The 144,179-nt window shown below is 37.5% G+C and overlaps 1 pseudogene; it reads right to left on the bottom strand.

The window, feature by feature from the left end:
* Window positions 1-68,338: 68,338 nt before the first annotated feature.
* LOC118550921 (FACT complex subunit SSRP1-like) lies at window positions 68,339-100,130 on the bottom strand (annotated as a pseudogene).
* Between the last annotated feature and the right edge of the window lie 44,049 nt (window positions 100,131-144,179).

Below are 144,179 nucleotides of genomic sequence, written 5' to 3'. Positions count from 1 at the left end.
CACACGGTCCGCAAAGCAGGAGTGGGGGCAAGCATTGCTCCTTAGCCGAGGCACATGGACAGGATGGGAAGCACCTTGGAATTGTCTTGGTGCTCCTCAGTGTGAGCCGGGGCCACTTGCTCCTTAGAGACTTTGTTGCAGAAGATGGTCGATTTTAGTTGTTAGGAGACCCCGAGTTAGCTCTGCCCTCTATTTTGATCACAGAGAATCTATTTTCTGAATTTCAAAACCCAGTCCAACAGAGAGTGTGGAGCTATGGAGGTAAAGGTCTGGGGGAGCTGTCACCCGAGGTGCATTTTTGAGGAGTGTGGTTTGGGGTAGGGCTATGCCCATTTTAGCATTTCATTTTCTCATTTCGACACTCCCCTAGTTTCTAACCTTATTCCTTCTGTCAACCAACATTTATTGTGCATTTACTATGCACACATTTATACGACACTCTGGGTACACATTTTGTAAAGCAGCAATCTGTCTGACTTTTTCTTAATCGTCTAGACTGCTAAGATGTTCCATCTTAAATGCCTACTGTGGACCCCTCCCCAAGGACAAAAATATTTGGAATGATCCAAAAGGAAGAAACTTAAGACATCATGATATCAGAAGTGATCATTTTTAGCCAAGTCTAAAAGTTCAGTCTTTTCAGTCAAAATATGAAGTACTTTATAGAAAACATAACAAGCTCCTCCCACCTTTCAATTGGTGACCAAGGAAAGTACAAATCATTAATTACCGAAAGATCATCGAGTCTTTGCTCTAAATGCCTAATTATTCCTTAATTAGAGAACTCTCTTCTATCATTGTTATTAATTGGACAGTAAGATAAGTTAGAACATGTCTTTAAATTAATACTATTCTCATGCGAGAGGATCTCCAGCTCTTTGAAGTGAATAGCTCCCCAAAGTTGTGATGGTCTTCATAGAACACCAGAAAATATGATATCATACCAAGTGGAAACTTTTTTCCTAGCAAAAAAATTTGACTATATATGAAGTATACAATTATAGCCTCAACTTATGAGTCCATGGAAACAAATATTCTTATCCTAGGTTTTTTGGTTTTGTTTTGTTTTTAAGTGGGTTCTGTGCCCAGCGTGGACTTGCCCAACGTGGGGCTTGAACTCATGACTTTCAGATCCAGACCTGAACTGAAATCAAAGTCAGACACTCAACCAACCAAGCCACCCAGGCATCCCTCTTAGGCTAGGTTTTTAAGTTACTATTTTGTGCTGGTTATTTATTTTGTCCTTTGAGAACAGTTACTAGCAGACACACAGTTGTACATTTTAAAAGTTTAAGAAAAAATTATGTGAATAAAATTTGAAATTGGAAACATATTATCTGTGAAATATGTCTTTCTTGAGAAATGGGGAAAAAAAAGTTGCTGGTATTTTATCAGTAGGAAACCTGTCACCCTTGGGATGCCATTGTCCTGCAGTGGCTTTCGTGAGAACGACTCACCTGGCTGGTGCTTAGAACCTGGAAAAGAAACAGACGCGAGTATGACAGACGCTGATTCTGCATGTATCTTGATCCTTGGTTTTCTTAACATTAATTATTTTGAAGATTTTTTTTTTTTTTTTGCATTGAGAGAAAGCAGTAATCCTCTTTCCTGTCACATTTCTTATTAACTTTTTTATTACCTCACGTCTGCGAAATTTTGTTTTAGGTGTTACTTACTTTGCTTACATTTTATGATCCTGTTGCCTCACATTGAAGAAGTGGAAAATCACATTTTCAAAAGATGAAAAATGAATTACAATGAACAGCAACGCGCCCCAGGTCTTTCACTCTTTTTTTTTTTTTAATTACTTTCAATTCCACTCTCTATTCTTCTATGTATTTCTTTGAGATTTCTTTTTGTATGCTTGTTCTCTTCCCAGTATCACACCAGCAGCCCCCTCCACCTCTGCTCAAATGTTCCCAGTTATCACAAACAAGTCCCATTAAAAAAGAAATTGCAGTGCAGAACATTCAATTGTCTAATGATCAGACATGAGGCGCCTGTTCCTGTATGTCAAAACCAGGCGTCAATTTTATCTTCTTATGAGGGGAAAACTGAAAGTTTTATTAAAACTAAATAAAAAAAACCCCTGATGTTTTCAATGAATGGCTGAGCTCAGTGTCTAGTTTTCAGCCTTTCCTCAGGAAATGGTAGTGCACTGAGGGACCAGTTCAGGCTTCAGACGAAATGTGAAAGATCCACCGTGCCTGTTTGCAGTTCTACCGAGAGCAGTAGCTGTGGCCGGTGTAATGAGGCCCTGATCAAAAAGGATTCGAGAAGGTTCAAAAAATGAGCTTTACTTTAAAAGACAATTAAAGTAGGTTCCATGGAGGCTGCAGGCTGAAGGAGGAAATGGCCAACAAAAGAAAATATTTCAACTTGTATGCCTTTATGCGTTGCCTTACTTTAGTAATCACTCTATCAGTATTTGAAAGTGAGAGAAAGCTATCACTCAGCTTTTTCCCATATTTCCCCTTTTAAATTTTACTACGAACCCTCTGCAGTTCTACTTTGGAGGCATTCGCAATTGAAAAAAACATTCCAACATATAATTTTAAGCGAAAACGGGATTAAAAGCGTGGAATCTATGTTGTGGTTGAACGCAGATTTACTTCTCACATGCTTTTCATCCTATCATTTTTTGGGGGGGGCTTACTTTCTCTTTTCTGTAGTGTCTTTGGCTTGATGAAGATTCTTCGAGCCCACCTCTCCAGTTCCTCCTGTCACAAACTGCAAACATTCCACTAAAATCAGCTGTTATAAGATGACTTTCATAGCCTTTCGTTTTAATTTTGTACTTAGAAAAACAAACGATTTCCCATATAATGTATTACTTGTTTCAGAGGTACAGGTCTGTGACGGGAGACGAACCATGAGAGACGATGGACTCTGAGGAACAAACTGAGGGTTCTAGAGGGGAGGGGGTGGGGGGATGGGTTAGCCTGGTGATGGGTATTAAGGAGAGCACGTACTGAATGGAGCACTGGGTGTTATACGCAAACAATGAATCATGGAACACTACCTCAAAAACTAATGATGTAATGTATGGTGATTACCATAACCTAATAAAATAAAATTAAAAAAAAAAAAGAAAAACAAACGAAAAAAGCTGTACTCATTAACAGAATGCTAATTTGTTCATCTCTATGGTAAAGAAAAACAACTGTTTTGTGCGTCTTTGTATCCTTTCAAGAGAATTTCCTTCCCTGTAACTGAGCATGTCCCGTATTTTGGGTCCAGAGACTGCTAGCAGTAACTGTGGTCTGCACCAGGCCCGAGTAACAGGCACAGGCATACGGATGGAGCTCATTTCCATAATGTGCAACTTGAGAGATGCTTTTGAAAAATAATTGCAATGAGCGATCGGGTATTTATTCTTGTGTGGACATGGGGAGATTTGCACCAATTGGGTGTCTGTTTGCTCTAGTGTTTGAGGACTAGACCTACTCTTATGGTCATTTTCACCTCTAAGAGTTAAAATTTTACCATTGGAAGAAGTATTAAGAGTAGGAAGATAAGCAAGTTCTGCAAAAGGTTCACATCCTTGAAAACAGCAACAACAACAACAATGATGGAAAAGAAATTAAATGGTTGCCCAAAGAAGAGACTCTTAACAGAAATGATGACTCAGATTTATGTTGAGGTAAGTTTAGTATAAAATAAAAAAAAATTAAAAGAAACTTTTGTGCCAAGAAAGCATGACATGTCATTCAGATTATGACTTTGTCTTCATGGCCGTAGTTTACAGCTGCCTCAGTTTATTATCAGAGACAAACAACAAGGTAAGTTAAAAATGTATGATTTAAATGTTAATTTAAAAGCATCCCCACTTAATAGATAAAGAATGGCCTAGAGAAGGAAGGCACTGTTTACGTGGTCACTGAAGTTAGAAATAAGCTTGTTGGGCTTTAATCCAGTGAACCCCCCGGCTACCACTTTGAATCCATGAACATGAACTTTGATCTGAGCAGAACATACTCACTGAGTCTTGCATTAGAGTTTATGTTCCATTAGACTAAGCTAACACACGATGTTATAAGGTTAATACGCATAGTTCAAATCATGAGGGATCTTACTTAATCTTTCCAGGCACAGGCTGCGTGTAGTTATTTCCCACTGTTCCTGTAGATAACAATAATATTTCATCTTCCCTGAGATATCTTTATTGATCTAGGCATTCCTTGGAGATAGTAAACCACTGATAACACTTTGGGTGAATGTGTGGAAAACTTGAGTTGAAGATTTCAGGTGCACATAATGCTTTTAGTCATTTTCTTTATTATCATTAGTATATTTTCTTTTAGCTGTATGACGTCTGCATCTATGCCATGCTTCTGTAAGAGCACATTATTGACATATGTGACATCCTAATAGATGTTAAATTAATCACCCTACATGGCAATTTTGTCAGCCTGAAATACGGATTTTACTTCTGCCTTAAAAAAAATCGATTAACTAGTGTGAGAACAGCAGAACATTATGGGAACTGCTTTCTGGGAAGCAATGTAGATGGATGAAGGCAGTCTACTTTTTTAAAAAATTTTTTATTGTTATGTTAATCACCATACATTACATCATTAGCTTTTGATGTAGTGTTCCATGATTCATTGTGCATAACACACAGTGCTCCATGCAGAACGTGCCCTCTTTAATACCCATCACCAGGCTAACCCATCCTCCCACCCCCCTCCCCTCAGAACCCTCAGTTTGTTTTTCAGAGTCCATCATGTCTCATGGTTCGTCTCCCCCTCTGATTCCCCCCTTCATTCTTCTTTTTTTTTTTTTCATAACAGATACATGAAAAAGTGCTCAACATCGCTCAACATCAGGGAATTCCAAATCAAAACCTCAGTGAGATACCACCTCACACCAGTCAGAATGGCTAAAATTGACAAGTCAGGAAATGACAGATGTTGGCGGGGATGCGGAGAAAGGGGAACCCTCCTACACTGTTGGTGGGAATGCAAGCTGGTGCAACCACTCTGGAAAATAGTATGGAGGTTCCTCAAAAAGTTGAAAATAGAGCTACCATATGATCCAGCAATTGCACTACTGGGTATTTATCCCAAAGATAAAAATGTAGGGATTCGAAGGGGGACGTGCACCCCGATGTTTATAGCAGCAATGTCCACAATAGCCAAACTGTGGAAAGAGCCAAGATGTCCATCGACAGATGAATGGATAAAGAAGAGGTGGTATATATATACAATGGAATATCATGCAGCCATCAAAAGGAATGAGATCTTGCCGTTTGCAATGACATGGATGGAACTGGAGGGTGTTATGCTGAGTGAAATAAGTCAATCAGAGAAAGACATGTATCATATGACCTCACTGATATGAGGAATTCTTAATCTCAGGAAACAAACTGAGGGTTGTTGGAGTGGGGGGTGGGGTGGGAGGGATGGGGTGACTGGGTGAGAGACACTGGGGAGGGTATGGGCTATGGTGAGCGCTGTGAATTGTGCAAGACTGTTGAATCACAGACCTGTACCTCTGAAACAAATAATGCAATATATGTTAAGAAAAAAAAAAAGAAGAAGAAGAAGATAGCATGAACAGACATTTTTCCAAAGAAGACATCCAAATGGCCAACAGCCAGTCTACTTTTGATATTTGTCTTTGGGGCTTCCCTTAAAATGTGACTTGCCAAAGAATTCTGTGGGTGGGTGGCATAAACTTATTTTATTTAACATGTAAAATGGAAACTAGGAACACAAATGATAGGCAGAAGAAGGTTAACAAAACCAACTCCTCACTCAAATCTATTACTTATCTTTCAATGTCCAAGCCTCAAAATGAGAGTATAAATGGATGCATGAGACCTGCCAAATCCTAATCATGTCAGAAAATAAATGCCACACTGAATTTCATCCATAATTACCCAATAAATGTACAAGAGGAGAATAATCAATCAATTGCATTTTAGCGTCTTAGTGAAAAATGTACACCACTTATTGGTTTGTTTTGTAACTTAAATAGTGATCAGAATCAGCAGGGAAACCCTTTAAAGCAAAATGCTAAAAATATTCCTTTAAAAACACAGGGTAAAAGCTGACATTTCAGTTTCAAAAAAAAAGTCACATTTGGCAAGAACCTTCCTCTCGTGATGTGTTAGTTATGTTTAACTCTGGGATTTTTTTTTTTTTTTTTTTAACAAATGACTAAACCTGGACCCTGTGTTTCTGGGGCCAAGACATCATCTTTTATGACACATTTCTACACAAACATACTCCCACCAAGGTCATCACTCACCTTCTTAAACACGAGGGGAGCACAAGCCAACATTTTAATTTACAGAGCAAATTTATACACGGGACTAAAAGATACGGTGCTCCTATTGAGGGCTGCCATTAAAACAACGGAACATATGGAGCAACTCAAGGCGGTCGGGAAAGTCTTTTATATTTTGCCCATGCATTTACACTCACATTCTTACTCCCTCTTAACCTCTTTTCTCTCCGTAATGGTTGTAACCAGGGCCCGCACCCTCCTCGAAAAAGCACAGGGAGTCGTGGTTCGAAAAAAAAAGTGCTGGAATAATGGGCCCTGGCTGTATACGAAGCAGAAAGGGAAAGCGTGCACAAGGAAGATGAACAAATGAATTGCTTCTAGCTGGTCTGTTCCACCAAGAATCTCCTCTGGGCCACATCCAGAGTGACTCCATGAAACGAGGAAGGAGACAACAAGTACTGCTATTCATTTTTAAAGTTTCACAGTTTAAGAATATTGCTGGACGTCACGTGATGCTCCATAGAATTCTCACCTCTAAAGTTCACCAGGAAATCTCTTTCACCAGAAATATCTTTGATCCATTTCCTCATTTTTCTAAATTAATTTCTCTCTCTCTCTTTCTTTCTTTCTTTTCTTCTTTCATCTCTAAAGACCATATTTTCTTAGTAAAACATGGAAGGCCAAGTTCAGAAGTAACCAAAATAGGTCTTGGAGAAAAACGTGTAGGAAGCAGGGGGAAAAAAAAAGGTTTGTAGAAGAGTGAAGAGAGACGTGTTAGAAAAAAAAAAAACTTCACAAACCAAATGGCCAATTGTGTTTTCTCATTCCTTTTCTCTTCTGTCAATCATGTTGTCCAAAATAAATTTGGCATATTTGTGGTTGAATAATTCAAAACCATGTCAAAATCTCCCCACGTGACATATTTTCTCAGCAATGTCTGTTTTAGCAAGATAGTAAAAAGATTCAAGTGTTTGCCTCAGAAGAGTAAGAAAGTGTTTCTATAGAATGCTTGAGATTGGTGTGTGTGTGTGTGTGTGTGTGTGCGTGTGCGCGCACGCGCACGCACGCAGGTGTGTGCATGCACATGTGGTCTTTATTCTCAAAGGTCTGTTCCTTGGCTCTGTGCTAGTGCCCCTTACACAGTCTCCCTCTTCTTGCTTTGAGTTTCTCTTTGTTTATTACTTCATCAAATATTTATTAAATGAATAGACAGCCTTTTAAAAGTTTTTCATAAGTAGCTTAATTTCAGTAAGGAGACCAACATTTTGAAGTATTTCGTTATTTCTGCCCGCTTCCTTTCTGTAACTTTGTAACCTTGAATCCACATAGGGTGAGGAAAATAAATAGTGATACATTTTCTTTCTTTTTTTTTTTTTAAAGATTTTATTTATTTATTTGACAGAGAGAGAAACAGCGAGAGAGGGAACACAAGCAGGGGGAGTGGGAGAGGGAGAAGCAGGCTTTCTGCTGAGCAGGGAGCCCGATGCGGGGCTCGATCCGGGACCCTGAGATCATGACCTGAGCCAAAGGCAGACGCTTAAAGACTGAGCCACCCAGGCGCCGCGATGCATTTTCTTTTAGCAGAACAACTGGCTTATATTCATCCATTTATTATTAAACATATATCGCTGTGTTTCCACAAGGAACTGCGCATGGTTCTAGCCACTGGCCTGTAAAAGCTACTTTTGTAAGGGTCCTATTAAAATGCTGTTCTTTGGCTTGTAGGTTCCTCTTGATAGTCTGATATTTATGTTAACTTGTTCTCAACTTTTATGTGCTTCTTCATTGTGTCTGGGCTCTTACCAAAAAAAAGCGCCAGAATTTTCTAAACCATGGTCTGTTAAACACCAGTAGCTTGTGAGAGGTTAATGGGTAAAAAAAAAAAAAAAAAAAAAAAATCCTGTAGTAAAATACATTTTGGCAAGGTTACATACTCTATAACCTCCTAGGATATAATGGCAATATTGAGATATTCAAACTTCTGAGAAGTTATGCAACAAAGCAACCAGTTTAAATTTGTTTAATCTAGTACTTCTCCAATGTTGTTGATCACAGAACTGATTTTTCAGAGGACATCTATTAGTATCTTGCTGGATACCCAGTTTCAGAAATGCCACTTGCTATGGTTAACGGATGCCAGTGAGTTCATTCTAAGCTTATAGCACAGAGTATGACAATTGGTAAAGAAGACATAGGTAGATAGAAGGTAAGTAGGTAGATGGGTGAATGACAGGCACTAGGTGATGGGACAGCTGTCATTAATATCACAAGTTTCAACACCTTTCAGCCCGGAAATTCTAAAAAGCCAGTTTTAGAAATGAAAAAAAGCATGTGAAAAGCAAAAATCTTTCAAAGTTATTGTTTGAGCCATGACTATGCCCAGCTGGCAAAAAAATGATCTTCTTTGATCCTGTTTTCTCATTTTTTTAACAGGAAGAATCTTACCAAATTCATAGCGTTCTTTGGAAGATTAAATGGGAACGTTTATTCAAAAAACATCTAGTTCAGTGCTTGGTTTACTGGAACTATTCAGTAAGAGATCATTTTCTTTCTTTTCTTTCTCTTGGCCTGGTATTCTGCCTTCCTGTAGGAAACACAAACACCCCTGACACATATCTTATCCCCTAAGGAAAACTGAGTGAGAAAAGAAATCAAAATAAGAAAAGTTAAATGACAACAGAAGAGATTTATTTTATTTAACAAAGATTTACATTGTTCTTATTATGTGCCAGGCAACGTTCTAAGTAGTTTTTTAAAAATTAGCTTATTTAATTCTTGTAACAACTCTATGAAAAAAAATACTGTTTTTACTATTTTAGAATGAGGAAACTGATGAATATCACTGGCAGGAGACCATGCAAGAGATCAAGAGATGCTCTTCAGAAATTGTTATTTAAAAAACCTACAGTGTAGCTTTAACAAGCAAGCAAGCCTCAAGTGTGATGGTGCATAAATACTGGTTGAAATCTGATTATGAGTATCCAACTGTAAAGAAGCTTGGGCTTTAAATATGTCTACAGAGAAGAGGAACTGAGGAGACCAGGCGGCATACTGCCTATTTCTGTCTGTGTGTGTATACACATGTGTGTCAAATTCTTCAATACGTAAAGCACTTAGCACATGGTAAGTTGTCCATACAGAGTAGTCAATATTGTCTCATGATCTGTGTCCTGGTTTTCTAAGAGATGTTACTTGGGGAATTTGGGGAAGAGGTATATGTGTGAAGACTTTCCCCTTCCATTTGAATCTTTCTTATTTCTCTCCCCAGAATTTCCTCCAACTCTCCAAGGATCATTCTTTCATTTATTAAGATCCGTTGGTGGTTGAGTTAATTGCCTGCAATCGCCCAGCCAGAAAGGTGAAGAGCCAGGATTTTGTACCCGGATACATATGATTAAGAAGCCAACCAAGCAAGGGCGCCTGGGTGGCTCAGTTGGTTAAGCGACTGCCTTCGGCTCAGGTCATGATCCTGGAGTCCCTGGATCGAGTCCCGCATCGGGCTCCCTGCTCTGCAGGGAGTCTGCTTCTCCCTCTGACCCTCCCCCCTCTCATGTGCTCTCTCTCATTCTCTCTCTCTCAAATAAATAAATAAAATCTTTAAAAAAAAAAAAAAAGAAGCCAACCAAGCAAATCACTCTCCTCCATTACACTTGATGTCTTGCTCTGGTGGCTTTTTTCCCCCAAGTACTTAGGCTTTCCTACAATTGGAAGTAATAGTACTATAGAAAGGTGCTGGGCTTTCAACTTGAAGAACACTAAAGATACGATGTCCTCCTCACTTATGGGGAAGGACATAGAAACCAAGAGAGGTAAAATCTCACAAGGACTAGAAGCCATTTCTCCTTTCCAGGTTCATCCTGCATTGCTGTGAGCTTTGGATTAATTTATATTAAAATAAAGAGTAAAATGTTCCAATTGCATAATATAAACCTCATCGAATGTTTATCTCTTAAATTTGTGTATATTTTTAAGAGCCAGAAATGGCATTAAGTAACTTAAAATTCTGGCTTTCAATTTTTATCGTTTGTCTGTAGGGTCCAGACCGTGTCACCTTATGTCTTGCAGAATTCAGAGTGCTCTGATGGCTCAACAAACGGAACTGTTTTGATCCATCTTGACAGTAAGCTGGGGGCCCAGTTTGAGCCATGTTTGAAGTAGACAGATAGCATGATGATTACAATAATGTGCATAATAAAAGTTCTATAATTAGGTAATCTCTTAATAAACCATCTTATATTTGGCCTGTCAACTGTTTCCACTCATATGGCATGACAGATTTCCTTTCTGCCTTTTCTCTCTTTCTCAATTTAAACATTATCTAAATTGAAAGAATGTCTTCTGTGTTTGAAATCCACTTAAAGGCCCAGGAAACCTAGATGAGTAAGTTGACTCTATTCAGTTTTGAATGCTTTAGTAAAAAGTGTTTTCACCAGGAGAATTTTATAGGTAAAATGTGAAGTTGAAACTCTGTGTTTCTACCTTTGACTCAGGGATTTGTAGAAATGTCAAATGTAGTAATCATTCATTCCAGTCTGTGGGACTGATGAGTGACATCATAAATATATATGGCTAACGACCCCTTGTTTCTGATAGTCTGGAATTCTATTCTGTGATTCTGCAAGAGTTGCTTGGCTGGGACTTTACTGTCACAAATAACTCCTCTCTTCAGTAGAGTATTAATTGTTCCAAAGACATGTGACAATAAATGCAAATATACATTTCAAATATTTTCCTTTGAGTATTCTTCATTATGTATTAGATTGTATGACTAGACAAACTAGACAAACAACTTTCCCTAGATTCAAGACTCCAAGTGAAAAGATCGGAAACCTAAAGAAAGACCCTGGATTTAAATCCTACTTCTAGTAATTATGAGTTGCACTGTCTTGATCACTTAGTTTCCCTCTCTGGGATCCAGTATTCTTTTTTTTTTTTTTTTAAGATTTTATTCATTTATTTGTCAGAGAGAGAGCAAGAGCAGGGGCAGGGGGAATGGCAGGCAGAGGGAGAAGAAGGCTCCCCGCTGAACAGGAAGCCCGAAGCAGGGCTCAATCCCAGGATTCTGGGATCATGACCTGAGCCAAAGGCAGATGCTCAACCGATTGAGCCACTCAGGTGTCCCAGGGACTCAGTGTTCTTATTGATAGGAAAAAGGGGGAGGGTGGAGGTTTGAGACTTACCCAATAGAACTGTGAGGACTGAGGGAGCAGTGTGTGATTTGTCACAGGACTGCTTCAAGTTGGTCTTCCACACACACACAAACTTTCCACCTAAAAAGAGAGAAAAGTGAAATCATTTAAGCAAAATTAAACCATGCAGACTTCAGCAGATACTTCACAGAGGAGGATACCCCAATGGACAATATTCACGTGAAGAGCTGTATAGCCTCATGAGTCATCAGAAAAGCTATGTTTTACCACTATATGCCGATTAAAATGGCTAAAATGAAAAAGGCAGCTTCAAGAGTTAGTGAAGATGTAGGGCAAATGGAGCTCTCATAAGCTACCAGTGGGAATGTCATTTGGCACAACCGCTTTGAAAACTGTTGAGCATTATCTACTAAAGTTGAAGACGTGTGTCTCCGACCCAGAAATTCCACTTCTAGGTATACCTGTAACGGAAATACACAAAAATGTACACCAGAAGGCAAGCACAATCATTTTTACAACAGTGCTATTCGTAATAGTATAAGGCTGAAAATGACCCAAATGTCCAGCAGCAGTAGAATGGATAAATACACTGTAGTATATTCACAAAACTGAATACTATAGAACAATGGAAAAGAATAGGACCATCAACATACACCAACCCATATGAATCTCAGAAAAGTCATGTTCAGGGGCGCCTGGGTGGCTCAGTCTTTAAGCGTCTGCCTTCGGCTCAGATCATGATCCCAGGATCCTGGGATCGAGCCCCGCATCGGGCTCCCTGCTCGGCGGGAAGCCTGCCTCTCTCTCTCCCACTCCCTCTGCTTGTGTTCCCTCTCTCGCTGTGTCTCTCTCTGTCAAATAAATAAAATCTTTAAAAAAAAAAAAAAGAAAAGTCATGTTAAGCAAAAGAAGACACAAAAGACTATATACTTCATGATTCCATTTACATAAGCTCCCCAAACAGGCAATTTATGGTGTTTGAAGAGAGTGGGGTAGTGAGTTGGAGGGGCCATAAGAGGGTCTTTTAAGATTTAAGATAATGATCTATTTCTTGATTTGATGCAGTAATTTAGGAATATTTATTTTGTAAAAATTCAATGAGCTGCATGCTATTTACACACTTTATATATGTAATATTTCCAGAAAACAGTTTGATCATCCTCATAATAAAACACCTAAACACCACTAACCTAATCCAAATGACCTTCAAATTCAGCCAGGCAGAGTCACTGGTGATGGCTTAGGGCACAGTGGTCAATCAAATATGAACATTGATTTCAATCCCCCCTCATTGTTTAGGTTCTTTTTTTTTTTTTTTTAAGATTTTATTTATTTATTTATTTGAGAGAGAGAGAGAGCAGAAGTAGGGGGAGGGGGAGAGGGAGAGGAAGAAGCTGACTCCCTGCTGAGCAGGGAGCCCGATGCGGGAATCGATCCCAGGACTCTGGGATCATGACCTGAGCCAAAAGCAGATGCCTAAACGACTGAGCCACCCAGGGGCCCATTGTTTAGGTTCTTAATAAGACAGTACTTTTTCTATTACTTGTTTAACTTACACCCCCTTTTTCTGTGGTGCTGTTAACTCCATCTATGATAAACTCCTTGAAGTAATATTCCCAGGGTTTCTCTTTTTTTTTCTTTTTTCAATAATTACCTTTTGTAAGATTAGCCAGTCCTTATCAAAAATAATTCAGTGACTCGTTTGTGGCAGATGTTACTGGCACCCAGGAAGAGTTTAGATGTTTTAGAAGCAAAACTTGCTGCACTCTGTGATTTACAGACTCCGTTTTTGGAAGGCAGTTTGTTTTATTCTTTATATCATTCTATTATTTATATATGGCTTCAGAACAAGTGAAACATATAGTCTGGTTATTGTCAGGATGTGGAGGAAGCCAAAACAGTGTGGAAATGTAACTTTGTAAATTCTTTCATGTGACAGTTGTAAGCATGATTTTTCAGAGTGTGTATACAGTGTGCTTGGATATCCTATCTCAGGGAAGAGGTGCTGCCACCTTCTAAAAGGAAGGAGAAATTAAATCAGCTCTGGAATTATGCCAAATTATATTAGGGCCACCTCTTGGTACTGCCAATTTTTGCAGTTTACAATCTTAGTCATTCTTAAGACAAGATGTCAGGAAAGTTGACCCTGGTATTCTGAAAAGTAATTCTGCTTACAGAAAAATCCTGAATTTTTTTTCCTCTTTGACTATTGGTTTCATCTTTATGGCACAGGAGAAAATATAAATCTTACTAGGTTGATTTGTCAGCGTGGCAGCCAGTCAAACATAGAATCAACTGCAAAATACTAGAAGTTCAAAAACATCTCTGGAGATGGACATTCTTAATTGACTCACTACGCTAATTAAATTTAAATTCTGCTTCATCAAATTTGTGCTTGTGAACAGTTGATAGGTAGCTAATAAAATTTAGTTTTAGTAATATTCTTTGTCATATTCTAAACAACTACCTTTCCAAGGACACTTTTTTTTTTTTTTACCAAAACACTCTTTCATTATACAAATCTACAGAAATGCAAAATCGGCTTGAAAAATCAGCTGGCACAATTGATTTAAACTTAACATCCTGTGCAAGTAAAAAAAAAAAAAAAGACTCAGATTGTGAAAGCCCCAAATTTGAAAACAAAGCTACCTCCCAACAGCCTGGCAGAAGGGCAGCCTTCAGTCCTTCCCTGCCAGATGGATCACAACTCTGGGCTTAATGTAAATATTCAGTTTCCTCACAAAAATCATTTCATCCTCCATGTTCCCAATAGATGCAATGCATTTCCATTTCTTTGTGAATTCTAAATAATGAGCGCAGGTAAACCTTTGAGGTTCAGCTTGGCTTGAACTAGGATCCACATGATTAAATGCTTATTCAAAACTCTTTCATCTGGAAGTCTTACAAGAAGGCTTGTTTTTGTTTTACTGCCTTTCTTAAAGTGTTTCAGTATTTCCAGTTTGACTTCCATCTCGTACCAGAAGGTGAAAAGACATTGGGGATGATTGCTCTTTCAGTGAATTTCAAAAGAAGTTCTGGGTTTGATTTTGAGTAAATATTTGGCTTTATTTTCAATTTTCTGACCTGAATGGCTCAGCCTTTTGAGGTCTCTTTATAATAGATATAATTTTATCATTCTGATGGTGACTACATTTGCAAAATAAATTGGAGAATTGAGCCAATTTATTCACATAGTTCAAGCTGGAATGTCATTTTGTCTCAAGGTTATAGATATTTCACAAAGAGCATTTTGGGAGGACCCTTCTTTTGATAATTGCTCTATTTCTTCACTTTGCAGAGACAAAATTGGTGTTATTAATCAACTTATTTAATACAGTTTTCATGATACTTTCCCATATATGGACTAAAAATACAAAATACAGAAAGCTTGGAAAACCTTGAGTAATTAACCTATTTTTTTCTCTGTAAATATAAACCCCCCTCATGTATCATTTAAAATGTCAGAAGATCTTATCTTTAATTTCGAGAAGGTCAACAAACTTTTAATTTGTTTCTTTCTTTTAGGTGGAATGATTTCATATAGCTTCTTTTACATAAAGTAAGAACAATCTAAGAAATCATGTATCTGTTGCTTTGAATAAAATAATGTAGTAGAGGGGCACCTGGGTGACTCAGTGGGTTAAGGGTTTGATTCTTGATTTGGGCTCAGGTCATGATCTCAAGGTCCTAGGATCGAGCCCCACATAGGGCTCCATGCTCAGCGAGGAATCTGCTTGAGGATTCTCTCTCTCCCTCTGCCCCTCCCCCTGCATGCACTGTCTCTCTCTCTCTCAAATAAATAAATAAATCTTAAAAAAACGATGCAATAAAGCAAATGCTGTGTCTCAGGTGGTCAAATGTATAGCAATATGTGAGGGCAAAGTAGGCGATTTCCTATATGAAGTTCCAGAAAGTTTTCACCTACAGGAAATTTCAGGATTTATTATTCGTTTGGAATTATTCATTGTTAAGGAATTGCTTCCTAACTCTTGGAAAAGGAAACACATGAAAACAGACATTTATGCTTATCAAAACATAAAATATTTAAACTAGATATTACTGAAGCCACTTTAGCTGCTGGTAACATTAATCATGAATGGGACGGGTCCATCTTTTCCCTGGGGTTGTGAGCGGCTTGCAGTAGTAAGATTCAGTGGGATACACTGTGACGGAAGGGCTCTCCTCCGGGAAGGCAGACTTGGAACAGGGGTGGGCACTGTGAACAGTGGTAGGAGCAGAATGGGGAGCTAACATCAGGGAAGTATAAACTAAACTAAAGAGGGGAGCAGGGATTAAAGAAAGTGGTGGCTGCCAGGTTTGCTAACCTCTTAGCTGGCTCTGCCACGAAGAATGAAAACCCAGTTTTACTTTAAGAAGTTCAATCAGGGGCAACTGGGTGGCTCAGTCAGTTAAGCATCTGCCTTTGGCTCAGGTCATGATCCCAGGGTCCTGGGATCGAGTCCCACATTGGGCTCCCTGCTCAGTGGGAAGCCTACTTTTCCCTCTCCCTCTGCTGCTCCCCCTGCTTGTGCTCTCTCTCTCTCTCTCTATCAAATAAATAAATAAAATCTGTAAAAAAAAAAGTTCATTGAAAATAAAATTGTCCCAGTGATAGTGCCCCTTTTATATAAATAAGATAAGTAAGATAAGGCATCTTCCATATAATTCAATGTTGATATACATTATATATATATATATATATATATATATATATATATATATATATATATATATTATGCTACCTGGATAATTTTTTCCAAGTTTTTATTTAAATTCCACCTGGTTCTTTTTAAAGATTTTATTTATTCATTTGGGGGAGAGAGAGAGACAGAACACAAGCCGGGGGAGAGGCAGGGAGAGAGGGAGAAAAAGACTTCCTGCTGAGCTAGGAGCCTGACGTGGGGCTCGATCCCAGGACCCTGGGATCATGACCTGAGCTGGAGGCAGATGCTTAACCATCTGAGCCACCCAGGCACCCCATAAATTCCAGCTAGTTAACATACAGTGCAGTATTAGTTTCAGGTATAGGATTTAGTGATTCATCACTTACATTCAACACCCAGTGCTCATCACAACAAGTGCCCTCCTTAATACCCATCACCCATCTAGCCCATCCCCTACCCACCTCTCCTCCAGTAGCCCTCAGTTTGTTGCTACTTGGATAATTTTTGAATATAGGAATATTCAAAATTTTATTTTGAATGTTTGCGTATAGCACTGGGTGTTATATGCAAACAATGAATCATGGAACACTACATCAAAAACTAATGATGTAATGTATAGTGATTAACATAACATAATAAAATAAAATAAAATAAATACTGTCCTTTAAAATACATGAAATACAATTCATTTTACGTTTAATTTCTTCATATCAGCTCTAACATGCTCTTATTTTTCAGGGACTTTTCGTATTCTGGCAATTTCATTGGTTTTCTTTTAAATACTTTTTTGGTTTATCAATTATTTTCCTGCCCTCATATATATGAAGTTTTTGAGTTTCAGGGGCTCTAAGTAATTCTTTTTTAATATTTCAGCTATCCATAATTTCCCCCATTCAATATTCAGGATTCTGATATTTCCATATTTCAGAACAAAGGTATTCAACTTTGTGCAACTCTGGCCATGAAAATGTACAAAGTGACAGAACTTTATTTCTAAAAATGAAAATTACGAGATGCTCCCAAAAGATCATTGCAAGGACAAATAGTTTACCAGAAATGTTTTGATTAAGAACTTGAAGAAAAGATAAAGAAAGAATCAATGTTGGCTTCACGCAACATGTAAAGTAAAATTCTTACTTAAGACTTGAGAAGTTCTAAGAAGTCCAGTCATAAAATGCTTGGATGTGTTTCCTCCGTGTTGAAACCTAGATATGTCACTCTGATGGAAAAAATTCCACTGGTAATATGAATTCTTGAGCTTAAGGATAAACTGTTAGCCATCAAATCTCTAGAGATGATGAACCCAGTTAGGCGTTCAGACTAAATAAATACTTTGATGATGGTTTGTGGAATGCAGCAATCAAAGTCTTTCCACTGCCTCGCTTGGGAGTTGGGTGTCCTCTCGGGAATTCTGAAGACAGCTGCTCACAACCAGCATATAAATCAACCTAAAAAGTAAATTCCTTCCCTCTCCTAATTATGGCTGTTAATAATTATCTGTTATTTTGGAGTCATAATCATTTTTATTTGAAAAAGCAAGGAGAACTGTGCTTGGCATCCTTTTGTGGAGTTATGTCAATTAGTGATGTTGGAATGATAATTTCACCCTGTAATTAATCACGATATTCACTTTGGAGCTTTATGCTCTACCCTCACAAATCGGAATGCTTTTTGTGATAAGGTGATCATAATATTTAATATTTACTGAGCACTTACTATATACCAAGTACCATGCTGGGCACTTTATATTTCCTCATTTAATTCTCAAAGTAATCTTATAGGAACTATTATATATCAGAGAATTTAAGTAACATCTCAATGGTACACTGTTAGACCGTGGCAGAACCAGGATTGGAACTTATGCAGTGCATGAGGCTCTAGAACCCATGCTTTCCTATTTATTTATTTATTTATTTACTTACTTATTTATTTATTTAAAAGAGAGATAGAGAGCACAAGCAGGTGGAGCGGCAGGCAAAGGGAGAGGGAGAAGCAGACTCCCCGCTGAGCAGGGAGCCCAACGCGGGGCTCGATCCCAGGACTCTGGGATCACGACCCGAGCCGAAGGCAGCCGCTTAACTGACTGAGCCACCCAGGCGCCCCAAGCACCCATGCTTTCAATCACCAAGTTATACTGCCTCATCACTGTTCCATTTTTGGCCGCTTGAGGACCCAAGAATTCAGTGAGAAGGACCAGGAATTGTGTCAGGAGGGCTGCAGGCCTCGGGAGAATGAAGGGAGATAATGCAGAAGAGAAAACAAGAAGTAACTTCCAGATCTTCTGAACTATATTAGAGATTTCTGTTCATCCATGGATGAGCTGTCCTAGAACGGTCTTGACGCAGGAGTCCTTTTGGACTTTCCCTAAACCTTTTATGAAATGTGTCAGCACTCAAAATATGGACAGAGACCAAAGTTTCCTCCTGCCTTGGAAGGTGTGAAGGTAACATAGCCATGATTAAGGATTTCCATTCCTGGATCTCTCCATGCTTAGGACATGTGGTTGAGAGGAGTTTGGAGCCCTGCACTGTATTGCTCCTAGAGGGGGGCTCCGTGACACTCCCTTTACTGGCAGTTGGCACTTTTTCTAATGTCAACGGAAGAAAAAGAGGTGCTCGTCCATCCAAGGTCTTGAGTGTCTTCTACTCTGTGGGTCTTCACATCCTTCAGTTTTTCATTTATAAAACTCCTCTCAGGAATAGAAAACAATAGAAATTAAATGGATCTCTATGATAAACATTCAAAGCCTCCACTGGTGCCTGCACAATAGAAATTATAATGGAAAAAAATAATGTTTTGTTAACTTAAGATTCTATATAGTCGTAAAGCAACATCTTCTGGTATATGTGTTAAAGAAAATTCTAACCCACATTTCTTCTTCTTTCTACCTTGCTAGCAAAAATGTAAAAGATGTCAAAATATGTTGCTAGCAAGAGATGCTAGAATTATAAGACTGAAAGAAATATTCATTGAGTCCCATCTAATACCGTAGCAAAGTAATTTAGTAAAAATCTCTGTTGTTTCATTCAGTAATCAGCACAATGGAGTTAATGACTCAGAATGGATTATCAATAAGCATAAACGACTCAAAAATCAATAGAAATATTATATACCATGAATATGCTCTAATTCTATAATCATTCATATCACTAATGATATTGTTTTGAGCCAAATTTAACTAAGTAAGAACTCTGTATTAGTTGACTATAATTCAATGTAGCAGAAATTGCATCTATTTAATTTATATTGTATCTACTTAATATATATAATTTTGAAGTAATGATCGTTGATTGATTTTAGATATTGTAGCCTAATGTCCTTTTGCATAAAACTGGCAAGATCAACTGGGGCTGAAATTTAGGGCCCTGGGTCATTATCTCTTAAAAAAATCTTTTCTTTAATTGGGCAATAAAATGTCTTTGTAGTTATCCTTGACTTATCAGGACCACCAAGGGATAAGGAGGATTAGAGTTGCTAATGTCACGGGATCAAAACAAAGGTAAAAGATGTAGGGCACGTGCATCTCCATTTTAGAGAAGAAACAAGGACGAGGCACAACCATATATGTCAGACAGTTAATACCAAATAATACGACAATCGCACTGGTGGGGTATGCGTACATACCGCGCAAAATGACGCCGCAAGTTGAGACTTCAGATGTTTCAGCCTAACATACTCGGGTGATTTATATTAGAAAGTTTTGCTTCAGTCTATTTTGTTTGGTTGTATAAATCATCTGGGCAATTGATAAAACTATTAGCTCAGCTTTTATGGGAAGATGCAATCCATAAACTAAGATAGAAATGCTAATTTGGGACACTGGATTGGAAATAAAAGTTCCAAGTTAAAAAATATTAAAGCACATGCAACATTCAGAAGTTTATACTTTGGCAGAGGGACCTGGCTGTAATCTGTTTTAAAACAAATAGATTGTGTACAGCTGTCCTTATATCCCCGGCAAAATGATGATTTAATGTTGATTAAGAGCGAAATCCTTTGAAGTGAGTGAGGCAGCGGCCCCCAGGATGTCTTTAGTGATCATTATCCGTCTTTCGTAAAGGATGCCTTGGTGCCACAAGCTCTTTCCTCCAAACTGGTTAAGGTGGATTCAGGAGCGAAGGCTTTGTACGTCTGAAAAGGCCTTCTCATTCACAGGCCTCTGGTGTCTTATTCCTTTAGGATCGTGAATGTCTGAGAATAAGCAGATGCAGCCCTTTTCACAAGAAGGGCAAGGTCCGCAACTCCACAGCATCCTGGCATTACTTATTCATCATGAGAACAGCGAGTGCACATGCACCCTGCAGAAAAATCAAATCAGTGTTCGTTTGCCAAGCAGCTGCATTGGGTCGAGAAGCATTTGGATCTAACTTTGGTATCTGAACAGTTATGGGCCTTATTAAATTGGAGATGCAAATGAGTAACCATATTTTCTTCTCAGTTTGTTGTTTTTCACTTGCAGGGCTTAAATTAAAACCAGCCCCAAATTTGCAAAAGCTGACTCCTAAAACCTTAGATTCCTCAAAGTCCGTCTGTGGGTAGTTTCACTAAAAATAGCTACTTATCTGTTAACCTCAAAGACCCAACTCTGCGGTTCTTATGATTACAGGTTAAATGGATTCAGTGGTGTCAAAGTCGACATGTTCTTGATGACTCATGCTGAAGACTTGCTCACAAGTGGAGATTCTGACAGCATAAAGCAGCATACGAGCTTTTATGTGTTAATAAAATAAGTGCATGTATCCTAAGAATATCTGTAGATAATTAAAAGGCTGTGTAATTTTTGTGTATATTACATGATTTGTGAAATAAACCAAGATTACATTATATTCGGAGAAAGTTTAATAAATTGCCTAGTTTTTCATCCCAGTTCCTAAACTTACAAGCTCTGGGACCTCGGGCAGACTTTACCTCGGTCTCCTCACCATCAGATGGGGATAAGAATAGTATTTACCTCTCAAAGTTATCAAGAGGATTAAATAAATTTGTATGTAGAGAGTGCTTAGAATAATGCCGGGTGTTTAGTAATTACTGGTGTGTGTGTGTGTGTGTGTGTGTGTGTGCGCGCGCGCGCACGTACACATATGACTCAAATACAATTTTATCCAAAGGTAAATTGGCGTAGAGATTCTTATCTCTCTCATGATCTGTCATCTATCTATATGTCTATCTGTCTCTTCTTCTATGTTTCGGTTTAGGACAAACCATTTTGAAGGATTGCTGTCACATTGTGGTGCACGATGTTGGTCAATTTGAGTTTATGCAACACGCTACTGGGCATTTTGAGGGACATTTTGGAGCCTTTAAACTGTAAATCAGTGTGTGTCCTGATTGGGGGAATCCAAAAATCAAAGCAAGAGGGTTTTTTTTTCCCAGTATTTTATCCATAACTTCTTACCATTTGAAGTTCACTACAACGCATGAAAAACTCAAGAGGAAATTACTGAATGATGGTGAAGTCATAGCAAAGTAAGACGACACAGCGGGAGAGCAGCGCCAAGCTCTCTGTCTTCTTCCCACGGACATCCACCGGCACAGCTGACTTCACCACGTTCCAGTAATAAACCCTCACTACATTCCTTGAAGTGATTGGGTCCTTGAGTTCAGGTCTGATCTGGTGCATAAATCTCTCTCGTAGTTTTTAAGTATTTTCAACCACTTTGCTTTTCCCATGGTTTATTTCTTATCCCCAGCAACTAATTACTCTACTTTTTTCTTTTTTTCCCGATTTGCAGCCTTTTGGGTCCCATCTCTGAATTACCATGGCTATATTTTACTTTCACTTTGAGATTAAGCTTGAAGCCACCAACATGCAAAATTCCCATGAAAATACTCAAGAAAGTGTGAGTTCTGGAGCTACCGGGTGTGCTTAAACTGTGGAATGAAAAACATTTGTTTGTGTACAAAGGGAAACATTTTAGAGTTGTGCACAACTTATGATATTAGATCATCTTCTTTCTCTTTGTGGACAAGTGAAAAAAAGGCTGCAGCTTACATATGTGTGCCCATGTTGGTAAATGTTTGTGATGTTCTAGCTCTGAACATCTATTAAAATCGCTGTCTGTAATGTTAACCTTTTGTATGATTCTTGGATTTCTCCGTGATTTCTCGTAGTGACAGACGACATTTTGTGTTTTCACATGTGCCCCTGGAATTTGATTTTATTTTCTTAGTTTTAGCTTAAATTTTAGAAATTAGTATAAAATGGAAGCTGTTTTATCATTTTGAAACCCCCTTACGTATGATCTGGAGAAAACTCAAATTGTTATTTTAAAAATCCACACATGCTATCTGGAATTAAAGCTTATTACCTCAATAAATACACTTTGTTTAAGAAAAATATGTCACGGGATGATTCAGGTCTTTTAAAAATACTAGATATAAAGGATAAAATGATTCTTTAATTGTTCAGTGATTAAAAAAAAAAGTCGAGCAATGCAAACTCCACATCTGCTTCAACTGCAGACATATAAAACCAGTGTGACAAAAAAGGATCATTAAACAATCTGATTTTCTTGTTGGGAGGGTTTAATGCTGTTGGGTATAGTATTAAAATGTAGAATTTGATAGCATGTCTTAAACTTTTAATGATGTGTCCATGAATATAAAACATGCTTCTTCTAGTAACTTTATGACTTCTCCTCTGCATAATTAGTGGTATCTGTTTTATGAGCTTACTGTTGTTTCCTTGATCCCATGAAAATGTGAAACCACTGTAATGATTTACACCATTCCAGACCTTTAAAGATATGAGCTGTTTCTTAAACTAAATAACAAAAAAGATTCCAAAAGCATAATACCGGAGTTAAAGTCATGCTGGGATCTTTGAAAGTTAAAAAACAAGTAAACACACATAGGATTTCAAAATAAATACATTTTTTTTTTTTACATTTTCCTTATAACCTTCGGTCTTTAATAAACACTAATAAAGAATATACCCATCTTTTATTGTATATATAAAACTTCCCTCCTGTTATATTTATTTATTTATTTTTCTCATTCACAGCTAAAACGCTCAGGGAACATCTCAATGAAATGTTTTAAAAATAATTATTTAGATCATTTGCAATCTTGAGAGTTATTAATTGAAGGAATGGAGAAAGACTTTTAACTAAGCATTAAAGACCCACAGAATCTCACACACGTTATACTACTTGCTCTTTTTAAATATCCATTAGTATATGCACAAAAGGGTGTCTCTGTACCTTTGACTTTTAGATTTAACATGGTTATTTCACTTGTCATATAATATAGTGCATATTATTTAACTAAATAAAACTTCATCATGTTGACTCAAGAGCTGAAATAACTTTGACCTTTTTTGCTTTTTTACTATTTGATATTATTAAATGTATTTTCCTCAAAGATTCTTAATTATTTTGCGTTTGTTTTCTTAGTTTTAATCCTGGTAGGAAAATTTTGTAAGTAAGTAAGTAAATAAATGATATGCTACATATTCATGCAAGAATTTTATCCAAAAGAGGAAAATAAAAAATAATTGGCATAATTTGCATATCTTTGGAGTACTGTTTTTTCTATTGTTGAACTAGAGCTGCATCTATATGTTTCAGGGGCAAAAAACAAGTTTTTCCCACAGTAAAATAATTGGTTTGGTTCATCTTCTTTAATTGGGGTGACTTTTTCAAAATAAATTGATCAAGTATTTGATGCTTCATGTCACCTATTTAATAATAAAACAGTTTTGCAACTTATAAGTAGTTATCTTTAGGTATCATTTAGTTAGTAAGATGACATCCACAGTAGGCTTCAAGTAGTGGGTTTTCATTATATCCACCAAATAAACGTAGTATTCTAACTCTTAATTTTAAAAATTGAGATTTTTCAACCACAGGGAGTCATATAATTAGAGGATTTGCACTACTTCCTTTCACATTTTAATAAATTACTTAATTGTTTTAGAGTTATCTTGCAAACATTTGATTGTAAAGTAATTACAATTGTAAGAAGTGGGGTAGTCCTTGCTTCAAACAAGACAAATATTTTAGCAAAAATGGTTGTAAAGCAAATATTAGAAATGAGAATCCATTTCCTATTTGGTTTGCATCAAGGATATTGGGAAGACAGTTTCCAACAGATTGAGTTAAAACCTGAGTGATGTAGAAGTCTTTGAGATGGAAGAATGTCCACATATTCTAGCTGCCATGTTTTTGGAAGTATTTTAAAAAGCTTTGGATATTTCTTTGGTCTTTGCACTATGTCAACAAAAGGCAGTATTCTAGCACCTGAGGCACAGGGATCTGCTTTTAAACGAACAACTTGCTTCCCACCCATTATTTCTTTGAAATCTTGCTATAATAGCACATTTACTAATAGCCCATCTAAAACTTTGCCCTTTGAAACTTAAAGAGATGACTGCCCTACATCCATTTGCAAGAAACATACTTCAAATTTAATGACATTAAAATCAAGCAGATTGTTCGTGTTCACTGTAATACTTCTTCAGTCATCTAGTTCCTGACCCTAGGTCCTGAAGTAGCAGTCCTCATGATTTGAGAAATAATAGAAAAAAAAAGAAAATTCTAATGACTGCGATTCTGTTATCAAATGCACTGCAAATAAAGTTTGGTTCAGTTGAAATGGGCAGAATTCTATAATAAAGAAATTATTCACAGGTTACCTGCATTCTGGCTTCAAAATGCAAATTTAGAAATGACCTATCCTTTAGCATCTTACAAGGCTTTAATTCCAGCAAATCTTTTTATGTTGAGTTACCAAAGTCTATATATTTAATTTTGTCAAAATAGACTTAGGAAATATATTGTGAACTAATTTCTGTTCCCATTTGCTATACACCCCTCTCATTTTTGAATACCAATGACCTCTCATAAAAAGTTCATATGAATTAAAAATGTACTTTTCCAGGGGCGCCTGGGTGGCTCAGTTGGTTAAGCAACTGCCTTTGGCTCAGGTCATGATCCTGGAGTCCCGGGATCGAGTCCCGCATCGGACTCCCTGCTCGGCGGGGAGTCTGCTTCTCCCTCTGATCCTCCCCCCTCTCATACTCTCTCTCTCTGTCTCATTCTCTCTCTCAAATAAATAAATAAAATCTTTAAAAAAAAATGTACTTTTCCATTAAATATACAATTTTTGAATTTTTTTAAATTGAGGGATCAGTTTTGGAGGACCTCTTATATTCAATTTTCTAGGTAATAAAAAAGATGTGGCAAAAGATACAAAAGTAACTCTCTTGTCAATACTGATATGAGGTCAAAACACTTAGCTTGGACCCTCCTGCCCCCAAGCAGCAGCCTAATGAATGGTGCACTTGAATTTCCCAGCAGTAGATACGAGAATCGGGACCATGTCTTACCCATGCTCTATGGTAATGTCTGGCACGTAGTACACGTTCAATACATATCTGTCTCATATGTGTGAACTAATGTGTGAACGACTTAATTGGTTCGTCTTTGGACCTTAATGCACATAATGGCTCATACTAAATCAATATCCCCCACGCGTCAGACCCACAGAACTATCTGCAGTTCTTTTGGAATCCCGTGCTCTTCCACCTCTGTGCTCTTTATTCTCCCTACTTGGGAGAAAGCACTTTTCCATGCTATGTGAACCCCTCAACACCATTCTACTCATTCCTTTCAGAACTACTTAAAGGTCACATTCTTCATGAAGACATATTTTATTTGAAGAAAAGTTAGAAAATTCAGCTCATGAATTGAGAAAATCTTCCTAAGCTGAGGATCACATGAAAGCAGGACAATTGATTCCAATGGCCATTTGAGGTGGTGGATCAGACAATGGCTTCAGTTGGCCCATCTATGCAGATACACTCTCCTCTCCACTTCTACCAACTGTGAACAGAGTGGAGATCTCTTCCATATCCCTCACCATTCATGAGAGATGTTATATCCTGAATGTTTGTGTCTCCTTAAAATTAATACATTGAAACCTAATCCCCAGTGTGATGGTATTTGGAGGTGGAGCCTGTGAGAAGTGACTAGGTCAAGAGGGTCAAGCCCTCATGAGTGGGATTAGTGCCCTGAACTCCCGAGAGCTCCCAGCCCCTTCCACCACATGATGGCACAATGAAAAGACAATCATCTATGAAGTAGGAAGAAAGTGGCACAATGAAAAGACAATCATCTATGAAGTAGGAAGAAAGCACTGAATTTGCTAGGCTTTGATCTTGGACTTCCCAGCCTCCAGAACTGTAGGAAATAAATTTCTGTTGTTTATAATCCTCCCAGTCTGTGGTATTCTATTGTATTAGCCCAAACAGACTAAAACAATGAAAACCAGAGGTAGATAGTAGACTCCCAAAAGCACCTTATATTTGATTAGTGGGAAGAGTATCCATCAGAAAAGAGGTCATGATGGCTGAGAATAGCCCATACTCACCTGGACTTGCCATCTCGTGAACCCAAGAAGTCCTACACTGGAGCCACCATTAGATTCTCATCTTTTCTGTGTATTTTCTCACTGATTTGACCTTTACTCCTGTAACTGTGTGACCTATCTGACATGAATGTTTCCTGATTGCTGCTTCAGAACCTTTGCGAAGACTGAAGAGTTCAATCTTACCTCAGATAGATGATGGCAGTAGAGGGCATTGTGACTGAGCTGTGTTTAAAGTATGAAAGCTTGGTGTAGTTCCCAAGTGATAGCATTGCTGGAGATCTGTTGCTCCCTGCACAAACGAATCTTTAGGATGTGAAGATTTGGCCTTAATGTTCTTTTTTTTTTTTTTAAGATTTTATTTATTGGGGCGCCTGGGTGGCTCAGTCGTTAAGCATCTGCCTTCGGCTCAGGTCATGATCCCAGGGTCCTGAGATCGAGCCCCGCATCGGGCTCTCTGCTCAGCGGGAAGCCTGCTTCTCCCTCTCCCACTCCCCCTGCTTGTGTTCCCTCTCTCGCTCTCTCTCTCTCTGTCAAATAAATAAATAAAATCTTTAAAAAAAAAAAAGATTTTATTTATTTATTTGACAGAGAGAAAGAGAGAGAGCACAAGCAGAGGGAACTGCAGAGAGAGAGGGAGAAGCAGGCTCTGCACTGAGCAGGCAGCCCCATGCAGGGCTCGATCCCAGACCCTGGGATCATGACCCGAGCTGAAGGCAGACGCTTAACCGACTGAGCCACCCAGGTGACCCTTGACCTTAATGTTCTTAATATGATGCTCAGTGAAAGGGATCCCAAGCCCTATGAGGCTGGGGCCCCTTGGAATAAAGCTTTTTCTATTCCTTTTGCCTCATAGGCAGAGATTTTGTTGGGATAGGCCAGTGACGCTGGGTACTGAGATCTCTCTCTCTCTCTTTCTTGGTACAAAGCAGGCCTGGAACACTTCAGTAGTTGGGATCTCCAGAGGGGGAAACATGAGGCTTCTCAGAGATCAGAGGCAGCTGAGTCTGGGCATGTGGGCTGCAAAGAATAGAGGGAGGGCTGCCAGCAGGGGGAGATTTCTCTGAAAATTGGGTGTGGAGCTGTGGAGGTTATTGGTAGAATTGGTTGTTCCAGAGTCCTCTGATCTGTGTACTCCCACTGGAACTCCAAGAGCCCCTTTGCAGTGGATCCTCCAGTAACGTTATTTCCTTCACAGCGAGTTCAGGTGGAAGGTCAGCACTTTCTAGGAGGCATGAATCCAGAGTGTTACAACTGCTAGTGACCAGTTTAAATTCACAACCATATCCCAGGTCACGAATTAGCCTCAAGTGTGCCATGAATCCACAAGATGGGATAGTATAATTAGTCATCTGCCCTTTCTCTTCCTTAGCCCACTCTCTATGACCCCTCCCACCCCCCACGAGTGAAGTAGCTCTGAACATAATCTAGTGTTGGTTTTCATTCATTTGTTCATGCTTACTCATTTTTCCAGCACATAGTTACTGATAATCCTCTATATGCCTAACACTTTGTTAGGTGCCAACCATACATTGTTGAAGGATACAATAGAGTATGATAAAATCGGTTGTTTTAGGGGAAGTACTGGGGACAAGGGAATGCATGAAGATGACGATTACCCTGGACTTAGTGGAGAGGATTCTCAAAAGGCTTCTTAGAGGCAGTAGTAGTTAAGTTTAAAGATGAAGTGAAGTTCTCAAGGTGAAAAGTGCTGCTGGCAAGGAAATGCTATCCCTGATAGAACACAAAAATGGGCCCAGAGGTGAGAAGGAGCATGGGGTCTTCCAAAAACTAGACAGCTGAGGTTTAGGGTTCAAGGAGGGAGTGTCTAGAAATGAGGCTGGAAAGATATATAAAATCAAAATCACAAAGAGTCTTAAAGTCACATTATAGAGTTTGGTCTTTATCACAAGAACCTTTAAAGGTAAAACATGGAAATTTTTTTCAAGTTTTTATTTAAATTCCAGTTAGTTAACATACAGTACAATATTAGGTGTACAGGGGCGCCTGGGTGGCTCAGTTGGTTAAGCGTCTGCCTTCGGCTCAGGTCGTGATCCTAGGTTCCTGGGATCGAGCCCCGTGTCGGGCTCCCTGCTTGGCGGGAAGCCTGCTTCTCCCTCTCCCACTCCCCCTGCTTGTGTTCCCTCTCTCGCTCTCTCTCTCTCTCTCTGTCAAATAAACAAATAAAATCTTTAAAAAAAATATTAGGTATACAATATAGTGATTCAATACTTCTATACCACACCCAGTGCTCATCACAGCAAGTGCCCTCCTCAGTCCCCATCACCTATTTCACCCATCCCCCACCCACCTCCCCTCTGGTAACCATCAGTGTGTTCTCTGTAGTTAAGAGTCTGTTTCCTGATTTCTCTCTCTCTCTTTTCTCCTTTGGTTATTTGTTTTGTTTCTTAAATTCCACATATGAGTGAAATCATATGGTATTTGTCTTTCTCTGACTGACTTATTTTGCTTAGCCTTACACTCTAGCTCCATCCATGTCACTGCAAATGGCAAGATGGAAAACATGGAAATGTTTAAAGTTAATAAAGGTTGGATTTTGTCTCTGAAAAAATGCTCTAAGGACAGTGTGGAGAAGAGATTGAAAGACTGAAAACCTGCAGGAAGAGCATCTAGGGTGCTAAGCTGTCACATGAGTGAAAGGAGAAGCGGAGGGCAAACTAGGGAAGTGGCAGAGGCAATGGGGCTAAGGGGAGGGACTTAGGAAGTGTTGAGGACATGGAGTAAACAGGACTTATGACTGGTTTGATGTTTAGGTAGGATGGGAGGAGCACAAAGAAGAGTTAAAAATGATACTACATCCCTGACTTGATCAACTTTGTGAATGGCAGTGCCATTTTTTTTTAATTTTTTTTTTTAGCGGGGGAGGGAGAGGGCAGAGGGAGAGAGAGAATCTTCAGCAGGCTCCATGCCCAGTGCAGAGCCCCACACAGGTGGATCCTACGAGTCTGAGATCATGACCTGAGCCGAAATCAAGAGTCAGACACTTAACCAACCGAGCCACCCAGGCGCCCCAGAATGGCAGTGCCATTTAAATGTTGGAGGAAGGGCATTTAAACATTTAAGAACTGGGGTGGAAGAAAAACTCTGTTTTAGAGATTTGTTAGGGGTCTGTCAGGGACAATGACAGAGAGCATGCGTGTTCTGGGTAGGGAACATAGATTTAGAAGTTATTACCATCTTCAGATGGTATATAAGGCATTAAGCATCATGGAATCACATAAGAAAAGTATATAAAGGATGGAAAAGAGAGCAGAGGACCTGAAAGCTAAGGAACCTAACATGGAAAAGATGACTACAGAAGGAGAAGCAGGAAATGGAACTGAGGAGGGGCCAGAGAAAGAAAAGGAAAAAAAGAATCAGATTCATGAGGTGTTCAACACAATCAGGAGAAGTCGAAAATGTTTTCCAAGCTTCTGACGTGGAAGATTGCACGTTGGTTCCTTCAACCACAGTGCAGACCAAGGTGGGGAGGAAGAGGCCATTTGATTGGGATGGGGAAAATGAGTGCTTTGTTTTGGACCAGTTGAATTTTTGGTTTGTGAGACATCCAGGTTGAGCTATATAGTGAGCCACTGAATATTTGGATCCACAGGGAAAAAGAATCTCGACCCTTAAGTGAAAAACATGGCAAAATATAACCTTGACTTCAAAGTATTTTGTTGGGACCTTATCATAACTTTTTAAATATTATCTAGAATACTGCAACTTTCTTTTAACATTTCTTGAGTTATCTTGAGTAAAACTACAAAGGCTTTTCCATAAACAAACAAGCAAAACAACCTCTGGGGACATTTGAGAAATGCTTTCTGGTGTAGGAGTTGAAATCAGGAACGTGGGGTCTGCCTGGTCTGAGTTTGAGCACTGGCTTTAGCACTGACCTGCAGTGTGACCTTGACCAAGTCAATCTCTTTGATCTCCTATTTTTTCATCTGAAAAACTGGGCGAGTAATATCCAATATTGGAGGGTGTTGGTAAGAATGAAATTAGCTGATACCTGAAAATAATCTGCTATTCATAACCTGTACCTAATCAAAGCTCAGTAAATAGTGACTATTATAATTATTTAAAATCATCAGGCACGAACATTTAATTCTTTACCCCTTCTTTAATTAGGTCCACATTTCAACATGACATCTACTTTTTCTCCTGCCTTGCCTCCTCCTAGTGTTAGCAGCATTTCATGCACATTCAACTCAAGCTTTTCTCATGTGGAGAATTTGGGGGAGTAATTACTATTTGTAGGCAAAAATGGGAAGGACGAGATAGGAGGAAACAGCAAATAGCATCGCTTTCAAGGTGTGGGCAGTCCAGTAGAGGAGTCAGAAAGTGCTCTTACTCCTAAACAACTAAGATTTCCCAAAGCAGTGCCTCCATAAGTGAAAAGTAATATCAGACAAACAAGCTGCTAGTTAGGTAGTCCTAGTCCCACCTCCCTTTGAAATAAACCTGTCCATGCCTTAATAAGCACAGTGACTACTATTTCTTCATTCATGTCTAGAAACCCAAGAATACTGTGACTGTGGCCACTCCATTACTTTCTCCAATATCTGGAAGCATGTGGGTATACATCAATCCCAGAAAGATGATTTTACTGGAAAATCATCCTAACGTTAGCCTTTTATAAAGATGTGTGAAATCTGGAGGATGCCACCCAGCATTTCTCTACCATGGCGCCTTATACGTCAGACAGGGTTGGCTTCAAATCGAAGTCTACAGGGGTATCTCTCCCGTCTTTTTTACCCATCCGCCCTCACCCCATCCCTTGCTCTGAGTTCCTGGCTTCTGTTTAGTAGCATGCCAAGATCAAAGCCTCTGCGACTTTTATTCTTGGCTCTATTTATGGGAATGGATAGATCCTTCTGAGGAAAAAGTTTAGGTTGTTCTTTGGGATTTTTCCAGAGTAAACTATTTGTATAGCAAACATCATCAACAATAAAACAACATTTTTCTCGAGCTTAATTTTACCATGTCTAACGTGTTATGCTCAGAGATCTTCTACTATGGGCGAGGAGAGGAAGAAATAAAGTGGAGAAAATTTAAAATTTTGCCCTACCCCATAATATTAGGAAAATGGAGCCAACAAATGCTTCCGATTCTTGCCTCTGACCTCACTGAAGAGACTTCCCCGTTGTTCCCAGTTATCAGAAGTGTTTAAGTCAGTAGAGATCTTTGCTGACTACACTCTGAAAAGAGCATCAAAGCAAGCAATGTTTTCCAATAGTTCCAAATGGAATAGAAGAGTACTTTATTTACGAAACTCTGCCATTGGGAGTACCCCCCCCCTCAGCAATGAAAAACAGGGAGTAAGATAAAATCAGCTGGTCCCAGTGTTAATAACACACTGTTTAAGTTAACAGAGTCTGTTCAATTCAATAGAGGTTTTTAAAATGCCTGTTATATGCCCATGATAGTAGTAGGTCTTCAGCTTAACAGAGATAAGATCCCTGCCTCTTGTAACTGACAATCTCGTGAGATAGACCGACAAGTAAACATATACTATAAGGGACTGAAGGCTTGAATAGAGATATAAAGTGCTAGGGGAAAAAGTAAAGTGCTTGGATGCATTTGTGTGCACATTTGTGGGGGGGGGGTGATTGGAGGCTTGAAGGATGTCAGGGTAAGTTAAGAAAGGGAGTTGAGCAAATAAATAAATAAATAAATAAATACAGTGATAAGCATCTTACGAGTTTGCATCAGGGGAATGTTAGCAATAGTCACTATAAATCTGCTTGCCTGTCCCTTTTGTTTTCTATTCTCCAGTTTAGAGAAGAAATACTGATTTCCTTCCCTGCCTAATTTTGCCTGTGACACTCTGTGCTGTCAGTAGTGAGGACACAATAAGGCTAGAGTGTAATCCGACGATCGGCTTTTTAGGTCATATAAGCATATTCTTGCATCAACCACTTATGCTCTCTATTTTTATTTATTTTTTTAAAAGATTTTATTTATTTATTTGACAGAGAGAGACACAGCGAGAGAGGGAACACAAGCAGGGGGAGCAGCAGGCCAAGGGAGAAGCAGGCTCCCCGCTGAGCGGGGAGCTTGATGCGGGGCTCGATCCCAGGACCCTGGGATCATGACCTGAGCCAGAGGCAGATGCTTAACTGTTGAGCCACCCAGGCGTCCCCACTTATGCTCTTTAGAGAGCTATTTACTATTCCTGCTAGCAGTTGGGGCTGGGGTGAAGAGCAAGGCTCTGGTGTAGAGAAAGTCAGAATCCCAAATGAAAAGACTTTGTGCAGACGACTCTGACACTTTTTAAGCTATTGCTTTGGAGGAATGTTCATCACATTTTAACAATTAAAATGTTATATTTTAAGAAATTTTTCTTTATTTGGAAATTAAAAAAAAATCTTAGCGTTCTTGTTTCTTGGTTCCAAGAACAGACTGTTTATTAGGAGATTAAATATTCCAAAGAACTCAGATTAAGTGCTGGCTTTTAATGCCTTTCCAAGTTCTGATTAACAGGGTCACCCTTGGAATATATTATTAGTGAGAGTTGGGGGAAGGGGAAATTAAAAATACGCATAATATCTGAGAAATTGCACTACAAAATCCCTCATTTCCTCTTTGAGGAATAGTTTATCTGATTTCCAAGGGAAAGGGGAATATGTGAACATTTATGTAAGTTAGAAAAATATACCACAAATATGTACCACTGATATTCACAGAGGTTAAAAATTATAATCAAGGGACTATTTGCAGTAGGTATCCAATAATGAGAAACAGCAATAAAGAATGGCTCGGGATTAAGAGCCGAGTCTGTAAAATGTGACTGGAATAGGGTTGAGGGTGTGGAAACCATGCCATGCAATTAAGTATTTGGTCAATAAAGGTGGTGACCTGACTTTGTCACAAGAAACTGCATCAGATAAGAGTACCCTTATTATGTGGCCTATTGCTTACTTTGACACATGGAATTTAAGAGCCTGATAACAGTTTAGGTTCAACTATCCTGCCCTTTTGTGGAAGAAAGCGTCTCCAGGATGGTTAAGGGACCTGGTTAGAAAGAGAAATGGGAGTTATCTTAACTCTGACTCCAGGACTCTTTAAACATCACCACATTTTTTTAATGCCATTGGTGGATGAAAAATTAAAACACAGACATGATATTTAAATGTTGAATACTGTGTAATTTGCACAAGCAAGATTCCACTATAGTAATGAATTCATTTGCTTTTTCTGATGAAAAGGCAAAGTTGCTTTGTGCCATTAAAAGGAATAGGCTTGTTTTCTACCACTAGGTGGCATGATATGTTTTTTTTTCCTGACACTCCTTTGAAAAAGAATCCATCCTTCTTGCTAAACACACACACACACACACACACACACACACACACACACACCCTCATCCATTCTTTGAGGACTCCTGTCATTTTTACTGCTATGAAATTTGACTTGGAGTATCTATAAAATACTTAACATCAAAATCAAACCTATTACTTTCCACTTTTTTCATTATATGGTTTTGCCTCTGTGATACATGTCTGTTTTGTCTACTCCGTATGGCAGGAGAAATTAGGTTTGGTTTCAGTTCCTGTTTATGCTCAGTTTAATAAATGGTGGGCAAAGTCTCTTCTCTCTCTCTCTTTATTTTTTTTTTGCCCTTGGAGGGGAAGAAGAGAAAGTTCTAGTTGATTCTTAAGTGGCCACGTGTTCATTCAATGTCTAGTAGGAGCTAATTATTGAATGGAGAATAATCTACTAATGACGCTTTGGCTAATTACCTAGCTATGATATTCTTATTGCCCATCCCAGAGACCATTGCCAAGTTGAGGTCAGAGTCCTGAGGAGCAGCTGTCCGTTTAAGTGGAAGGAATCGGCAATCCCAAGACGGTCCGAGAGGCACTGGAAAGACTAAGGATTGAGCAGGAAGAAGGAATTGCAGTGAAATTTTAACTACTTCACAGGTCAGCCTTGTCATCTCCTGGCTTTTCTGAGTCATTAGAAGCTTCAGCATGTGAGGTAAAGAGGAGAAACTGCAAGAGCAGGACTTACAGAATATATACTTTTCAAGTTTATCTTTCCACCCTGTGTATTACTTTATAGATTTTTTTTGCTTCATCTCTTTTTTATTCTCCCCCTCTTCCTCTGCCTTAATTTTTGACTCCATGTACTAAATGTCATAGCTTTCCAGTTTTCAGCACAATATTTTATTATTTTAAATGGAATCGTGTTTTAGAAATAAACAAACAAACATTTTTTTGGAAGGCCCAGACATGGAAAAATTTGTTTTCAACCCCATCAAAACATGGAAGTCACTGGGGAGGGGTGAGGTTTTTATACAACACTAACGGCAGAATTCACTCCTGACCCTTATGTCTTAATTTCTAGGGCTGGAGGTGGACATTGGTATCCTTTTAAAGCTTTCCAGAATATCTTGATACACCTTAAGGGTTGAGACTCTGAAATGCCACGATGTGTCACATGTCATCCTTCCCTTAAACCAGCATCTTGGTCTTGCACAATTTCCTGTGACTCCTGCTTAAAACTCCACCATCTTTATTCTTCCCTCTGCTGTACCTATTTGTAATTAGTCCTGAAAACATTGCATCTTTCATCTCACTAATATCTTATACCTTTCCACCTTGTCTCATTATCAACACCATCATCCCAATCCAAAGCTTCCCACAATTCTCTTTCCAACATTAATGTGTTTAACTTCTTTTGCTGATGTTTGGTTTTACACTTATTGCAGCACTCTCAAATGGCAAAATAACAAGAGGAAAAAATCAGGATGGGAGAAACTAATATTCTTATGGGTAATAAAAAGCTCTTGTCTAATGTGTAACAGAAAGGAAAATCACCTCCAAATTTTATTCATCAAGAGAAAGGAAAATCCATGCATCCAAGAGCTTCGCAAGGATAAGTTCCTTTGTTCTCCTAGCAATATTACTGAATTACCACCTACTGACCTTACCATAAGGGTAAGAGCTAGCTATCTCTTGTTCAACATTGTATCCCTGCAGGGAAGCACGATGTCTAGTTTTATTAACTGAAGCTATATTAGTTGTAAGTAGTGGGAATCATCCTGAGATAACTTACACAAAACAGGCGAGGTAGAAGGCTACAGAGCTCAGTGGTTGAATTTAGCCTGGCCTTAGGAAAAAATTGCAAACAGGCCTTAGAAAGCCTACAGAATTCAGTGCTTTTTTCTCAGTGGGTATTTTGTTTCTCTTCTTTCCTCCATAGACTAGCTTTTTGGGCTTCTCAGGCCAATGTGGGTTTATATACCTGCTCTCTGCTCCCAGTATATATGATACAATTCTAGTCATGATAAAGGATTAACTGGCTATTTCCCAGCCACCTTCTTGGGACAGAATCTAGTTGGCCCAGCTTGAGTGACGTCATAAACTCCAGTCAAATTGGCCACAAGCTCATCTGGGAGTAACTATGGCTGCTAGAGATGCACCCCTTCCCGACCTTCATAAATGTTCAAAAAAGGAGAATCAGTGTAAGCTGGGCAGATAACCCAAAGCTGTCTATTGCACCAACATGTGGTAGGGATGCAAGAGATACTTAGAACACATAAATGAATAAAAAATAAAAGAACCAAGAGAGTCTGTTAGTTTGGGGTAGTCTAATAAACTCAGATTGATGGGTACAGGACAATTTATTAAGGATGTACTTTGTACCAAAGACTGTGCTTAATAATGTAAGGAATAAAAACGGAAAAAGAAGGTAGTTCCTGACCTTAAGAAGAAAGGCAAGAAGAGGTATCATTGATATATAAAAGGAGAATACTGAAAGTGACAAGAACAACATGGAATGTTATAGATATTCAGTCAGTGGAGAGATGGTCATTTTCATTGTGTTGGTTAAGATAATATCGGCTGCCCAGAAATCTCAGTGAAGAAACACAAAAAATCAATCGGGGTGGGGGGGATGGGAAGGAGAGCAGGCTCTACGGCAGAGTCTTCAGGGACTCCAGCTCTGCTACCTCCAGTGTGTGGCTTCTGCATAATCTGAATTCTGCAAATAAATCCAGCCAGCAGAAGGGACAGTAGTGGCTCACACAGCAGGGTATTATAACTTCTGCCGACAGCCCATTGGCCAGTCTACCATCACATGGCCATACCTCTCGGAAAAGGAGGCTGGGGAATGTCACCTCGCTTTTTTCTGGAGAAAAAGCCAATACATTTTGGGAACTTAGAGCCAGGGACTACCATTAACAGTATTGTAGTCAGGGCACTGCGAGGGAGGACTAATCCGAAAAAAAAAATGTATTAAAGGATTGCTATGGGAGATCATCTTTGAGGTGTAGATCTGAACTGGTGGGGGAAAGATGTTGTTTTTGGAAACAAAAGTTTATGGGCAAAAGTCTGGATTTGAGGGACGTAACCGTTTGTGGAGTAGTGAAGATGGAGTGGTTGAGTTGAAGTGTAATAAAACCCAAAAAGGTAAATGCCTTTATTTAGCTCTTTCTTTTGAAAACATCTTTCTATAGAACTGAGAACACCAATTTATTTTCCCAGACAATAGATTTTGGCTAGAAATTATGCTGATAATTAAATAGTGAGGAGGAACTAAAATTTGAAGGAAAAATAATGAACAAAACTCGATTATATCTTGATTATATCTTGTATTCCCATTCTGGCCTTCTGCGTTCTAAACTGAAACAACCACCCTCATTTTCTTTTTAAAACATCAAGTTAACTTGATGATTATGTACAAAAGTAGTACAAATTTATTTATCAAGACAAAGGTTTAAAACAATCCAGATCAATATTAATATATTTTTATTGTCTGCATCTTCTAACTTAAGTTAAATATCCTCATACAACTCTCTATATAAATGTTGTTTTTCCTTGGATAGCATTAATCTCAACAAAATATCTTAAGAGAATAATGGGAGGGTTTTTCCTTTTTGTTCAGAATTTCTTTTAAATCAGACATCTGGTATTTGGCACTCGACTTTTATTAGACCGATTGAGCACTTTTAAAGGGGGATAAATCATATGACTTTCATTTTAATTTTTACTGTAATGGTTTAATGTAGCCAACATATGCTGAGTAATAGCATTAAAATAAAATCAGTAAATGAAGGATTAAAATCTGTCTGTATTCAATTTTGCAAAGACACTAATTAGAGAAAGGTTTTTCAGATCAGCAATTTTTAAAAATTGTAATAATATAATATAAATGCTTGGATTTTAGCATGTTGTTATTGGGAAAGAAAAATTGCAAGGGAAATGAATGCTTTCAATCTGCTTCTACGCTGTGGGGAGCATAGAGTAAGAAACTCATTAGCATGACCCTATCCCCACTGCCAGAAAGCATTTGGACAAAAAAATTTAAGCCATTTCACAATTATTTATTCTAATTAGAAATATTAACTTGAGAACTGGACTGATTTGAGCTAGCCCAGGGATGATGGAGATTGCTCCACACCATAAGGAACATTCATTCTAGCCCACTTCTTAATTTTTGGCAGAGAGCCAGCTATTTTCTATGGTTCTACTTATTGAGGTACAAAACAGTGTTTGGAATTAAGTTGGAATTTTATTTACAGCTTGAGAATGTCTTGCTAAATGTCCCTAAATATGGCACTTCTCAGTAAACTGGAATGAAACCTCAATCATTTCTCCATAGAAATTGAGCAAAGAGAATATTGAGGCAATACTTATTAGTTTCTTTAAATTCCTCCAGTTATGGGTAGCATAAATAAGAAAATTAAATGGATTAGTCTTACCACAGAGATCCTAATTACAAATACCTCTGATGCATATATATGACTACTAATTCAAAGGAGATTTTGACCAGTAACCAAAAATACGGCAAATCATACAATAAGAGATAATATTACGACTTGTAAGACGATTTGGAAAGGTGCTTCTCTGATTAAAAGAATAAAAGGCTTTCTGTTCAGTGAGGTATAAAATTATACTTTCACCCACTTCAATATCACGAATAGGACAAACACATTATGTTCATTTAGTGTTTTTCAATTAGTAAGAAACGTGTATTGGTTGTACTTTGCTGTTTTTAGGCATTCACTATAGTCATAATTTCTTTATATTACAGAAATCCAGAACAGGATAATCCAAATCACTGGTTCAATATGCTAAGTTAGCATATCCAGCATTTGAAGAACTTACAGAAATTGGCTTTCAAAAATGCAAACATGTTTTGCCCTCCTTTATTCCTTCAAACTATCTCCATTCTTTTCCTAATATCTTAAATATCCTAAATTTCAGAGTCATTTTTACTTTCATTTTTTTGTTCTATTCTTTTCTACTTAATCCCAAGCAAACAAGGTGATATAGGGAGAAATTTCAAGGAGTGCCACAAAGACTCCTCCCGCTATTTGCCAATTTGATCTCTTGTCTTCTTATATAGACAGTAATGTCCACTACTAGATTCGTTAGAAAGTAGACAATAGGGCAGGAGAGTTACCTTAAAAGATATAAATAGTGCAATGAGAAAGAAGGTATTGAGTCTGGTGTGTTTCTCAGTCTTTCTACTTTTATATTATTTTTCATTTGTATATTGCTCTTGGTGAAACAAAAATACTATGATATACAATATCTGTATCCTCAAGGAGTTTATTATGAAACAATAAATACACCTGCAACAGTCTATGAACAATTCAAGAAAACAAAGAACAAATTAGAAATTAAATATAATTATTTCAAATCCATATGATACAGATAATAGCCAGGACAAGGGTGGGAGTTGCTGAGTCCAGTTTATGTGTGGAAGTAGCTTGAGTTGGACCTTGGATTATATAAAGAAAGAGTGGGAGTCCAGAGATTGTCACTGAATGGGTGTAACAGAGAAGAAATTCCAAGTACAGTAACCACTGATATGGCAGAGGTAAATTTGGGGGAAGCCAGAGTATCACCTTGAGCTTGCTGAGTCATGGAAGAAATTCCTAAGTTTATTTAGCGTCCATCCAAGACTCACATGTGGGGGCTTTGGAAAGTGTGTGGATATAATCAAAGAAAGAGAATCAAAAGATCAACACCGACCGCTTAAAAATTTTGGCTTATTCTAGTGTTCCAAGTGTATTTATCCCCTCTTCCTTTCTACTCCCTGATATTCAGACACTATCTGGTGAAAGAAAATAAAATTAGATGTTTTTCTTAATTTGCCTATGCATGCTCCTGTATTGAAATATATCTGAGTAGAGATGCCCAAGAGCAGAATGGAGCTGTAACATCTTTTCAACTGCCCACATAGCTCTTACTGACCAGAGCTTTGTATATTTCTTTACACCTGTCGGTCTGTACACACCTGCCTGAGGTTTGGAGCACTTGGCAATTTTGTTAAATGGCTCCAACTTTCTTAGGAAAACACACTGGTGGTCTCCCAATGAAAACTTTTCTCAAGTGTAGCTATATAATTTCGTTTGGAATATTTTAACTCTTTTTTTCTACCCAGAGAGAAAATGTTTTCATAATGTATGTAATGTATATGTATATTATGTAATATAACATTTACTCTTAACATATTTGCGTATTTTCTGTCCAATATTTATTGTCTATTTTAGTCTCCTTATCCTTGTTTTTCTCAAGTATTTGACATCAGCCACTTGGAATTCCCAGTCACGGGGATCCATGATGTCATAAGGGAGTTAGACAAGCTTGCTTCAGAATGCTCTCAAAGAGCTCTATTTCACCCTGTATTCACTTAGCCCTTGTATTGCTTCTTTGTATCGGACTGAAGGGCTTTAGTTTCTCCAGTTAGATATAAATGACAGACAAGGCAAAAGGAAGCTTCAAGAATGGTAAATGTCCCTTTAATGCACATTTTCTCCTACATTGGTTCCCGGGTTTTCTAACTTAGTTGTTCCTGAGTAACTCAGAATTGTCCACATTTGTATTAAGATGAGGAAAAGCGAAGTTCTGATTACTAAGAGTAATTACAGAGACAGGGATAAAAAGATTGGTTCTTTTCTCAGTGCAATGTTCCAGGTTAATGGATCTAGCACAGAATCAGATGTTATTTTGTATGCAGTCTGATTTGACTTCTTGTGGTACAGTGATGAGGGTTAAGCCATGTGAAATGTAATTGTCATTACTCACTCTGCTACATATTTAATTAAGCTTGAAAAAATACCATTGATGTGACCACATAGCCCAGGGCTAGCATTTCCCTCCCTCAGGCTAAAAGAATCTGACCGAGCATTTTTGACGAGCAACTGCAATTAGAATTTCCTTCATAGACTTTCCCAAAAACCCAATAAAAAGAAATAAAAAGGCGAGGCTGAGCCTATTACATTTACTGTAGGCCCACTGCCTGCTTTCTATTAAGTTTGACAGTATTTATTTTTGAAGCTAGACTAATGTACAAAACAGTGGTTGTAAATATTTTTCCCCAAATATCAAATATCAAATATGCAAAACCTAAATTATAATAATGAAAAGGGTGGAAAGTGACAAAGCTAAAAATTCTTCTCCCCACGGCTCAGTCTCAGAAATTCCACTGAGTGGACAGACACTGATACTTCCTGTCTCACTGTAAAGTCTTTTGGTGCTTAAATTTAAGTCTCCATTGAGCATTTTGAACACAGATGTTGGAAATATTTCTCCATTATATATTGCCTAAATTGTATCCTGAATAAAAACTCTACTTCTTAACCTGTTTTTTTTTAAAAAAAGGTCTCCATTTTTAGTTCGGGGTGGCGTTATCAATTGCCTTAATTAATACGTAGCTGTTCCAACAAAATTGTGTCTTCAGTTATAAAATTGGGGCATATTTTATGAAACAATTAATATATGCATTATTACCTTTTATGAAAATTCTAGAAAATTCAAAGAAGTTTTTTCTTCCCCTTGAAATCTAATGGTATAACATTTTCAGTAAGCCTGTCTTAAAAAGTTGTCACTTATAAAACCATGTTCCCATATGACATACCCAAAATTCTAGGTCCTGTGCAAAACTTTGTATTTCTCTCCTATATTTTTCTCTTTTGATAGTTGGTCATGTGAAAAAAAAAAAAAGAATTTTATGTTTCTCTAAGGAGAATGATTTTTCCAATGAATAAAATCTTAGTCCAATGTTCCCAGTTTAGAGCCTGAACAATAATCTTCTTGGTATGTTGCAGAACTTCAAGATCTCCTTTTTTCAACTTTTTGAGGAACCTCCATACTGTTTTCCAGAGTGGCTGAGCAAAATGACTGCTCCTACTTTTCAGGGTTTTTTTCTTTTTAAATGGTGGACTTGAAACTACCAAATCTGATTTCCTTTCTTTTGGACTATCTTTATTATAATGCATATTTTAAAACTTTAAGCTCTGTCGTTATTAACCAGGCCATTACTTCTGAGATTACCTTTTAGGCAAATGGTATTCATTTAAATTTGGGTTCTGTGAATTTTTGATTTTACAAGAACCCTTTGGCTTCAGAAGGAGAATGAGAACATCTCTGGATTCTTTCACCCCTCTTTAACTGTGGGGCTCAATATACTTTCCACTGAAGGAAGGAGCATTGTCAAGTAGTTAACATAAATGATTGGAAAAATCCCTGAACTTTGCATGGGCAGAATAATTGCACACAAATGCATTCAGGAATCCTATGGAAAATATAGTGCTGTTAACTGGCATGGTTACAGCACAATTTAGCAAGTATGTTAGAACAAATTACCCCCTTTAACCGTAAGCCATTCGGTTTCACGCTTTTTAATGAAGGTCTGTGCCACACACCAGAATACTTCTCACCTCATTACTACTCATAAAAAGCAATGATCCATTCAAAGGTTCCTCATATCTCCCATATGAGTGGTAAAGATCTTCGCCTCTCATTCTGGCTCAGAAGACAGGGAAGCTTCTTCCCATCTTGTCTTTGAAGTTGATCATTAGAATATTTACTAGATAAAAGAACTCAGAGATTTATCTGTGGAATCTCACTGTTGTCATGTGTTAATGTTCTACCCTTCTTTCAAAAACAAAACAAAACAAAACAAACAAAACAAAATAAAACCGGAAGACAGCTCTGTTCTTGTTTAGAGAATCCACGAGATTTGCGAGACTGTTGGTGAAAACTTTTCTCCTTCAGTCTTCACAAGATATTTTCAAAGAAACTCTAAAAAGCAGGAAGAATTTAACAGGCCACTGAAATTCAAAGTATGGATTCAATAAAAAGGCAGGCAGAGAAGAAAGCTGGTAGGCCAGTTTAGGAGGAACAGTTCAATTTTTAAATTATTTTTCCTCTCCCCAGAGGATCATCCAAAAAAAAAAAAAAGTTGATTATCCTTGGAAATGCACTATCTTTATACGTGTTACTGATGAACAGATTTCAGCTAGACTGTAATAGTCTCCCCACCGCCCCCCCCTTAATTTCAGGGACAATATATAATACTATTTAAGATACATTGGGTGTGTTCAATTAAATTTGAGGTGAATGCATGGTTTTGGGATGGGGGTGTGAGTAGGGAAGGATACTTTTTTTAAATAATTTTTTTCAAGGACGTGATAAGGCAATTCCAACTACAAAATTTTGTACTTTTTTTTTAAACTCCATGTAATAGGGATGAAAAAGCCTACGTAGAAGAGAAAGAACACATCCACAGATTTTGTTTGTACAACATTACTGTAGTTCAACCAGCAAGAGAAATAGCTGTTCATCTTTATTACATAAGAATTTCCAGTTTGGCCGTTAGCTTAAGAGTATACAACAAAGTAACAACATTTGCAATTCAAGCAAAAGCCCACACCAGCACTAAAATAATTTGAAAGCAGAGAACCAGAAACTAAAGGCCGTCATGTAACAAAACACTGGAATCTGGCACGTGTTATAAATTTAAATGATGTTTAAAATCAGTTCCTCGGCAGGAAAAATAGAGTTAACGTAAACTTTTTGGTGACATTTCCAACTTTCTTTGTGGTATCTCTGAAAATATATCTGATCACCCGATGCAGTGCTGTCAAACCCTACCAAACACTTAAGCTGAGCAGTTTCTAAATTAAATTGGTATTCTCCAGGCGCTTTCCCAGAAACACAAGCTCAGGTCGGATCACACTCACAAAGCTACAAGAGGGAGATGTCGGTACTGTACTTTAATAGGCTTGAGGAAGCACGTGCTTGCAGAGACCAGTCGACCTCTACAATAGTAACTGCACAGCTTTGTTTCATTTGAAAACATAAATCTGTACACACATACTTAGGTAGACATATATCCATGTATATAGAAAAAAGTTCAGCTAATAATAAAAGAAAGGATGAACATTGGCACTGTAGATGTTGACAGCATTATGCAAACTTTTCAATATTCCCTTGCATGCTCAACTTTAACTTTTGTTTATAAAGTCCACTTAGACATAATTTACAACTTCTGTTAACTTAAGCTGGGTTCTGTAAAATCTGTCTAAAAAAATCAGCACAGAGTGCTTTTGAGATGTTACAAATATATCTAGATATCAAACACTGAGCCGTGCAAATTATATCCATTTTGGAAACTCTGGGTTTGTATTTATGTATATAATATATTTTAGCTCTGATGTTTTAAAATGATGAAGCAAGCCTTGCTTTTTTCTTTTCTCTCCTCCTGCTTTTTCCAACTATTGCTGTAGTATCTATGAGAGACACTTAGGAGCCCAAGAAAAATAAAAGGAGAGATCCTGGAGGTTGTCACTATTTGACAAATTACTGGAGTTCACATTTTGTAAGGTGATTTGGGGAGAAAAATAAAAAGGTCAAGACAAAACTTCTTGCAAATTACCTGAAGTTTGTAATTTTATTGTAGCATAAAGATTTCAATACTTAAAAATGTTTTAAAACGGTATCTGTGGGGCGCCTGGGTGGCTCAATCGTTAAGCGTCTGCCTTCGGCTCAGGTCATGATCCCAGGGTCCTGGGATCGAGCCCCGCATTGGGCTCCCTGCTCAACGAGGAGCCTGCTTCTCCGTCTCCCATGCCCCCTGCTTGTGTTCCCTCTCTCTCTTTGTCTCTCTGTGTCAAATAAATAAACAAAAAATCTTTAAAAAAAAACCGTATCTGTTATTTCGTCCATATACAACATTAGCAGAAATCTGACCTTCTCATCCTCCTTCAGGACTAGTTAGAAATGTCAGGCAATTGAGATTAAGAGAACAGGGTAAATCCCACCTCTTGATTTGCTCTTCCAATTTCCATTGCTTTTGAGATCAAAGAGATTGAAGCTGTTCTTAAAATCCACATTTTACACTAGCAGAAGAGCAAAGCACTGAGCTTCATTTTTTGTTTTCCTTGCTTTCATTGAAACAAGAGCCTATACTTTTCTCCCCAAAGCAGTCATGGAGAGTGAGATACCCTGAGTGGTACCCCTTCGCCAATATGGCGAAAAAAAGAGAGCATCCTTAGTAAGCAGTACAAATTTTCAACAGGCTTTGGTCAAAGTGAAATATTTCGGACTCAGGATGAGAACTGAAGGGATTAAAAGAGAAGTAAAATAATAGAGAATAAAATAACTTGATTACATATATATGTATATATATATATATATATATATATACACACACATATTATTGAAGTGTAATGAACATACAGTGTTATATTAGTTTCAGGTATACAACATAATGAATCAACAATTCTGTAAAATACTCAGTGCTCACCATGATAAGTGTAGTCATCCACTATCACCAGTGTTTTTATCATCTTACTGACTATATAATCTTACTGACTATATTCCCTATGCTCTACTTTTCATCTTTGTGACTTATTTATTTTATAACTAGAAGTTTGTAACCCTTAATCCCCTTTATCTATTTCATCCATCCTCCCACCCACCTTATAATATTTTAATGCAATTGTACTTTTTGACTATGAAAATATGGATGTAAATCAAGTGTTAATATAAAAGGGGGGGCCAATTCCATATCAATATTCAGTTGGATACACACATGGAGACCTTCTTAGGGGAAAGGTAGATTGATATTTAACTTTGGCCAATAGGAGGTGCTAGAGAGAGATTGGAGAAGAGATAAAAGACCTGCTCCTTTTTGTTTTTTCTTGATTATGCACCAATAGCACTTCACTCTTGAAGCAGTGGGTTCTAGCCTCTAGCCTTTTCCCCATCCCCCAGAACCAGTCTCAGTATGTCCTCTCTTGTATAATTGGGATCTGCTGGCCAGTCCCTTCCTCTGAGACCTGGATTCCAGCTCTGACCTCTCCTCAGAGCTCCCAGGTTCCAGGTACCCTACCTTCTTCCTTTTGTTCTCCCAGCCTTAAGGGTCCCTGCTCTCTGCAGTTACTATCTCTCCTTGCCCAACACTTGTGAAGCAGTTCCCAGTTCTCTTTGTTAGAATAACCAGTTTGGTTTCTGTTTTCTTTCTGGACCCTGGCTGATACACTCTCTTTACTCCAGACAGATTTCTTAAATTGCTCAGATTACGAAAGTTGCTCCTGACTTCCCACATTCAGCTCTCTCTGCTAGGAATTTTTCCTGTCCCTGTCATCCTTCCATCCCTCTTTTACCACTTACTATCAGTTTTTGCCCAGGTAACCCCTCCTTGAAATGTCACCTCCTCAGGGAATCTTCCCTGGGCCTAGACCAGATCGAATCTCCATTGTCTCCCTTTTATAAGACCAGTTATATCATGTTGTTGCCCAATGTCCATCTTCCCTCCTGCCTCCATGCAATGAGAGATCAGGAAACATATCTTTTTCCTACTCAGTATCAAGCACGCTGGAGGCAATCAATAAATATTGATTGATTATTGATTAAATTGACTTCTCATAATTTAAAAAAAATTTTTTTAAAGTTTTTCAGTTAAGTTATAATTTTAGATTTTTATTCTCTTTCCATTTTAGTGATTGCAGGTATATGGGCAAATAAATGTAGGATTCTTTCTTTTCCTTCCTTCCTTCCTTCCTTTCTCCCTCCCTCCCTCCCTCTTTCTTTCTTTCTTTGTTTCTTTGTTTCTTTCTTTGTTTCTTTGTTTCTTTGTTTCTTTCTTTGTTTCTTTGTTTCTTTCTTTGTTTCTTTCTTTGTTTCTTTCTTTCGTCTTTCTAGAGGATTCAGTTCCCTCATAATCTCCATTAGGGCTCCTTCTCATTTCTGGTGTCAAGTTGCCCTAAATCAATATATTCTCTGAGTAAAAGCTGTGTGCTTGCTAAGTGAATACTGTGTTAAGGAAAGTCCTCTAATTTCCCTTCCAACCTGATGACTACCCCAAGCCTCTTCTCTGTAGACATTCTGGAGCTGCTATAGCTTTTGATTTCAGACTTTAATTTTCTGTCTGGCTGTTATTTACTTTATCTGCTATTTCAGGGATGCTGGTTCCTACATTTTTTTTTTTCTAGAGACCTACAAGGACATAGAACAGCTGCTTTTAGCTCAATTGATGCCCTTCTTCCTGGTAGCTAACCACCTCAGCCACTAAAGAAGAGGCCAAGTAAAAATATTTACCAAGTCATTGGCATTTCCATATTAAGGAGAACATCCAAGAAAATATTCTTTGTGGCTCAAAAAATAGTGCTTTTACAATTGTGGCCAGTACTGTTTTCATACGAGACTGCAAAATGAAATACTTTTGTTTACACAGCTCCCTTTTTTTCTTTCCCCCCACCACTAGCTCACGGCTGCGGTACGCCTCCTACTGCTGGGATGGCTCTCCCAGGTAGTAGCTGTCCAGGTAAGAGTAGCTCTTTCCCCACGCCCGCCGTCAGTCACCCGTCCCTGGCCCCCGCTTCTCTCGGGAACACTAAATGAAAAGCTAATTCATTCTAATGAGTTAGTAGATACTGAAGGCTAAGGAAATCAATTTTAGGTAGAATATGCATTTGAATTTTCTAAAGTCACTATTCTTAGATTGTGCCTTTTGAATATGACTCAGTAACAGAGTAACAGATATTTGATATCTCTCTTTTCTTTATTAAATGTTGTGTTGTAACAGACTGCAGGGGATTTGCAGCACTTCTGAAGATCCTGTACTTGATGGTGAGCAAATAGAGCTTCAGAGGCTCAGATTTGATTTGCGTAGCCTGAACCCAAAGGAGAAGCCCAATGATGGTTTTTAGATATTTGGGGACTGAGGTAGCCTCTGGGACTAATACAAATCACTGTCTACTTTGTTTTAAATAAAGTCTGCCCAGAAAAAGAATATATTTTTTTTAAAAAAAGACTTTATTTATTTGACACAGAGAGAGAGACAGCGAGAGAGGGAACACAAGCAGGCGGAGTGGGAGACGGAGAAGCAGGCCTCCCACTGAGCAGGGAGCCCGATGCGGGGCTCGATCCCAAGACCCTGGGATCATGACCTGAGTCGAAGGCAGACACTCAATGACCGAGCCATCCAGGTGCCCCAGAAAAAGAATCTTGAGGGTGTTACAAATATGTTTCCTCTGATGGGTTCCTACCTTTGTGTCCACTCATCTGGGTGACAGAAAGGAATATGTTTTCATAATACTGTCACTTATTGATCTGCTATTATGTGCCAGGTAATGCATATGTACTCTCTTACATAATCCTGATAGCATTGTAAACTAACTATTGTAATCTCTAGCTTATTTTTTAGGAAATGGAAACTTAGAGTAGTTAAGTAATTTTCCAAAGTTACATGGTTGGTTCAGCAGCTTGACTGGAATTTAGACCCAAGCTCACTTTAACTCCCACCCTCTCCCTTCCCGCTCCTTCTCCACTATGTCTCTCTGTCTCATTGTTTTTTAGGTATATAGCTTGATTCACAACTAATTATATGACTTTGTTTGTAAGTATCTTTAACTTAACTTTTGGACAGGGTTCAAGATCACTTAATGGAATTTCGGCCAGACTCTGATCTACAAATCCAAGTATCTTGCTTACATTCTTGAAGATGAGGCATTGGTAATTTTATAGGCTCTGGTGTTTTATACCATAAATAAATTTTGTTCTGAGTGTTTTCAATGAGACTAAGCAGACTATTTGCCTGCTACTTCTGTTCTGATGACTGTAATTGTTATGGAAACAAAGAAACAGAAAACCTTTAAACCTATGTAAGATGTAAACCTGCTTAAACCCTCTATTGTTCTTCCCTGGTGTGTAAATATACATAGGTATAAGAAGTTTATAATGTTCGCAAATTAGCTTTCAAAGCACTTGCCAAATTTAGGACTTATTTACTAAATGGTATATTCTTAGATGAAGTTAAAAGAAGTTCTCTTCTGGTACTTCCAGCAATCTTGTACCTAGGCAAGAATTTAGATTCACGAAACTGTAACAAAATGCTAGTATTCAACCTCCCAGTCATTTTGAACAGTGGGTAGTGATGTGTGGGAGTCTGCGCATACTGGCTCACAGGAGCGGATTGTTAGATATCGAAGAATTTTGTGAGGTGGTTTTTAAACATAGCCATTATTAAACATTGGGTTATATAAACTTACAATTAAATAAACTATGTTAAAAACAAAGGCAGTAAATACTCAAAATTTATCACTTCCCAATTAGTTTACCGTATTGTACTATCACCTCTGCTCTTGACATAATTTATGTTTATTGTATCTGTATGGTGGAAACACCATAGAATGGAGTGCTCCTGTAGATTTCTTCCCAACGCTGCCTCAGGAATGCATGTGAGTAGCTTGAATTCCATCATTGTGAAAGTCCTTAAACCACAGAAACTGGCAAACGCTATGAATAATGGCTTTATTTATAGGTTTTTTTTTTTTTTTTGATGGCCTAGACTTCCAAAAATGATGGAGGAAGTGTTAATAATGCAGATCACGTTGAAAAGTGCATAATATCTGTAGTTGTTATATTGTGCATAGTGCAAAATTTGATGACACATTCTTCTGGTATTTGCAAATGATTATGAGATGCAGCAAAGGAAATACCCATGTTATTGGTAATGAGTGAACTTCCAAATTATTTCTTCAGGGTTTTTACCTTTATCTTTTGTGTTAAGGCAAATAAAAAATATTAACCAATGTTCATGTTGGAACTATATTCATTCATCAGTTGTAACCAGAGATCAATTGTGGATTTAAGATTTTGACAAAGTTGACATAAGCCTACTGTGAGCATCAATCAGCTATGTGAAATTTGGAGAAAAAAAAAAGCTTTGAAACGTTATTACTATTTGTAATTTGTATGCTATACAGTCTTTATATCAATAAAATTTATCATAAACAATAAACACGCACATACACTTTTTTTTCTTCTAGAGAGCCTGTTGTTAAACATGCACCAGAACACTACTGACAAGAGGCACATGCAAGCCTTATCCAGATGCCAGTTTATTCTCTCTCAGTTGTAAGGTTATTGTCTGCCTCTACAGGGCTGAGGATTGTCCTTCCCCGCCACTGCCAGCTAGAGTATTAATACAGGTAGTGGAAGAAAAGCCTACAAAGGCTATCATGGCATATTTAAAAGTCTTCTAAATGTTAATGGATGATTTGCCCAGAATGGATAAACATCTCATCCTGCTAATCTTTGGCAAACTTCCTCCCAGAATGAGAGCAGTGTGTGGGGTGTCTATGACATCCAAGAGAGCTTTAAAATTCCTGTTGAGTTTTGTTTCCCTCTGGATATAGTTAGTGAATTAAAGAGAACGTGAAAGGGGTACCTGGGCGGCTCAGTCCGTTAAGCGTCCGACTCTTGATTTCGGCTCAGGTCATGATCTCAGGGTTGTAAGATGGAGCGCCGTATCTGGCTCCATGCTGGGCATGGAGACTGCTTAAAATTCTCTCTTTCCCCCTCCCTCTGCTCTCCCTCCTCCCATGTTTGTTCTCTCTCTCTCAAACAAAGAAATAAACAAATAGTATGTGAAGTTTTCAAAATACTACTCAATCCTTAGAAGCTTTAGTCTCCAACTGTCAATTTTGAAAGTCTTGAGTGGTAGAATCTAGAAGAGATGTTTTCTCATTATTTTCAAAATGTTAAATTTTTATCTTTTTCTTTCATTTCTTCTCTCTAATCTCCTAGCTTCTCTCTCTCTCTCTTTTTTTTTGTATTTAAAATTTTCATTCATTTAATTGAGAACAGAGGTATTGATGATTCAGAGAAACAAGAATATATGGGAATGTACAAAAAAACAGAGAAAGCAAGGCATAATTTTAAGATATTTACTACGAAGGGAATTGTAAAATGACATCTGAGTAATTATTTTTGAAATCTTTCTAACTTGTTTGTGTACTCAGAACCTCTATCACTTTAAACACTGTAAGCAACCTATGAAAAAAGCAGGAGTTGTTTCTAATATGAGAATGATGGATGGTTTAAAGGGCCCATCCTGTTCAAGATTTCAGCTCCTACATGTTCCCATGCTTATTTGTCCAAGGGTTAATAAGGTATTTTTTGCAGAAATTATTAGGCCATGTTTTTCATTTCTAAGACAAGCTGTGTGTGTGTGTGTGTGTGCACAAGCACTTATAATAACTATCTTGAGAATCCTCATGAGTCTGATTTCCTTCCTGGCTATTTGTGAAATGTTTTGTTATGTTATACAATGGGAATAAATTTAAAACGACAGTCCATATTTGTTTAAAGCAAAAGCAGCTTGGTGCTCATCATGTGGTCAGTAAGGCAAAAACCACATTTATTTATTTGGTTTTATGAATCTAAATTCTTATGATTGTCCTAAGACCTGAGTAGTTAAACAACAGTCTTTGTTTTCCTAACAGCAGAATTGTTCTCTCAAGGATAAAAATCTAAGTTATCCCACAGTTCTAAAGAGATAGTCTAAAGCAATTATCAAAAGAATGAAAAGTACTATAATTAAACAATTGAACCACCTTGACTAGTAAGATGTTTGGTATGTGACATCCAACAGCAAAATGAAGTTAAAGAGAAATTAATTTACTACAATAAAATTCAGAAGATACTCTAATGTGGCTCTAGAAAAATTTCCTGCTATGAGACTATTTCTGAGAATAAAATCTCTCTTTTTAAAATTTTTCTTGCATCTGAAGTTCTAAAAGCAGTATTAATTTTTGCTAGAAAATATATTTCAGTTTATTTTGAATCATTCTTCAGTATATATTCTCTTCATACTTTCTTTAGAAAAAACCTATTATATGAAGGTTAGCAGGTTTTAAGTTGAGGCTTGAAACTGAAATCAATTTCTCCACAGAAGCATTTGTTTCTCTCTCACTTCATTGATAATAGTGAAAAGAAAAATGTGAAAAATTGTTCACCTTTCCATTGACCTAAGTTTCATGTTTGCTTATTTTTTTTACTTATTTTACCTTTAGACCTTGCTGGTTTTGAGACTTGTGACATAGGAACTTAACTCATCCTTTTATCTTCTAAACAGAAGATGAAACTTGTCCTTTTGTTTTCTCTCACAACAATGGTGGCAGGTCCAACATAAGCCAGAATGCCAGTTCTTGAGGGAAATGTTGCTTATGAGTCTTTCTACTGGATTTATCTGAGATAGGCTTTTTGTATTATATGATTATTTGTATTTCTCAATTTGGATCTTATTTCTCATATATTAAAGGAATCTCATGATTGCCAGGCATCCTAACATCCCACAAACCCAAACACTTCTTTCTTTAATAAAGAAACTGGTGTCTAAAGATCTTAAGTGACTTGCCAACATCATGAAAATAATTTGGAGCACAGTAGAAAATAGAATACAGATTTTCAAGCTTCTGTTTCTGTGTTATTTCTATTTCATGTGGTCTCTTCTGAGGCCTAAATCATCTTATTTGTGGTTCCTCCTTAGAAATTAATTAAATGCAAACCAGGAAATTTCAATATTTTTAATATTCATTTGATAGTCTTAGCTATTGGATTGTTAGAACCTTCCACAATCCATAGGTGCAGGTGGATAAGGTTATCATCTATGGCAATGACTACTGACTTACTGAGCCCCAAATAACCAACCTCTTATGGGAAGAATACAAATAATTACTATTTTCCCTAGATAGAATTAACTGTACATTACAAGTTCCTAAGGTAAAGAGGTATTTTGGTTCAATCTGGTTTCTCTCTGTCTCCCTTCCTCTCTCTCTTTTCATTCCAGTTGAGGTTCTGCCACCAAAACACTCAGTCCTTGAATGATAAGCCCCTTCAACTCCAAAGGGAGTGAGCAAGCTTGTGTTTAGGGCTTTGTAAAGACTCTCAAAACACTAGAAATGGAAAGCGCTTTGGAGATCATCACATTCACATCTTTCACTTTACTGACAAGATCCAGAGAGTTAAGCTGGCTTGTTAAGACCACAGATATTAATGGAGCCAGAGCTAGAACCTGGGATTCCTACTTCATAATCCACTTCTCTTTCCACCACTCCATGATATAATGAGATAGTTAATACGCACAGATGGTCTCTGACTTGTGATTAGACTTACGATTTTTTAAGTTTACGATGGTGAGAAAGTGATAGCGTTCAGTAAAAAAATACTTTGGAATTTGAATTTTGATCTCTTCCTGGTTTAGTGATATGTGGGGCCATCTTCTTGCGTGACGCGGGGCAGTGGCAGCGAGCCAGGGCTCCCCATCAGCCACACGATCTCGAGGGTCAACAACGGATCCATTCACAACCATTCTGGACCCATACAATCATTCCGTTTTTCACTTTCAGTACAGTATTCAATCAATTACATGATATACTCAGTACTTTAATATTAAATAGGCTTTGGTAGATGGTTTTGCCCAACTGTGGGCTAAGGTCAGTGTTCTGAGCACATCTAAAGTAGGCTAAGCCAAGTTAATGATGCTTGATAGGTTAGGTGTCTTAAATGTATTTTGGACTAATGATTATTTTGAACTTCTGACGGGTTTATCAGGATATAATCCCATCGTAAGCCAAAGAATAGCTGTACTTCTTTCGTCCTAGGTAAGAAGTAGAAATTAAAAAAAAAACAAAACATGATAGCCTGTACCATACTGCAGGCATTTTTTGTTTGAATTTATTTAGAAACATGGATGCAGATATCTATAATTTCATTTCATTTATACACATGGATGCAGACATGGAAAGATCCTGAGTTTCATTTAATTTGCTGAATCATTTCTTTAGCATTTTTCAATTATCACAGTAGAAGTTTAATGTGCTCCTTCCATAATTATAATAGGTACAATGGAAAGTTTTCGGCATAGAAAACATCTCTGTTATTAAATTAGTTATGATTTAATGGTAAGAAAAGTATAATCAATTAATTTATACTTCACTTTGTTCCAAAAACTTTGAGGCAACTAAAATCCATGTGAATACCAAAGGAAAATGATGAAGTGTATGTTGTTTTCAGGGTCACTGTGTCAGAGACAATTGTATGTGCTCATTTGTTGCCTTTTCTTCCTTAGTACACAGCGTAAGTACATCTCCCAGCCTTCCCTGCCTATAGATGGGGCCAGGATACTGAGTTTTGGTCAAAAGATGCAAGCGGAAGCAATCTATACTTTGAGACCTGGTGCCTGGTAACAATCTTGTGATCCCCACACTCTCTATTTCTGCTTGTCTTGCAGCTACATGCAGAGAATGCAGTGGAAGAACATGAGGCCTTATAAAGATAGCAAAACCACAGAAATCAAAGACAATCTATATTAATGAAAGACATTGGTCTCTAGTTTTCTTTTTCGTAGGGTTTTAATCTGGTTTTAATATTAGTGGATGTCTCCCTTAAACTGCAAATGATTTGTCTTCTGCTGTATTAAGACATTAGGTTGTTAGTTTGCATAACTGTCATGTAATGGTGGAATCTTTATTTCCTGGAAGAGTTTGTGAATAATTAGTATCATTTCTTCCTTAAATGTTTAGTAGAATTACTAGTGAATCATTCTTCTTCTTCCTTTCTACTTCTTCTTCTTCCTCTTCTTCTTCGTATTCTTCTTCCTCCCTCCCTCCTTCCTGCTCGTCCTCCTTCTTCTTTAAATAACCGTGGTACTTTTACGGTTATTTTTTAATTGAGTGAGATTTGGTAGTTTGTGTCTTTCATGAAAACTGTATGTCATTTCAGTTGCTTATTTACTTGTTTGTCTTCCCCATTAGACTGTTATAGACTCCTTGAGAAAAGGGAAACTGCCTTTTATTTTTAAGATTCTGGATCTGAGCATATGGCAGATATTCAGTAAATATTTCTTATTAGGCACAGGGTAAATATTCAATAAATATTTCTTGAATAAATGAAGAGGTAGATGAATCATTTAGTGGGGATCATAGCGGGACCATGAGGAATTTCATAGGTGGATCAAGAGGGGTTAAGATGAAAGAAGAAGCAGCAGCCCACAAAGAACGGCCAGCACAAACGTAATCAGGAGGAGACAAGGGCAGGGCACGGTTGCGGAATGGCAGAGTATATATCTTGGGGTATTGAAGTAGAAGTTAAGCTGGATTAAGATAAGCCAGAACTAAGCCACAGGGTTTACTGAACAGAGGAGCTTGGATATTAGTCTGTGTATATTGAGAAGTTATTGAAGGTCTTTGAAAAGGGGAGTTCTAAGAATGATTCTGTGATTAAAAAGATGTTTCTGGTGGCACCATGTGGGACTGATTAGAGAATGTGGAGATGAGAGGCAATGAAAGCACTAGGAGGCTGCTGAAATACTACTTCAGCAAGTAATAATGGGGACTCAAACTTGGCCGTGCTGCGAGTGTAAGAAAAAAAAGATTTTTTTCTTTCAAAAGTAGGATTCTTAAGATCTTTTTCACTCAGATCGGTGGTAAATGAAGAGATGATGGGTAATCCTGAGTTTGGGTGGACAAGTAATGTTAGACACAATTACAAGTGAAAGGGCAGGTTGGTTGCAAAGAGGAGCATAACCACCGCCAAAGAGCGGGTTCTGGAACTCCAGAAAATTGATGAAGATGGTGGAGCCACATGCGTAGTAGTAGAAGCCAAAGCTGCTGAAATAAATGAGAACTGTAGATGGGAAGAAGCCCCGGGGAATGGAGGCAATACTCCACGTATGTAGAGAAAAAAAGAGAAAGCTGGTGAAGCTCTGGCGGAAGAGGGAGGAGAGACGAGAAAGCCCAGAGATGTGATTGTCTTTCAAGAAAGCATTTCCCGGAAATGCTGCTGAGTGGGAGGCTACCGTATAGCAGAGCCCAGAAGAGGCTACAGTCAGGAGTCAGAAGGACTTCCTACTGAATCTCTGCTTTAACATTTGTTCGTTGCAAGACTGAGCAAGTTATACCACTTTTACCTGGACAGTGAAGGCAATCTTATGACTTGTAAGGCTGTTGCAAAGAATGAATGAGAAATAATACACTTCAAGTGCTTCTTACTTCGTGTGGCATGTAGTTAGCTATCAATATTATTGACTATTATCAATAACCGAAGATGCTGCAGAGAGGTTGAAAAGAATGAGGGAGAGAAGCAGAGGAAAGTTTTGCTTCTCTGGAAGGCAAGACCGATTACAAACCTGTAGGGACTACTCTTACTCAGACATGGGGTTTTCAGGTCTTTTTGTAATACAGATACCTTTGTAATTCTTACCTGCAGGATGTTTGGATGGTGTGTGTGTGTGTGTGTGTGTGTGTGTGTGTACACACCTGAAGAAAAATAGTTAATTCTAAATAGGTCTGACAATTTATATGAAAAGAGGTTCCAAGGAAGATATTGAGAAGGTTACTATTTCTCTATTTTCTTCTGGAAAGATATATGAAGAAATGCGTCAGAGAAATGAATCAAAGGCAGATATATTCTAATTTAGCTTTATTTCTTTTCTGAGAATTGGTTATTTTATCACAGCGTATTACACGTTTTCTTATTCCTTTATGTATGTATGTATGTATGTATGTATGTATGTATTTAGTAGGCTCCATTCTGGGCATAGAGCCCAATGAGGGGCTTGAACTCACTACTCCGAGATCAAGACCTGAGCTGAGATCAAGAGTTGGACGCTTAACTGACTGAGCCACCCAGGTACCCCTCTTCTTATTTCTTCAAAGCAAATAAAAAATTTAGACTTTGATCATGATTTGAACTTCAGCCACTTGGCTTATGAAACGAGCCAGTAAATCAACAAAAGCCAGATGTCTCTGAATTCTAATGTTCAAATAGAATCTTTAGAATTAAAGCTCATTAAGCATTTTGACATATCATTTGATAGTCTAATCAAATTAATATCCAGACATTTTTCTATGGAGTTTGGAAGGGAGATTGCGAAATGTAAGATAGAATCTCAGAAGTTGGAGCATGGTTCTGAAAAATGTATTTTAAATGTCATTGAAGGTAAGGAAGGGCGTTTGGGTCAGAATAGAGTAGCAGGCGCACTGGGGTAGGTCATACTGCAAGCACGTAATTTACACACATGCGTCATGGGCACTGGCTGCATTTCAGGGTGAAATGTGCACACAGCGTCCTTATCCAGAAGAGAGCTTTCAGCTCTTCCACCTTATTGTGATTTCTGCAAAGGAAACACAACTGCTTGCTTGCCTTTTTCTTCAGTTTCGCATTGATTTCAGTTGAGCTCAGTGACTGACTCTCCTCCGCAGCACCGACATAATGCGTCCAGAGCCGAAATCCCTAGTTTCATTCTGCGGGATAAAAAAGATCAAACCGAGAGCTCTCTTTGTTAACTTTCTTCTTTGCTAACCTGTGAAGGCACAAGAGCAGACCGTACTTTTGATTACTGATGCGGGTCTACTGTGGTCATCAAATATTATACAATAAACTGTTTACATAGCAGCCCTTTTTACAGGTTTTAAATCTTCACAAGCTGCTGGTTTCTGAAGGTGAGTCGGCCAGGTGGCAGACAGAGAGGTGCTTGTGTGCTAGTTCGATTGAGATAATTAACAGCCCAAACTGTCACAAGGTGACAGCGGCAAAAAGTTCTTGCCCTGGGGTCACAGCTGGACTCCAACCACTTGCTCCTGATTTACCAGTAAAACTAATAATGTAAGTAATATTGGTATTAAATTATAAAATCAAGGGTCAAACTAAAATTCTGGTTTGTACCACACATTCACTAGCAGCAAATTAGCGATAATGTCTTGTAGTGACTCTGCCCTCTTGAACGACCCTGGGGAAAAATCAGCAAGTGCCCATTTAGGTAACGGTATGTGGAGTTTGGTACACTTAAAGAAGCAAAGTGGTGTCTTTCTCTCCATAAATGTAGTCATTAACAGGATATAGTTTAATGTTTAAGAAAATAAAACCCCCAGGTATTAACAGATCATGCTTAGAGCAGGTTTGTTTGTTTATGATAAAGAATTTAGGGTGTTTTTTTAAAAGATTTGTTTATTTAAGAGAGAGAGAGAGAGTGAGGGCAGGGGGAAGGGCAGAGAGAGAATCTTAAGCAGACTGCACTGAGCACTGAGCAAAGAGCCGAAGTGGGGCTCCATCTCCGGACCCTGAGATCATGACCTGAGCCGAAAGGATGATTAGCCCACTGAACCACCGAGGTGCCCCTAGAATTTAGTTTTTATTGTTGTGTGTTTGACTGAGTGCAGATATTAGATGATAAGCATCAGAGTATCTTCATGCTTAATTTTGCTTTGCAGTTCACATTGAGCAACACTTTTATTCACAGTGTTATATTTTCCTTAGGTGAGCCTAGGTGAGAGGTGGGTGGGTAGGGAAAGGGAGAGAGTAGATGCATGTATAGATACACAGATAGATTGATAGATTCAGATACATACCCTAAGCTTATTTTTTAAAGTGATTTCAGTTTTTAGGGTATAATCATTATTATGAGAAACTTTGCAAAATTTTAAGAGAAAAATGCAGGGGTCTTGCTATTTTGAGTGAAAGCTTAACTTCCCAAATTTGATTATACCTTTTTAGCAAAGGTCACTTCTGATGTTACAAGAGAAATGAGCAATTACAACTTCATGGAAACATTTTCTTTCATATATCTGTAAATTCCAAGACATTGTGTACCATCGCGAACTTATGACTCATCTGAAAAACAATTGTTAGACTTGTTTCTTTGTAAAATCAATGAAAATAATTTTTTAGACTTCTCAAAGAAATTACGTCAATAAGAAACTGTAACTTTTCTGAAAGTGAGTGGCAATGTGCTCAGTGCCGGGCAGAGATTTTAAAATGCATTTACAAACATAGGGGCTCCTTTGAATTACATTTCCATCTTTAGTCTCAGACATGTGGGAGGCTGAATGTAGAAACCTAGAAGAAACCTAACAGATTCTTTTTAGTTTCCTTATCTTTGGCACCTGAATAAAGCAAAGTAGTAAGCTGAATCAAATGAGCAAGCCTTTTTAAAATCTAATTAATTGTTTACTACATATTATAACACTGCGTTAAGAATTCCAGAGAGCAAAACAACTTTAAGATGTGGTTTCTAGGGGTGCCTGAGCTCAGTCAGGTCATGATCTCAGGTCCTGGTATTGAGCCCAGACGGGGGCCTCCACCCTCAGCAGGGAGCCTGCTTAGGATTCTATCTCTTCCTCTGCCCCTCCCTCTGCTCAGCTTTCTCTCTCTCTAAAATAAATAAATAAATCTTAAAAAAAAAAAAAAAAAAGATGTGGTTTCTACTGTTTAAGAAGTGTAGTGTCCAGGTGGGAATAGAAAGAATAAAATCATAAAAATAAACAAGAACGTAATAATCTAAGATGTGCCACAAGGCTCGTTGGATGAAAAGGCCCAGAGGTTGATAAGGTAAGTTTGCCTGGAGTGGACGGCCATGAATTTCTGAGTGTGAATTTTAATCTACAGACATTGAGAAGCTATTAAAAGTGTTTCAAAAAGAGAGTACAGTGATAAAGTTCTTAGAAATTAATTTTGCTGTCAAGTGCAGAGCGGACTTTATTGAGCAACAATAAGAGGGAGAGAAATGGTCAGACAGCTTCAATTAACAGTTGCGGAGAAAGGAGATGAAAAGATAACGAATAGATACATATATTTAATTATATATTTATATATATCTACACAAAATGTAGGGTCATTTGTTAATCATTTTATATTTTTCTTTGGCAAGTTACTTTTTTTTTTTTAATTAGAGGTTTTAAATAAACCTCTAAGCCTTTGAAGACATTTTATTGCCATTCTAGCAAAAGATTTGAAACCCACCACTGAGTCCCCATCCAGGAAACAGCATTGGCTCTACGGAAGCTCAAATGTGTGGGCCTGGCCTGCCAAGGTCTACAAAGGTCTTGGTTTAGATGACTGCCAAAAAGTCCAGCTTGATATGAGTGAAAGGGTTGAGAACCATTCTGATACATCTAACACAGACCGAGATTTAGGAAGCTCGTTGTCTAACTCAGAAGACATCTGCCCAAATACAGCTAGCCCTTCATGAAACAAAACATTCTAGATAAAATTCCCAGCCTTTTATAGAAACTAGTAATTTCAATCCAAAGTGAAGATTAGAACACTGATAAAGACTCTTCTTAGAAATTAGAACATTGATAAACACTGGAGTTCAATTAGCCTAAACTTTCAAATGTGTAAATTTTCTTTCTCCCAAGCACTTCAAAAAGCTTTTTTACTGTGGAAATTTTTACACACAAAAAATAGGGAGACCAGTAGAATGAATCTCTGTGTATCCATTACATAGCTTCAATACCATTTTGCCAATCTTATTTATCCCCCAATTTTTGTGGGAAAATTTTTTTTTAAATTTTTAAAAATCAAGCCTTAAACATCATATCCGTTCATCTGAAAATCCTTCAGACAGGAAAAATGTTCTATTCTTTCATTTTACTTATCAGTTATTTTATTTAATTTTAATTTTATTTATTTGACAGAGAGAGAGAGCACAAGTAGGCAGAGTGGTAGGCAGAGGGAGAGGGAGAAGCAGGCTCCACGCTGAGCAGGGAACCTGATGTGGGGCTCGATCCCAGGACCCTGGGATCATGACCTGAGCTGAAGGCAGATGAGTAACCGACTGAGCCATCCAGGTGCCCCATTTACTTATCAATTTTTAAAACACATCTTAGGAATAATAAATCTTTGCCTATGATATAAGTAGGATTTTTAAAAACATATTATGGTTTTTAATTGTTTATGTTTTTATTTTTGTCATGCAACACCTGTGTGTGTTTTCAAAATTATCATTCTTTCCCTTTTGTCGCTTCTTAGGCTATAAAGTAGTTTACCCATGTGTTTTTCTATTACTTGTATGGCTTCATATCCTACCTTGGATCTGATTAGTCTGGAATTTATTCTGTGAAAAAAATCCAGTCTTAAGTATTTGCATATGATTATCCACTGGACAATCTGGAATCCTTTTGATGACTTCTTTACCCTCAGGTTCATCCAACTTTATAGAACCCTTATTTCTGCCACTTTTCTTCACTTAGTATCTTTCGTCGGTCACTATGCCATAAGACTTGATTATACGGGTCCCATATTAAGCAACTGGGATACAGAGAGGAATAGCTGTGGTTCTTATAATCCCTGTGGGGATATAGACAACTAGACAAGCAATTGTGATATGGCACATCAGGTCCTACAGTATGAACTACTTTGTGAGTACATAGACAGACTCAGCCTAGACCAGGGTGGGTGTGGGTGAGGAAAAGCTTCCAGAAGGATGTTCAATCTCACTAATTTTTTTAAAAAGATTTTATTTATTTATTTTGAGAGAGAAAGAGAGTGCGCGTGTGTGCATGAGTTGGGGGAGGAGCAGAGGGACAAGCAGACTCCCTGCCGAGCTCGGAGCCTGATGTGGGCCTCCATTCCAAGACCCTGAGATCATGACCTGAGCCGAAATCAAGAGTCACATGCTTAACCCACTGACCCACGCAGGTGCCCCCAATCTCACTAATTTTTAAGGATAAAAGTGGAAATAAATTAGGGAAAGTGGTATTGAGGTTGTAGGGAAAGGACTCTGGATTCCAGTAAAAGGAAGCAGCATGTATAAAGGGCAGAAACAAGAGACAGAATAATACCTTCAGAGAATTACCAGCACTTCCTTATAACTGTAGAGAACACAAGTCTAGAGACCTAGCAGCTTATTTTTATGGAGAGTTTACTGTGTACCAGCCATTGGACTAAGGACTTTACAAGCATCATTTCTTTTCATCCCTACAAACATGCTAATGCGACAGTACTATTATATTCATTATTTTGCAGGATGTGAAATTGGGGACCAGAGACATGAAGTAGCTTCCTAGAATCACAGAGCTAGTAGTGGTAGAGCCAGGATTTGAATCCACATTGTTTGGATCCAGGGCCCAAGTTCTTAATGGCTCCACTGTTTTATGTTAGAGAATCTGGTGAGTCACCAAATGGTCTTCAGCAGAAGGATGTATTTAACTTTTTAGAGGTACCTCTGGAGAAGAATGTGTTAGAAAGGCCTTGATAGATGTGTGGAGATCATTTAGGAGCTTAATGCAAGCTGGTTGGGAAATAATAGTTCTAGACTTCACCTGAGTGGTTGTAATGGGGGGATACAAGGATGAAGATATTAAATAGGTGGGATTTACTCTCTCACTGGATGTGGAAAGGAAAACTGGAAAAATGGGTTTGGGCTTGGGCAGCTGAGTGGATTGGGGTTAATTACTGATTTAAGTACTTAATGAATTCATTAATTACTGAATAAGCCAACTGATGATGATTTATAGAAAAAGCCACAACATAAAATTTGGGGTATCTTGATGAAATGAATGGTCTATATGATTATTTGGGCAGCAGTTGGGAACCAATGTAGTTTAATTATAAAATGATAACATTTAGTACATAACTCTGTCAGGTAATGAAGTTGATTTTGGCCTGAGATGTTTTCCTCAACAGTGTTAATTACTAATAGGACATGTGGGCAATGACCAAACATGACCAAACACAGATGTCCACTAGAATTCCACAGCCTGCTGAACAGTCTTTTACAGGGCTAATCTCTTAAAGCATTTTTGGCTTATAATCCTCAATAATACCTTTCCCTGGAGGATATCTGGTGAAAGATTGTTGGGGATTATTTTTGCAGAATTAGAATTGCCCAATATTTTCTTAATGTATTGTTTGACAAACATGTCAAAATAAAAATCAGCTTTTACAATTAGGCTAAAGAGACAGTTTTTTTAATTTAAAAAACATGCTTTTCAGTCACCATTTACTGGCACTTACCAAATATGGTATTTGTTTGGAACATACTTTTCTTTGAACATTCATGTCTTCATGACTCAGTCTAGACTGTTGTAATTTGCTCCTTATTAGGCTTCTTGAGAAAATGTAGTGGGTAAAGAAGATAACTGTTCAGCTGTTTAATGTGCTTTCATATAGAGCAGTAGTTCTAAACCATTCTAAAGTAAGACTTCTTTATATTACTTTTTATAGTAATGCTCTAGGCATTTCAAGTTTTTTTTTAATTATACTGTACTTCATTATTGAGGTGTAACATTTTCTTAAATTTCATATCAGGGTTTCTGATCAATATGAAATAACCAGTGTTGCCCAGAGTCAATATAATTCCAATCTAAATTAAAGAAACATGACCTTAGGATTAGTCTGTGCTACTTCACCTTAGGTAAATGCGATATTTCAATTAAAAAATATTAACAATGATTCACCAGATTTTATCAGTTAGGATTCGATTCGGTTGAACTTAACAAGGGCCAAAATAGCAGTGGCTTAAAATATGTTTCTTTCTCTTTAACCTAATAACCCAAAGTAAGGATTCTGGGGTTAATAGGACAACTCTGCTCCATGAAGTTCTAAGGAAAATATCCTCACTACACTACCATCCCTAGGAGTAGTAGGCTGATAATGGCCCCCAAAATATCACGTCCTAAAACCTGAAACCTTAAATGTTACCTTATTTGGGAAAAGAATCTTTGCAAATGTGAATAGGCTAAGGACTTTGAGATGGACAGACATGTTGGGGGATTCATGTGGGTCCTAAATGCCATCACATGTGTCCTTATAAGTGGAGGAGGCAGAGGGAAATTTGACACACATACAGAGGGGAAGGTGATGCAAAAACAGAGCAGAGAGAGACCTGAAGATTCTGGTCTTAGAGATTAGAGTATTGTGGCCATAAGTCTAGGAACTCCATTCTAAAATTTGAATTCAAGGAATAGATTCTCCCCTAGAGCCTCTGGAAGGAGCATGGCTTCAAACACTCTGACTTGGGCCCAGTTATACTGAGTTTGGGCTTTTGACATCCAGAACTGTGAAAGAATAAATTTCTCTTGCTTTAATTACTAAGTTTATGGTCATTTGTTGCATCTGGCACAGGACACTAACACACGAAGATATTGTATATATTCTCACGGTTCAAGATAGGCAAATATCTCACCTATGTTCTGAATGAATATATGTAGACAGGGGAAGGTATGTATTCATTCACTCACTTATCATTCAACCAATATGTATAGAGAGCTTGTTATATGCCAGGCATTGTTCTGTTTGGGATACATCAATGAAAAATACAGACTCCTTTCTTTTTGGAACATTTATGCTAGCGTTGAAGATAAATAAAGATAAACATAAAATAAGCAAATCCATATATTATGTTAAAAGATTAAAGAATTCAACGGAAAAAAAGAAAAACTATAGAGCAGAATAAGGAGGGTTAAGATGACCATTCAGAAGTCAGGCAAGTTGCTGTTTTAAATACATTGGTCATGGCAGGCCTTATTTCATTGAAAAGGTGGGATTTGAGAAATGATCTGAAAGGGTGAACATTAGCCAATAGAATATATAAAGGAAGAGCTCTGTAGGAAGAAGAAAGGACTAGAGTGGGAACTTTGAGGTATGAGAATACCTTCCATGTTTTGGAAACAACAAAGAGGCCAGTGTGATGGAGTACAGTGAAAATGGTAGATGAGGTCAGATAGGCAAGGAGAGGACAATCAAATAGGACCTTGCAAATTATAGTAAGATCTTTGATTATTTAAATGAAAGATATGAGCTGAGAAGCGACATTATCTGATTTAACTATCAAAAGGATTATTATAGCTGCACTGTTGAGGACAGATTGTTGAGGGTCAGTGATAGACTCAGAAAGACCAATAGGAGATTTTTGTAATAATCCAGGTGAGATATAATAGTGGTTCACGTTAGAGTTGTAACAGTACAGATGGAAATAGTAGGTTTCTGGATAAATCTTGAGGATAGAACCAACGTAATTTCTGAAAGATTGACTATGAGGTCTTTGGGAAAAAAGAGGAATGAAAAATGATTCCAAAGACTTGAGGTTGACCAAATAAAAGGCTGGCAATATTATCAATAAGACAGGAATGCTGTAGATTAAGTGAGGGTTTGTTGGGATGGGGTGGGAGTGTCAGGGGAAGGCCAAGGTTTGAGCTGGTAGACACCTGTGTGGAGATGTTGAGTAGGCATTTGAATATATGAATGTGGAGAGAGAATCTGGAAGAGAGGTCTGAGATGGAGATATCCAAGAAGACTTTTTGCTCCCAGCAATAACAGACTACCTAATTTCAGGCCAATACACTTACCAAGAATAAATAGAAAATCTGGGCAAAATGTGAAAATAATTGTTTGTAGGTACTGGTAAGCTACCAAAGCAGCAACGATTTGAGAGGATTTCTTCAGGTAGAATGAAATGATGCTGAAAGATGCATGCAACTACATGATGGGGGAAAAAGCACAATAAACGGTAAATACCTTAGTATCTCTAAATGAAAATTGTAAGAATTGTCTTTTGGATTTCAGGCATATGTAAAATTAAGATACATATTAATAATTACATAAGAAAGATGGGTAATTGGAGTTATACTATTCTGAGGTGTTGGCAGTATCTGGAGGGTGGTGAAGTTATTAATTTATATCAGATATTAATAAGTCAAAAAGGCATGCTATAATCTCCAAACTAATCACTAAAGTGAGTGATTTATCATTGAGAAGAAACAGAGACCTAAGAGAATATAAGACATTTGATTAATCATCTAGAAAGAAAAAGAAGAGGAAATGGAATGTAAGGCAGGCGAAAAAGAAAGCAAATGGTAAGATAGTTGACTGAAATCTCAATATATCAGAACTTGTATTAAATATAATACTCTCATTAAAAGACAAGTATATCAGATTCTTTTAAAAAGCCACCTATATGCTACTGACAAGAGATATACCTTGAATATAAAAATGATAAAGGATTGAAAACAAAAGGAGGAAGAATCACACACAGTGCAAACTAACCAGAAGACAGCTGGTGCATCTAAACTAATACCAACCTTGATTTCAGGCAAGAAACATAACTAGAGATAGAGAAGGACATTGTGTAGTGATGAAAGTTCAGTCCAGCAAGATGATTTAAGAATTTTAAATTTGCATGTACTTAATACACATTGACAACACACAAAGCAAAAATTTCTAACATAATCCCCAATATAATTCTAAAAAAATACATGAGTCCAAAAAAAAAAAAAAAACTAATGGAAAGTAGAAAATATTTTAAACTGAATAGTAATGAAGATATGATATATGAATACCTTGTGGGGAACTGAGACAGAAATTTATAGCTCTCAATTTATATATTGGAAAAAAAGACGAATAATAAATTATTTCAAGTGTCTATCTCCAGAGGTTGTTTAAAGAATAACAAGTTAAGCATAAATAAAGCTGAAGATAGAAAATAATCAAAAGAACAGCAATCCATGAAATAATTTCTTTTTGAAAAGAAAATAAAACAGATAAACATCTGGAAAGATTGATAAAGGAAAAAAAAAAGAATTACTAATGTTGGAATGATCACCACATATTCTATAAACATTATAATGGCCATAAGAGGACAAACATTTCTATTGCAATAAATTCTAAAATTTGGGTGAAATGGCAAGAATACGAGGTCCTTAGTAAGGAGGGGTCTGAGGGTTGCCCACCACAACCCTTCTGTTCACCAGCCATTGACCAGAACTTTAGCAGGTGACCACATCTATAGACTGTAAGGAAGATTGAAATTTAATCCTCAATCTCACTGGCTCTATGCCCAACTTTTTATTAGTAGTATTTTTTAATTACTGAGGAGGAAGCAGACAGAAATTTAAGTGGGGAGCCCTCGAATTCTCTGATACACTAACATTTTCTCAACTACTACAGTTTTAAATCTTGGAGGGACTATGGACATTTATTTAGCTTTCTGGTATCAATTGATAATTCACCTAAACTGAGATGGCTTTAATAATTTAAAATAAAGTAGAGGTGAAGGGAATTAGCATTTATTGAGAGACCATCATAGATCAATCCTTTGATAAATTGTCTCATTAAACTTTTAATCATCCCATCAGGCAGGAATTATCATGCTTATTTTATTGATGGGTAAACTGAAACTCAGATTGGTTAATAATTACTTGAATTTATATAGCTAATAAAGCCAGACATAAAGTTGGGTCAATCCAGGAATAAGACTGAACACACTATTTCCACAGCCTTTAAATGTATTGGAAATATATAGATTTTTAATTCTGAAATAAGCCCTGTCCTCTAGCAGTGTGAATTAATCTCCCTTTTTTTGCTCCCCTGGCATTTCATATATGTTTGTGCTATAACATTTATCACACGAGTTTTTAATGTATATTTATTTATCTATGCTAAGTGTCTTTTCCATGACTCTCACCCTTCCATAAGTGTTCAAGTGATTTATCTTGTTCATATTTGTGTCCTACTTTTGACCCAGAGGGGCATAGAGGTAATGTTGTTGAATAAATGAATGAATAAATGAACTTTAAAACCCATTAAAAGTTTAAAAAGGACACAAAAGGCACTAACTGTTCAAAAAAGATCGACATATCAGACTACATTAAAATTAGAAAATTTCAGAGAAACTCACTGCTTCCAATTTCATTCTTACAATTAAGAAAGTATTACAGAAATTCCCAGGTATTTTCCAAACATTCCTGAAATGTTTTAACTGTTTCAATGTCTTGACAGAAATTCATGTTGCTTTAAGAATATCTGTGCAGTAATTAAGCCTTAACCCAGACAAAATGTTTAATTAATTGCAAAATGATAGATTCCATTACAAGGATAGCATTTCTTTTGCCGCAAATTCCACATGAAATTGTTTCCTCAGTCTGAAAAGAATTTATTCATTCCTACTGGGACATCATTACCATTTTAATTTAAGTTAATATGCCTTTAATTTTATTAGTACTCCCATTGTCACGATCCCTTTTTTCAGTTTGCTTTTATTTCAGAAAAAAAAAAATTAGTTCTTAGTGTAAGAAACATGTTTTATTTATTTTCTTTGTGATAGAAATTTAAAGCATTTATTAGAATTATTAGCTATTATGTGGCCATTTAGTAATTTATGACTATTCCCGTTACAAAATTTAAACTTTGCTGTCTTAAATTTGTGAGTGGAAGAGTAGCTTCAGAAATGTAGGCATCTGTTCTCTGAATTCCAACACACGGACCTTAGTTGGCTTTAACAAAACTAGTTAATTACAATATTTTCGATTTTTGACTTGGGAAAAGAGGAACGAAAAGAAAGACTGTTTATTTTTTGAGTCATGAGAGCATTCCCATATGTTATTTTGTTAGTCACCAGACCAGTTTGACTGTAGGCGCTATAACCAGATTGCCAAGATGAAAATGTTAAGGCTCGGAAGATTTCAGTTTCTTGCCCAAAGTCAAGCTATTAAGTAGTGGAGCCTGATATTAAATCCCTAGATGTGTTGCCTCAAAGCTCACGAATCTGTTTTTGTCAAGGTCATCATTAATTAACCCTCATTTGCCATTATCTGCCTTTCTCTACCAACCGGTAGTATTTGGCAAAATTGTTCACCCCTTCCTTCTCCTTCTTCCCCAAAGTCATTTCCCTTTATTAAATGCTGATTTTTACAGACCAGAAATACAAAATAAAGTAGAAATAGCCCCCAGTTAGAAGCTACAGGACTGATATCACGTGACTCCTGCTGCAGCACCTTGAACATATTCTTAAGGTTGGGGAATTAGGAGGATTTTGAACCTGCATTAACCTGCCTCCCCCGCCAATCTCTCCCCGAGTTATAAAGAGTCATCGATGTGAAGTGCAGATAAGACACCTCTCTTGCTGCCCCAGTGAAGGGCATATCATCAGAAGAACTTGTTTGGATGGCACATAATCCAAGGATGACATTTCACATGAGGAGAAACTGGTACCAAAACGTGGATGGGGAGACTAAGGTGTGACAGGACAAGAGCGAGGACGGAACATTTTCCTCTCTCTGCTTACAGGATCCTGTCAGGAAGTCCTCCTAGCTGTGGAAGTACTGGCTAGTTTCTCTTCTTTAGAGTCCTTATCCTGCTTTCTCTTCTTCTTCTTCTTCTTCTTCTTTTTTTTTCTCTTGTTCTTTCCTAAAAAGTTGTCATCACAGGACACAGGCTATTTCCTTAAAGCCCTCACTTAGGTGCCTTGGGAATGACTTGGATAATGAGCCCCTTGAAGGCATTGATTTTTTTCCCATCTTTTTCTTTGACTTGTCTCTCTTAGAAGATTCACCATGGACTCCTTTATATTCTTTCATGGCTTTTTCATATTCCTTCCTGGTATCCTCAGCCTTGCAATGTCATTCCTCTTTCTTCTCTCTGGACATTCCCTTCCAGGTCTTGTTTGCCTTCTTGGAAAGATCCATAATACTGATGCTAAGGTGCTCTGACATGGTCTTTTCTCAGCCAGCATTGAGCCATGGCATCTGTGCATAAATATGCCCCTTCAGGGCATAGAGGTCTTTGCCCTTCTCCATCTCCACAGGCTTCTTGCAACCCTTATGAACCTTGATCTTTTTGAGGTATTTCCTCTTCTTTTCATTCCAGTCACTGTCATCCTCATTACTGGAGGAACTGGCAGAGGCATTGCTATCAGACATCTCTGCCATTTCTTCCTCCTCTTCACTTGAGTTGAATGCCTTATTGGTTCCTTCTCCTGAGTCACCTCTGTTGTTGATGGCATTCTCTAAGTAGGCATCCTTTATCAGCTCCAAGTGGGCATCACGCTCATCTTTGTCACAGTTAGAGACCTATATATTGTAGCTTTGATTTAGCCTCTCTTTCAATATTTCATTTTTGATGTTGAACATTTTGCATTAACAAAATCAGTTTCCCAGACATCTGCCTCTTGATGCTTCTGACGGTGTACTGAGTGCCCTGCTTGGTCTCAATATCCAAGTTAAAGGAGCAAGAGGTGAGGTCACAGGTCCAGTTGACAAAGGAGATCTTGTGAGAGCAGATGTGCATAGGTGGCTTGTAAGCCTGGATACAACCTCACTCCAGCAGATACAGTAGTCTTGATCTTGCCTTATAGGAGCAGGTGATGCACCAGGCCCCTGAGTGCCTTTGGAAGTTGCCTGGAACTGTAAACTTGTGGTTCATTAATGTTTTCATGACCCAATTAACCATCTCTTGGAGGGATGTTGGCACATTCTTGGTGATCTGTCTGTCAAAGTGCTTCTCCATCTCTTCCTCATTCATCATAGGAGTCAAGAAAATGTCCTTGAGGAGCCTGGGTGGCCAAGACTGTTAAGCATTGGACTCTTGATTTCAGCTCAGGTTATGATCTCAGGGTTGTGAGATCAAACCCCATATCAGGCTCTGTGCTCAGTGGGGAGTCTGTTTAAGGATTCTCTCTCTCCCTCTCTCTCTGCCTCTCCCCCAACTTGCACTCTCGAGGCTCTCTTTCTCTCAAAAAATAAATTAATAAATCTTAAAAAAAAAAAAAAAAGAAAGAGAACATCCTTGTTCTTGGAGAAAAGGAGGACCAGGAAGTGGCAATAGGTTTGGTCCTGCCTGTTGGGCAGATCCAAGCTGATCACAAAGAACATCTGGTGCTGATCCTTGTAGGGCAGCAAAAAGAGATTAAGTATCTTGGTATAGGGTATCTTACAGTCAAAGAGGTCTTGCTGTGCAGGTGCAGAAAGTTGAGGTACATCCAAATGTTCTCAAAACCATAAGAAGTCAGACATTGCAGCTTCTGGAAAATGCATCTCCAGGCCTCCAGGATTTTGGACATCTTAACAGGTACTGGGCAAATCCTCAACCAGGTCCACATCATCGTCTAGAGTGACACATAGAAGTGCACCTCCATGAGAGAGACTTTGGAATCAACATTCTGGTGGAATTTGGTGTCACCTCATTCTTGCCTGTGGTGCCCTGGGACATGTTGCTGAGGGGTATTTAAAAAAGCAGCTGGTTACCAATGTCAAAGGAAAACAGCAGTCCACCAAACTTCACTGTCCCTCAGTTTTAGCCCTTCATACGCAGGACCTTCTCTATTAGCTCAAAGCAATAGTGAGTTTTAAAGGAATCAGAGTTTCTTAAATCTGGATTCTCATAAGCCATCATACTTGCAGACATGGCTGTTCTTTGTGAGAAATTTAAGTCTATGATCCAGAACTACACTGCATTAGATGACTTCCATTAGCACTCCAGCCTGGATGTTGTCCATTTTGCCTGTCTTGCTATTCTTAAAGATTGCACCCGGGTGGCTCAACCTCAGCCAATTATCATTCATGGGGCCTTTCACCTTCTGATAGATACTTTGAACTCCAGAGTTTCCGCTATGAGAATAAAGATTTGTTTTAATTGTTCCCCACTGTTTTCTCAATACAGCATAGAGCCCATTTTGCACTTAGTAAATATTTGTGTAATAAATGGAAGAATTAAGGAATGTAGGCCTTTCATAGTACAGCTTGGTATGGACCATGTATAGGTTTATGTCACAGCTGTGTCTGTACAAACATCAACAATACCTCACTAATGATAAATATCGTTTCTATAAATGACACCAATGTTTACCCTATCACTCACATAAAAAATACTAGGGGCTTCCTGTTTCTGGTTCCACACATAAAGAGCTTGGAAGTTGCCACTTAATCTTAATAACAAGTAGGATGGTGAACAGACAGAAAAATCAACAACTCTTCCAGGATCTAAAGGAGAAATGAGAACATAAGGGAAACCAAGGCCCTCAAGTTTGGAGAGACAGGTGACTATTCATAGTCTCAGCCTACTGGAGCAGAGACCTCATGTGTGGAAATTGTCATGTGAACCACGTATTATTGGAGTCTAACTGCCTTAGAGGAAGGAAAAACCAAACTCAATCACTTTAACCTTTCATGTGGATGAAGGGAAATCTCCAACCCACTGTAGATGTCCTTTATCACCAAAGGAGGGAGGAAAAAACTAAGAAACACTTGTGAACTTCATAGTCCAGAGGCATATAGGCTTATTAAAAGACTGAGACCTAATCATATGACTATAGAACACTTTCTCTTCCCCACATCTCACCACCACATTAGTAAAGACGTATTTGCAGCAGTTCCTTTTACCCAAGTACATAGTGTGTGACTATTAGGAAAAAATTACATGGCATACTAAAATGAACCCCTCCCCCCCGCAATATGAAAAGATGGAACAAGCGTCAGAACCAGACATGGCAGGGATGTTGGATTTATCATACCAGGAATTTAAAACAACAATGATTCATATGCTGAGGGCTCTAATGGATGAAGTAGACAGCATACAAGAACAAATGGCAATTGTAATTAGAGAGATGGAAATCCTAAAAAGAACCAAAGAGAAATGCTAGAGATAAAAAAAAAAACAAAAACAAAAAACAAAAAAAAACCCTACTGTAACAGAAATGAATAATGCTTTTAATAGACTTATTAGTAGACAGGAAAAGACAGGAAAGAATCTCTCAGCTTGAGGATATGTCCATAGAAACCTCCCAAACTGAAAAGGAATGAGACAAAGACTGGAGGGAAGAGAACAGAATATCAAAGACTGAGGGACAACTATAAAAGGTGTGACATATGTGTAATGGGGATTCCAAAAGGAGAAGAAAAATAGAAAGGAACAAATAAATATTTGAAACAGTAATGACTGAGAATTTCCCCAAGTTAATGTCAGACAGCAAACCATAGATCCAGAAATTCAGAGAACATCACGCAGGATAGATGTCAAAAAAAACCCTACACCAGGCATATAGTTTTTTAAACTATAGAAAATTAAAGATAAAGAAAAAAATTCTGGAAGAAGGCAAAGACACACTCTACCTAGAGAAGAACAAAGATGAGAATTATATCTGCCTTCTTAAAAACCATTCAAGTGAGAAGAGAGTGGAGTGAAATATTTAGTGTCAAGAGAAAAAAACCACCAACTAGAATTTTGTACCCTGAAACATTATTCTTCAAAAGGAAGGGAGAACTAAAGCCTTTCTCACACAAACAAAAATTGAGGGAATTTGTTGCCAGTAGAGTTGCATTGCAAGAAATGTTAAAAGAAGTTCTTTACAGAGGAGGGAAATAATATAGGTCAGAAACTCAGATCTACATAAAGAAGGGAAGAGCGCTGAAGAAGAAATAGTAAAGATAAAGTTTAAAACTTTTAATTTTCATATTCTTAATTGATGTAACAGATAACAGTTTGTTCAAAATAATAATAGTAACTGCATTTTTAACAGTTTAATTGAGAAACAATCTGACAAACATCATTGTATATGTTTGAGGTATACAGCATGATGGTTTGATTTATATATATTGTGAAATGGTTAACACAATAGGTTTAGTTAATATCCATCATTTCATATAGATACAATAAAAAGAAAAGAAATTCTCCTTGTGATGAGAACCCTTAGAATCTACTGTATTAACAACTCTTCTATATATCATACAGCTCTATTAGTCATTATGTTGTACATTACATCCCTAGTACTTATTTGTCTCATCACTGGAAGTTTGTATATTTCCACTACATTCCTCCAGATTCTCCACCCTCCACCCCCTGCTTCTGGTAACCACAAATCTGATGTCTGTTTTATGACTTTGGTGTTTTTTGCTTTGTTGTATTTTGTTTTGTTTTTAGATTCCACATGTAAGTGAGATCATACAGTGTTTGTCTTTCCTTGACCTATTTCATTTAGCATAATGCCTTTAAGCCTATCCATGTTGTTGCAGATGGTAGGATTTTTCTCATTTTTTATGGCTGAATAATATCCCATTGTGTGTATGTGTGTGTGTATATATATATATATATATATATATATACACACACACACACACAAGTTCTTTGTCCATTGATGGACACTTAAGTTAGTACCATGTCTTGGCTATTGTAAATAATGCTGCTATGAACATGGGGGTTCAGACATCTTTTCAAATTTGTGTTTTGGTTTCCTTTACATCCCTAGAAGTGGAATTGCTGGATCATATGGTAGATCTATTTTTAATTTTTTGAGTATCCTCCATACTGTTTTTCCATCATGGCTGTGTCAATTTACAATCCCACCAACAAATGCAAAAGGGGTTTCCTTTTCTCCACAACCACACCAGCATTTGTTCTCTCTTGTCTTTTGGATGATGGCCATTCTAACAGGCAGGTGGTGATATCTCCTTGTGGTTTTAATTTGCATTTCCATAATGACTAGTGCTGATGAATATCTTTTCATGTACCTGTTGACTATTCACATATCTTCTTTGGAAAAATATCTATTCAGGTCCTTTGCTCTTTTTGAATTGGATTATTACTGTTGTTATTGTTATCAAATTTGCTATATAGTTGTATGAGTTCTTTGTATTTTTTGGGTATTAACCCCTTATCAGATATATGATTTGCAAATATGTTTTTCCCATTCCATTTGTTGTCTTTTCACTCTGTTGTTGATGGTTTCTTTTGTTGTGCAGAAGCTTTTTAGTTTGATGTGATCCCACTTGTTTACTTTGATTTTGCTGCTTGTGCTTTATGTGTGATTTCCAAAAAATTATTACCAAGATCCAGGTCAAGATTTTTTTTCTTGGTTTCTTCTAGGAGTTTTATGGTTTCAGGTCTTACATTTAAGCCTTTAATAATCTAATTGAGCTAGTTTTCGTAAGTGGTGTAAGATAAGGATCAACTTTCATCCTTTTACATGTGACTATCCAATTTTCCCAATACCATTTATTAAAGACACTGTTTTTTCTCCATTGAATATTCTTGGCTCTTTTATCAAATGTTAGTTAAAGTGTAAATGCTTGGATTTGTTTCTGGGCTTTTGATTCTGTCCTATTCATCTATTTGTCTGTTTTTATGCCAGTACCATACTGTTTTAATTACTATAGTTTTATAGTATAGCTTGAAATCAGGAGGTGTGATGCCTCCTTCATTGTTCTCCTTCAGGACTTCTTTTGTTATTCAGGGTTTTCTGTGGTTCCACATAAATTTTAGGAGTATTTTTTTTTATTTCTGTAAGAAATACCATTGGAGTCTTGATAGGGATTACATTGAATCTATAGACATTTTAGCAATATTCAATATTACTTTTTCCAATGTATGAGCATGGGATATCTTTCCATTTATTTGTGTCTCCTTCAGTTTCTTTCATCAATATTTATTAAATATTTTTCTATGTCTATTGAGATGATCATATGATTCTTTTCTTTCAGAAACAATGTATTTGATTATATGTGCTTATGTATATGCCATATATATGTATATATATTTATATATATGCTTCCATATGCTCTAATAAGGTAAATTAATGACAATAATGATTCAAGGTGTGGGAGAGAGGAATTAGGATTATTTTGTTTTTAAAAGGTGCTCACACTGTCCATGAAGTGGTATAGTGTTATTAGAAAGTACACCTAGATTCATAATAAATATATATTGGAAACTCTGGAACAACCACTAAAAAAAGTTTTAAAAAATAGTATAACTGATACACTAAGAAAGGAGAAAAAATGGAATTGTGTAAAATGTTCAATTAAAAGGCAGAAAAAGAGTAGAAGACAAAAAGTAACAAAGAACAAAGACAACAAATAGAAAACAGTAATAAATATGATAAATATTAATCCAACTATATCAGTAGTCACCTTAAATATCAATGGTTTAAATTGAACAATTAAGACAGAGACTGTCAGAGTGGATCAAAAAACAAGATCCAAATATATGTTTGGATATATAGAAGCCCACATATAAAGACACAAAGACTAAAAGTAAGTGAATAAAGAAACATATACCATGATACTCTAATTTTTAAAAAAACAGTAGCTCTATTAATTGCACACAAAGAAAAATTTCAAAGCAGGGAAAATTATTGGCAATAAAGAAGGGCATTACAAAATGATAAGGGGATCAATTCTCCAAGAGGACATAATGACTTTTAACATGTTATGTGCCTACTCACGGAGCATCAGACTATATGAGGAAGAACTGCAAGGAGAAATAGATGAGTCCACATCAGAGTTGAAGACTTTAATACCCCTCTATCAGAAATGGGCAGATACTGTAGGAAGAAAATCTATAAGGACAGAGTTGAACTCAACAAAACCATCAATCAACTGGCTATAGTGGACATCTACAGACTACTTCATCAAACAACAGAACAGACATTCCTCTTAAGCTCACATGAAGCATTCAACCAAGACAAACCACATTCTGGAAGATAAATACACTTTAGCAAATCTGAAAAAAAAATTGGAATCATACAATGTCTGCTCTCAGACCACAATGGAATTAAGTTAGTAGTCAGTAACAGAGAGGTAAGTGGAAAATCTCAAAATACATGGAGATTAAACAGCACACTTCCAGATAAATCAAGAATCAAAGAAGAAATCTCAAGAGAGATTTAAAAATATTTTGCACTAAATAAAAATGGAAACACAGCAAAGTTTGTGGGATGTAACAAAAACAGTCCATAGAGGGAAATTTATAACATTAAATGAATATATTAGAAAAGAAGAAAGATCTAAAATCAGTAACCTAAGTCTCCACCTTAGGAAATTAAAAAAAAATAAAAATAAAAATAAGAAGAAGAGCAAATTAATCCAGAGTAAGCAGAAGAATAGAAACAATAAACAGAAACTGAAAATAGGAAATCAATCAACAAAACCAAACACTTGTTCTTTGAAAAGATACATAAAATTGATAAGCCTTTAGCGGGGCTAAGAAAAGAAAGACAATATAAACTACTAATGTGAGAAATAGAAGGAGGGACATCTCCACAGATCCCTTGAACATTAAATGGATAATCAAGGAATAGTATGAATTAACCCTATGCCCATAAACTGATAATCTAGATGAAATGGGCTAATTCCTTGAGACACATACAATGCCAAAATTCACACAAGAAAAAACAGAAAAACTGAATAGGCCTATATTTATTAAGGAATTTGAGTGGATAACGAATAACCTCCCCAAACAGAAAGCTAGGGGCCTGATGGATTCACTTTTGATCTACCTAACATTTAAGGAAGAAAATATACCAGTTATTTACAATCTCTTTCAGAGGACAAAAGCAGAGAGAATACTTCCTAACTCATCCTGTGATGCTAGCATCACTCTACTACCAAAAGCAGACAAAGACATTATGAAAAAAGAAAATTACAGATTAACTTCTCTTTGAGCATGGATGTAAAAATCCTCAACAAAATATTAGCAAATAGAATCCAACAATGTATTAAAAAAGAATTATACACCATAACCAAGTGAGATTTATCCCAGGTATACAAAGCTGGTTCAACATTCAAGCATAATTAATGTAATCCATCGCATTAACAGGCCAAAAAAGAAAGATCACACGATCATATCAATAGGTGCAGAAAAAGCATTTGACAAAATCCAACACCCGTTCTTGACAAATACTCTTAATAAGCTAGGAATACATGAGAATTTCCTCAACTTGATAAGGAACAGCTACAACACATAACCCCGCCCCCAAAACAAACAAACAAAAAACCCTATAGCTAACATACTTAATGATGAGAAACTTGAAATTTTCCCACTAATATCAAGAACAAGGCAAGGATATCTCCTCTCACTCCTTCTTTTCAACTATCATATTGGAAGTTCTAGCTAATGCAATAAAACAAGAAAGGAAAATAAAAGGTATACGGATTGGGAAAACATAAATAAAACTACCTTTGCAGATGACATAATCATCTACACTGGATATCTGGCTTTCCCAGGTTCAAGTCCAATCATGTTCTCCTTTCATTGCGCCCTATTATTTTTTCTTCCTTCTCTTTCTTTTTTTTTAATTGAAATATAATTAACATATAGTGTTATATTAGTTTCAGATCTACAGTATGATAATTCAACAATTCTATACATTACTCAGTGCTCCTCAGGATAAGTGTGCTCTTAATCTCCTTTATCTATTTCACTCGTCCTCCTACCCACCTCCTCTTTGACAACTGCCAGGTTGTTCTCTGTATTTAAGAGTCTGGGTTTTGGGGCACCTGGGTGGCTCGGTCATTTGGGCGTCTGCCTTCGGCTCGGGTCATGGTCCCAGGCTTCTGGGATCGGGCCCCGCGTTGGGCTTCCTGCTCGGCGGGAGGCCTGCTTCTCCCTCTCCCACTCGCCCTGCTTATGTTCTCTCTCTCACTGTGTCTCTCTGTCAAATAAATGAATAAAATCTTTAAAAAAAAAAAAAGTTTTTTTTGTTGTTTGTTTGTCTCCTTTTCAGTTTATTCATTTGTTTTGTTTCTGAAATTCCACATATGAGTGAAATCATGCGGTATTTTTGTTTCTCTGGAGAGGATGTGGAGAAAAAGGAACACTTGTGCACTGTTGGTGGGAATGCAAATCAGTGCAGCCACCATGGAAAACAATATGAAGTTTCCTCAAAAACTTGAAAATAGAATTACTATATGATCCAATAATTCCACCACTGGGTATTTATCCAAAGAAAATGAAAACTCTGATTTGAAAAGATATATGCACCCCTATGTTTATTATAGCATTATTTATAATAGCCAAGATATTGGAAGCAACCCAAGTGTCCATTTGTTGTTCCTTATTATCTTCAGATGAAGATATAACAGACTCTTTAAGACTTTGTCCAGTATCTTTTCTAGTGTTATTTTTCCCATCACATATTCTAGCACCCCATACTTCACCTGGTACAAACTTCTTTCAGAACCCCAAACATACAGTGGTGTATCTCACCTTCAAGCATGCTTTATCTTGTGCCTCAGGATACTCTTACTTTGGTTCTTCACTTGGATACCACCTATTTATCCCTCAAAACTTAACTCAGGCATCCCCTTCAAGACATGTCTTTGAAGGTCAGCCTTGATCGGGAGATCCTCATAGGTGTTCCCCTAACCACCACTGGACTCTGTCTACTTAGTCCTCACCCCTCAGGTCTGAACACTATAGACTTTTTTAAACACTCCTGTCTCTATTCAATCTCTTATCCAACATCTTCCTGCCATTTTTTTCCCAGTAAAGCTCTTCTTTCCCACTGCCATTAATTCAGATTATATTCGTTTACCTCATAGGTTATTTACCTCTGACCGTTCTTGCTCTGAGAGTTGAAATCCTTCAGCACTTTTTGTGTGTACCTCAAATTTTATCATAAACAAATGTATAACATGGATTCTAACTCCAACTGAATCATTAATCTCTTGGGAGAAGAGGATGCATTTTAGATGTCTATACCTTTCTATAGGAGAGAATTCTGAATTAAGAACCTAGTAGGTGCTTAGCAACTATTTAGTGATTGATTTCATGCTATTTGTTTGGAACTCCTTATTGGCATTTTCATGGAACTATTTTTTTTTTTTAAAGATTTTATTTATTTATTTATTTGAGAGAAAGAGAGAGAGACAGAGAAACAGCATGAGAGGGGAGAGGGTCAGAGGGAGAAGCAGGCTCCCCGCTGAGCCGGGAGCCCGATGTGGGACTCGATCCCAGGACTCGGGATCATGACCTGAGCCGAAGGCAGTTGCTTAACCAACTGAGCCACCCAGGCGCCCTTCATGGAACTATTCTTAGATACAAATACTATTGGAGGCTCACACATTAAGGTATTCAATCTTATTTGAGCAGAACATTGTGGATTTCTACATTTTGGTTTAAGATAAGGTATAGTGTTGATTTCCATGGATCTGTATGTATGTTTGATTAGAATCTTAGTATGTTAAGAGCTTAAGATGTAAGGCTGCAGAACCAAAAGGTTAAGCACTTGAGCACTAATTAACCTAGTTTGGAATGATCCCTGGGTCTCATTCCAGCTGAATAACCTCAGGCAAGTCACTGAATTTCAGTCTCAGTTTTCTCATCTGTAAAGCAGAGATAATGAGCTACTATTCCATAGACCATTGGGAGAATTAAAAAACATGGAATGTCTGTCAACTTGTAAGGAAAGAATTGTCAGCAGTGAATTGTATATCCAAGGAAACTATCCTTTAGAAATGAAGAGGAAATCCAGACATTCTCTTATGAATGGAAACTAAAAGAATTTGTCACTAGCAGACCTACCCTTTAAGAACAGCTAAAGGAAGTTCTTCAAATGAAAAGGAAATGACAAATGAAGGAATCATGGAGCATCAGGAAGGACAGAACAATGTTAAGAGCAGAAATATGGGCAAATATAATATAATCTTTCTCCTCATGTGTTTTACAAGTATATAATGCCCCTCTTTTATCCATTATAATGTTTTAGATTTTAATTTGAATTTGATTATGTTTTTAATTTAGTTGTATTAATAGCAAAAAAAAAAAAAGACAGGGCTCTAAAATATTTAGTATAATGCCTGACACAGAGCATAAGTGCTTGATTTATACTAATTTTTGTTATAAAAAGGATTTAAAGAATAGAGCACCAGGGTGGCTCAGTTGGTTAAGCCCTAACTCTTGATTTTGGCTCAGGTCATGATGTCAGGTTCGTGAGATCGAGTCCCCCACCCCTCCTCAGTCAGACTCTGTGCTCAGTGGGGAATCTGCTTGAGATGTTCTCTCTCAAATAAATAAATAAATCTTTTAAAAAAAAGGATTTAAAGATCAGGTCTAAACTTCTCATTTTATCTCTAAGGAAAATGAAATCTAGAGAGGGCAAATGACTTGCTCAAGACCAGTAGTTAATGAAAGAAATGGCCTAGATAAAAATCCAGGTCTCCTGAATACTCAGTGTTGTCCTTCTAATTCCCATATTACTTTGCAGTCAGCTGAGGCCTCCCTGAAGGCCTTGTAAAGATTCTGCTTCATCTTACTGTAGGTATATAGTGCTCTTGGGAGCACTGGATTTGTAAAATTTTGAAATTAAAATAATAAAAACATGGAATTGTTGAATCACTCTACTGTTCATCTGAAAATTAAAATGACGCTGTGTGTTAACTAACTATAATTAAAATAAAATCTTTAAAAATTGTTTTTAAAAAAGGAATAAAAACAAAAATATTCATTTCATCATATCCAGTTCGTTTGTTTTTCAAAATGACCTATCAAATTGTTCTTTACATGGCCAATGATAAAAATTTCATTTGAATTTACACTGACTTGAGTCATATTCATCTTTTCAGAAATGCAAACATTATTTTGAGTTAAGTACAGTGGTATTTTTATCTTATAGGAGTTTATTGTTTGATTTTAGAGGTTTCTTTTTAAAAACTCTATTTTGAATTTAAAACTGCTCATGATTTTCCTCTTCAAAGTAGATTCTACATGCAATTTTAAAGAATGTTTTCTTAAATATGGAAAGAATGACTAATTCCAACTTATGTTTGTGGTTGAATGACAGAAAGCAAAGAAATTCTCCATGGAGTTTACAAGAGGAGGTCAATAATAACCTTTTAACAGAGATTTGAAAATAAAACTGCATTAATTATCAAGAAGGATACTTTTTCCATATTTTTATGAATATTCAGCTGTAACAATAATGATTCGTTTGGCTCATTTGGAATCGTAGATTTTTTGAAAGTGAGGAAAATTCTTTTACAAGGAGAGCAAAACCAACTCTTGTGCGTATGTAAGAAATGAATCCCAATTCCTTCTTGTTTCTGTTTCTTTTTTTTCCTCCCCAAAACTGCATAAATGAGGAAGTAGTGCCAAAGACCTATTAGTAATAGTTATTTCCTAATTGCAGTGGGAAGCATCCTGCATGTTTAAATAAATATTGTTAACTCTGACCCCTCGCTTTGCCAGGACTGATAAGGCAATTGTTTGACCTATATGAAGCACATACAGTATACACAGAGTGGAGTGCAGCAGGAAAACAGGAAACAATAAATCAGAAATTAGAGCACTGATTGTTGTAGCTAATTACATCAGGCTTCTGCTTAATTTCTCACTCTGTCATTCTAACCTGATTTTCTTGCCAACAGACTTTGCAAATTGCTGGTGTCACGTACATTCAGCAAATAATAATCCTTAGTTACTGTGACTGACAAATGAATGAGCAGGAGAAGATAGTTTATTATGCAAGGATGAACTGAGACATTCACCAGATACCTGCCTGGATGCTTTTTTAATTCACTTACCTAGATGTGCTGCATGATGCATTTCTCCAGGAGCAGAGATTTTGGCATCAAGACAGCTTAATTGGATTTGTGGTTTGGTTTGATAATATTGAGTAAGAAGAAAAGATGGCACTGTAAAAGGAAGGGAGGGAGGGGATTGGCTTGGACAAAGAAAGAGATAAAGTGGTAACTTAGCTATTTAAGTCAAATCTGAAAGTAATATGTTTAGGGCGAGTGAGATTAGTCAGCACGTTATTGAATGCTAATCTCGTCTACACAAAGATTTGGTGAGCCAACTTGGTATTTTCAACCCATTATGGTTTGATTATTGAAATTCTAAACCACATGTGTTAAAAAAGAATAAAAATGAGATGCTCCTATTCAAAATTAATTGATGACTCCCAGATTCTACTTCTGTGTGTAGATAATGCATGTCAGTTCAGTTTTCCCTGATCCCAGTCCTGGTGTTATTTTAATAGTCTAAAATCAACTTTCCTTTCCTTTATGATTTTATAAAATTTACATGGTTTCCGTACTTTAAATAATTTTGCTATAGTCCCTGAAGATGGAGTAGGGAAGATCTAATTGAAGAGAATTTTCAGTGTTTTGTTATTTAATCAATTTTCCTATTCTGGGTATATTCTCTACCTTTGTTATAGTGTTTACTAATCAGATCATCCAATGCTGAGCAGATCCCCAGCTAGATACAACTTCACCCAGGCTCTCTGCTTCTTTGATGCTTAATAAAAATCATATTATTTTGTTTAACTGAAGGTACCATGTATGCAAGTTATTTAGAATGAAAATTGTTTCTCAGTTTAAAATCAAATTTACTTAATCCTTCTATTTCCCATGGGCTCTGATTTTTACCCCTGTCTTGCTTTAGCATCATTTCAGAGGAAGAGAAGGTGAATTTAACACAGAGATGTGAGGAGATTACACAGAACCTTCCTCAAGTTTCAAAGGATGTGGCAGAGCTGTGGGGTTCTACTTTTGGAACCACTGTTTCACTTGGAAAAGCAAGAGGTCAGAGTTAACTATTTATTTAAATGTGTAGGTGATGTCTTACATTCCAGTGATGAACTTGGAATGCAGGCCAATTAAGCAGCCCAGAAATGGTGGTAGAAGGGCCAAAAAAATAGAGTATAATGTGCCAACATCGTTGCTGGTCCAAAGGTCAGAGGGAGCGGAATATTTCATTCCTTGTGTATGTCTCAAACTAATTCTTGTGTATAAAATGTTTAAACCTCTCCAAATCCCAAGCTGACTTTCCAAGAGTCCTTCTTAATGTAATTTTTTTCATGTCTTCAGACAAATTTTATAATATATATTGAACAACCATTGTAGGTAGAGTGCGCCATTTGCATGTCCACTGCAGGGACGACAGCTTAATTTGGGAGAAATGTATCACAAAGTCATTGCCCTGAAGAGCAGTTGAAGGAGGCAACCTTGAACCTATAAAACCAGAATTAAATAACACAAACCAGAACATAATCTTCTAGATTCCTAAATGCATGGTATTGACAGTTAGGGCTAGGGAATTTAAAGGGACCAAATTTTTCAGAGAAGACTTAATGGAGATAATTTGACATGAACTTGGAAGGATAAGTAGCATTTGGATAGCTAGAGAGGAAGGAGAAGTCATTGTAAGCAGAGAATTGATTAGACAAGGGCAGGGGTGGAACATGGCCAACCGGGAAATAGGGAGATGAGTGATAAGATGGGACAGGCGGGAAATGTGGTTGGATGGAGACAGTGGGCCAGATCCTAAGTGTTACAGGAGGGGTTTAGACTCATTATTACAGGTAAGAGGACTGCACAGGGGTCCCACAGTGAAAATAGATTGGGGAGAGGAAAGGGTGGGACCAGCCCATCGAATTACGAAACTATTAAAATAATCCGGGTTTGATGTGACCAGGGTCTGGTCTAGGTGGTGATAGAGAAAAGGAAAACAAATTCAAAAGCTATTCAAAAGCAGAGACTGACAGACATGATGAGATTCCACGTAGGAAGGGGACAGATTTGACACCTGGAAGAATTATCTTGGCTTTGGCAAAAAAAAAAAAGAAAAAAGAAAATTTAGAAGAACAAGTGTTTAGAAGGAAAGATGAAAGGGCATCGGTTTCCAAGGAGAGAAGAAGGGACAGTGTTCTTTTCTGGTCTTAGCTGCAATAAATCTTCCAGATGTCTCATTCCTTATCAGTTACAGACATTTGTATTAGCACAGCTCGGTTTGTCCAAAGCACACAGACTTGTCTGAGGACAGTGGGTATGACAACTGTGTGAAATGTGTCAAAACTAGAAAGGTGTGTGCAGGGCAGATGACAACCTGATGAAATATTATCAAATGCTACCCCTCGAATACCAGAGGTAGCATGATATTCGGGGGCAGGGAAGGGCACATACCTTCATAAGAAGCCACCGCAAAGAACTGAGCCCCCCCAAATGGAGATGTGTTTCTCAGTTTCCTTTTGTCCTCATCAACTACAGTCAGCTCTAATCTTAACGGTGCTCCAGGACGCTGGTTCTTGCACCTGCCCTGCTTGGATCTGGTGTCATCTGCCAGTTGACTGGTATGTGACTGGCCTGCCGCCCACTCTACTTTTGCTCTAAGTAGTAGGCTTTGGGTGGGGTCCAGTGTCTGACCTCATCTTACCCTCTAGTGATCGACTTCGCAATTCCTGAGTCATCAGTTTCCATTGGAAGGGACTAAACAGTTCAGAATGTATAAATATAATCTTCTATTTTCTCCCACGTCTTTCACACCCACTATAACATTACCCATAAAAGGCTGATACTCTTGCTTCTCCCTATGCTTTTACTATCTTCCTCCTCACTGCCTGATGGTTGGGGCTAAAAATCAAAGTGGAAGCGTCCTTCAACTTTTTTGCACATATTAACATCTAGGACAATTTTAAACTTTTGTGCAATGGAAGAGGGTATGATTGTGAATTGCGTGTCTTCATTATTTTTTATGAGTACAATAAGGAGCTCAAGCATATGTCTTTATCCAAGATGGTTCTTATTAATCCAGATATTGTTTATAGCTGCAGAGAGATTCTGAAGACTCACAACCACCTTTTTTTTTTTTTTAAAGACTATTTATTCGAGAGAGACAAAGAGAGAGAGTGAGAGAGAGCACGAGCAGGGTGAGAGGCAGAGGGAACCCGGCTCGGGGCTCGATCCCGGGACTCTGGGATCATGACCCGAGCAGAAGGCAGACACTTAACGGACTGAGCCACCCAGGGGCCCCATCATAACCACCTTTGACTGTAATATGAGTGATCCTTCTAAATGAAACCGAGATAAAATTTGAAATTGACTTTTGCAGATGAGCCAAGTAGAGTTTTAAAGAGTCTGAGGCTTGGTGTGCAGTGTCCAGGGAAGTTAAGTCTTGAGGTAAGTCATTAATCTGGTTTCAGTTTTACCCTGTTTAAAAGCCATTGTTAACAGAACTTCTATAAAGATCAAGGTACTGGGCCAAACTTTGATTCTAGAATGGAGGTTGGTCAAGGTTGGCCTGAACTGACATTACAGGAAAACTTGTTTTATTCCCCCTTTTCTTATGGACTTCAAAACATTCTCCATGTAATTTTCACTGGTGAATGATTTGCTGTAAGTGGGGTGCACTGTAATAAGTCAAAGTTTTTATTTTATTTATGATTCCCAGAATACTTAACTTTTAAAAGAGCCTCAGAATCTTCCTTTTTTTTCCCCCTTAAATTTGTAATATTTTTGCTTTCTTGGACCCCGATGACACCGCAAATGAGAATGTAACGAAAAGCGTATGCTGCTCATTAGTGCAGTTCTAGCGCACCTGTGCTGTACTCTGTCTATAAAAGGCTGGACTTAGTGCCTTAAGAAGCACCGTATAAAAGAGGTTGCTTCAGGCAAGATCTCTCGTGGGAGGAATATTGTTTTCTCTTTAAAAAATATTAGTTCTAGTAGTTTCTTCCTATAAGACCATGAGAAGAGAAGGAAAAAAAGTTAGAAGGAGAAAAGCACAATTCTGCCAAAATCCAGTGAATCCCCCTCATGAAAACACATTATTAACAAGAGTTGTGATCTTTGCACTTTGCTAATTTTAATCCACAAGCAGAGAAAATTTGATTTGAAGCGTTTGTGCCCAGAGATGTTAAAAGCAAAATTATTAGACGCTGTGGTTCACCGGGGAATCTAAGGGACTCCAGAATCTCCACACCCATCAGCTCCATCTACTACTTCCCTCCTCCTTCATTCACACCCCAAATATATGTGCCATTTATTTTTTTATTTCTTTTAAAGATTTTATTTATTTATTTGACAGAGAGAGACAGCAAGAGAGGGAACACAAGCAGGGGGCGTGGGAGAGGGAGAAGCAGGCTTCCCGCTGAGCAGGGACCCCAAAGCGGGGCTCGATCCCAGGACCCCGGGATCATGACCTGAGCCGAAGGCAGACGCTTAACGACTGAGCCACCCAGGTGCCCCTATACGTGCCATTTAAATAGGAGCAGTGCACTCGCTATGCACAGAGGCTTAAATAAAATCAAATAAATTAATTTCCAATCAGATTGTTGCCCCCAAATCATTTCTAGTCAAGCGAACTGGACTCAAAATGAAGGTCCTGTTGGAATGCATAAAACAATGATCTCTGCAATAGTCCTGCTGGCTCCCCAATTCAATTCTGTTCATTGTCCTCATCTTCCTAACAGAACTCTGGTTTTGTTCGAGGGAGCATGCCCAGCTACAAGATCACCTTCCCAGGTCTTTCCCGCTGCAGATGCCACGCGCACGTCACACGGTTCTAGCCAATGATGATCAAATAGAAACTTTGAGTGGGGCTTCTTGGAAAGTTATTTCAAAAGAGTCAACTGACTTTGCTCTCTTTCTTTTTCATGTCTGGATGGAAAACACAATGCTAGAGGTGGAGTGGTCATCTTGTGACTGGAGGGGAGGGGTATGAGAGAAAAACCACGTGCCACAGATGGCTGGAGAGAAGACAGAAGAGGCTCAGGTTCCTAAAGGCATTGAGGAGTCAACACACCATTCCACAACAACATAAAATTCTTTGTGCAGCCAAACCTCCAGGCACCTCAGTGTGTTCACCAACCCCGGAAGCTCCCTGAACTCCTTAGGTTAGGGTTATGGAGACTTCATTACATAGGTATGATGAATTATATCATTGGCCACTGGTCAATACATTGGCCATTCCATCCATTTCTAGCCCCTCTTCCCCAGAGATTAAGGGTGGGGCTAAAAATTTCAACCTTCTAATCACCTGGTTGGTTCCCCTAGCAACCAGCTCCCCATCCCTAGAAGCCTGTAAAAAGTCACCTCATTAACATAAGCTCAGGTGTGGTTGAACAGGGCTTGATACATAACAGAAGACAGTCCTTCAACTTTATCACCCTTGAGCTATTTCAGGAACTGGCAACAAAACCCAAATATTATAATAAAAGATGCTCCAATAGTCCTTCTCAGGAAATTACAAGGGTTTTAGAAGCTCTGACCTGGAGCTGGGAACAAAGACCAAAATATGTATTTCTTATATTACAATATCACACACCCTGTTCCAAAATAGTAAAGATATAATCCTATATTTTCATTTCTAGTGTGTTTATAAAAAGAATTTTATAGTGTAATTTAGTCAAGTTTATCGCTCTTCTGCTTCATGGCTTTTTTTTTTCTCGTATATTTTAAAGAAATTCTTTGCTACCTCATCATGATGATGTTATCTAATAATTTTCCTCTCAAGATACTATTGCTTTGTTTTTTATATTTAGGCTTTTAGTCCATCTGGAACTTGTTTTCATATAAAGTATGAGGTAAGGATCTAATTTTGTTTTATTTTACCATACAGATAAGAAATTATCAAACATTTTTCCTTTCAGTTGTTTCCAGCCTGTTTTGTAATATTACCATTTTTCTGTAACATGTTTCTGTAGGTGAACTCTCCGTTCGGCAATCCGTGTCTATACTTGCACAATTTCCATGATGTCTTAATTATAGTAGCTTTATTATAAAACTTGGTATCTGGCTGATCAATACTGCCAGTCTTTATATTCCTTCAAAGTTATGTATTCTATTTTTTTTTCATACTTAAAGACTGTAATTTTTTAAAGTCGTTTTTAGATTCACAGCAAAATTGAAAGTAAAGTACAGAGAGTCCCCTATATTCCCTGCCCCGACATATGCATATCCTCCCCCATTGCTAGCCTCACCCACCAGTGTGGTACCTTTGTTCTAACTGATGAACCTGCATAGACACATCATAATCACCTAAAACCCATAGATTACCTTGGGGTTCACTCTTGGTGTTGCACATTCTATGCGTTTGGAAAAGTGTGTATTAATACGTATCTATCATTATAGCATCATACAGAGTAGTTTCTGTTGCCTGTTTTTTCCCTGTCGATAACGCTTACCGGGTTCTTTGCGTGTCTCATGGTATTTGGTTAAAATCTGGACATTTTAGATAATATAGTAAAGCAACTATTGGTGCCAGTTCTCCCCACCCCCCACACTAAGGCTTGCTGTTTCCATGTTGGTTGTTTTGTGACTTGGGTGGACTATTTTAGTAAAGTCTAGTTCTCCTCCTGGGAGCAGCCTCTGATGTCATTTCGCAGCAGACGCAGCCTTGACGTGTGTATAATCAACCTTTAGTAGAGAAAGGATTTTGCAGCGCTCTTCTTCCCTGATTTCTCTATTAGCTGACTGCCTCTGTTGATATCACAAATTGCTGCTAGCTTCCACTCATTGCTGGCGGATGGCTCTATTGTTTCTGACAATGCCTTGGGGCATAAATTGCTTCACAGTCTGACCCATTAAATTGGGTCCCCTTCGTAGGGGTGATCTTTGTGTTGTTATTTTTTTTTAAGATTTTATTTATTTATTTGACAGAGAGAGAGAGAGAGCATAAGCAGGGGGAGGGGCAGGAGGAGAGGGAGAAGCAGGCTCCCTGCTGAGCAGGAAACCCGATGTGGGGCTTGATCCCAGGACCCTGGGATCATGACCCGAGGCAAAGGCAGATGCTTAACCAACTGAGCCACCCAGGCGCCCCGCGGGGTTGATCTTTGAAGAGAAACTTTGAGATTTGTTTCCACCGTAGGAGTTATCGTTTTTTACTGTCTCTTTCTCTGATTCTCCCTTTTAAACTTCTGGTTCATCTACCATTTAGCTTGTTTCTCTCATGAGGTTACAAGCCTCCTCTTAATTGCTCACCACCAAGATCTCAACTGTTTTCCACAACCCCTTAGCCATGAACTTCCCCATACTCTGTTCCAAATGCAATCAGTTAACCTTAAATTGAGTTGTACTGCTCTTTGTTCTTCTCTCCCCCTAAGCAAAACTACTGCGCCACAATGCAGCCCTAACCAGGACAGTAGTCCACTTCTCCCAGAGGGATACCCCTGGTCTATGAGTAGAGCTCTGAGTGGAGATGCTAGACCCTGGTCTTCTCAGGTAGCTCCTCCTGGCATGGAATATTTGCCCTATAAGTGAGCCTGGGCAGAAGCCCTTGAGTCTCAGTATCCTCAGCCTACTGCCCCTGGATTAGAGCTTCTTTTCTATGCCTGGGAACTGTTTCGGGAAAGGAGACAGGTTCTCCTGGCCATGCCTGCCGAGCATACTGCTGGGGGCGGGAACAGGGCCTAAAATGTCCCTCCCTAGTTCCCACCTTCCAGTTAGTCTTGGCCCCTGAGTGGCTTATTTGGGCCTCTACTCAAGAATAGGAAAGCTACCCCAAAAATCCAATTTTCAAGCACATTTTAGACCCTGTCTCCTCCCAGCTACTACTTACTGCCCACTGCTAGGTCAGACCGTAGCATGACTCATAGCTGTGTGCTTTGGCTCTGTTTTTAATCCATTATAAATGATTCTCTTGCTTTTGAGTTCTACTTTATCCTTTTAAGTTTTAGTTTCTATATTTCTATTGTTGCCATGTGTCCAGTGAGCAGGAGATGCTTCAAAGTATCAACTCACCATGCAATTTTGGCTTGTAAACTTTCCTGACTTTATTAAGAAAATAACTTGTATTTCAGCTCTGAAACTAGCAAAATGATTCCTAAATTTATTAGATGTTCACAGGGCTTATTTTATTTAATCATGTAAATACCTGCATAGTTGCTATATTATTTTCACAAATTTGAACCAGGTTATGTTGGTGTTGATTTTATACTTAGGGTAGGTAAAACATTGGCCGATTAAATTTACTGAATATTACTTGATGATTTTCTATGTACAAGAATGATACGAGAGAGTTATATTAGTGGGGTCATTTATTATCATTTTACTGATTATAGATTTGGGGAAATTTTGGATATAAAAACGGCTGTTGGAGGACAGATACAGACACGGCTGTGAATGAATTTTTAGGGCTAACAATCCAGTAGGATGAGAACACTCTGTTACAGGATTTGCTATTTGGATTGGTAAAGAGGGGGTGATTTTTGAAGAGAATCTTTGAGTTTGTTTCCACCCTAGGAGCTCTCTTTTTTACTGTCTCTTTCTCTGATTCTCCCTTTTAAACTTTTGGTTCATCTACTATTTAGCTTGTTTCTCTCATGGGGTTACAAGCCTCCTCTTAATTGCTCCTCTCTAAGATTTCAATGGTTTTCCACTATTCAGGGAAGAACATTTATGTTTACATTTACATTTATTCAATGTTAAGAACATATAGAGAAATTCCTACATCTGCGTGTATATACTTTCCTTAAATAAATGCATATTTTACTACCGGAATGATTAAAATATGAAATTTCTCAGTAGGATACACTATAATTAAATTTGTAACTTTAGTTATTAACCACACTAAATATTTTATATTACTAATTATTCTGAAGCTGGAAGTATGTTCTTTTACACTCTGCTCTCTACACTCTCTCTCCCAAGCCAGCATGTTGAAAGTCACATAAGAAACTTAATCTAATTTTAAAGAAGATGAAGTTATACATTATTGAGTATTTACTTTGTGCCAGACACTATTAAGTTTCTTAAGTACGGGGGCGCCTGGGTGGCTCAGGTCATGATCTCAGGGTCCTGGGATCCAACCTCATATCTAGCTCCCTGCTCAATAAGGAATCTGCTTTTCCCACTCCCTCTCCCTCTTCTCCCCCCACCCCCAGGTCATGCTCTCTCTCGCTCTCTCTCAAATAAATAAATAAAATATTTTAAAAAAAGGTTTTTTAAGTACAGTTTCTTGTTAAAACCTCACACTCATCTTTTTTTTTTTTTTTAAGATTTTATTTATTTATTTGACAGAGAGAGAGATAGCGAGAGCAGGAACACAAGCAGGGGGAGTCGGAGAGGGAGAAGCAGGCTTCCCGCCGAGCAGGGAGCCCGATGTAGGACTCGATCCCAGGACCCTGGGATCATGACCTGAGCCGAAGGCAGACGCTTAACGACTGAGCCACCCAGGTGCCCCAAACCTCACACTCATCTTAAGAGGTAAGTACTATGACTATTTCTGTGTAATCAGTGAGGGAACTGAGGCACAGAGAAATTAACCTGATTGGGTCCACAGAGTTAATAATTAAGGTTTTGACTGAAATATAATCCAAGGCATTCTGGCTCTGATGTCTACTAACTCTACACTCTACTCACCTCTGATAGATACATAGAGCTCTCTCTCTATCCTATACATAGTAACACTATATAGAGTAATATGAACAGTGGAGAATGAGGCATCACCCTATAATCCAACTCTTCATTATCTCCACTACAAAACATATGGGTGACATAAATAAACAGAAATTTAAAAAAAAACCAAAAAACTCTAGAGATTTTTTTTCTGGTAGAAAAAGGCACATTAAATCTTTCAATCTCTCTCGCTCTCTCTTTTAAGTAAATAGACAACAGATAATTAAGGGCATGGCATAGAACTGGTATTGTGTGTTTGTGATTCACTAGCTATAAAGACTATTTCCTTTGAGACAAAGGCAAGACAGATGTGAGAATAACAAGAAGAATTTACAAAATAGGAATTTAAAAAAACCAAAGTAGGAAAACAGAAGTAATAAACAATTGGTAAGTGGAGAGATTTGGGGCATGTAATGTTAATAAGGAAAGACTTCTTGGTGAAAGGAGAAGAGTTCAAGATTAAAAGAAGAAAATTACAATGTGTGGGATGGAACAGAAGAGGCTATTACATGTGTAAGTGGAAATCTAGGGAATGTTCAGAAAGAATTCTTCCAAGCCCTTAGAGACCAACAAATTGGGCCATGATTGGAGAAAAAGGAACACCCTAAATTGTTTCAGGGAACATATAAGTGTGGTATTTGAAGAACAAACAGAATGGTTTACATGGCTCATTTTTGAGAGCTATAATCCTGAGAACCACTGAGAGATTTTTCAGGCTGGCTCTGATGTGATCTGAATGATGAACACAGGGCAGTTATGCTGGTGGTGCAATGAAGAATCCCACTGAGAGAAGGAGCCACTGGGCTTCTGAGGGGGTAGGAAATGGGAGCAATTACAACACATTATAAGCAGAAATGTGTTACTTTTCTTTAAAACATATACAAAAGAGGAGATGGTCCAAAGACTCAAGGGAATTATCACTGACACTGATGGGAAGTGAAGCAGTGTAAAAATAAAATACAAAATTGAGTTATCAAATTGGACTTCTGGAGACCTGAAATAGATACAGATGGAAATTTACGTGTACAATAGCAGATCCTACAATGACCTAAGGGGTTGAGGTACAGGTTAAGAAAAACCTGGATGCAACTTGCATATAAATGGAGAAGGTCAGTTAAGGGGATCCCGAAAGGAGCAGGGGAAGAAAAAATGTAATTAAGGGGTGTCCACAAGACGATGTAGGGGAGAGAAAGAATTGGAGAAAGCTAGAGAAGAATAATCCCTCCAAATGTGCCCTCCTTTCCTTATTGAGCCATCTGTCAGATTTTCATATTCGAAAAACTATGGATTGAATTAAAAGAAATATTTTGGGGCTCCTGGGTGGCTCAGTCGGTTAAGCAGCTGCCATCAGCTCAGGTCATGATCCCGGGGTCCTGGGATCGAGCCCCGTTTCAGGCTCCCTGCTCAGTGGGGGGGCCTGCTTTTCCCTCTCCCTCTGCTCTTCCCCCTGCTTGTGCTCTCTCTGTCAAATAAATAAATAAAAAGATCTTAAAAAAAAAAAAGAAATATTTTAACTTTGACAGATCTCCACTAGAGATTTTTATCAAATATGTGTTCTTTTCTGGTTTTCCACCTCCTACAAAGATTAACCTTAACTTTTCAATTGAGCACACAAAATAAAATAAATAAGTGAATGTACTCAACAGAAGTTCAACTCGAAGTTTTAACTCACTGTTTTATTTCTGAAAGTATAATTGTTTTAGGCTTTCGGTCATCATGTTAGAGTATATTAAAATACTGGGGGGATGATTTTATAAAGACTGAAGAAGAGGTAGTACATTCATTATATTCAATACGTTAATGCATTATGGAAAATTAGGAAATTTATTTCTTTACAGTTCTTCCCTCCTCTTCTGCCCCCAGAAGTGTTTATTTCTTAGGCAGAAGCATCATAGCTAGGGATAATTACTTTGGTCTTTGGGAATGTTTCCCAGATAATAACATGGTGCCCCAGAGACCTGAGAAAAGAACATTGCGCATATGAAACTGAGTTCTAATTGAAGCCTAATCACTGACTCACATTCGGATTCCTTGAGAAAATTACTTAACCCATTTCTGGGTCTCTCCGCAGCACAAGGAGAATAATGCCGACTTTACAACAATGTGGGATGGATTAGCAATTAAATGGTGCTCAAATGCCTTGAAAATACAAAGCTACACTATATAAATAAACGTTAAATAAGAATGGAGAAAACAAAAGAAGAAACAAGCTTGGGAATATGTTGGGAATAATTCTTGGAAAAGTCCCTCAAGAGGCCCGTCTCCCTGCATGGGCTTGTTTTGCACAGCAGCTAAGTCAATAGACCACCCTTCATAGGTAAGAAAGGCTGAACTTCACACCGGATAAGCACAAATTAATTTGGTACAGGTGTGTTTTATACGCTGAGGGAGAACGTTCACAGTGTCCTGTAGCCTTCGTACTCCCAAGGTGGTCTGCTCAGAGGAAATACTAGGCTGTCATCTACAACCCGTCAGAACACCAGCTGGATATAAGGGGTTAGAGCCCTGGATGCTGACTTATGTTTGGGATCTCAAACACATCAAGAAGACGTGGAAAATACTCAAGAAACATTTCGGAAGGAAGAAAACTTACACGGGTCTATGTTTCCTTAGCCCCGAATCCCAAGGTCTCCTGTGTTGCAGAATTCTGGTAATTTTTTGGAGCGGATGTAGGGATCTATGTATCTATCTAAGTATCTATGTACCTATGTATGTACTTATCTATCTACCTACCTACCTATCTGTATCAACTATCTCTCATCTATCGTCATAACCAGAGAAGACTAAGGCATTGCTCTATAATCCAACATATATTATCTCTGCCACAAAACACAGGAGTTGTACAAATAAAGACAAATCATAAATAACCTCACATCAATTAGGTCAAATTTTTCTGGTAATTGATTTATGAAATTATTGTTTTTGGCTTTTAGAATTTGGCTTTTGCATGGAAGAATTGCAAAAAGGAGATTGTGGATCTGTTAAAAAAAACAAAAACAACATAGACCTCTGAGGTTGAAACTGGAAACTTAGCCTGTGTAGGGTAGTGGCCTTATAGTCTGAACTGGACTCTCTAATTTTGGGAGGGGGAGAACTGTCTACTTAAGTGTGGATTATACTTATTATTTAATGGGCACATTTCATTTAGCTCACTGTTAAAGAGATTTTGTGATTTCTCTGAACCCGAAGTCCATAGGCCCATATATAAGCTCCTGGGGTAGCATGAATCCAGATACCTCCTGAAACAGTGTGCACATATCTGTGTATGTGTTTGTGTGTGTGTTTCCAGGGAGATGGTCCATCACTTTTCTTTTCTTTTTTTTTTTTTTGGCCTTAAAATCTCCAAGCATCCCAAGAGTCGGAAAAGTTCTCAAGCTTCTGCTTTACCTCTGTAAATGTTAATGACAATAGTTTAAAAGGAAGGTTTACATTAGTATTCTAGTAATGCATTTCACGCTCCTTACTATGGCTAGGAAGGCCACATGTGGTCCAGTCCAGTGCCCCCCACCCCCAGGTGTCTTCCCTCCCCTCCCCTGCTTACTGGGTTCCAGCCCCACTGGCCTTCTTTATGTTTCTTGTCCTCAGAAAACTTGTTCCTGCCTCAAAGTTTTTGTACCAGTTGTTCGCTCTGCCTGGTGCCCCTGACCAAGATCTTCCCAAGGCTGGTTGCTTTTTGTCATTTAAATCTCAGCTCCAGTGCTACCTCCTCCAAGAAGCCTTCTCTGACTACTTAATTTAAAATCACTCCCGGTCACTCCCCATTGAACCATCTTGCTTTATTTTCTTCACAATACTTAGAGTCACAACTTGCGTGGCTAGACATGGTGGCCCTTGGCACTTAATCCTCTAACTGAAATAATCTTGTTTATTTATATATTTACTCATTTATTTTCTGATCCCCCACCCTAAAATGTAAATTTACTGCTATCCTCTCTGCCTAGAGTAGTGTATTCCCATTTAGCAAGGGGGTCAATGAGTATTTGTGGAATAAATGAATAAATGAATTGATTGCACTCATGGCAGTAGTAATGGTGTTTATTGTAGAAAACCAGAACTGGTGAGCAATGGCCAGTTAAAAGTTACTTAACCTTTTTACAATTGTTTTCTTCATAAGTAAAACAGATATAATAGTACCCACCTTGCAAGTCTATTGTGAAATTTAAATGAGTCACTGCATTTAAAACACTTGGCAGACTAGAATACATTTGTTAAATATTATTGTCATTATTATTGTCATTTTACAAAAATTAAAAAATCACTTAAGTGAGACTAAAAGCATATTGAACAAAATAAAAATGGGTACCTTATAAAATACATTACTTAAGATTCCAGATAGGGGTACCTGGGTGACTCTTGCTTTTGGCTCAGGTCATGATCTCAGGGTGAGATCGAACCTGCTTAAGATTCTCTCTTCCTCTCCCTCTGCCCTCCCCCCCACTCTTGTATGTGCTTTGTTTCTCTCTCTCTCTCAAAAAAAAAAAGAGATTCCAGATAAAATTATCTAAAGGTATAGACAACACAATGTCATATTAATATAAATTTTAATTGCTAAATATACATTAAAATGGAAAACCCTAAGAATTTTGGATTTGAACATAGACCATAAAAGTATTTTAGTAATTTAAGCACTATTTTGGATTCCAACTTTTGAGAGTCAAAACACCTGAAACTAAATACATGCTTTACTCTTTTATTGTATACTGACAAAATACATAAACAGAATACTAAGTAGTTAATCTTCATAATATCTAAAACTCTCCAGAATTCAACACTCTGCATTAGTAATTCTCTGGAGTATTTGTATATCTTGAGTATTCATTTGTCTTTATAAAAGAATCACTCAGAGTATGCTGACTAACTAGAGAAATGAAGAATGTGATTTGAGGGATGTGCTCTCAGAAACTAATTTTATTTTGGAAAATTTTGCTATAAATCTGCACTAGTAGAGTTAATGAGTGATCTTTTTCCATCTACTTAGTTCTAGCTAAAAAATCATTTCCACTTCAAATAGCATTTCTCATTAAAGTTTCTGTTGATGAGTTCTCTATCTCATTATACTGAAAAATGTGGTTATAAACCAAATTTCTAAAACCATTGCATGTGTCCTAATCCAGTTCATTAAATATCATAGCCTAAATATTTCTTTCTAATGTTTTCTTTCAAGCAGTGCATGCACCAAGCTTGTTTATATCAACTTTGAGGGAACTATTTTATAGCTTTATAATATTTTAGAACTGAAATAGTCCTTAGACATCATCTGGTTCCATTCTCATCATTTAAAAATGAGTGAACTGAAGGCCAGAGAGGAAGATGTGTCCAAGATCATCAAGAGAATTAATGGAGGAGCAGAGGATAGGACTCCCATCTGACTTTCTTTCTTCAGATCTCTAACCACGAATTCCCAAGGGGCAGTGACCTCCTAATGAGCTCAGCACGGGCTGTAGACTGGGAGTAACTTCTTAGTGAAAAAAATCATAATCATAATTGCTCTTAGGTTGTCAGCTTTTTGAAGAACCAGAGAGATATTGCCCTAAAAAAGGGAGAACCCAAAGAAGGAAAAATGCTTTCAATTGCAGATAAGTTCTCCAGGGTTACTCCCTGTCCTCCATGTTCTCCAGAAAATTCTTTGCTGCGTGAGTTCTGGGTTAGACCCATGCTAGTGAGTCCGTTTCCTTTCCTTAATTTTTTTTTCTTCTCCCTCCTCCCTCTATGAAATATTTTGTTATCTTTGGGTAGAGTCTAGCAAGGAAGTGAAAAGACTCAACAAAAACATCCAGTTGAGCAGAGCTTTTACATGAAATTTAATTTTAAAACTTGAGTTAATCATTTAGATAATACGGGTAAAGAAAATGCCAAAAGTGTTTCTCCTAAAATAGCCAGAAACTTAAAATAAGAATTCCATTTTTACAAGGATCATGCAATCCGTCAATGCTTTAATCCACTTCACCCAGTCAGTCAGATGTACCCTATTGTTTGCCTCTTTTCCTTTCCTTTTTTTTTTTTTTTTTAAGACAGGGCCTTTCGATATCTATCTGTAGGATTTCGAATAAAATGTCGCAAGAGAAGAGTACTGAAATACACCATTGCCATTGTGTAAATCTTAGGTATTTGTTCTCAGAATTTATGCCATATTTTCAACTGGGGATTGTAATCTTAGTTTGCTCACTCTGAAGGCAAGATAAGATTCCAAGCATTTCTAAAATAGTTGGTGTAATTTATTGTCACTGCAGTGCAGTCAGATTTAAACCCTTTTGGACCCTGATGCCACAAAACAGCTATTCAGAGTTCAAAGGGGGTAAGCCTACACATGCGATTAAGTTATCACTAATGGAACTCCTATAACCCTTGCTGCTCCTGGTGTTCCAAAGATTACGTGACACCCCAAAGCCTTCAGATGCCCATTATGCATATTTTATTGCATAAATCACAGGTGTCAAAGTAAAACCCACTCAATGAATTGCTTCCTGCCACTAACCCAAAAATTATTTTCAAAATAAAAAATCATGTTTCCTCATGAATACAAACTTCTCCTGACAAACCTCCAGTGCCAAATGTGGTTTCCATTTGCTGTTTTTGGATTTATTTGACTGTGCCAAAGTTCAGGTGTGCCAGCTCTTTGTAATAAGCCATTTGGATGAAAGCTTGGCTAGCTCAAAGGATCCTGATGTATTTTATTGCTGCCTTTTAAGATTATTGTTCAGAAATACCAAGTCTAATTTTGAAATCAATTAGCCATTCGGTCTGATGAGGTGTTGGCCCAGCTCAGGTTCACACCCGCTGTCCACAGATTATTGTTCACTTGAGTCAGATCCTTAGGACCGTGCTGTTCCCCAGCATCTGGTAGACATATGTTTGATGTTCTTGCAGAATGAGCTGATGGTTTAAATAGCAAGCCCTAACGAAGAAAGCTTTGTACATTTGCTGCTGTTAGCCAGGAAAACAAACTTTTTATAATACTCTGTAAAAAAGAAAAAAAAGAGAGCGAAAGAAAAAAAAAAAAAGAAACCTTACCTCTTTCATATTTTCTAATTTTTCTACGATCTGTGTCTAGGGAACATAAGTCTTTGAAATATAAATGGTTAGAATGAACAGATGTAACGAGAAAAGAATCGGATGATCTGCTGCCTACCAGTACCAGACAAATATTCTGCTCTCTTTGGGTCCTCCCTGGACTGAAAGTATAATATCTTTCCCAGGAAGCTGCTTCCAAAAGGGGACCATACCTTTCTATCACAGCCAATCAGCACTTGTGAAGGTGCAAATTCTGCTTGGCGGTGGCAGCGCTTCTGGGAACAGTGCCAGAGGCCCCGGCACCACCCATGCTGTTCAAAAGAAGTGGCAGATAGTAAAATATAAAGCTAAACTACCCCTGCCCCAGATTCCCACTCACTGGCCGCCTAACGTTTGGGTAGAGCAGGGAGATCCTGACCTGTTCTTTCGCAAGACGTCACTGCTATGTCGCGTGGGCTCATTACAGAGATCTCCCGGGCAGCCAAACAAGAAGAGGGTAGATACTGGGCATCTTCCATGACTTCCGTAGACAAGAACACTTGCTTATTCTTTTCCCGACTCTGGAATAAAGTAACAAAGTCACTTGTAAGTGCAAAATAAAATTAATTGGAGCTATTATTTTGTACCAGCGATAATAAGGCTTTAGTGGACTGAGCGGAGGTCAGATGGTACGGAGGACCGTCTACTACCCGTAGCTTCATTGTGTTCTACGGAGCTCTTAGTGACTCGGGAAGGTCAGTGCGGCTGGCGGTATGTTCGTCCCATCGGTCACTCACGCTCTTAAAGGAGGTTCGTTAGTTTTAGTTCATTCCATCAACGCGTACCTGTTGAATGCCTACTGTGTGTTGGGTACCGGGAAAGCAGTGAAGAGGAAACAGATCTGGTCCCTAACCTGAAACTGACAGGCTAGAGGCAAAGAGAGATGTTAAAGAAATAAGAACGAAATAATCGAATGTCAGCCTTCAAATAAGAAAAATGAGGAAAAGAAGTGCCGGTTCTTTATTTCAATTATTACTTAAAATTTGAACATTCAAACAACTTTTCTTAAAAATCACTGCATGCTCTGAATGTTTTGGATAAGAAGGAAACAAATTTTCAATGGGCAGGAAGTATAGCCTGTTTTATATTTTCTGGTGTATTTTAACCAAGTATTTAAAACCCCACCCCCACTTATTGAGTGTATAGTATGTATGCATCCCTCTACCGTACTTTACCACATTTAATTCTTGTGCCCAAAATGTGGCTATTTACTGGTGAAGACACTTGAGGATCAGAATGATTAAGTAATATGTATCTCATCACAGAGCCTGTAAATTAGAGCTGAGATTAGATGAAGGTAATACTGGCTCCAAGGTTCGTGCTCTTTCCAACGTGACTGATTATTTCTCAACAAACTCAATAATGATAAAGGATAAAAAAAACTCTTTTCATTATCATTGAATGTGCTGGTTAAGGTGCTTAACAAATGAGCTCTGAACTTGCCACTACCCGACGCCAAGACTCCTCAAGTGTGTCCAAATACAAATGGTGCATCCTCGAACAAGCTTCTGCTGCCTTTACCTGTAGGTAAGAAAAGGCACAGATGTCTCCAAAAGAAATACGCTTACGCTCTTAGAGAAAGCCGAGTACATAGTAACCTAAAATTTTACACATGGTGTGTATAACTCTGTGCAAATAGGTATTGTTCTTAAGTCTTCAAGATGGGGCTGTGAGAAGCAGCATGTGGGTCACCCCCAGAGGAGAATTTGTTTTCCTTCGCTAAAACAGAGGGAGGAGGCCATGAGAGAAGAGCTCCTGAAAAGGAATTCAGCGACCTTTCTGTTGCTTTTGTTGCAAATACACTGGGACTCTGATCTCCTTGGTTGCTCCCTAGGGAAGCTTTGTCTCATCTTCCAGAAGACATGAAGAAATACGGTGATTTAAAGGGGGAGAAGGGTATTATCTGGAGCCATAGAATGTGACACTTATTTGTTCTTTCAAATTTCTCCATCAAAGAATGTGTTTTGAGGTTGATGTCATAATAACAAAGCATGGCTTACTTAATCTTTCTAAAAACAAAGATGACCAACTTGGACCAGAGCATCAGAGTAGGATTAAGGCTGTAACTACCACCATAAATTACTACTATTAGAAAGCCCTGCTGTTGTTGGTTACTGGCTGAATAACAGGCTTATCACAAAGGATGATGAAGGTGAAGTGGCTTATTCTTTCCTCTTCCATGAAAAACATCCCGCCGATTTTTATTAAAGATAGAATATAGCTTTGATATTCAACGAAGGTGAGCTTTTAACATTTCTGAAGACTCTGTGAAATCGAAGCTTGGTGAATCTTCAAAACCTCAGAAACTTAGTTTCTATAATTCAATACCAAAAAAATGTAAATATCAGAAATTTCTCTGCCTTTGATTTTTTTTTTCTACCCCATAGTAGACCCTCTGATCTCAAATGTAAGAGGATTCTTGGTAGATTAAAAACATGACCACTGAGATTACTATTTTTCCCTCAGTATTAAAAAAAGAAACCACATTGGAACAGGATAATGAAAGGGTACCTTTTATAATTTTCAGCATATGACTCCTTGTCAAGGTGACTGAAATTCAGTCGCGTAAAATAATGGTACTTGTTGTTATTGCTGGTGATAGTATTCTTCTTCCAGTGAAATGCAAATGTGGATCTTCTGAAACACGACAGTCCAACCTTGCTCTTTCTGTTTCCATACATCTCGTATATCTCATGCACAGCCATCTATTTGGCCCTTTTCTTATGACCAACATAATAATTTTAACTTTCACGTTGGCTAGAAATCGGCGAAAAACAATGAGGGACTACCACATATCAAGACCCACCTCGGCCACCTCTGTCAGACATTCATATGTCCTGCCTCCTGACTGAAAACGAGAATCAATCATGATCCATCATTTCAGAAACAACACATCAATGGGAGCAATGCTGAAATCTATTTGAAATTTTCCTTAATAAAGAGCTTGTATTCCACATTAACAAAAGTATCTAGAACACAGTAGAAAGATTTCTTTTTCATGCCAACACTATAATAGTCTTTCTGCTCGGTTTTAGTTTATTAATTGGTGGCTGAGGTAAGCATTTTGCCATCAGCAACCATAGTGAGGAACTGTAGCTAGACATACCTTCCAGAGTAATTCTGTTGACTATAAAACCCAAACCAGTTTCTGAACGTTTGTTTCTAATTTTCAGGAAGGCGTCAGAGATGAGTAATAAATGTCCTCTTATTTTGTGAAAGGACAAACAATGTTAAATATGTGTAATCTTTTTATTATTATCTCTAAGCTGTTAAACACACTATCTCTGAAAAGTTCAGCTGGGATGGTGGGTTGTAAATGAAGACCAAAAAAGAAGGTAAAATGACCTGGCTGAGTTCACATAGTGGACGAAACTGTGGTCACACACGGGATTTTCTACTATTTTTGTCTTTCGATTAGAAAAGCAATATGCATTTATTGTAGACATTTTGGAAAAATGCAGAAACACATGAAGAAGAAAATTTAAATCAACTAAAATCCAAGGTTGATACTTAACCCATGTTAATATTTCCTTACAGCTCAGTATAGTATTTTTCTGTGTTGGCTGGTATTTGTGTCTGTGTACAACACAATTTGAATCGAAGTATACATAGCATTTTGTATCCTGATTTTCTAATGAGAATTTGCAAGTCACTAAATATTCTTTGAAGATACGATTTATAATGGTTATAGGCTATTGCGTTTAATGTATATATTGTAATTTACTCAGCTCATCTTTTGTATTGAGTTTTTAAGTTATTTTTCCTATTATAAATAAAGCGGTTATGACTATCCTTACACATAAATCTTAGTGTGTATCTCCAAATTAATTCCATATTATTAATCCCCAGATATGGAATTGCTGAACCAAGAGGCACAGACGTTTTTAAGGATCTTGATTCATACTGGCAACTTATTTTTTCAACATCCTTTAACTTACACTACTGACTGTGGTATATGAGAATGTCTGCTTTACCCAAACAACACTAGGTATTATTTATTTTTTAGATTTTCCAAAGAGAAAATGAGAAATCTATATTTCTCAGCTTAAAAGTAAAACGGAACCTTACTTTGGATGTTGAATGACGACTTCTATTTCTTTTTTTTAAGTTGTCTCTTTCTGTCTTTTGTGTATAATCTCATTAGTGTGTTTGTCTTTTTGTTTATTCCTGGTTCTTTACTAGGACTGTGTCCATGCATCTACCATGTGTGCTGTCGTGCTTTTCTGATTTGTCATTTTCTTTTCATATTCTTTTTGTTTGTGTTTTTCTGCTTCAGATACTTCTGCTTTTTGTTGTGAAAACATTCTGCTTTTGCCTTTATGATATTTTTTCTTAGCTTCTATGCTTAAGTTCTTCTACACTTCAAGGTCAGAAAAATACTCATTTATATTTTCTTCTTGGTCTTTTACAGTTTTTTTCCTTCTTAAATATTAAGATTATTAAACCATCCACATGGCTTAAACCCTGCTGTTGTGTGGTAGAAGTAGAGATAGAACCTCATTTTTTTTCCCTGAAAATCTCAATTCATTATTTTAATGGCCAAGTCATTCTTTTCCAATTGCTTTCAAGTGCCGTCCTTATTCTATACAACATTTTTATTTCCTGCAGGGTTTTCTGCTCCTTAGAACTCTAGCCTGGTTTTATTTTTGTGTCCACATCACCATACTTTATTAAGTATGGTAGCTTTATAACACATTTTTATATCTTACTGCAAGTCTTCGCTTATAAATCTTGTTTTTTACCTATCTTGAATTTTCATACCACACATTTAGGAAAAATTTGCTTCGTCAAAAAAAAAAAAAAACTTTTGAGATTTTGATTCAAATCCTGGACTTGAGTTTTTTAACCAGTGTTCTTTCTTCCATTGCTCTGGTGTGGGTTTTTTTTTATTCTATTTTATTTTATTTTTTTATACAGTATTTTCAAAAATGTTGTCACATTTCCCCTACTCCATCAGTTCAGTAAATCAGAATAAAAGGAAAACTTAAATCACAGAACCAATGTGAGATAGAGAGCTGAGAGAGTATGCATAATACTTGGCTTTTTTTTTTTATCCAAAGCATTTATGTCATTCAACATAGAGTCCCCAGATTTTTTTTCCCCCCGAATTAGGGCAAAACTCTCTTGGTCCAAGTTACTTAGATACAGAAGAGATGCATGTAAACGGATAAATAAAAATTTCAAGTGGACAAGGGGACTTATTTTCAGCTTATGTATATCTGTAGATCTCCTTGCAAGTTTCAGAGGTTGTGTAAAGCTATAATACAGCCCCCTCTCTGAGCAAACTTGTGTGTAAATACAGTTTATTTCACTCGAAGCCTGCCCCCGTGACTGATGGAAATTGTAGTAAAACTTCCACCTGGGTTGTCAACTACGGGAAACTTTCTTATTTATTTTTATTTGTCACAGCAGGTTAAGCTCACAAAGTCCAGGTGTTACATGGCTTTAAATCTGAACACAGGCACAGGAATAGTCTGTTGAAGGTAGTTTATTTAGGATTCCTAAACATGAAGGGACTTAACAAAATGGATTTTATCCAGCTCTGTGGGTCAGGGTGTAAATTCAAGGTACAGTGACCAGAAACAGAAGAACACAAAAGTTGTACCAATAGAACAAACTTCTGGTGCATGTGCTGTGACAATTGTACATTTATTTATTTATTTTTTTCTGAAGCTAGCAGGAGGGAAGGGAGTGACGAGGCAAAGGAGCAGCAGGTTTTCCTGGTAATTTACCTGCTTGTCTGCAGTTTAGCCAAAGGTGGCCATCCCCGTCAGCGATCTTTCCAGTTTTATGCGAGCTAATGTGACTGCTTGTCCCCGGCAGATAAGGAGGTTCTGTTTCAACATAAAATTTTATAGAGCTTAATCTTCCATTATTTTATATTTATTCCACTTTATTTTTTTCATCTTCATTTCCAAGGCTCTGGTTTATATATTTATTTAGAAAATCCATTGTCTTCCTATTTCTTTTTTTTTTTAATTTTTGCTTTGTTTTCTAATAACTTCGCCCAAAATAACAGGGTAGTTCTTTGTACAGTAATTACAAATATCTAATTTATTTAATTAGTCTATCATATTTGCCATAATTTCTCTGTTTCCTTCCTAAAGCAGCTGAAAATGAAATTATCTCTCTGCCTTTGCCCATACTCGAACGGATGTCCGCATCATCCATCCAAATACTTCTACTTGTGAGTATACAACTAATTTGGATCCAATTAATGCACAACTAATTAAAGTTGATTTTTGTAGGTTATTCTAATTTTCATCACACTGTGCTTGTATTTCAATACTTTGTTATTTCATAAGCTGTCAGCTTGTGATACATTCCAGTTATAAGAGACTTTGGTTGACTCTTGTAGGATGTATATAAGTGCATGTATCAGATTGACCCATCTGGATAGCACAAAATTCCCAGACAAGCCCGTTTGAACTGAGCCACTTTTGTGGTCTGCTGTAATAGTTATTCTGTCCTGTTTTACATTTATATTTGACATTTGCTTTCTACTTCCTGTACATCAATACAAGAATTCAGGAATCTTTTTCCAAATTACTTCTTTAGGCTAAGTCTACACTTGCTGATCTATATTATATTCATCCAAAACTTGAGACTTAAAAAAAAAAAAGTTAAAAATCCAGCTTGATTCCACTATTATCAATTCACCGTAATGCACTTATTTTTTTAAAAGTAATTTGGCCCAATAACACATTACTCTATTTCAAATAAACCACTTGATATTGAAATAAGAATGGGTAGAAAATTCCCTTATAATGAAACTTTGTCAAGATAGAATTTTGTTTTGGAGTTCTCCTCCCAGATATCTTCAGAAAAACTTTTAAAAGGTGATAAGGAAGGAAGCATTCAGCAACTCCGTAAGTGGTATGCAGGCAAAGTCATGAGAACATACCAGTTTCATCTAACTAGTTGCCAGTCTAAAAATTTTATATTTGACAACCTGTTTCTCTTAAAACAATATATTATTTTTTATCTTACCTTATTCACTAGTTCGTAAGAAAGTGTAAGGCACATTGATATATGAAATTATTTTTAAATGAGTAAATGAATGAATATTATCCAAGAGTCTGCAACATATTTTATACCTCTTTTTTTCTATACTTTTCCTCACTTCCATTTTAATAATTGGTGAATGATAGTGGAAAGTTGGAAAGTTAATTATGGATATCTGTTTTCTTCTATTTATCGGCTGTATGGCCTTGAATAGATCATTAAATCTTTCCAATCTTCAGTTTTTCTTTTTTATAAATGGAACAATAATATCTACCTCTCACATCTCACATGACTAGTCATAATATAGATATGATGAATGTAATTTACACCTAGAAACCACAACATGCCTATAAGATAAATGTCACTTACATCTTGAATTCATTCGTTGTTGTTGTTCTTGTTGATAACTTATGGTTTTTGTTTTCAATAATGTAACAAACTATAAGGGAGTTTCAATTATTTTCTGATTGGCACATATCTAATCTTATATTTCATAGCCCCTGGGGATTTGCAACTTCCTTAAGGTGCTTTGTAGTATGTATAATTAAAAAAGAATTGAATTGAAAGCTTTCAACTTTGAAAATGTTGGGGTTGTTTTATGATACTTCCTAAGGGGGCGAAATGTAACTAACTTGAGTGTTTCATAAAAACCATGATTTAGAATTAATGCTCCAGACTTTTTCTATCCTTCCTTGACCCCCACCTCATTCCCACCCCCAACACGTCTGTGGATGGAACAGAATGTCACAATGACCACTCACTTTGTTAAATCATCTATCATTTCCTTGGCAAGTTAAATTGGCCGATGTAAATGATGATTGGAGCTGAGGCAGTTGCCTCTCTTTGAAGCTCTAGGCATTTGTTTTCAAATAAACTGACTGAATTAGTGAGTTCCCCCCCCCCCCGTGTAATTTATGATTTTTCATTTACTTGACTTATTTCCATGATGATTGGAGATTAGTCCATTTTAAAGAAGACAAGAGAAATTGGGTTTGAGAAGCATTAAAACTAGACCAAAAAAGCATACCAAGATCAAGTAGTTCAAAATTATGGTGACAGATTGTCCTTAACTCGTGACCCACTCTAGAAAGAGAAAAATACTAAAGTACTTTAAAAAAAAAATTTTTTTTTTTGGCTAAAATATGCTTACAGAATTTTTATTTTTGCTTTATAGGGATTAAAATCTGAGTTTTCTATGCACTTAAAGTCCCAACCAAACTCTTGGTTATGTGGGGTTTACAGTTTAAAATGTGAAAAACTCCCAGTGTTTATAGTTGGAGTTGCGCCTGCTTGGGGATTAAGATTTGAAGGCCACAGCGATGTCACCGGATTAGAGTTAGGAAGATACATTTTGGTTAGACTGAAACCAATGCCAAATTCATGACTCCCAAATTTATGATTGAACTCTTAGACTGCCTACAAATTCATGACTCCCAAATTTATGATTGAACCCACGACTTTCCAGCTTATAGATTTCAGTGCATGCACTAATAAATAAAGATTCTTGAATCTCAGAGGAAGGTCAGTGGACATCAAGGTGCAGTTACATTTAAAATACTGAGTTAGGAATAGCCAATGCAGTGACATTACATCTTGGCTGTGTGTGGGTGAGGGTACTATAGCACTTTACAGGCCATTAAAATATTAAGGTCCATAAAATTATATAAATTAGAATTGGAGTGGACCCATTTTATGTTATTGGCCTTCTGATTTTTTGACTTTTGAAAAATTATTTTCTTAACCTTGGTCTCTTTTTAAGCCTCAAGGAATAGTAGTACGACTTGTCCCCTTGGGGGAAAAAAATTCCAATGTCAAATTCAGATATTCCTTGACCTTCACCCAAGGGTTATGTTTTCTTGACTTTTTTTTTTTTAATCTTAAAATTCCAAGTAAAATGCTGGGATAATGCCAAGTATCTGGATGGAAAGATCAGTCAAACAGATGTTTTGTCTATGTAATGACAAATAGCTCTAGACCAGCCTTCGAGCCCCTTCATCACCTTGATCCAGCTTACATTTTTCTTTATGCTTCCTTTTTCTCTAAATAATGATCTGTAGTTCAGCAGATCTGGAAAATTTACTCTTCTGATTCTTCCATTTCTTAGTTTTATTTCCTTTTCCCCAGATTGCCTTCATTTATTTTTGTCTACCAGCACAAATGACTTTCTCCCTTGTTCTCTGGCTTGTTTTATACCGTTCCTGTGCTATTGCCATATACCTCCTGCTGTGATGACTGTGTGCTTATTTCAGACCTTTCCAGGCAAGCAGGGGCCACTGTGCCTTCTATAATCTGTATTCCATCTATAATCTATATCTAACCTATAGACAATGTCCAATAACTAGTTATAAAATTGTCCATTTGGTTATAAAGTTGTCCACTGGTCAACAAAATACTGGTTGATCAACCTAGTGTTTCACCTATCTATTTTTTCTAGGGGTAAACAATTTTGGGTTGTATAGATTTCTTCTCTAGTGTATCTTTCAAATATTAACATGCAAACTAATATCTATATAGGCATCTAATATAAACAAATGCTACATTTGGTAAATTTGAAAACTGAGGAGTCAACAGAAAAAGATTTCAAAGGTTTTAACTTAATAGGATTGCAGATGGAATTGTTTTTTTATCAACACAATTTCATAAGATGAATTAGGGAGCGATTTACAGAATCGTAAAATGAGAAAGAAAGGGTTGCTACCTTCTTTAGTAATTTCCAAAGTTATCAGAGATTAAAAAACATTGGAGGCCATCAAAGGGCTTGTATGTGCCACAACTACATGAAAGCATAGCACAGAGGTAATATTTTAGGATGGGTTTCTTGTTCTCAAAAATATTATTTCTAATAGGAAATGTTAGAATATTTTTTCACTTTGATTTTTTTTAGCTGACCCAGATTTATTGGTTTTAACTAATCTATATAATATTGTGCCTCCAAATGATCATCTATCTTCCCAAAATGTATTTTCCATTTTCAATACTCTTTTTCTCTCCGTTGTACCTCCTGGCCAGAGGCAAGGAAGTGTCAGACCTTACATATCTGATGAGAAAGGACATTACCACAACCTCCCACACAACTAGGAACCTTCCACACAACTATTCTCTCTTCAAGCCAGTCTCTTCATCTTCTGCGGGTCTTCATTCCCTAATGATTTTTCCCAAGCCAAGCTTCTAAGCTCATTCTTATATATTAAAGAGACATTTATTAAATGTATGTCTCATTTGACTAGACACACAAGCACATCACCAGTGAGTTGTTTTCCTTGGGACTGAAGAGTCTCATGGGTTTAAAAGTTGGCTCTCCCTTGTACTTCTAGCTGCAAACCCTGGGACAAGTTATTTTAATCTCTTGTAGCTCAGTTTTCTCAATGTTCATTTGTCAAGTGTGGCTAATAGTATCACTCTCATAGGAGTCATTTGAGAATTAAATAAATTAATACATGTGAGGTGCTTAGAATTCTGCTGAATGTTTGTAAGTGTTTAATTACCATTAGCAATTCTTTTTTCCTCATTGTTAACACTTTAAAAAATTTATTGAAGTAGTATGGAGGTTTCTTAAAATATTAAAAATAGAATTGTCAGATGATCCAGTAATTCCACCCAAAGAAAATGAAAACACTAATTTGAAAAGATATATGCACCCCTATGTTTATTGCAGCATTGTTTATAATAGCCAAGATATGGGAGCATTAACAGTTCTTAGGAGTGATTAGCCTGTTCAAAGAGAGATCTTTGAGATCTCAGTGAGATTTAGCACAATGTTACGATCATCCTTACAGGCCAAATGGGAAGAATCCAAAAACCACGAGTAAGAACTCAACAGGGGACAAGCAAAAAGTAACAACTGACTAATATTTACACCCCTTCTTCATTTTTGGTTCAACTAGTCTGCTACATTCTTACACCCTCAGTATTGGAAGGAAAGTGGTGGCCCATTTCATTATTTAAAATTTTAATGTAAAATCATGTTTTCATAGTTATTTTTCTAGAGTTGTTTTTTGTAACCAGACAAGAGTAAGCTATAGTGAAGCCTGTCTCTTTATGTTCTTCTACCGAGTCATAAACCATGGGGACTTTTAAAGGAACATTTTATTTAAGATTTTCTTATTGCTATATTATTTGTGTAATAGTAGTTTAAATGATGCATTCAGTGTAATTAATTCACCTCTTATTTTGTAAAATCAGTCTCTATACATTCAACCATAGCGTGTTTATTATAGACAAAGCTCCAATTTACAAGACTATTCCCTTTGGTCCACTTATTTTATAGTCACTGTTGTCTACTTATTTATTCTAGTAACTGTCATAAACCTGCTATTTTGAGGGAATGTTGGAAGCTGATGTGTACTTTGCAATGTCTGCCTTTGAAAGTCTATTTACCTTTGAGTGATTTGGTTCAAGAACTTTTTTGCACAGAATACTTGTATCTATGGTCTTACTGCCTTCAGGCTGTCTCCATTTTAATTTTCAATATAGCCAATGCTGATCTTCTTCTCTATTTTCAGAGTCTAACTGCTTGATAACTGATGGCAGGTCATCTCTCAAGTCCTTGGGAGAGAGATAACTAATTCTATGATGTGTAGTTACTGGTTCTACCTTCCCCTCCCTCTCTCCGTTCATCTAATCTTCCCTGTTCCTTCTGATCCTTCTCCTCTTTCTTTTCCTTCATCCATTCTTCCTCCTCTATGCTCTCTTTCTTTAGTTGTGGGGGTATGTGTTAGCTTGTTGAAACATCTATGTTCTTGACACAGTGTGGGGTATTTTATTTTCATTTTCTTATTTAATTCTTATATTTTAATCCCATTTTTTGACCATGCTATCTTTGCAGGTCCCACTTGTCAGAAATCTCATCATAAATTCTTAAGGTCATACATCTCCTATGTATAGGTTCAAAATTCTTTGGTAATATCTGCAAGCAAATATGATCTTTTATTTATTTATTTATTTATTTATTTATTTATTTATTTATTTATTAAGATTTTATTTATTTATTTGCAGAGAGAAAGAGAGAGAGAACAAGCAGGGGGAGTGGTAGGCAGAGGGAGAGGGAGAAGCAGGCTCCCTGCTGAGCAAGGAGCCCTATGCCAGACTCAATCCCAGGACCCCAGGATCATGACCTGAGCCAAAGGCAAACACTTAAAGGACTGAGCCACCCAGGCGCCCCAAATATGATCTTTTTTATAAAGCAGAACTTGCTAGTGTGCATAGTTTATCTTGGATTTCATTTTCACCATGTTATTGCAGATAACATTTTGGGTTCATAAACTTTTGTAGCGTATTATGTTTGGGTAGGCCTTGAGGCAGAGCCATAAATTTTCCAACATGGAATTTATTCTTGATTCTACTGCATAAATTTTCTAACATGGAAATTTTTCTAGATTCGCAGTTGGAGTTTAGGTTCCAAATCAAGGGCTATAGTGCATCCCAAGGGACTTGATCAGGTTCAATGGATTCTTCTTTTATTACTACTGAGATATAAATTATTAAATGCTTAAGATCTTAACTGGAAAGGGGATGTAGAGTTTTCCATCCAAGGTTCGCCTTTTGCTATACCCTACTGGGGATTTACAGGGTCATTTAAAGATACCCAGGTTGCCAACATTAGCTCATTTACCCTGAGTAAGTAACTCTCAATTTGTGGAGGTACCACTCTTAGGAAACATTTGTCAAAATTACTGGGGAGCTTGATTGATCTCTAATGGGCAAGAATGTAGAATGCTAAAAGTTCTGTAATAACATGAGCCAATTCTGTAAATGAGTTATTCTGAACAAAATACCAATTGCATCTTCATTAAACACTGAGGAGTTTTGTTCCAGTTTTGCTAAAATGTAGCTATATAAAAGACTTCAAAGAAGTGTATTTCTTACTGATCTATTCAACAAATTGGATTTTAGAAGGATAACCAGTAACCCGTTTCATTTTCTCCTGTTGTTCTTTCAAATCAGTTTTGCAGCTTGTTTTTCCCTACACCTGTGATGACTCTTAGGCTTGATTCTTAACTTCTAGGCACTCTTTGAAAATAGGAAGAAGAGGGGCACCTGGGTGCCTCAGTCGTTAATTATCTGCCTTTGGCTCAGGTCATGATCCCAGAGTCCTGGGATCGAGCCCCACATCGGGCTCCCTGCTCAGTGGGAAGCCTGTTTCTCCCTCTCCCACTCCCCCTGCTTGTGTTCCCTCTCTCACTGTGTCTCTCCTTGTCAAATAAATAAAATCTTAAAAAAAAAAATGAAAATAGGAAGAAGACTGGTCCAGTACAAAGTAATATTACAACTTTAAATTTTTAACCAACTTAAATTTCTCCTTTCCAGCAGCTCAAGTCTGACTCAAGTTGGGAATATTTCAGTGGGTGAAAGAGGTTGTCCTTTTCCTCACCCATTTCCTTCCCCACTGGCTAATTTCTCTTAGTATAGATGTGATCAAGCATAGGTGCCCCCCTGCTGTGAGAGAATATCTAGAACTGACTCCTTATGCCTGAGGTCTCCTCTCTGGCTAGCTATTTATGAGACTCCATTATGCCACTTGGTTTTTTGTGGGCCATTCATTTATTAGATCAAATTGGTCTTCCAAACTGATCTCCTTGAGTGGAATAATTAAATGCATCCCCAGGCGAGTTTATTGCTGCAGGATCTACATCTGCTCCATAAACGTCTTTGTCCCACTGCTGTTGGAAGGCAGTTACTTTCCAATGTGATCCCTTCTCTCATCTTCACATATCTCTTGGTGAGAGTCCTACACCAGTCAAGACCAGAGTGATGGTGTTAAAAACCTCTCTGTCCCTTGAATTCCCTCCTTGGAAACTTCTCCAAGACACTTCATACTATCAGAATTTTCAGCCTCAGAATTCTATACTCTGAAGTTGAGCAGGGGCAAAGGTTGGAAGAACTAGGGTAATTCTTTCAAGTGTAGTTTATGTGGCCTAGACTTTGCTTTAAAATGTGGGCCCCATTATTCTCAGATTTGGGGGTTTACACCAAAACGGAGGCAGAAAGAATCCCACCTAACAGCCTGTTATGCTAATAGGGAAAACTTATGCAATGTACCACCCAGGCTGTGGAAGGAAGTTTGTGATCAATACCCACATGAGGAGTAGCATGGCAGTAACAGGTAGTAGGGTTTACTCCCAGGAGAGAGGGTGTAGTATGGTTTAGCTTCAGGGATGTTAGTCTGAGTCAAAGGGCAAGAGACAAACAAAAGAGAAACAAGTGCTTCCTTTCATAAAGGATTCTTTGTGTAGGCCAGATGGATGGGTAAGTGGTGGAGGCTCTGGATGTGAGTCAATAGAGCTGCTTCTCAGGTCTGTGCTGGTTTTTTTCTTGTTAGGCCAGCAGGACTGGAGTGAGGACCCTCAACTGAGGTAAACCGCAAGAGCTGGGTTTCGGAGACCAGATGCACACACCACTGCAAGCTATAATATGCAAGATAGCCCCTTCAATAGTGGGAATGAAGGAGCTCTATTGAACAGAGCAGAACACCAGGAGCATGGACCAAGGCTCAGTAAATAGGCAGTAGGTATTATGGGCATCCGACATTCATAAAGTGATGACTGCTGTTTTAGCTCAGTTTCCCTAGAAAATGGAGCTTGGTTTAAGCATTGTATTAGTCAGCTCAGACTGCCAAACAAAATACCATATACTGGGTGGTTTCAACAACAGAAGTTCATTGTTTTATAGTTCCGAAGCCTGGAAGCCCAAGATTAGGGTGCCAGGTTCTGGTGAGGACTCTTTTCCTATCTTGTGAATGGCTGACTTCTCACTGTGTCCTCTCTGCTATCTCTTCATGTAAAGGCACGAATCCTATCACGAGGGCCCCTTCTTCATGACCTTATCTAACCCTGATTACCACCCAAAGGCCCAATCTTCACATCCCATCACATTGGTGGTTTTGAAAAAAAACATTCAGCCCATAGCAAGCATCAAGTACTGATGCTTTCGTTAAGGAGGTGAAAACTCAGGCAGAAGTGAGAGTGAGGAATAAGGGAAGTGAAGCATGATGGGAAATAACTGAAAGCCATGTATTACTGCTGTGGCCATGCTTTCCTATGAACTGCAAAGTTACCCAGCTAGTAGCAGGAATTTCCATGCAAGACTGCTCCAAATGCAGGCTATAGGGAAATCTGTGCTTTGGAGCAGTCCTTTGGAGAGAAGAGAGAATTTATCTGCTAAGCTGCTTCTTCTGTTTCATATTGGTTAAAATTTGCACCGGGGTGTGGTAACTCCCCCACACCTTCTGCTCTTATCATCCTAGATGCTTTGGCAGCTTCTCAGAAAGTTCTGCTTTATAGCCTTTCCTGTGAATCCACAAGTGATGGAAGAATCTCCAGACTCAGGAAATACTTCTTGTAGACCTCAGGCAATGGAACCCTTTGAGCACACTAGGAATCAATCAGCCACTCTTGGCAAGCCAGGTGAGCCTGGGGAAATAGAAAAGATGTGCCTGAAACAGATGCCTTGATTGGTTTTGGTAACGTATGACATCAGAGGAGTCTGTGACAGGTGAGACACAAGGGGTTATAGGCAGGTAGATATGAGAAAACAAAGCAGGAATCCAGGAAAAGAAAATGAAGTTTCAGGGCAAGGCTCTCATGTTCAGGAGGATTGCCACGAAAAAGGTATATTCCAAGGAAAGTAACTGGACTGCGGATTAAATGAGGGATCCAGACAGAGAAAATAAGAAGTAAAGTAAAAGCAAGTTGCACCAACTCCATTATAAACTCAGAGCAGAATGAGAAACAACAAAGCTGTCCAAGGAGCAACCATACCACCTTCTGGGATTCTTAAGCCCCCCAAACTAGGAATGAAATAAACTTGGAGCCTGGCATTTATTCATTTTTCAATGTCTTCATTCATTTAAGAGTACTGATTACATGCCATGATCTAGACATCAAAGATTCAGTGGGGATAGATCAAAATGATATTGAATTTCTAGAGAAGGAAATGTACACTGAAGCTTTGTGATTCAGTAGGGAATTGTCTAGCATAAAAGCTAATGAGTCTTCTATTTCTAAATATCTTTCTTCTTGTCTTCTTGAACATTTTCAGTTGACACTGTATGTCAAAACTTATGTCACCCTTACCTTAAATATACACACAAATTAATTTTTTTAATTGATAGACTTAATTTTTTTTTTACAGAAGTTTTAGATTTATACAAAATTGAGCAGACAGTACACAAAAAGCCCATATGCCCTCTGGTTCAATATTCATATAGCTTATATGATCATCTACCTGGATTCAGAGAAGGCATTTGACAAAATAAACATTCATTTTTGTTAAAAGTACTCAACAATACAGTAATCATTTGGTACTTTCTTTCTTAATTTGATTATCTATCTATATGAAGCTATATGGATGTATAGCAAAAGGACAAAGTCATACTGAATGTGGAGATACTAAAGGCATTCTCAACAAAGTAAAGACAAAAATGAATGTCCACTATTACTGCTACAATTTAACATTGTCAGAAAGAGATTAATCTATAAATTAGACAGGAGAAGAAATTTAGAGGTATAAAATATTGGAAAGGAGGAGGTAAAGCTATTATTATTTGCCGTTGCTGTAATGTTATTTGTGGAAACCGAAGACACTAAGTAAGAAAATAAGACACTACAAGGATAAGATAATTTAGTATGATGGTGGAATATAAAATTACTATACATAAATAAATAGAATTTATCTAAACATAAAGCAACCAGTTCAAAGATACAATGGAAGACCCATTTTTTTTTAAATTGTGTCTGCATATATATATATATATATATTTAAGATTTTATTTATTTATTTGACAGAGAGAGAATGAGAGAGAAAGCACATGAGAGGGGGGAGGGTCAGAGGGAGAAGCAGACTCCCTGCCGAGCAGGGATCCCGATGCGGGACTCGATCCTGGGACTCCAGGATCATGACCTGAGCCGAAGGCAGTCGCCTAACCAACTGAGCCACCCAGGCGCCTGGAAGACCCATTTTTAATAGCAGCATAAAAAACATAAAACCATAGGCCTAAAATTAGCAAGAACTGTGCAAACCCTGTACAAGGAAAACAGTAACCCACTCCCAAAGTACATAAAGTTACCCTTAAATCAATAGAAAAGCATATCATAGTCTCAGATAGGAAGATTCAATATCAATGTGTCTATTTTCCCTAAGTTCTTTTGTTTGTTTGTTTGTTTTAAATTAATGTGATCTTAAATTTGATAGTGACTGGGACTAGATAAAATTATTCTAAATTTCACATAAAAAAGATACACAAGTATAGCCACATAAACTAGGGGAAACTAGCCCAATAGATATGAAGTATACTATAAGCCTCAAAAGGTAAACACTGTCATGAGCTGACACATGAAATGGGAGAGTTAGATTATAAATAAACAAAATATATACAGGAATGTCATATATGATAAAGGTGTCATCAGAAAACAAATGAAAAAAGATACAATTTTCTATTTTGATGTGCCCTAAAGTACCAGTCTCAATTTTTCATGACTATTGGACTTTGTTTTATGGTTAGAAAAATCTTCCCCAATCTGAAGTTATAAGCAAAAATTAAACCATGGTTTCTGTTTGTAAAAAATACGAACTTTTGATCAGTCGTGTTAGAACAATCTAGCTAAGCCATCTGGAGTAAGTTAATGTTGTACATTTTACACCAGGATAAATTCCAAATGGATCAAAGATTGAAATTTTGAAAATAAAGCCATATAAATGCTACAAAAAAAAAAAAAATCACTGAGTTCTGTGATATCTTTGCAATGGGGAAGGCCTTTCTTAATATAGTTCAAAATCCAAAAGTCATTAAAGGAGTGATAATTTTGACTAGATAAAAAAAATCAAGAACTTCTGCATAACATGAAATATGCAGCATATGCAAACTCAAAAGATAAATGAAAAATTGGTGATGGTTGGTGGAGGGGGGATTGTAACTCATATCATTAGCAAAGGCTAATTCCCTAATCCATAAATAGCTCTTAGAAATTGAGGTAAAACAAACTAACAACCCCAATGAAATGTGGTTAAGATTGTTCACAGATAAATATGTAAATGCCCCTCAAACATAGGAAAAGAAGCAACACCTCCATGGGACTATGAGGAAGTGCAAGTTTAATTTACATTGAGATATCATTTTTTTACATTTTATATTGGCAAAAATCCAAAAGATTGTCATATTTTTCCAGCAAAACTGGGGGAAACGGGTGCTCTTGTTTTTAGGATTCCAAAATGAAACAACCCTGGAGGAAGGAAACTGGATCTCATTTTCCCAAATACATTTAACCTTTCCTAGTAATCCAACTACTGGGAGATAATGCTACAAATACATCTGAACATTTAAGAAATAACATAGAGACATCATTAATTGCAGGATTGTTTATAACACTACAAGATTGGAAACTGCTCCACCATCCACCATTGGAAACTGCTCCGTTATCCACCATTCATGAGCTGGTCACAGGAACTCTGGTGTCCCCATACGACACAGTCCTAGGAAGTTATAAGAGGGTGATGTGATAAAGATTTTGGTACTAAAATGGTGAGGTCTTCAACATTTTTTGTGAAGTGATACAAAAAAGTAATAGGACAATATTTACAGTAAGTTCTTTTTAGTGTGAGAAAGGGGACATACATATATTCATATTTGTTGACGTATTTATAAAGAAATAATAAAAGAATGCACAGAAAAAGAATACAGTCACCATCTATAAGGGAAAAGTTGAGGACAGCGGCGGGAGTCTTCTCTTTGTATATTGTATATTTTATATTGTTTTGATTTTGAGCCATTTGAACATACTTCTTCAAAAATAAAATTACATACATATGTATATGTATAGATGTACTGTATAGAATTTAAAAATTCTAGATTCAAAATTTTCCCCTGGAAATCTGAATATCTGAATAAACTGCTCCATTGTCTTCTAGCATTTGACTCATTAAAATCCAAAGCACTCAGATTCTTATCTCTTTGTAGACATATGTGCCCTCTCTCTTTCAAAAAGCTTATAGAATTATTTTATTTTTTTATTTTTGAAATTACAAACTTTCATCAGGATGGATGTACTCAGCATTTTGTGTCCTGTCTCAATCTGAGTATGAGTGAATATTTTTAAAGCTTGGGGTGTTTTTGTAGTCCTATTTATTTCGTTATTTTTCTTCTTTACATTCTAGAAGATCCTCATGTCTTTATCACCTCTTCCACCAAAACATAATTTTGCTATGTAAATACTCCTTAAACACGTGAATGATTCCCAAATGGGCTATACATTGCTCAGAGAAAAATTAAGAGGTCTAAACAAAGGGGATTGTATTCATATTATGGAATTTATAGCCAAGATATATGTTCTTTTAAATTTCACACTCCCTACTATTTATCATCTCCTCCTCAAAACCCAAGGATCTCTTTTATTAAAAGGCAATAAAAATGTAGGAGAACCTCCTAAAAATAGCTCTGTTGTCTTTCTTTTGACTTTTTTTTACCAAAGATATGTAAACTAAGATTGGTACAAGACAAATGCTTTCTCCTGAAACTTCACATAGAGAAATTCAGCACATTTATCAAAAATACGGGAAGATCTAAATCCGAATGTATATAAGCAAAGACAGTTACAAATTATTTATGATACAGCTGCTCTTTTTCTAGTATTTTAGCAGTGATACGGGAAACATTTTATCTGGTAACTTACATAGTTACAAAAAAATTCTTCCTATGTTTTAAAAAAAATTAACATGGTTGATTTCAGATTTGAAGCCAGAATAAAAATGGGTAGATGACACTCCAACACTGAACTTTCTTTGTGCTGGTTTTTGTTAAGTCTATTAAACTAATGTATTAAGCCACCTTTCTGTTAGTAGATCACCATTAATTTTCTTTTAACAGATTTGTTAAAAAGTTTTGAATTTTTCCTTAGTACCATTCTTTTAGTTTTATGATTATATGAGGGTTTTTTTCAGGCTGACTTAATACTTTGTAAATGAACAAACCACTGCATAGCCAATTGATTTATTTTGTATATGATATGAATTAATGCATTATACAGTGCAATACAATGTAGTATATTAATTAATTAATGTACTCTTTCCCTTCCTGGTTTATGGAGCCCACAGTCACGCATTTTCATTTGAAGGGATCTGACCCCAGATTTATTTTCTCCATTTGGTGGAAAGGAAGCTTGTTCAGCATACAGTAGTATTCATTGGTATCCATAAATTCTTTTCTTTATCAGCATATATGAGGGAAAATGTATTTATACTACTTATTGATTTTATTGTCATCTCTGAGACTACTTTCTCATACTCAAAATTTTGTAAACATTTCTTTTGTACCTTAGAAAATGAAGAAGGTTGTTGAATCAAAATCATACTTCCCCACCCCTGGAATTATTTATCACTTTGTAACATAATTCCACCTTTCTCTCTGGATTTGCTCTATTTTCTACCCATCTCAGCCCCTGAGCCTGTCCAATGAAGATCGGTCCACTGTGCATTTTCTTTCACTATGTCCTCTGCCTAGAACACATTTCTCTTCTCTCCATTCATCTATCCCACCCTCCCTGAAAAGCCTGGGGCAAATTACCCTGGACCTCAAGGCCTTTCTCAATCTTCTGTCTTTCCTTTGAATAATAATAACTTTGCCACTTATGAGAGCTTATACCATCAGAGCTTGTAAAACTTTCCCACCAAGGCCTCCTTTTATCAGAGATAAATGAATACTATTTCAAAGGTGGGTGGAAATGGGGGCTGTATTATAGATTTCTTTAAAATTACATGTTTGTTTTAAAATAGTGTTTTAAACTTACTCCCATCAGAATTGAATGAAGGGGTGGGTCATCATGGCAACTGTCTGGGAAATGCTGCTATATGGCCTGCTAAGCATCCACAGAAGGAATGAGAAATAGGTTACTCAATGATTTTAAGTTTCTTAACACCATACCTCCTTATAAAATGAGTGAGATATAATTTAGTACACTGTCCATGAAGCAGAAAGAGCCCTTGATTTGAAAAAAAAAGAAAAAATGACAGAAGGGAAGGAGGGAAGAAGGAAGCAAGAAAGCAAGGGAAGAAGGAAGGAAGTTGAAAAATTTTACATGCAATTTCTCATGTAATTCTTACAACACTTCCTTAAATGAAGTATTCTTAAAATCCTTCAATGGATTCTATACATTCTTAGGTTAGAGTCTAACCTCCTGATTGTGGGTTGCCAGTCCTCTGGCGAAGTCCTTGGCCTCCTCTTCTGCCCCACCCCAGGCTGTCTCTGCTCCAGCCATCAGGATTCTGTTCCATCCTCAAAGAGGTAACTGCCCTCAACGCCCCCACCCCCCGCCCCGGCCCCCTTCACTGCAGGCCTTCCAGCTCTTCTGACCCATTTCAGGTTTCCTTTAAAAGACCACTTCCTCAGAAAGGTTTTAGGTTTATTTGTAGCATTCTCGTATCTCCCTTTTAGAATACCTACCACAGCTTTGGCTCCTTGCTTCTTGCTTAATGAGAGCAGAGACTATAACTGTCATAATCATCATTGTATCCCAGAGTCTGGCATATGGTAGAGACCCGAATATGACTGAACAAATTATGGAATACTCTGATACTTATCTTAAGAATGAGGTCCTTGGAACTTGTTTGAGTTGGAGGTACTTGGTACTTGGAGGTACTGGGAGCAAGGTCGCACAACTAATAAGTAGCAGTAGGATCTAGCTCTTTCTGACTCCATGGACAGAAGATTTAATTACCATGCTATATAGATTTAAAATTGCTACACCCTTATTGTTTGCTCAGCCTGTGGCCCCTCTCATTTGCTGTCTTATAATAATTTCCACTCCATTTCTGTCATACTCTACTGGTAGATCTTTTTTTTAAAGATTTATTTATTTATTTTAGTAAGAGAGAGAGATCATGAGCAGGAGGAGGGGCAGAGGGAGAGGGAGACAGAATCTCAAGCAGACTCCCCACTAAGCATGGAGCCCATTGCCAGGCTCAATCCCAGGATCCTGAGATCATGACCTGAGCCAAAATCAAGAGTCAGATGTTTAACCGACTGAGCCACCCAGGTGCCCCTCTACTGGTAAGTATTTTTCTAATGTCCCATTTCCCCAACTAGAATGTTGCCTCCTCTCTTCAGGAGAGAGGTCATGTTTATTGCTATCATTTTAAGATATTCGTTTCTAACTGAGGATCGCTGGAGGGAGGTGGGCGGGGGATGGGTTAAGTGAGTGACTGGATTAAGGAGGACACTTGTGATGAGCCCGGGGTGTTGTATGTAAGTGATGAATCACTAAATCCTACACCTGAAACTAATATTACACTGTCTGTTAACTGACTGGAATTTAAATAAAAACTTGACAAAAAAAATAAAATATTTGTTTCTATTTTATATGTTGCTGAAATGGGTGCCTTGGACATTGTAGTTACTCAGCAAAGATTTTATTGCATGATGTATAGAAAGAAGCAACATACTATGCAAGGAGAAAAAACTGTAATGCTAGGGGATGGAAAAGTAATGCTTTTAGTTATAAACATGTATTAGTCATTGGAATCCATTAGGATCATGAGAGAAGGGTAGACTCTTTGCTCTTCTTCATGAGTAAAAGTTTGAACGATAATAGCAATGAGGGAGAATTAATTTATTTAATTTGACCAGAAAGTCCAAGGGCAAATTTACTTGCCTTCCCTCGAGTGAGGAAGGCACCCTTATTTACTGCGGGCACTTTGAAAAACAGGGAAGTAGCAAGATTACTAAGGTTATCCAAGGGACCCATTCACTTTCCTTTTCAACATCCTTTCTCATTCTTCTCATTTATCCTCTAGAAATGCTTATTCTTGATCCCATTTTCACAGAGCTCAGCAGTAAGCAGTCATAGCTGGTAATAGTTTAGGAAGAAGGTACAACATAGTTTTAGGTCGTTCGTATTTTAAAGGGAGACTTGCAATGCTTGAAGCCTGCTCATTAGCGAGACAAATTTGTCAGGCCTCTGGGGGCCAAAATCGTTTCTCATTCTTGATTTCTCCTGTGGAACACAGCAGAAGGCCTTGCACATTGGAAATGATGACCATACACACTGAACTCTGTGGATGAGCATTCCATCCTCACCTGGCCCTCCTCACTTCCTTCCATCTCTTCCACTTCTGGAAGAAACAGGTGGGGTTGGAATCAAAGACAAAATGGACTCCTCAGGGATATTCAGATAGGCACTGCAATATTTGCTTTAAAAGGAAGTATTTAAAAGCTGCATAATCAGCTCCCCAAATTAGTTAATGATTCTACTTGTTGGCAGCATTGGGCTAGCAAAGCAGAATTCATTTGTGTTCACTCTTGGATCTGCAATCAGGTGGTTGGTTGGGTGGGCCAGGCTGGGTGGCTTGTGATTGGCCTCCACTGGGGTTAGCTGTGCTGAACTGAACCTCTTTCCATGTGATCAGTCATCCGGCAGCTGACTAGCTCAATCTTGTTCCAAGCAAGTTTCATATCTCTTTAACTTCTCATTGGCAATTGCCCACTGGCCAAACAAGTCCCAGGCCATGCTCAGTGTTGGTGTGGGAGCAGTTACCCAGGGCGTGCATACAAGAAGGAGGGAATAAATCTGGGATGTTTACTGCCATATTCTATAATTACATAAAGTAGTAGTATATTAATGTCAAGAAATAAACCTTTTAGTTAAAGACTGTGGCTTAACTAAATATGTGTATCTCCCTGTTCCTCCTGAAACCCCCTTAAAAATAAATAAAGTATAGGGACAAATAAAAAAGAGAAAATATCTGAGCAAAGATTTTAACAATGTTTCTGTTAAGGATACAACAAAGCAGAGGAAGCTACTCACCAAATACCTACCAATAAGGAGTAATGTAATTAACTACTCAACACTCCTCTTCCCCTGGTTCTGGATTTGGGGGTTTCAAGGACTGGAAAGGGTGAGGGATGAAGGGAAGGGCTGAGACCTGGGAGATTGTTTTGAAAACCTACACAGAAAGCAGTCACACTTCAGTTCCTCTCCTTTTCTGCATGCAGACAGGAACTACCTGCTCTTTGGCAGGAAATAGGAAGTCCTTTGTCTGGAAAAATTAAGACAAAGATGTTTAGGATTGGGAAGCAATAGGTAGGATGAGTTGGAGGTACATGCTAGGATTAGATGAAAGTCTGCTTATTGAAAAGTGGGACTGCTCAATCCCAATCCCCTGCCTCATTTCTAGAATAGGAACAACCAAATATTCCTCACCTGGGAAGAAGATAGGCAGGTTCTTCTCTGAAGAGACTGCTTGGTTTCAAAAAAATGACATATTGACATTTAAGGAGGCAGGCATTCTCTGTTCTTCAGCCAAGCACACAGAGTTCCCAAGCGGTTCTTAACTGCTGAATTTCAAGGACTTAGAACAGTGCCTGACATATAGTAGGCATTCAATAAATATTTATTAAATGAATATTTAATAATTCCTTTCAATTCAAAATATTCAATTCAAAATATTCATTTTGAATAAAATGAATTAAGTACTTCATTCTAAACATAGGCAGCCAGACTTACCAGATTTTGAGGAAAATCTTTAACATGAAAAAGAACTAGGAATCACCAAACACAAACTGATAAAAAGAAACCTAGAGGAAACAGATGTCATGGAGGGGAAAGAAGAAAGTATTAATAAAAAGTGTACCTAATTAATATTCTCAAAGTGATAAGAGATCCAGAACCCATAAAAGTATAAAATAACATATGAAAATAAAATTATATCTGAATCTCACACACACACACACACACTCACTATTTCTTCCTTCATTTTATAGATGAGAAAATTGAGATAAAGCCCATTTGTATAGGGCACCTGGGTGACTCAGTCGGTTAAGTGTCTGCCTTTGGCTAAGGTCATGATCCCAATGTGCTGAGATCAAGCCCCGCGTCGGGCTCCCTGCTCAGGGGGGAGTCCGCTTCTCCCTCTGCCCCTCCCCTTGCTTGTGCTCTCTCCCTGTCAAATGAATAAAATCTTAAAAAAAAAAAAAAAAAAAGCCCATTTGGGTAACACAGGGACAGACTCTTGAATGGAAGCCAGGAAACACTCTGCAGTGCTGGCCCTCACATTCAGGTCCTTGATCTTTACACATCTGTCTGAGCCATCGTCCTCTCTCAAGTCTTTGTTTGCCATCCTCCCTACCCGTCCAAATTCTGCTCATTTCCCAAGACCAACTCCCCGCATAAACCCATCTGTGAACCCAGCCAACCACACTATTTGGATTCCTCCAACACTGATAATCTGTAGCATCTATTTTATTACTGGGTTGGTTATATGATTGTTTTGTTATCTTGTTGGCTTTTTAAAAATATATATATATAATTCTGTCCTCCCCAACAAGAGCAAATCCCCAGGACGGAAACGTCTCAGGAGTCTTTATCAAAATGCTAAGTACATAAGAGTCACTTTAGAAAAATCTGCTGACTTGAGTCTAACTAGAGCATTTACTGGATTATTTCATGGCTCGATATTTGGAACATTCCAAATTCATAAGATCTACTTGACAAAAGCGTCTTGTTACTTCAGACCCTGGTATAATTGATTTGTCATTATCATATACTATTCACAGTCTGGCAGTAGTAGACAAAATTAAATATCCCTGCACACTGTGTTTGACATAAAACAAGCATGACCTGGATAAACGGGTATCACTTTGTTACCTAAGTCTCTCTTGAGAAAGAGAAGGTAATTCTCCATCATTCCAATTTGTTCATGCTATAGGTGGTTGGATGGTTCTTGCTGGTTTTATTGCTTGATGTGACCTTTTATCAAGATTTTTCTGGGCCAGTGTTCTGCATACAATAAGTATATATATCTCATTATCATTAGTGGTGACCAAACACCTCCAATTCAAACATAGAATCCTATTTTTGGAATATATTTGAGACATATTTTTCAGCCAACCATATAGTACAAATGTTTATTAAATATCCACTTTGGACTTAGCAGCATCCTAAGATTTGTGGTAACATTATGCAAGAAACAAAAGGCCTAACCCCTACTCTCAAAGAGCATACAGTTGAATTTATTTGTATTTTATATATTAAAATATGATTGCGAGTTTTATATGTTAAAATATGATTGTGAGTTTTATATGTTAAAATATGATTGTGAGTTAAACACTTTGAAGTTAATGCAAAACATCTTTGTTTCTTAAAACAACAATGAATTTTTTGGCAAGATCTAAAAACTGGCCACAGTACAAAGCCTACACCTAATTTTGTCTTTTAAATTTATATATATGCATGTGTATGGATGGATGTATACCTATGTGTGTATGCATGTATGCACGGATTTTCATAGAGCAGTGATACATATTTATGCCTTTTGAAATATTGCTTAGCATGTGTATCTGAAAACCAGAGAAGATTTGAGACAGTCATCTTAAATTCTCTGGTAAATATTTTATGATTTACAGTTTCCCATTTATGGAAGGATTTGGGTTGAGAAACTATAGATGATCAAATGATTGCTTGGAAATGTCAGGGAAGAATCAGATAAGGTACTTCTAAATGGATGATTCAATGTAATAGTGCTGAAGAAACATCTTGCTTCTTAGGTCTACCTAAATCTATACATAATAAATCTTATATTTTAAATGTATTGTAAAGGACAAAGTACTTTCCCATAGCTGATCTCATTTTGATTTTGGTCTAAACACATACAAATATATTCTATTATGTGTGTATGAACTAGAGGTACACATTCATGGTCAATTCAAGATAGAACAGAGTCATAAATGAAGTCTCATTTGATGAGATCTAACAAACAGAAGCATATTATTTTTTGTTTGTTGGTTTATGTTTTGTCTTTCCCTTGGCAATACAGGTTTGAGGTGCCATCATTTAGAGATTATCTTCCTAATGTTTATCCCCCAAGGTTTTGTGGGTCTCTTTTATTTTTCAGCTGAAAAGAACTACAATTCTTGGAAATGTCTGGTTTTCTCTGTGATCTAAAACAGGCAGCCCTTCCTCTCTTATCTAGAATGACACTGCCAGAACTAAATGCTGCAGCAACATTTGGGTTCACTGATCACAGGATGGAGCTGCAAGGTGATCCAGAGTTAGTCATAACCACACCTGAAAGACCCCTTACACTGCATATGCTTTAGTGGGGAACATGATCATCTTCACATGTACCATTATAGTTATCAATACTCATGATGAGAGGAATTTTTAGAAACCTGATGATAAAAAGTGAAGACATCTAAGCTAAGTTCAGAAAACCACACCTCTGACGTTGAACATTAAAAGAATAAGTGGTTTGTGATAAACAGTAATAGAAAAAAATTCCTGGCCGGAAGAGAGGCATATACAAACTGAGATTTTTAAAGCCAATCATAATATCTACCACCTGTTTAAGAAGACACAGGAGGTGCAAACAGCTCATAATTCTGATCCTGTCATGTTGGTGAAAAAGACTTGAAATTTCATGCATTATTGAAATGTTTTTAGTTTAGTTGTTAATACAGGTCTACAAAGCCAGACTTTGACTAACATTGTTTCTTTATAGCTTCCTGATATTCCATAGCAATGTCCTAGGAAAGTATAAATGGTAGCAGACAAACTCTCTACAGTTACAATTTTGCAAATGACAGGTTTGACTAGGCTATATTCATTGATAAAACACACAAATCTTCACAGAGGTATTCTTGGCCTTCAGGAGTATACGCTTATGAACCGCAGAGAACATTCACACTGAAGGGGAGAAAATATTAAGGAGTTGAAAGTTGAAGGTTGTCTCTTCTTGTCCGTTGGACCCTTTTTGATCATTATTTAAGGGAGTCAAAGACCATTAGAGAAAGCTAATAGCCTTTAGAACCCTCAGATTACACTGATATTACTGATGGGAGAGTTAAGGCAAATTGCATTCTCAAAATGGCTCTGGGAACATACCACTTCCAGTAATGGTCCTATCAACCAGACCTAAAAGCAGAGAGGGCAGGGATGCACTTAAAGGCAATTATCCATCAACATTGGAAAATATGGTTACTAGATTAAGAGAGTTGAGTATATGCAATATATCTTGATTGCAGCAAAGCAGTTGATATAGCATTATTCAATTTACCAGCTAGATTAATTTAAATTGGTTTAGGCAGAAGTATAGTCAAATGAACTACCCGCTATCCAGAGGGCCATAAATAATAGATAACAATAAACACATTTGTTTTACATGCTCCTAATTTAGTTATTTCTCCCCAGAACTCTCCTTCAGTTCAGAATATGACAGTTATATAATATATGCCACCCTCCAGCTATCTTTTCTTAAGATCTTTTAGGAATCCCATCTGTTCTATAAAGTTGCAAGGACCAATTATAGTGCCATCAACAACTCCCATTATTCAGGGCTTTATTTATCCATTTTCAGTTTCAGCTTCCCTTTATATCTCTGTTCGATGTCTGGACTTTCTCTTAATGTAAAATGTCAGGAGCAGAAATACAGGGCAGTGGAAGTCATCTTTGCTTCCATACACAAAAAGACAGTCGGTGTGGATTCTCCCAGGTCCTTTGGGGGAGGTGACAATAACAGGAAAGTCAGGATGGGCAGCACTTTCCTTTTGTCCTTGCGGTGCCCGTCTTAACCATGGAGTAGTTTTCCTGAACATGGGCTTCGCTACCCAAATGTATGATGACCAAACCCATTTGGTGATTTAATCCTTGAAAATCCAGAACGTGTAACAAAGACGCACACTTGGAGATAATACAACCTTATCACACAAAGGAGAAAACATAAGGGCTGAGAAGAAATTTCTTCCAGATTGTTTAAAGACACAAACCACTCTGAGATTCACACAAGCACTTTTGGCTACTTCCTAGGGTGATCAGTCTCAGCTTGGCAACAGTAGCTGTGATTGCGCAGGCAAAAGCTAGGAAGACAGGACACATCAAAGAGAATTTTCGGTACCCTTGGTGCAGCGGGACTAGCGTAGTTTCTAAATATGTTGAATCAGTGTTTATTGTATTGGAAGGAAGAAAAAAGCTCTTGATTTCATAATACAAACCTATAGTTTGTAGCTTGAAAGTGAAGCTTGAAAAAATTGTTTTGGGTTGAAAAAGAATACAGTGATTCTCAACAGACATGTCTCCCATGGTGGACAATGGGGGTGGGGGAGGATAAGAATGCCCAGACAGTGGGAACTGGGGGTACTTGTGGGGCCTAGAAACACTGCTGTAGGTACTTGCTACACTGGCGGTGAAGTCAGCACACGCATGACGTCTTTTAGGTTTATGCTGTCCTTTTCATGCTTGTATCACAATCGGTTGCCTTGGGAAAGTAATACAATGACATCATATATGTTTTTGAATGTTGGAATATTATATAGGGACTTAGATACCAAATGTATTGTGTCTGCTTCCTCAAATTATTTGTACAGTCATATAATAAGAGATAGAGAAATACTTGCCTCTTCTCTACCTGAGAAAGGAAACGATGAAATAATTGTGGCAAAAACCTTGAGAGGGAGGATCTATGGTGATTGAGTTTAAAACACAGCCAAGGGGCACCTTGGTGGCTCAGTAGACTAAGCATTGGACTCTTGATTTTGACTGAGGTCATGATCTCAGGGTCCTGGTATCCAGCCCCGCATCGGGCTCCACGCTCAGCAAGGAGTCTGCTTGAAGATTTTCTCTCCTCCTCTGCTCTTCCCCCTCATGTGTGTACTCTCTTTCTCTCTCGAATAAATACATAAATCTTTAAAAATAAATAAAATAAAACATAGCCAAGACGGAGAGGGCACAGCACTGTAGAAGAAATTTATTTCCTCCCTAATTTTTAACATGGTTTTAGGCGAATTACTTAATTATGAACAGTTTCTCTATCTATAATATAGTATTTTAATTGATCTAGCCCTCTTAATATTTGGCTGACGGGCTGGGTTTGTATGTGTTTTTTATTTTCTAAGTATATTTTCCCCTTTGATTATAAAAATAAAGCACACTTATTATTTCAAAACTCTGAAATTGTATAAAGTATAAAATAAAAATAATAAAAGTAATTCTAATACTGTTCATAGCTAGGTTACTTCTTCACATATATTGTTGCTTTTATTTTTGCTGATTTCATTTTTATTGTTGCATTCTGATTTCATCACCTCTTTCTAACACTTGAATTTCCTTCCTTGGTTTCGTTTTATAAAATAAATTATTTTGCCTGGTATCTTACTTACTTGACTAATGTTTCATATTTTTACTCAGATCTCTAGTTCCTAATTCTTATTTTTAATCTGATTTCACCAGCACTCTTGTTGTTTTCATTTAATGAGCTTTAACTTTTTTTAAGATTTATTTATTTTTATTTTAGAGTGAGAGAGAGAGAGTGCGGACAGGAGGGGAGAGGAGGGGCAGAGGGAGAGAGAGAATCTCAAGTTGATACCCTACTGGGTAAGGAGCCCACACAGGGCTCAGCCTCACAACCCTGAGATCCTGACCTGAGCCAAAATCAAGAGTCGACGCTTAACTGACTGAGCCACCCAGACGCCCTGGGCTTTAACATTTTTAATTTATCAACATTTCCCCCCTTTGCCTTCATGTTTTTATTTTTGTTATGTTTTCTATCCTTTTCTTTCAGGTTGGTTTTTCTGTCCAGATTCATTCTCTGCTCTTCTCAGCCCCGTTTTGTGACCTGAGAGGCCCAGGATAAAGATTGGAGGGCAGGAGGAGAGAGACCAGGAAGAGAGGCCCTTCGTTACCTGACCGCATAGTTCCTGTACCTTAAGTGGACCCTCCTCTTGGCAGTGGCCCTCACTGGCTCTGGCAGAACCATTTGGAAACACCCTCCTGCTTTCGAGTCTAGAAATGCCCATGGTTTCCCACTTCTCACCAGTCCTTTTGGTTCTCGAACTCTCCCCACTCCTCTGTAAATGGAAACCCTTTGAGAATGTCATTTATCTGGTGTTGACGTAGGGTTGGGAACAATGTTCATGCTATTAATCTTCTTAAAAATGTTAAAAATTGGGACACCTGGGTGGCTCTGCAGGTTAAGCGTCTGCCTTCCACTCAGATCATGATCCCAGGGTCCTGGGATCCGGTCCTGCATCGGGCCTCTGCTCAGTAGGGAACCTGCTTCTCCCTCTGCCTGCCACTCCCCCTGCTTGTGCTTAGTCTCTCTCTCTCTCTCTCTCTCTCTCTCTCTGACAAATAAATAAATAAAATCTTCAAAAAAATGTTAAAATTTTTTGGTGTTCTGCATTGTAGTTAAATTCTCTTACGTTTAGTATGACTCCTTTAAACAATGTTAAATCATGTAATATTGTCCTATGTTATTCTTATTTCACTTTTAATTAACGATCCCTTAATACATTTACACTTTTGTTTCTCTAATTTTGTGACTTGTTTGGGTTTTATGATGACCCACCAAAAGCATAACTAGAGAGAATGACAGCAATAGAGAGTACCCGCATCACAAAAAGAAGGTTGGAGGGGTTTTCCATCATTTCCCCTACAGCCTTCTAGTCAGTTTCCTCAATAGATTTCTAATTCCTCTTGAAATTACATCTCTTAAAAATACGAATGCTGACATACTCAGGGACCTAAGGAATAATGCTCCACAGGGCCATTTATTCTCTTTATGCAAGTGCTATACTTTTCTAAAAAACACTCTATATTTTCTATACTATGCCAACTTTATATTTGGAACTACCTTTTTTCTTTTTAATAATCTCTGGTCTCTGAGACATAGAACCAGTGGTTCGAACTGGCAAAGTGTATCATTGCGTTGCAAACAAGCACAGCCTGAGGTGGACCTTTATCCTCCAGGGCTAGAAGGAGGATACAAGATTGCCAGCAATGCATTGGAGCAGAAGGCAGGCTGGATAGGGAGTGGCACTAGACATTCCAAGATAGGAAATCAGTTGCAGGAACAAGCTGAGCTTGGAAGAGCTGAAAGTGGCTCATGTAGGGATTATGGGTCTTTATTTGCTGATTCTGGCAAGAGAGATATAAGGCTGCTTCACAATAACCAGGGATGAACTCTACTGTTTGCAGTAAGATGTCCAGGACCAGAGTCACATGGAGAAAGGGCTATAACCTTTCAGATAACTGACTTAAGGGATACATACATCAAACAGCACCAAAGCGAAAAGAATAAAAGAGAATCCAGCCATGGCTGGATGGACTTGTGTTTCTTCAAGAATGAATTACTACGAAAGAAAAAAAAAAAAATCACCTCCATGGGGATTATTACTGCAAAGATCGAGCATATAGTACTCAAGGCACAGAGTACAGGAATAGCATACTTGTGGAAAAGACTGATTAAAGGAAGCAGAACTAGATATTTAAAATAATCTACTCTGTATTCTCAATAGTCAGTGAAAAATAATAACTAGAAATATAAAATAAGCAAGGTGAGATAAGGCAATGAGTGGAGTAAGGACTTTTTTTGGATCCAAGGAGCCAAGAACAGAGTTACTAGAGAGATGCTGGGACAGCTCATTGACACATGGCTGGGATGAAACTGAGCAGCCAGAAGGACCTGGATGACCACTGCAGAGCTGCTTTTCTCTCTTAATTTTGCCCAACTCTATGCACCTGCTGCATTCTACATTCTTTATTCTCTCCCAACAGACCATGTGGCAGGGAAGGCTACCGGAAGCATCATTTTACAGGTCCACATACTCAGAGAGAGGCTGACTTGTGTTTCCTTCTTTAGCTTTCTCTTGTTCTCAAGGGAGAAAGCACTGATTTTTCCCACCTTGGGTCTGGTGCAACCCAGCCAAGTCAACTTCATGAAGGGGTAGGCAATTCATGGGAAAATAAGGTTGGGCCCAGGGGAAAACAGCATCCACTGGGGATGATAAGAAAGGACACTGAGATGGGAGGCAGGCATGCCTGGAAAGGTAGCTGAACGATATTGGGAAAGAACATAAAGAAATTCCATCACTAAAATCAATTTTAGAGGCAGTTCAGAGCAGAGTCAACACTGAGAAATAAATACTGTTATGATAAAAACTTGACTTCACTTAGAATGAGTTGGAATAGAAAAAAGAAATGGAAAGTAACATCAAAAAGCCTTAACAACTCTTCTTGCCGATTTTAAAATGATTGTTTTATTTTGGTTTCAGAAAGTTTTCCTTGCTAGCTTTCCTTCGTTTTTATATATTAGATCTTCTTGAGATGAATAGTTAGTTTATTTATTTCCATTCTCTCTTGTTTGATATTCAAAATGTTTCAGGTTGTTAATATGCTTTTATTTACAGATTTGGCCTCATCCCATAAACTTTGAAAAAAAGATCCTTATTTGTTATTTTCTTAACAAATGTAATTTTATTTTATTTTATTTTATTTTATAAGATTTTATTTACTTGAGAGGGAGCGAGAGTGAAAGAGAGCACAGAGGAAGAGGGAGAAGCCAACTCCCCGCTGAGCAGAGAGCCCAATGTGGGGCTGGATCCCAGGTCCTGAGATCATGACCTGAGCTGAAGGCAGACGCTTAACCGAGTGAGCCACCCAGGTGCCCCAACATATGTAATTTTAGATGAGGATATAATCTTCAACTCCCCCAATTTTGCTATTTGGAAATACGAGTTTGTTCCTTGATCTATTGCATTCTAGATAGTGACCTGTACAAGGTTTAGCTTTTCAGATTTCATTTTCACTGGGGTCTGAATAGATGGGTTGTATTTATTAATTCCAAATATATTCCATGTTTGTATAAGAAAAATAAAGATATATGTGTATTCCACTTCATCTTATTGTTCAAATTCTCTGGGTTTTGTTTTTGTTTGGTTTGGGTTTGTGGGCACTGCTGACCTTTTATTTTCTAAACTCATCAAAGGCTGGAGGAGTTCTTTAAAAGACATCTATGGCAGTTGTAATTCTTTTTTCTTTATAGAGTCTGATGTAATTATTTGCCCCATAAAGATCCACGACTGTTATTTTTCATGACGAAAATGATCTCTTAGAGTTGTTATGAAGATTAAGTAAGACAATGCTTACAAAGCACTTATTCAGTAATTGGTATATGGCTAATGCTCTATAAATGTTAACTATTACTATTGTTTCCTAAATTAGTAATTTCTGCTTTCATCTTTATTAATTTCCAGCTCTTGTATTTTTCCTCTTTCTTAAATTGAATGCCTATTCCATTTGTTTTAAATCTTTCTTACTTAATAGTAGAATCTTTTAAAGCTGTGAATACTCCTTCAGCTGGACCCTATAGGTTTTGACATGGGATATTCTTATTTTTACTAATCTCTAAATAACTAAAAATTCTAATTTTTTGCTTTCTTTTATTTTAGTTCAGATTTGCCATAAAATATGCACTGTTGGAACCTGCAGAGCTTTTCTTCGTGACGAAGCACATAGCAAATTTTAAAAGAACTCCATGGACATAAGAAAGAAATGACTATTCTCAGTTTTTATTCTGTACCTAGTTCATACATCAATTTATATTCTTTAAATTCTTTATGTGCTTATGTATTCTTTGCGTACTTAATTACTCAATTTCTGTGCAGTAAGTTTTAAATTCTCTCCCTCACCCCTGAGTTCTATCTCGGCTGCCTGTAGGGCTTTAGAAAACCATATATTTGCTTTTACTCTGTTTTACTCTGTTGCAGCTTCCTGAGTTGCAGAGGAAAAATCTCTTCCTATTCTAATAAGTTATTGGTAAATTCTTCTCTCTGTTTGGAAGCTTGTGAGATTTGCTCTTTATCCTTTCAGGGCCGAGAATTTTCCAGGTTATGGAGAACGTTTTTGTCATTATTATCTGGGCTGACAATCAGGACCCTTAATCTGAAAACTCAACTCAGAGATGTATTTTCTTATTATTTATTTGATTCTCTTTCTTCATCTGTTTCTTTATCTGTTTTTGAAAGTTTTATTAATGGGTCATTTGATCTTCTGGATTTATCTTCTATTAAGTTTACTTTTTTTTAAATTTCCAAATTATCACTCTTTGTCTTTTTACTCTATATTTTGGAACAATTTCTGGTTCATTTGCTGTACTATTAATGATTTTTTATCAGTATTTATTCCATTTTCACTGCCTTTATTGGATTTTTTAATTAAATACATCATAGTTTTTGCTTACAAAAAATTCTTTGTTATTCCAAGATTTCTCTTCTTCTTTGGTACAATTTTCTCTTCAGATATCTATGAATTATTTTTAGTTCTTTCCTGTTTTTGTCATTACATTTCTGCTATATATTTTCTTCCTATTTCAATGGTGTCTATCTGTTCTAGTAACTCAGCTTCACTTCTATCCTTAAAACTGTGGATTACTCTGAAATGTTTACTAATCTTTTGTTTTCTGATTATCACTGGTACTCACCAGGCCTACAGGGAACATCATAGTTATTTGTTTCTTCTCAACCCACTTAGCTTTGTCTGGAGGGCAGCCTGATAGTGGAGAGTGAGCAAGTGGGAGAACGTAGGTTATAAATCTGCTTCTTACTAAGAGGACAGCATAGAGGGAGCCAATGGGCTACAGCAACTCTTGGGAAATTTCAACCTTAGAGGATGATTTTCTTCCTGATTTTACAAGAGTACAACAGTTCAGTTAATATGGATGAGAAGAAGTTGACATCACTAGCATTAGAAAGTTCTTCCCTTGATTCTGCAAAACAAGTGGGCAAGACATCAGAAGTAATATTTGTTAAGAATTGCTTAAAATAGCTGGACCTTCTCAGGAATCCACTGGGTTAGATGTCTTCACCCCAAGCTTTACCAAAGTGGCAGACCACCACCTCTCCATGGACCACTCTACAAATGGTAGGTAACAGTGGACCTGAAGCACTTTTACCTGTTTTGTATCACAGGAACCAAAAAGCTCCAGACTCCAGCATCAGATCAAAAGTCTTCTCTCATATTAACAATTGTCCAAATACATATATTACCTCAGTTGGAGGGGGATAAAAGGAGAAGAAATCAAGTACAAACACTGGATTTCCTCCTATCCCACCATAGTGTACTGGAAAATATAAGGTAATACGGTTGTATAATAATAAACTAGGACTAACTTCAAAAAACGTTTTGCTCTGCTAGCAAATTTCTCTATGAAAGAAGACTCTGGATCAAGTCTTTCAAAACCAGAGTCACAATTTTTGTCAGATGCCCCCCCAGGATTTAACTGGCCTAGTACTAGGATCTCTAAGAAATGATTTAGCATGAAGTCTTGGTTTTGGCAATGTGGATGGGATATTGACAAAGACATGGCTTTTGAGAATTAATAGGAATGGTCTCATGGTCCAATTAATAGGAATCGGTTACTTAGAGATTAATTCAGCTATCTAGAGGTATACTTTACAACTACTTTATTTTGAAGGGTTTACCATAAAGTTATACTTTAATAGGTGTTCCATGGATGTCTTACTGAAAAAAAAAAAAAATTCATAGCCACAGTGAGCCCAAATGTGAGCTGATGCCTCATCTGGGACTTCCCACTGGAGTTTGGCTTTTCCAGGAAGTTTCACCCAGGGGACAAAAGCTCTCTTATAGCAGCTAGGACTCAATGATAAACAAACAATAAAACCTTTTGAGATCTTTTACTGTCCTTTCTGAAGTTACGTAAGGCTGACGTGGTAGAATGCGAAAGGGGTTCGAGCTGTAAGATGGCCCAGCTGTTGCCATTCTTCCCTGGGTATTACATAACACCTTGTCTCCTAGGTGAACCAGCCAACATTCTAGAATTTGCCTGGCTTCTGCCCATACTGGCTGAGGGTTTTCTTCCTTTCACACTAAATGTGAGTGAGTATCACTTTAAATGTTGTCTGCTGGCGGGTGGAAAGATAATGAATCTCAGTACTAGTTTTTACACTAAGGCAGACTTTGGCTGACTGCCAGATCAGAAGGATGTCCTCCATTCTCTTTTCCTCCATCCTCCTTTCCTGTCATCCCCCATGAAGGAGAGTTAACAACAAGCAGGGAAACACACGGATTCTGTCTGGAAACCTACTTCCTTGTACTCTACCCACAGCTACCTCCCCAGTTCCTCCTCATACACAAGCAATGATAAAGACACTGTTTATTGCCAAATTCACTATGCAATTTGGTCATGTTCGCTATCAGTTCCCAGACTCTCCTCCATTGCTATTAATTGGTCCGAGAGGCTCTAACCCTTTCTTTTCCACAGAGTGATATGTCTGTCAGCATTCTATTCTCATTGCCCAAACTGTCAAAAATTGTGAAGCATGTGAAAGTTTATGCTACTCACAAACTAATAAGTCAGTTTGCCACAGTTTCATGGATGCTGGAAAAATACACAATTCTCTTGAGTCAGAGACAAAGGACTTTATTATTCACAGCAATAGCAGTAGCCAGAAAATCAATGTTTGCTCTTATTTTCCAAGCCCCAAGTCCCAAGGGTGACTTGAAGAGAGCCAGGTGGTTCAGGCATCGGGGTATGTCAGAGGGAGGAATCCATGCTTAGGGAATATGTGCTCTGGAGGAAGGTGCTGTCTCTATCATCCAAGGCTGTTCTTTCAAACATCCTTAGAAAGATAATCTATAACCATGGAAGCCAATATTTCTGCTTGCAAGATGTGCCGAAATGCAAGACGGTCATGGAAATGTCTCTCCAAAAGGGAATTGATCAAGAAGGATTGTTGGAACAGTTTGTGATACTTTAAAAAAGTAAATCAGTTCCCTGCTCCAATAACTACAGATCATGCTTAGAATAAAATCCAAGATCCTTACTGTGGCACATGAGGCCTGATATTACCTGGTCCTGGCTGTGTCTCAGATGCCATCTTTCTAGATTCCAGCACACTGACCTCCTTGCAGTTCTAGAACACCTAAGGGCTCTCCCATCTTCACATTCCTGTTGCTGGATTTGGACATGGCTCCCTCTTCCTTTCATGTAGGTCACCATTCAAACATGTATTGCTACCTGCCCAAATCCATGGCTGTTAGCTTCTTTCTTTATTATCATCTCCCCTTCTAGACTATTACCTCTCTGAAGCTAGAGACTTTGCTAATATGTGCCCTGCCTTAAATTAGAGCCTGCCTTTCTTTGGCAGTCCCTCAATTAGTATTTGTTAAGTGAATTATGATGATGTCAGCTGTTTCTTTCTTCCTTAAAAGAACTATTCATTTGTTTACTATTCACAAGCCAACATATAGTGGATCAGGCCCTAACATACCCAGCAATGTAGACAGTTATGAAGATTGATTCTTTGTGAGAAATGATACTTTCAATTTCCCATAGTGTGTGTTTATTTCCGCAGATAGTCAGTAGACAACGAAGCTTAGCGTACATGTCTGGACTACCGCAATCACGCCCTGCCCAGTCTCCCAAAGTTCCTTCTTGCTGCTCTACGACATACTCTCCCTACAGCAGGAAGAGTAATACCATCGCCATAAAATTCACATCATCTCAGACCCCCTGTTTCAAAAGCTCCAATGCATCCCATCACATTTAGAACAATAGCTAAATTTTTACTTACAGTCTGTGGGCCATATCCTAGTACCTAGCTGGCAGAAAGACCAAGTTCAAGGTTGGCAAAGCAGCTGGAGATTTAGGAGAGAAGTCCTAGAAATAAGAAGTCCTAGAAATAAGAAACATGTGTGGGGATCCCTGCGAGGGGCTTCTGAAAGAGCAAGCAGAGATGAGGGAGGACTCGAGCTTGGACGGACAAACCGCACCTGGTGAATCTATGAGTTTGCTGTTCTCTCAGACTTCAAGACAAGGAGATTACTAGTCATGAAAGGAGACACTTCAAGATGACTAAAGGGTCAATATATTACAAAGATAGTACAATTATACAACAGAGTTTCAAAATATGTGAAGCAGAAACTCACAGAAATGAAGAGAGAAATAGTCAAATCCGCAATTAAAATTGGAAATTCTGATATCCTTCTCTTAGTAGTTGATAGAAAAATGCTATAAAAAATTAGTGAAGCTGGAGATCAAAATGACCCTGTCAACCACCTTAACCAAGTTGACAATGACAGAATGTTACACTTAACAGCTAAAGACTACATAGCTTTTTCAAATGAACATGGAACATTCACCAAGTTAGATCATATCCTAGGCAACCAAATCATTCTCAAATTGATTTTAAGAGGTAAAATTTGCAGAAAATGTTCTCTGATCTCAGAGGGATTAAATTAAAAAAGAATAATAAAACAGTATTGAGAAAGACCCACAGTATTTTATAAATTAACACACTTCTAAATGATTCATGAGTCAATGAAAATATCACAAAGTAAATCCAAAAACGTTTTGAACAAAATGATAATGGAAATGTAACCAATCAAAGTTTGTGGGAGGTGGCTAAAATGGTGCTTGGATGAATCCCATAATTGTAAATGCTAACATTAGAAACTTTCAATGGTCCCCATCTCCCAGTTGTAGGACAAAATCTGAAATCCACGGTGTGGTGCATTAGGCATAACCTGGTTCCTACCTGAGACGTTCTGACCTCATCCTCTGCACCTTCCAACAGAATCCTTATGGCTCCTTCTCAACTCCACACCTTCGTGGCATGCCTTAGGGCAATCCCTCTATATAGAAAACCTTCTTTATTCTTATTTCTTGAACTTTTCTTGTAAAATTCAGCTCAGGCAATGTCTCATCCATGAGCAGTCAAGCTAAGGAAAGTATTGTCTATTCCTTTATTTTTTTCTTCAATATAGCTGCAGAAAAAAATTTGTTTTCTTTGGCATTGTTGGGGGGAGGGGTGAGCAAGACTCCCTTCATTGGGGACATTAGTCTTCCTGATATTAGTTTTACATGTCCTCACACCCTATTTCACTCATTCTTTCTTATGCACCTACTTGTCTTTATTTTTCTTTACCTTTATGCTTATTTTAATTTTTTTGAGTTCATAAATGATTACACACTGCAATCTTATCCTATATGTGTCTCTCTTTTTACTGTTCATCAGCGAAGATTGCCTTAATGAGGTCTTCATAGCTTCTCAAAAATTCTGGACTCCCTTCTGGGAATTCATGCTTTGGGGTCCAACATAGTTTTTTCTCTAAACTTATTTGAACTCTGCTGTCCTAAAACTGTGGATATCAAGTCTAACTCTCTATATTTTCACTCACTGGCTATTAAGGGCTCTAAGATGACTTTTTTGTTTTTTTTCAGGGATTTTAACATTTTCTTTATGATACTCAAGTGGGTTTTTCTTATGGGTCAGAAGTAGTCCAGAAGTTTGTTTCTGTTGGTTGGTTTTGAGTTCTAATTTTCAGTAGATACAAACAATATCAAGAGAAACTTAGCTTACTTCATAAGTTCACTAACATCTAGGGAAACACTGAGCCATGGATTTCAGGCAGGCCAACATTTGGTACCCCTCAAACTAACATTTGCTACATATCCACTCAACATTTGCTTGGGGGGATAATAAATTGATTTTATGTGAGTTAAAATGTCGAATCCCTCTGCTGTATTCCAAATCTATCAGTTGACCTAATAATGCCCTATATAACATCAATTTCCCTCCAGTACAGGATTCACTCCAGCCAGGATGGAGTACGACATTTAGTCATCCCATTTCTTAAACTTCTTTTGATCTGGGCGATCTCCTTGGCTTTTCTTTGTCTTTTGATGACATCAACATTTTTGAAGAACAATCCCCCATTTTTAGAAATAGAATTCTCCTCCTTTTTTCTTTGTCCAATGTGTCTTGTGATTAGACTAAAGTTACATGCATGTGGCCTTCGCTGAAATATTACACAGAAGAAGCTGTCGCCTTCCCTGGTTGTGTCCATCTGCCTCTCATTGGTGTTGTTAACTTTGTTTTTTTTAAATTTTTATTTAAATTCAATGAACATATATGTATTATTGGTTTCGGAGGTAAAGGTCAGTGATTCATTAGTCTTATATAATACCCAGTGCTGGTGTTGTTAACTTTGATCACCCTGTCAGGGTGTTGTCTGATTTCTCCATTGTATAGGTACTATTATTTTTTCCTTGCAAGTAATAGCAATCTGTAGGACACACTTTCAGGTCCATGCAAATGCCATGCTCCTCATCAAAATCCCTTCTTGAGTTAGCTCCCCTGAGTGATTTTTGCCTGAACCAGTCTTTATACTATGTTGGCTGCAAAATGATGATTTCCCAACTCTATTACTGCCTCCACATTTACCAGGTAACACTCAATAATCTACCTGAGGCAGGAGACCTCCCTTAGATTAGTTCTCTACCTTCCTTCAGTGTGATTATTGATTCATTTGAAATACACTCTGTCGAGTTCATTTACTTCTTTTTGCTTTAATATTAGGAACTCCCTTCTCATTCTTGCTGATTTAATTTTGCTTTTGATTACTAACATTAACATGCTTTCAGAGAGTCCAAATTTATAAAAACTCAGAGAAGTGTCACTTCTTTCTGTGTCCCCTTCCATTTCCCCCCACACGTTGTAGGTAATCAACTTCATTTTTTGCTAGTTTGCGCTTTCTGTGTGTGCATGTATTTTTATGTAAAGATAAGATATATATGTGTGTGTGTGTTGAGTGTTTTCTTATTTTCCCTTCATTCTTACACAAAAAGTAGCATACATACATGTTATTTTGCATTTGCATTTTTCACTTCACAGTGTCTCCTAGAAATCACTATGTATAAATTCATTTTTTAAACAACTGCATGGTGCTGCATTGAGTGTTTGTTATATGGTTAGTTGAACCAACTCCTATGCTTAGACATTTAGATAATTTCCAATATTTTTGTAATTACAATTGCTGTAGTGAATAATGTTTAATTTTTTTAAAAAGATTTTATTTATTTATTTATTTATTTATTTATTTATTTATTTATTTATGAGAGAGTGAGAGAGCATAAGGAGGTGAGCAGCAGAAAAAGCAAAGGAGGGAGAGGGAGAGGCAGGCTCCCCACTGAGCAGGGAGCCCGACGAGGGACTCGATCCCAGGACCCTGGGACCATGACCTGAGCTGAAGGCTTAGGTTTAGTCGTTTAACCGACTGAGCCACCCAGGTGCCCTTGTAGTGAATAATCTTGCATATAAATATATATATATATTTTCTTCTTCATATGACTAGAGTATATCTTTTTGGTAAACTCCTACAATATTAAATGAATAAGTAGTTTTGTTAGGTATTGGTAAATTTCATTCTAGAAAGATTGTACCATTTTGCATTCCTACCAGCAATGTATGAGAATGTCAGCTTCTCAACATCATCATCATAAGAGTGTATTGTCAAGCTTTGATTTTTTTTTCTTTTGTAAACCTGATGGGTAGGAAATAATTTTTCTCTGTAATTTAGTTTGTTTCTCTAACTTGAATGAAGGTGGCTATCTTTTCATATGTTTAAGGGTAATTTTTATGTCTCTTGTTGTGACTTGTCTGTTCATGTTGTTGGATTTTTTTCTATAGGAGTCTTCAATTTTTATAATTTCTTTGAATATCAGGGAAATTAACCCTCTCTGTAGTATTTTTGCAAATTCTTTTCCCAATTCATCATTTGTCTTTCAAGTGTTATGATATTTGTGTTTTGTGTGGGGTTTTTGGTCTGTTTTTCTGTTGTTTTTTTGGGGAAGGGTTTGGTTTTTGGTTTTTTGCTATATAATTTTTTAATTTATGTAGTACAACTTAACATTCCTTCTTACTGCATCTGGACTTTTCTTCATAATTAGAAATTCCGTTTACTCAGGTTAGAGAAGAATTTACCAACTTTCTTGTCTAACGCCTTATGTATGTCATGTTTACTTGGAATTCTCTGATCGATTTGGGGTTTATTCTTGTCTATGATGCAAGAAATTGGATCTAATTTTATTTTTCCCCAAATGGCTATCCAGTTGTCCCAATATATTTATTAAAAACAAAACAAAACAAAACAAAACAATCCTTGCCTCAGTGATTAGAGAGCAACCTTTTTATCATATACTGGATTTTTGTGTATAGAAGGATTATTTCTGGATTTTCTATTCTATTCTATTGGTTATCTATCTAGTCATACACCAATATCATACTGTTTCAATTACAGATGCTTTGTAGTATGTTCTATTATCTCATAGGCCTCCCTCTTCCTTTCAGTTTTTTTAGCTAGTTTTCCATATTTATTGTTTCACATGAACTTAAATACAAACTTAGCTAGCTCTGTTAGAAAACAAAAGGCCACTGGTATTTTTATTAGGATCACATCAAATTTATAAGTTAACTAATAGAGAGCTGGCATCTCAATATTTTGAGACATCCAGTCCTAGAACAAGGAATGTCTTTCATATCTTCAAGAATATTTTGCTTTCAGTAGTGTTTTATGGTTTTTCTCTATGTAGAATTAGAATATTTCTTGTTACACTTACTTCTAAGCAGTTTTTGTTACTGTTGCTATTGATAACATACATGGGGTTTTCCTCTCCATTAAAAAGATAACTTTTTAAGGTTCTGGAAATTATCTTTTATTTAAGTTTCCTTATCGCTCACTATTGGAATAGATATAATTATGCACTTTAGGTCCAAATAACATAAATATTTGGTTTCTGGTGGCTTTTGTGTCTGTAAAATCTTCTCATTCATCTCCATTTTTCATTCTTCAATTTGCATTTTTAATATTCTGAAATAGACAATTTCTCAGGAAGTATATTAAGCAACTTAAAATTTAAACGACTATTTCAATAATGTAATAAATCAGCTTTCAGTAGAGCCTTGTATTACTTGTTTCTGGATTTTAGCGAAATGTCCCTGGCACTCCCTGGCAACTCGTGAATCACAGCCAAAATAAAATACTCAGATAAGTTGGTATGGGCAAAGAATGTTTTTACTTTCACCAAGAGCAGGACCAAGTTACTGTTTATCAGTTATGTACAAAGCGTTCTGCAGAAACCCTAGTTTCCTGGCATCATATTTCTTATTTATTCCAGTAATTTCTACAGCTCAGTGCCCTGCACAGATTGCCTCTATTGCCTGTTTTAAAAAATCTGGCTCTTTCTATAATTTTATTTGGATATGTTTGAACTAAAAAGGGGTTTGTATTTCTATTTATCCATTTATTTGCTGACTTATCACAAATAGCTTAAAATTGTCAATTACAGGAGATCAAGGTAGAAAGGGCAGACTCATTCAGCAGACCAGGATGGCTCATGAGCTCCCATGATAACCAGTTTGGTGAACTCAAAGGAATTACCTCATGTCTTTGATTCTGTGTCTGACCCGGTAAAATAAAGGGATTGACTTGAAAAAGACCAAGTTCCACTTGTAGGATGATATGCTCCTAATTAGGATAAAACAGTGAGCATGTTTATGATTAATAAAATTCTCCCTTTCATTCCTGTGACAAAAACGACATAAAGATATAGCTGTTAAATCAGGTGCCCGAGTGGCTTAGTCGTTAAGTGTCTGCCTTTGGCTCAGGTCATGGTCCCAAGGTCTTGGGATCAAGCCCCACATCGGGCTCCCTGCTCGGCAGGAAGCCTGCTTCTCCCTCTCCCACTCCCCCTGCTTGTGTTCCCTCTCTCGCTCTCTCTCTCTCTGTCAAAAAATAAATAAAATCTTTTTTAAAAAATAAAATAAATTGATCAAATAGTTCTAATGAGAATGGGTTAATTGGCCATGTTTCATATCCTATTAAAATTTATGGGGCAGATGCAACAAATGATTTACTTTAGCGTACAAGAGTGAATGACCATCTCTACTGCCCTCTTTCACACACACACACACACACCCGAGTGAGCTTACTTTCTTTGACCAACCGAATAAGGTCAAACAAACCTATTTCAGTTGACATGTGGGAAATCTAGTTTCCTCGGATGAAGTATGAATTCCAGTGCTATCTAATATACTATTCAGTAAAGGAAATCTACTCATTATTAAACAAGTCTGTTTAAAAGACTGATTTTGTTTAAAAGAATGATAGAGAAAATAGCTCTTTATTGATATATTAACCTCTTCTGAAGTGCGTAATATGCACATTTTTCCAAAAGGAGATTTTTTAAAGGATTAGCACCATTCATACTTACTATCGTGAGCCTGGAAGGTGTGAGAGCCACTGGCTATCGCATTCAAACAAATGTTACCATACGAGTCAGGTCATGCTTTGCGCAGGCAAAACTAAAAGAATAATCAGCCTTTCCCAAAACACAGTGCCCTGTCACAGGAAAGAATCATCTCTGATCAGTATCTGATCTTATTTCAGAGTACCAGACATTGCAGATTACCGGAGAGATAGTTTATTTTTTTTTCCCATAAGTCCTATTGCCAGAATTTAAAACCCAAATTGGATTATTAGAACATCACAGCAAAAAAAAAAAAAAAAAAAAGAACATCACAGCAAAATCCTGTTACTGTATATTTTGAAAGGAAAAACAACAAGAGATAGAAAAAGCAACCACAGGGACGGCTCCTAATTCGCCTTCTATACGTCAAATATTGATTTGTTTTGGTTCCCACTTAGAAATATCAAAGAATGGTAGTGTACAACTACAGCCCTGAGAATTAGCTATACGAATTTAAGAAAGTTTTTTTTTTTTAACTTTTGCTAACTCGGATTGTGAGAAACACATTCCTTGGTGTCCCAGTGTAGGGCAGGTTATATCCCTAACATGAAAAGCAGCACTTTACCACTGGCCTTTAGAGTTTTGACCCAGGTTCTGTGCTCATAACACCGTCTCATCCCAGGAAGAATGACTGCAGTCCACCAAGTGTTTAAATATGCAATGCACAAACCGGTTATCTGCACACATCTGGAGAGAGAGCACCACCACCAACAAAGTATGCAAACCCATGAATGGAGGGATTGGTCTTTATCTGGACATTTAGTGGTGTTTATGATAGCCCATTGTAGCACAAGAGGCTTCCAGAAAATTCTGACCACACTTTCAGCCTTCCTAGGGTCAGCTAAGGATGGGGTGGGATTTCCATTTGGGTTCCATTTTAATGACATTTCTGTGTCTCAAAAGTACGAAAACAGGAAACTTTTCTGGGAAGGAACGTATTTGACTGGGAGAATTTGTCTTTTGCTGTCACAATCTTCAGCTACCATTCAGCTCAATGTTGTTTGGAATAATATGGCCTTACCGCCCCTATCTCCTGCTGAATTGCTCAGACGGGGAGGAGATTAGAGTGGAGAGAGGTGCCGGTATTATCTGTACGAGCGCTCCAGGGGTCACGCTACACTAACAAGACCGCCCCAGTCAGGGTGACAGAACCCAGCTGCTGACTCGCGCGGCCCCCGTCGTCAGAAGGTTCCACTTACGGCGGGGCTGTGTCTCCAGAGATCGCGTATTCTACCTCGGTTTTTTTCCACCTCTAAAAAAGTGACTAGCTCATCATTTTTGTCCTCAGTTTTTAGGAAGGACCGACATGTGAAACCACTTACCTGTTTAACCCTCTGAACTTAAAGAAAACATGAAATGCCACTTAAAATACCTAAA

Source organism: Halichoerus grypus, chromosome 3 (assembly GCF_964656455.1).
Source record: "Halichoerus grypus chromosome 3, mHalGry1.hap1.1, whole genome shotgun sequence".
Taxonomy (NCBI): Eukaryota; Metazoa; Chordata; class Mammalia; order Carnivora; family Phocidae; genus Halichoerus; species Halichoerus grypus.
This window is presented reverse-complemented; position numbering and strand designations above follow the sequence as displayed.